At 43.8% G+C, this 130207-nt stretch overlaps 1 protein-coding gene and 1 long non-coding RNA gene across 2 annotated transcripts; one reads left to right on the top strand and one right to left on the bottom strand.

The window, feature by feature from the left end:
* Positions 1–22270: 22270 nt before the first annotated feature.
* On the bottom strand, positions 22271–122519 carry SLC2A13 (solute carrier family 2 member 13). Its single transcript, XM_034419076.2, has 10 exons — positions 121762–122519; positions 94435–94594; positions 93428–93636; positions 68292–68400; positions 57039–57202; positions 55879–55999; positions 46413–46538; positions 26208–26329; positions 24494–24646; positions 22271–22967 (listed from the first exon to the last, which is right to left on the bottom strand). The coding sequence occupies exons 1-10, from the start codon at positions 122351–122353 to the stop codon at positions 22741–22743; spliced, it is 1983 nt and encodes a 660-aa protein (XP_034274967.1). The 5' UTR covers positions 122354–122519; the 3' UTR covers positions 22271–22740.
* LOC148112957 (uncharacterized) lies at positions 96363–102481 on the top strand. The gene is made up of 3 exons (XR_015729020.1): positions 96363–96541; positions 100916–101296; positions 102336–102481. It is a non-coding gene; the product is annotated as an uncharacterized LOC148112957 (long non-coding RNA).
* Positions 122520–130207: the final 7688 nt, after the last annotated feature.

Raw genomic sequence — 130207 nt, 5'->3', positions numbered from 1 at the left:
CCACCAATAGCCTCCCACCAACCAGTACGCTCCCATAGAGAGGGGTTCCTCCAGGTGCCGTCGGCCAAACAATGTCGACTGGCGGCCCCCATGGGGAGAGCCTTCTCTGTGGGGGCACCTACTATCTGGAATGAGCTCCCCCCGGAGATACGGAGGATCCCGGATCTGCGCACCTTTTTTTGTTATCAAAAAAAAAAAAAAGGTGATACGGCACAAGAGAGGTTGTCATTGTTCCGTGATACGATTTGGGGAAGGAAAGTTGCTCGTATACAGAATCGTTCTCCAGCAGGAGGCCACCTAACTAAATAATCCTTTTTCTGAAATTCAATTTCCTTGCAAGATGATGACATTTGCAAGCACATTCACGCACGCTCTCGTCAGCTGTGCTGGCGATCTCGAAAAAGGACATTCGTGCTTTCTAAAATACAAGGGAAGACAATTGTGGGCCTTTCCTAATCACCCACCAAATGCCACCACAAGGGCGTTGAAGTAGCTGCCATCAGTGGGGGTGGGGGGGAGAGAAATAATTTGTGAAGTATTAGTATCTAATAGCGGGTTTTTTTCATTAACGTCTCTAGGACTATTTGAAATCACAGAACAGTGAGAAGTCTACCTGTAAACGTGGCAACAGGAAGTAAAATAGCAAAAGAAAGAAGAAAAATGTGAATAGGTTAGCAAAGGAGACACCAGCCCAGGCAGACAATAGACATAGAATAGAAATAGAAATAATAGAATAGAATAGAATAGAATAGAATAGAATAGAATAGAATAGAATAGAATAGAATAGAATAGAATAGAATAGAATAGAAAATAAAAGAGTGGAGTGGAGTGGAGTGGAGTGGAGTGGAGTGGAGTGGAGTGGAGTAGAGTAGAGTAGAGTAGAGTAGAGTAGAATAGAATAGAATAGAATAGAATAGAATAGAATAGAATAGAATAGAATTCTTTATTGGCCAAGTGTGATTGGACACACAAGGAATTTGTCTTTGGTGCATAGGCTCTCAGTGTACATAAAAGAAAAGATACATTTGTCAAGAATCATAAGGTACAACACTTAATGATAGTCATAGGGTACAAATAAGCAATCAGGAAACAATATCAATGTAAATCGTAAGGATACCAGCAACAAGGTTACAGTCATACAGTCCTAAGTGGGAGGAGATGGGTGATGGGAACAATGAGAAGATTAATAGTAGTGCAGACTTAGTGAATAGTTTGACAGTGTTGAGGGAATGATTTGTTTAGCAGAGTGATGGCATTCGGGAAAAAACTGTTCTTGTGTCTAGTTGTTCTGGTGTGCAGTGCCCTATAGCATCGTTTTGAGGGTAGGAGTTGAAACAGTTTATGTCCAGGATGCGAGGGGTCTGTAAATATTTTCACAGCCCCCTTTTTGACTCGTGCAGTATACAGGTCCTCAATGGAAGGCAGGTTCGTAGTAATCGTTTTTTTTCTGCAGTTCAAACCAGAGAAAAGTTTATTCACTAATGAAGGCAAATATATGTGTCCCAGGATAATGATGCGAGATTGAATTTAGGTCGGTCATCGGGACCAGAGATTTACTCTTCCGAGCTTTCAGACTGGTGCTGGAGCCCATCCTCAGGGAATTTCTCTTTACTGAAATACATGTTTTGGGCTGTTTTGTGAGTCGCGTTTATGTGGTGCCTTCCTATTGGCTGATTGGTGTGCTGATGGCTGGCGATTGGCTGACGCTTCCTTGTGCTGCCAAGCCCTCGGCTCCTAAGTATTTGATAGGCTGGTGGTAATTCAGCACTTCTGTTAATTGACAAGGGGCCAGTTTCCCAGGCTTCAATCATTTCCCTGGCTATTTTTGTACCTGCTCGTCCAACAATCTTAGTAGCTGCGAAATTGAATGCGTGAATGTCTTTTACTTACAGCTTAATTCACTGTTGAAAATTCTGCCAAAACTATTTGATCGACAATGGTCAACCAGATAGAAGAGAATATTAAGCCACCCAGAGTAGTAAGATGAGTGGTCAATAAATTCAATAATAAATCAATGAATAAATTTGTATCTCAGGGTTGAATTGTGGGGGTCCATGGTGATCTCTGGGAACTTGCTGATTTTCCTGCCAATGTTTCATTACCAAACTAGGTAACATCATCAGTGCTAGCAATGAAACGTCTGTCTGCAAGAAAACCAAGTTCAGAGAGTACCAAGGACCCCAAAATGCTTACCTGGGTGCATCCTTCTAATGAATGTTTCTGGAGTGTCCATCAAAGGGTGGAAATATAATGACAAGGCCTCTTCGTAATATGTCACTTGGCCCAGATACATTATTTGAACATCCAAGTTAGTTATGTGCTGCATTTCACACAGAGCTACTGTTCTAACCTAGGCTTCCTGAGATAGTAAAAAGCACACGATTAGTCCCAAAAAGCCTCTTTTTATTTCAACGGCTGTGAATTCTGTTCATTCATAGCCCGTAATGAGTCACAAATAGTTTGTGAAGAGTCCAACAGAAGTCTGCCACAATCCTTTGGGATAAGGCTAATAAGCACCCACCTTTATCTCCCTTGACACGCTGCCAAAGACCTAATTGGCAATTAGCTTTGCAAGGCCACACGGAGCACAGAGTCAAAACGGAGCTTCAGAATTTAAACCGACCAGAACGAACAAAGTTGCTTCCTGCAAAGGCTCATGTCCTTTTGCTCCACCTTTATGTCTTATGGGAGCGGCCAATCATCTCCAAGCCTTACTCCCGAGTCGCCCCTTTTGTCTTAACTGTTCTCGCCTTCTGGCAGCTCTGCGCATGCGTGCACTGGGAACAGGCTCCTCCTGTTCCTCCGCCTCGCTGATGTCAGACTCTGCAGGCTCCGGAGGCAGCACAAAACTCCCAGATGGCCCTTTCTTTGCCTCCGACGCAGAGCCCTTGTCCGAGCCTTCCCCAGACTCCAGGACTAGTCCATGTTCCTCCCCAACCTCCTCACTGTCCGACTCTGCTGCCAGCTCCTCAGGCTACCGGCGGACCACATCAGCTGCCTGCAAGTTGGTGTGTGGTAGCAGTGGCCGTGTCCCTATCTGTGGAGATGGCCCACGGGAACCTTATAGGCTTGCTCAGCAGTAGCTGTGCTGCCGATTGTTTCCTAAATATTTTACAATATTGGCAAACGTGACTATTCGTACGAATAGATATGCATCTTTCTATTGTATGTGTGATAACATTCAGTAATTGGGAGGGAAAGAAAATAAAGAGAAGAAACTATTTTTGTTCCGACGCTTTCCGATGGAAGATTTATCTTCATTATTTGATAATCCAACATTTGCAGCCACAGGCTTCTTCTATCTCCCATCAACCTCTCTCTCTCTTTATGCACCAGCAGGAGAGACCAATTTTACAAGCCTATTTGAAGATAACAGCAAATCCAGAGGTTGTTTCCTAGGAGACTTGGGCCTACTGGCTCTGCTTTCTTCATCCAGCTAGTTACTAAATTGGATTTTTTTTTTGTTTTGTTTTTGCAAATAACACCTTTCCTCGACGATACAGGGACTGGTTTGCCTTCATTAAAGATATGCAAATGACAGAATGAAAGAACAAACACATCGACTGCTTTTTGAGATGGATTCAGTCAAAAGGGGTTGCCAGAACTTACGGCGCAGAGACCAGGGGTGAAATGCTCCCAGTTTGGACCAGATCGCCCGACCAATGAAAAAATGCTTTTAAAAGTAAAAAAAAAAAAAGCCTCTGATGATCGTGCGGCTCAGCTGGGATCGTCAGAGGCTTTTCAAAGCATTTTTTTCTGCAACCTCTTGGCCGAAGAGGTGGTACAAAAAGTGCTTTGAAAAGTCTCTGACGATCCCAGTTGAGTTGCCTGATCGGCAGAGGCTTTTCAAGGCATTAGAAAAAAAGAGCCTTGGTAGTACAGTGGTCTAAGGCACCCTGTTATTAAGCTGGTTATTAACATCAGCTGCCTGAAATTACTGCAGGTTCGAATCTCGCCAAGGCTCAAGGTTGACTCAGCCTTCCATCCTTTCTAAGGTAGGTCAATTGAGGACCCAGTTTGTGAGGGCAATAAGCTGACTTTGTATAAATATACAAAAGGATGAAGGCTATTGCTTAGCGCATTGTAAGCCGCCCTGAGTCTCCGGAGAAGGGCAGCATATAAATCAAATTAAAAAAATAAAAATGCTTTGAAAAATTAAAAAAAAAAAAAGGCCACGCCCACCCAGTCACATTACCACCACCACCCCCGCTACCAAGCCACGCCCACAGAACCAGTAGTAACAAATTTTACATTTCACCCCTGGCAAAGACGATCTCATTTTGGAGTCCTTTGGGTTGCAAACTGCAGCTTTCCCCCCCTTTTTTTTGCAAGGACCTCAGCAGACAGTAACAATTTTTCACACAGAGACTCTTACCCAGGGAGATATTCGAAAACCAGCAGACTGGAGCATGTGAGGTTTCTGTGTCAGATTCCTAATAAAATTGCTTGCACTGCTGTGGTTATGTTTACATTACCTTTAATTATAAAATCTTTCCCGCTTGCACGCAAATCAGCGGGTCGCTCTCCGCTTCCAGCTTATTCTTGCCTGAAAAGTCATTAAGTGATGATGGCACGGTCCTACTGAGACGGACAACAGAATAATAATAATGAGAATTATCTTCCAGGCAGAAGGTTTAGCCATTTGTGTGCCCTCTGCAGTGGTGGGATACAGCCCGGTTCGGGCCGGTTCGGGCAAACCGGTAAATTGCTAGCTGGCCTATACCCTTCCAGCCTCTCCCAGGAGTCCCCACGGGCCCCATTTTGGCTCCCAGGTAAGTGCAGGGAGGCCTACACTGCCCAAAACATGGCGTGGGGGGGGGTGCGCCCCCCCCAGCGGCCCGTTTTTGCTCCCAGGAGGCTGAAGGGAGGCCTACTAGACCCCAAACCAGGGGTGAAATCTACTTACCTTCCTTACCGCTTTGGAAGGGCATGCGCCCCCTGCGTGTATCACAGGTGCGCACTGACCTTCTGCACATGCGCAAAACTTTATGCTCATGCGCAGAAGGTAAAAACCAGGAAGTAATGACACCCGGGCGGGTGGAGCTTTACTCCGCCATTGCTCCCGGATCGCCGAACCAACGGCCAAGATCGCTACCGGATCGGGTGATCCGGTCCGATCCGGGAGCATTTCACCCCTGCCCAAAACGGGACGCGGGGAGGCGGCGCATCCCCCCACGGCCTGTTTTTGTTCCCAGGGGGGTGCAGGAAGCCGAGGGCTGCCTGTCACACCCCCTGGCCACGCCCACCATGGCCACGCCCATCCAGTCCGTCATTAGGGCAGAGAACCGGTTGTTAAATTATTTCAATCCCACCACACGTTCAGGAAATAACGGAAATATCAAAATCTACGGCAGACGAGGAGGACGCAAGATAGGTGCTGTTTTAAAAAGAAAAAGAAATGAGATCAGATTTGGGATCAAACAATAACGCAGTTGGTCGTGCATTCCTTTGTGCATTTCAGTTCTTCCAATAGCACTTCTTTGTGACATACACACACAACGTTCGACTTAACAACGTTCAAAGTTACGCCGGCATTGGAAAAAAGTGACCGACGACCATTTTTCACACTTACGACCGTTGCAGCATCCCCACGGCGTGATCAAAATTCTGACGCTTGGCCACCGACTCAGAGTTATGACGATGGCAGTGTCCCGCGCGGGGGAGGGGGGGAAAGTCATGGGTTCCGCTTTTATGACCTTCTGACCAGCAAAGTCAATGGGGGAGCCCGATTCACTTAACAACCGGGTTACTAATTTAACAACTGCAGTGATTCACTTAACGACTGTGGCAAGAAAGGTGATAAAATGGGGCAAAACTCATTATTTAATAAGCGTCCCGCTTAGCAACATCAATTTTGAGCTCAATTCTGGTTGTAAGTTAAGGACTACCTACAGTCCTCGAGTTACGATCAATTGCTTAACAGCCCTAGGAAGTTATGGCGAACTCCCCCTCCCAAAAGATACTGGTGACCTGATCCCAAAGTCCCAATGCCCCTGCATTCATTACAATTTTTTTGTTCTTTTGCTATGGATTCAAAAAAATATCTATTGACTGTACCTTAGTCTTATCTCATTTTAAACCTGGAGGCTTTGACGTCAATAAAATTGGATGTAAGTGTAAGCTGTTTATACGGATTTGTTTTGGAGCACCACTAAAAAAGAAACTTTCCAGAAAAGACTGGCCTTCTATAATACCGTAGAACATTTCCTATTAGGGCTTGAGATTTATCTGTTTTGAAGGGTGCTTGGTGCTCTCTGAGCGTGGTTGTTTTCTTGCAGGTGTTTCATTACTCAAACTAGATAACATCATCATCGCTAACATTGATGATGTTACCTAGTATGGTAATGAAACGTCTGCAAGAAAACCAGCAAGCTCAGAGAGCACCAAGGACCTCTCATGTCAACTCTGAGCTACAAATATTCTCCTTTATTGCATCTATCTATCTATCTATCTATCTATCTATCTATCTATCTATCTATCTATCTACTATCTATCTATCCACCCATATCTATCATCTATCATCTATCTATCATCTATCTATCCACCCATGTATCTACCTACTTACCTATCTATCCACCCATATCTATCATCTATCATCTATCTATCCACTCATGTATCTACCTATCTACCTATCTATCCACCCATATCTATCTATCATCTATCTACCTACCTACCTATCCACCCATATCTATCATCTATCATCTATCCACTCATGTATCTACCTATCTATCCACCCATATCTATCATCTATCTATCCACCCATGTATCTACCTACTTACCTATCTATCCACCCATATCTATCATCTATCTCTCCCCTCATGTATCTACCTATCTATCCACCCATATCTATTTATCTATCATCTATCTATCCACTCATGTATCTACCTATCTACCTACCTATCCACCCATATCTATCATCTATCATCTATCTATCCACCCATGTATCTACCTACTTACCTACCTATCCACCCATATCTATCTATCAATCCACTCATGTATCTACCTATCTATCCACCCATATCATCTATCTATCTGTCTATCTATCTATCCATCCACCCATGTATCTACCTACCTACCTATCCACCCATATCTATCTATCTATCTATCTATCTATCTATCTATCTATCTATCTATCTATCTATCTATCCACCCATGTATCTGTATCTCTCTCTCTCTTTCTATATCCATCCACCCATGTATGATCTATCCATTACCTATCTATCTCTACTATCTACTACGATCTACTATCTACCACTGATGATGTTACCTAGTGTGGTAATGAAACATCTGCAAGAAAACAAGCAAGCTCAGAGCATACCAGGGATCCCTCATGTCAATCCTGAACTACAAATATTCTCCTTTATTATTACCTGTTTTGTTTGCTTAGTTTAAATATGTGTTTTTTTTCAAATGGGCTATTCCTGCCACATCATAAGCTTAACTTGGTTGTTTTTACATTTAAGTTTGAAGTAGAATCCATGAACATCAAATAATGAACATCATCTTTTTTTATTTTCTTTCCAAAAGCCACATGCCGTAATTTGGATCATTAATTTTAAACCTTTTTCTCTTGCTGGTTTCTTACTGCTAGAGGCTGTGGGAATCTAATGAGTTTATGAGTCTAATTAGCATTATTCTAGAACTGGGAAGTTTATTATTCAGTAATACTTCCAAGAGCTTCTCCTTTCTGCATTGTATTAATATAACAGTACAGGTAGTCCTCCACTTGCAACAGTTCATTTAGTGGCCATTGTTACTGGAAAAAGTGACTTATGACCATTTGTCACGCTTATATAGCTGTCGCAGCATTCCCGTCGTCACGTGATCAAACTTTAGATGCTTGGCAACTGGCATGTACTTATGACGGTTGCTGTGTCCCAAGATCACATGATCCCTTTTTGTGACCTTCTGTTGTGGTCCACCGGCAGCCTGCGGACCTGGCAGCGGAGTCAGACAGTGAGGAGGCTGAGGAAGAACATGGGCCAGTCCTGGAGGCTGGGGAAGGCCCGGATGAGGGCTCTGTGTCGGAGGCAGAGATGGGGCCAGGGTCCTCTGGGAGCGATGCACAGACTCAAGAGGCTGACAGCAGAGAGGAAGAGGAACAGGAGGAGCCTGTTCCTAGTGCACGCATGGGAAGAGCTGCCAGAAGGCAAGAGCAGCTAAAGCAAAAAGGACGACTCAGGAGTAAGGCCAAGAGATGATTGGCCCCTCCCATAAGGCTTAAAAGACCAGCAATGGCTCTTGGGCTCTTTGTCGGAAAACAACATTGATAGATTTGTTTCTTGTCTTGCTGCATTTCTTTCTTGTCGGCGTCTTCTGCTTCTGAACTTTTGCCAAAAGCCTTTGGCAGGTTGCCAAAGTAGACCAAGGTTGGTGATAAGGCTGAAGAATTGTGTTATGAAGAGTTTGTTTTGAATTAGTTTGGACTACGCTGAGAATGAGTTAATTCTCAGCTGTTCTAATAAAATATGCTTGTTTAGAACTGATTGCGTCTGATAATACCTACTTGGGCCTGGGTCACAACACCTTCTGACGAACAAAGTCGATGGGAAAGTGGCATCAGCTTAACAACCTTGTTACTGACTTAACAACTGTACTGATTCACTAAACAACCTTGGCAAGAAAGGTCATAAAAAGGGGGCAAAAATTCACTTCACAAATGTCTCATAGCAACAGAAATATTGGGCTCAATTGTGGTCATAAGTCAAGGACTACTTGTATTGAAATTTGTTAAGAGGTAGGTACCCTTTGCGTTTCACAGATAACACCTTGAACAAGCAGCTCCGAAATTAAACTTGCCCTGACGTGCAAACAAAACTCCACAAAAGATTCTGTAATCAATTTATCTTTTATTTTGTTCGTTTTACTATCGTCAGACCGTTTTGAAAAGATATTTAGCTTTACATACATACAGAGAGAGAGAGAGAGAGAGAGAGAAAGACCCAGTGGTCCGAAAAGCAGTTTGAACATAAAAACAGTCAACTTCAGATCACTACATTTTCCAAATAAAAATAAAATAAAATAAAATACACCACTTTTTTTTGTTTTTTTTTATACATTATAGGCTTGGTTGCTGGAAAAACAAAATGGCATGTGTTAAATGTCGAAAAAGGAAACCCATAGCAACGCGGAAATGTAAGGTCTTCCTAAAATGGCAAGTAAGACGTTACTTTGTACTTTTGCTATCTCCGTCTCATCGGTCAAGGTCTCTGTCTAAAATTACACCTATGTGGAAAACAGGACTTCATGACATGATAAAACAGCTTCTGGACACTAATTTCAGCTGATCGTCGGAAATACCGGTTCAGATGAACTGCTAGCTTTTTTTCCCCCTAATAGTAGCTTTTACTAGTAGTAGTACTAGTATTTTAATATTTTACTAGTATTTTACTATTTTACTAGTAGTAATACTATTAATACTAGTAATAGTAGTAGCTACTACTACTAGTAGTAGCTAGTAGTAGTAGTTTTTATTACTACCGGTTTGCCCAAACTGGTGCGAACCGGTAGCATTTCACCCCTGGTCCACGGACCCCAGTGGAGGGGCACGTTGTCGTCATTGAGGGGGGGGGGTTCGTGCAGACGTGAAGAAATGTTATGATTTAAATCTTGAGTTAAGTCTTGGGGGTCCGTGGCCATGTTCCTTGGCCACAAAAGTTATTTAAAAGGGGTCGTGGTGATGAAAAGTTGAGAATCGTTGCTTTAAGTGGTCCCCAGTGAGGGGGAAAAAAAACTCTCTGTAATGTCTTGGTATCTATTCTTCTACATAAAATGAATTTTTTTTAAAGCATTGTATTTAATCTTGAACAGTCTTATGCAGCCTTCTAATCTTCCCCTGGTACGTTACACGAAATTAAACCCCCCCAAAAAATGTCTATATACTCTTTTTTTTTTTTTTTTTTTTTTTGGAGGGAAGGAATCCAAAAAGAAAAATGTATGTTAAGCACACATGCCCAGTTCTTGATAATTAGATATTTAGCACATACCCACCCCCCAAAAAAGGTTTGATATAAACTAGTTTCTTACATCGATTTTTACCACCTTGATAGGAGTTAAGATTAGGAAATATATACTAACAAATCTGGTGGCTAAAATAAGTTTCATATACAGTACTTTTGAACAAATAGCACTTGGTTACAAAAACACCACGGTGAGGATTATTGGCACATTAAAAAGAAAAGAAAATCTTTTGTGGATGTGAAAATAACCAAAACAAAGAACTGCTGCCTAAGAGATCCCTATGTTAAATCTACGCCATTTTACAGAAACAAAACCATGTACAGTTTGTCCGTTTTCGACACTTGTTGCGATTCAAGCCATTCCCGTAGACCAAGCCGCACGAAAACTGTACACAAGGCGACGAAAAGTGTTAGGAAATCACATTTCCAAACGGCAAAATGTGACTTGTTTAAAGCCGAAGACCCTTCAGGATCTTCTTATAATCTGTAGCTACATTTAAGCTGTAAAGTTACCCGCAATATCACACTTAAAAAAAAAAACAAAAAAAACTCATAAAGCACATATTGTATGTCTATGGAGATTCTCAAATCATCCAGGTTATGGTTGTCCCAAAAATGCTTTTTCAAAAGGCAACTGGACTTTTGTTTTTTTTTCTCTTGAAGTCGTTTCGCTTCTCATCCGAGAAGCTTCCTCGGTTCTGATTGAAGTCAGAATCAGAAATAGTGAGTCAGAACTGAAGAAGCTTCTGTTGTGGTCTGCCAACAGCCTGCGGAGCTGGCAGCGGAGTTGGACAGTGAGGAGGCTGAGGAAGAACAGGGGCCAGTCCTGGAGTCTGGCGAAGGCCCAGATGAAGGCTCTGCATCGGAGGCAGAGATGGGGCCAGGGCCATCGGGGAATGATGCGCGGACTTCGGAGCCTCCAGAGGCTGACAGTAGAGAGGCAGAGGAACAGGAGGAGCCTGTTCCTAGTTGCACGCATGAGAGGAGCTGCCAGAAGGCGGAAGCAGCCAAAGCAGAGGACGACTCAGGAGTAAGGCCAAGAAATGATTGGCCCCTCCCATAAGGCTTAAGAAACGGCTCTTGGCCTCTTTGCCGGAAAACAACCGTTGAGAGATTTGCTTGGTGTTTGGATAGATTTCTTTCTTGTCAGCGTCTTCTGTTCCTGAACTGTTGCCAAGAAAAGCCTTTGGCAGTTTGCCTAATTATCCCAAGGTCAGAGATAAAGTGAAGAATGGTGTTTTGAGGACTTTGCTTTCATTTCATTTGGAATAAGCTGAGAATGAGTTAATTCTCAGCTGTTTTAATAAAATCTGTTGGTTTTTGGAACTGTTTAGCATTTAATATTAACTACGTGGGCCTGGTCACAACAGCTTCTTGGATGAGAAGTGAAACGTCTTCAAGGAAAAACGAAGTCCGGTTGCAGTTTGAAAAAAAACACATATTGAGGGGGAAAAAAAACAACAACTCCACAGATCAAAGGGATGATTAAAGTGCTTCTCAGGTCTGTAAATCTTCATATCAAAATAAAACTTTTAATACATTCTTTCCGACGTCTTAAAACACTGGTTTTGTTTTCTCTCTCGGCTTCCTGTACATAAGCTTGGGAGTCTTTTTCAGTTATAGGCAGAATTTGGGAATTAACACCACACTGGAAAAATAAACCTGCTTTAGATTTTCCAAACACTGGAATAAGGATGATCAGGGATAGGAGGAAATTGGCACGTTTAGCAGTCTCACTGAAAGTCACAGAAGCTGTAGGAAAAAAAAAAAATCTAATGGCATCTGCAAAAGTTCATTTACATCCAAAGGTGTTGGCGATCACCTTTAAAGCGCTCCATGGCTTAGGGCCAGGGTACTTACGGGATTGTCCTCCGCCACCAATTGCCTCCCACTGGCCAGTTCACTCCCACAGAGAGGGCCTCTTCAGGGTGCCGTCGGCCAGACAATGTCGGCTGGCGACTCCCAGGGGGAGAGCCTTCTCTGTGGTGGCACCTACCCTCTGGAACAATCTACCCCCAGAGATACGAGTGATCCCAGACCTCTGGACTTTTCGTCGGGTCCTTAAAACCTATTTCTTTCAATTAGCCGGGCTGTCCTGATTTTATGGTGGGTTTTTAAAATTTGAAATTGGTTTTAAATTGAATTGTTTTAAATTATGGGCCAAACTTATTTAATTATTTTAAATCTATTTTAACTTTTGTGTACAAATGTTTTGCTTTGGCTGTTCACCGCCCTGAGTCCGAAAGGAGAAGGGCGGTATAGAAATCTGAGAAAATAAAATATATAAATAAATAAATAAAGATCCGCTGGTTAGCATTGGATCTTTAACTCTCCGCTGGCCAGAATTAAGAACTGAATCCAGTCTATCAGCTCTTTCTTACTTCCTTTTGGAAGGAAAGAGTAGAATAGTTAGGGTTAGAACAGTGATGGCGAACCTTTTTAGCACCGAGTGCCCAAACCAGAACGCATGTGCATGCCCGCGTGCCACAGCACTGGAGATCCGAAGACCACTTGGTCTTCAGATTTCCAGCATGTGTATGTGCGCCGGCTAGCTGGTCTTCGTGTGCACCAGAAATCCAAACACCAGCTGGCCAACGCGGGCATGCTAGTTTTTTGGCTGTTTTCCAGCTGTATTTTGCCCTGCAACCCAACAACTGTAGAGTAACCTGGGATTTAAATCCTAGATGGTCTATGCCAGGGGTCTCCAACCTTGGCAACTTTAAGCCTGGAGGACTTCAACTCCCAGAATTCTAGGAGTTGAAATCCTTCCAGGCTTAAAGTTGTCAAGGTTGGAGACCCCTGTTCTATGCTATCTCAAATATGAACTGCTTGGACATCTTTGCTTTCTATGAAGTCAGTAAATATCTGGATTTAACATCTCAATTCTTTCTAGTCCAATGTCTGTTCTCTATATGGCAGAGATCCTCTCAGTCTCGTGTAGACCTGCTTCTAAAAAAAAAAAATTCTTACATTTCTCTGCTTAAGAAGATAGCTTCCATTTGACATGATTAGAAGTGGGTTTCACATTGTCACCACCGGTTCGTCCAGCACCAGAAATGTGCGGGCACACCGTCCATACATGCGTGCGACATCAAACATGGCAATTCACGCATGCGTGCGGTGTCGAACACTGGAATTCGCTCGTGCGCGCCATCCACACATGCGTGTGGTGTCAAAACCACAGCGATATAGGACGGGGATTGTGCCCAGGCGGGTGTGCGGGCCCACCCACAGGTCGCTACTACCGGTTTGCTTGAACCGATCCGAACCGGCTGAATCCCACCTCTGGACATGATTATTAAATATATCCAAAATAGCTTATTTCTCCGAGTTTACTGAATGGATTTCCAAATTTACTACTCTTCACTTTTAAAAAAGCTCAGAACATCTTCGCTATGACCATTGGATGGTGGGTATCAGTTATAAGCATTAACCCAACTGGTTTTAAGGATTTCCCTATATATATATATATATATATACACATATATATATATATATATATACACACACATATATATATGTGTGTTTTCTCAGGTTTTCGCGGGTGTTTGTGTGTAGGTCTTTGGTTATTCGGGTCTTCTCCCACGTAAAATTGGAAGTGTCTTGGCGACGTTTCGACAAAGTCTCATTCGTCATCTTCAGGCTGGTGTTCTCGGCTTTATTGCTCCTGGAAGCACGAAGCCGAGAACACCAGCCTAAAGATGACGAATGAGACTTCGTCAAAACGTCGCCAAGACACTTCCAATTTTACGTGGGAGAAGACACGAATAACCAAAGACCTATATATATATATATATATATATATATATATATATATATATATATATATATATATATATATATGGTAAATTTATTTTTAATCACATTTTACAGCCTGAGGAAAATACTCGAGAAAATAATAATGCACATGGACCACTCAAAAAGCTGCTGGAACGTTGAAACAAATAGGATTTTGATGAATTAAATGGAAGAGTAGAGTTCAACTACCTAAACTGGAGTCGGTTTAACTTCTGTTACGTTCTGGATATAACAATATTCGGTCCTGTATAGGTAATGGTAAAAACATGATGGCTGCAGGCAATTTAAGAATTTGATTCATCAAGCAGATCTTCCCATTAGTAGATTGTTTTTGACAGATCGAGACAACTGATAGAAGCAGCAGCAGAAATATTTAAATGTTCTCTACTAGCACATCACTTGAAGCTATCGTGTCTTTTAAAAACAGACTTCTAAATCCAACAGACATCTAAAAATAATTAAACATTGGAATGTGTTGTGCTTCAGCTTGTTGTTCGTAACATTATTAAAAATAGACATTTTCGGTCGACGGAATTAATTCAATATCCTCTAAGTCTACTCTATTTAGAATCTGAGATCTGTAACGTAGCTTTCTTGAACTTAAAAAATACCGCTTGCAAAATATAAAGAAAACCCTTGCTAAATATAAGTACTCCACCTTTACTCATTCGTGTATAAACATAGATTCCCAAAAATAAAACACCCAATTTGTAGAGGGCTTATTTCAAGTATTCATTTAATTCAGCAGTATTAGAAATAAACTCTTTGCCATGAAGGATAATTTCTTTGCGTAAATGACTAAGGCAGGGCTACACGATAAAGCGATATCCAAAGGAAGACATAAACCAGTAATCCTGGTTAGAATACAGGGGCAAGGAACCTTGTGCTCTTGTATATATATATATATATATATATATCAAGGATATATATATATATATATATCAGGGGTGAAATCCAGCAGGTTCTGACAGGTTCTGGAGAACCGGGAGCGGAAATTTTGAGCAGTTCAGAGAACTGGCAAATACCACCTCTGGCTGGCCCCAGAGTGGGGGTGGGAATGGAGATTTTGCAATATTCTTCCCCCAGGAGTGGGGTGGGAATGGAGATTTTGCAATATCCTTCCCCTAGGAGTGGGGTGGGAATGGAGATTTTGCAGTATCCTTCCCCTGCCACGCCCACCAAGCCACACCCACAGAACTGGTAGTAAAAAAGTTTGGATTTCACCACTGAGATATATATATATATATGTTTTTTTCTTTTATATATATATAAATTTATATAAATATATATAAAAATTTATAATATATATATATATAAATTTATATTTTGCTGATAAAGAAATATATATATATATATTTCATAAGGAGACAATAAGCTTCCAAAGGATGCATGACTTGAACGAAGGCCAGAAAAATTAAAACAATGATTAATACTTTTCGATGGACAGAAGTTTCAGCCGAGTCTGAATAATAAGAAGGTTAAATCTAAACGGGGAACGTAATTTGCAAAGCGCAGCATGCGGCTTTCTGACAATATTTAATCATTTTCAATAAATGAAGGAAGCCATGCACAACTCTTGATGCCCCAAAGTAAAATAAGTGAAGCGGAAGAGAACACTGAATTTATCCCATTTGGCTTTGCGCTCAAATTTTTCATAGCGGCCGATTTCCACGGATCTGTTTCCCATGTGCTGGATGTCCTATTCCCCCCCCACACACACCCAGTTTAAGGCTTTAGGCAGGGAAACCAGTAAAAGGCATATATATAAGGGCAGCATTTTGTAACGACTTCTTAAGTTAGTGGTAACCCCGGGCTTCCAAATTCCGTGTCGACGCCGCGAAAAGTCAGAACACGACCGGCACAAAGGCAGAAACCAGTTTCATCCTAAAAGCAAAACCTGGTGTCATTTTAGGTAGGAGGAAGGCGGATTGGCGAGTGGGATTAAGCGGCATCGGGATGCAAGCCCCGCCTCTTTTCTCCAGCCCAAAGGGGGCGGAGCTTGGGCTTTCGTCTTTTCCGTTCGTAGAAGCAGCCGATCTTTACAGAAGATGGAGAGGTTGGTTACTTTAAGGCAACACTTGTCTCTTTATTTATTGGAACTGGAACGGAAACGCTTTCTGAAATATCCAAGTTAGCTTTGACAAAAGGAGAACCGTGAATCGTAGGTCTGTGCCCCTTTCAATTTTCGTAGTTTTGCGTCCAGTAAAAGAAAATACGAAATAAAAAAAATAAGGTACAGCCAGAGCTTCCAGAAGGCTAAAAAAATATATAGTCCGGCTGTCGAAACAGAATAAGAGAGTTGAAAGGGACTTTGGAGGTCTTCTAGGTGCTCAAGGAGGAACCCCTATACCATTCCTGACAAACGGCTTTTCCAATCTCTTCTTGAAAACTCCCAGTGATGGAGCACCCACAATTTCTGAAGGCAAGCCAGATCCTATAGCACCGTGACGGCGAATCTATGGCGTGAGTGCGACAGGTGGCACATGGAACCATATCGGTGGACACGCGAGTGTTGCCGTACCTCAGCTCCAGCACACATGCATGTGCCGGCTAGCTGATTTTTGGGCCTTCCGGTTCCACCAGAAGTTGGGAAATGGGCTGTTTCCGGCCTCCAGAGGGCCTCTGGGGGCGGGGGGGAAGGCCGTTTTTGCCCTCCCCAGGCTCCTAGAAAGCCACTGGAGCCTGGGGAGGGTGAAAAATGGGCCTACTGGGCCCACCGGGCCATCACGTGCTAAAAGCAGGGGGGAGGGGCGTGAGCGGGGCGCATTGAATTATGGGTCATGCGGGTGACCTCGCGCTCTCCCAGCTTTTGGCACGCAACGGCAAAAAGGTTAGCGATCACTGTCCTATAGCATTTTAAAGAGGCAAATAGGAGAAATTAAAAGCAACTGTATACCTCCTTCTGGCAAAGAACTTTATTATTATAACAATTCCCTCATTTTATATTTCTCTCCTAGGCATATTTAACCCTACTCATTGTTCTCAGGCCTAGGAATATAATCTCATGTAAGAAGACAAAATAAATGACTTTATTCCACGTTAATCCCAGAGATTCCATTTAGCTAACTTATAGCTACTTACATACAGATCCACGTTTTCTCATACAGGTAGTCCTTGACTTACGACTACAATGGAGCCCAAAATGTATGTTGCTAAGCGAGAGATTTGTTCAGGGAGTTTTGCCCCGCTTTACGACTCTTCACGCCACAGTTGTTAAGTATATCGCTTCAATTGCCAAGTCAGGCATACAGTTGTTAAGTGAATCTGGCTTTCCCGTAGACTTGGGCTTGTCAGAAGGGCGCAAAAGGTGATCATGTGACCTTGGGATGCCGCAACTGTCATAAGTACATGCCAGTTGCCAAGCATCCATCTGAATGTAAATCACATAACCCTAGGGACGCTGCAACGGTCGTTAAGTGTGGGAAATGATCTTAGAGTCACTTTTTTCGGTGCCGTTGTAACTTTGAAAGGTCACTGAATGAATTGTTGTAAGTCAAGGACTACCTGTATCCTACAAGTTGAAGGCTCACCGAGGAGAGGTTTCTAAGATCAACATTGGAATATGGCAGCAGGACAGAACGAAGAGAATTCTAGTTTAATTCTCATGAGCAGGTGAACGGCTTGTGGGTCAGATGGTCCCAAACATCTTACTTGTAGGGGTATCTGAACTAGTAAGGATGCCCTCCTTCATATCCATGTCAAGATTGAATCGCTTCACTTTTTGTTGTGGCCCACCAGCGGCCTGCGCGGATTGTGGCTGATCCGACAACGAGGAGGCTGGTGTGGTGTCGCGCCAGCAGCCGGCGCAGCCGGCGCTCGCGTCGGACAGCGAGGAGGCTGAAGAGGATGTGGTGCCAGAGGCAGAGACTCAGCCAGGGCCTTCAGAACCTCCTTCAAGTGGAGAGAGCGAAATGGAGGAGACTCTTCTCAATGCTCGAGCACGCAGGGCTGCCAAAAGGCAGGAGTGGCTACTCAGGAGGAGGAGGTCTCCTCGAGAGTAAGGCTTGAGGATAATTGGCCACTCCCTTAGCCTATTTAAGTCACACGCCGTTAGTAAGTTTCTTGCTGGAAACAACTTGTTTCCAGCAAGCATTTTTGGAAAAGTCTTATCGTATTTTGTTTTCTGGGCTGGTTGCCAACTTTTGCCGGACTTTGGTTTATTCTTGCTACTTAATAAATTTGATAAGGACCGTTGGTGTGTGTCAATATCCTTGGGAATCCAGAGCTGGGGCAGAACACTTTTTCTGAGCTTCTATCGCTCCTCAACTTGCTAAATGGGAGGGAAGGAAATGGAATGCTAAGTTTTCATCTACGGGCCACGGGATCCTGAACCTCGCCAAGGTCACTGCTGCAAGTGTTAGGCGGCGACACGGACTGTTCCCATAACAAAAGGAAGCTTTATAATTGGACCATTTGTGCGGGGAAAATCAGAGCTGGTTTTGCTTCTGCAGTTCCGAGATGGTGTATCCAATAAAATTATATTTTGGGGAATTCAAAGATCCCGAAGAGTGTCTACTTCTTTTCGGTTCACTAGTTCACACTGTTGACAATCTGAACACAAACAGTTGGTTTTCTGCTCCACTGCTAAACCTCAGGCCCGGTTTAAATCTTGTTGCTTGTTTCAGAAGCCAGATTTAAAACTTTCCCAAGTAGCTTACTTCTAGCATGTGGAGGAACTGAGTTGTAGGATTGTAGTATCAACCGTTGAACCAAAATTGCGAATTACTAAAAAGAAAACAACCCTATTCCTACCTGCACTGAAAATTTTGATGTCCAAATGGCACATTTGCAGTTATTTTTAAACCTCATGTTATTGTTATGACTTATTTGATTAGCTATAATGAAGAACATCATTTAAGGAGTGCGTGATTATTATCAAATTCTCAATTATACGGTAGTGGCCAAAATTGTGGAAACCGTTCAAGAAAAGGGCATTTTTAACGTTTGATGGATAATAACACCACTTTTTTTGGGGGGGGGGGGTTTCAAGATAATCCTATTCCACTGCTGGAATGGCCTGGGAATAGCCCAGATCTTCACCCAATTGAAAATCTATGGAACCGACTAAAGAAACTTGTTAGTCAGAAGCGACCCAGCAATAAAACCCAGTTAATAGAAGCCATCATTCAATCTTGGTTTCACATTAGAACAGCTGCAGAACTAAAAGATCTGATTCACTCCATGGGAAGACGTTGTAAGGCCATAATTCATGCTAAAGGTTACCCAATGAAGTATTAACTGACATAGGGATCATTTTTGAACATATTGTTTTCTCTACGGTGATCATTTTTGTATATCTCGTTTTTTTCTACATGTTTCACTTTTCTTCTTTATACTGTAACTGCTATTCTAATAGCAAATCCTTCATGAAAGTTATTGCATGACATTCTTGATTCAATTGTCTTTCCATAGATATATAATTTTATGGTACTACTCCCCCCAAAAAAGTGGTGTTATTATCTAGTTTTAGAAAATACACTTTCCTCAAAAGGTTTTCACAATTTTGGCCACTACTGTACAATAGATGGGATCGGTGGGAAGCTTTACATCTTATATGAATACGATCTTTCATTAATCCTTGGATTTAATGGACTGAATTTTAATCCACGAAACGGATTAAAGGAAAAAAAAATAAGACGATATTTTAATCTTGAATTTGTCATCTACTAATTGACGTCCCCAAAATTACTTTTTAAAAATACTTTTAGTGAAGGAAGTTATAGGATTTCTTCCCCGTTTGGGAGGGTTTAAAATTGACTGTTATATATGATAGTTATAACCTTCTTTTTACTTTTCCTGTAATCCACAGGGGAACATTATTTTAAAAAAATAGCAAAATAATAATTATTTTTTTCGTTCGGTCTACGATGGATGGAAACACCTTCTCTTTGCTCCCTGCCACCTCTAAGGAAACACTGGCGTTGTTGTGAGAGACTCTCTCACAACAACGCCAGTGTGAGACTGTTCATCACAAATCCTGAAATGAAATCTTCACACTTAAGGACCCACAGGTATCCTTTAACCCACCTTATGCAGCTCCCCAAAACTTGAGAAATTTTGCTAACAAGAGTCAAATAACGTCCTGCCCAGAAGCAAAACTGAATTGCTTCTGATCTGTTTTGTTTTGTTTTTTTTTAAGCAGGAAGAATGGTGGTGAATTACTTTCGTTTGGAGAAGCTTCTTTCTAGGTTTGACATAAAACCATGATAAACCGGATCACTTCCCTGAAAATTAATTTCCTTCGTGCCCCGGGTTCCCTAAATACTGGAAGAATATCTGCCCTTAACTACAAGGCCTCAACAGGTTTACTTAATTCAATTAATCAGTGGGACAACTTGTCCCAAAGATGCTTTTTCAAGAGGCGACTGGTTTTTCCTTTGAAGACGTTTCGCTTCTCATCCAAGAAGCTTCTTCAGCTCTGACAGGATAGTGGGGAATGGAAGGGTTTATACTCCTTGCAGACCGCTGGTCATTTGCATTCTTTTTATAGAATCGTTGAGGCCACCTGGAGGTTAATCTAGAGCAGGGATGGCTAACCTTTTTGCCATCGCATGCCAAAAGCGTGGGGGAGTGTGGGGGGGTTGCGCGCATGTGTGCCCACACCCATAATTCAATGCCCCCTCTGTGCCCCGTCCCCTGCGCATGCATCCCCCCCGCGCTCCCTCGTGCATGCACGCACGACCCCCCCCCACATCCCGTTTTGGGCCTAGCAGGCCTCCCTGAAGCCTCCGGAGGCCAGAAACGGCCCGTTTCCAGACTTTCAGTAGGCCCGTTTTTCGCCCTTCCAAGGCTCCAGAGGCTTTCTTGGGGAGGGCGAAAACGGCTTCTCCAGCCCCCGTGGAGGCCCTCCAGCCCCTGTGGAAGTCAGTTTCCTGACTTCCGGTAGGCCTGGCAGGCCTGTTTTTCACCCTCCCCAGGCTCCAGAAGCTTTCCTGGAGCCTGGGGAGAGCAAAAACGGCCTCCCCCATGGCCCTATCCCCAGAAACGGCCCGTTTCCAGACTTTCAGTAGGCCCGTTTTTCGCCCTTCCAAGGCTCCAGAGGCTTTCTTGGGGAGGGCGAAAACGGCTTCTCCAGCCCCCGTGGAGGCTCTCCAGCCCCTGTGGAAGTCAGTTTCTTGACTTCCGGTAGGCCTGGCAGGCCTGTTTTTCGCCCTCCCCAGGCTCCAGAAGCTTTCCTAGAGCCTGGGGAGAGCAAAAACAGCCTCCCCCATGGCCCGAGGCCCTCCGGAGGCTGAAAACGCCCTCCCAGAGCCTCTGTGTGAGCCCTGTACTTACCTGGCATCCAAAACGGGCTGCGTGAAGACTCCTGGGAGGGGAGAGGCAGCTTGGGCGGCAGCACGCGCATGTGCACTGGAGCTGAGCTAGGGCGTGCCCGCAGATATGGCTCCGTGTGCCACCTGTGGCACGCGTGCCATGGGTTCGCCATCATGGATCTAGAGGTTTAGCACCACTCAGGTGACCCTAATGACACAGATAAACCTCCAGGTAGCCTCAACGACTCTCTAAAAGGATGCAAACGACCAGCTGTCTCCAAGGAATATAAATACTTCCATCCTCCACCGTCCAGTCAGAGCTGAAGAAGCTTCTTGGATGAGAAGCGAAATGTCTTCAAAGAAAAACCAGAAAGTCCAGTTGCCTCTTGGGACAACCATGACCTGGGTGACCGAGACAGAATCTCCACGGACAGTGGAACAAGTTGCCTCCAGAAGTTGGGAATGCTCCATCACTTGAGCTTTTCAAGAAGCGACTGGACAGCCATTTGTCAGGAATAGTGTAAGGTTTTCCTACCTGAGCAGGAGGTTGGACTAGAAGACCTCCAGGGTCCCTTACAACTCTGTTATTCTGTATTCTGCTTAACAAATGCCTTTCATTCTGCAAAAAAAAAAAAATTTAAAAAATCACCGCAAGTAAAATCTGAAAACTCAAGACGGACGACGAAGTTGAACTGCAAGAATCTGATAACAAAATTTATCTCCGCGGAAGGAGGCCAATCCCTTCCTTCTTAAGAAAAATGGAAGCCATCCCATTCCAGTTCATCCTTCAACCGTTCCCTCGCTTTGCTTCCACTCTAAACCGAATCGAATTCGGTTAATTCCAAGCCAAATTGTTTGCTTAGAAGTCATTCTGATGAGGTTCTCACATTGGTTTTTTGAGATTTGCAGGGTCAAAAAAAAAATAAAAAAAAAATATGAATTTCTGGCAACCTAGACCAGGAAGACACCCGCCCGCCCCCCCTCAAAATGAAGCAAAATCTTCTCCACAGGCCTGGTAGAACCCCAGAGCCCACAGGCCACAAATCATTTAAAATGTTGTAATTCTAAGATCTCAGCTTTCCTTGTGCAAAGGACCGTCGGTGGGAAAGAAAGATTTCTAAAGATAATCGCATCCACGGAAAGTAAGCACCAGAAGAAGCTGTTTTCTCTCATTGCACACAACATCAGTGGAGTATTAACGTTACAATCAGTTTACAATTCCCCCACCCCCAAATAGACATGATTCTTTCCTTCCTTCTGTTTTACTCCTAAGAGGCGGGGTTACGTTTGTTCCCAAGTCTCGGGGTTCCAGGTTAACTGCTTTTACGAATCGCCTGGTTTCTGACTTCGTTGTTCTTTTTTAAGCATTTTAATTTTTCGAGCCGGTCAACTAAGACGCCACCTCATCCCTCGACTCTCATTCTGAAGTTCAGCAAGCGTCCAGAATGGAACTCTTAAAGACCTCAAGAGAGTCACTTCCACTCTGCAAGCTCTTTCCTTCTTGCCAATTCTTCTCGGCGATCGCCTCTTGGTTAGCGGGTAAGAGGATGTGGGATTTTTATTTCTATTTCCCCCCCTCCCCCGAAGGGCATGGTTTAAAAATAGGGAACCGTTTCCACAGAGGCAGTAGGAAGCAGACCAGAAACAGGCCAGTGAGGTCATTCAGCGCAGCTCCTTCAGCATCCCTCAACCAAGGCTTTCGAAAGATCTAACCGATCGGCGGCTGAGATTTATTCCACGTCAGAGGCGTCGTTGTCGGAGAGATGGTAATTACTTCCCTTCACCCGGATGTACTCGATATACCTCCCGTCCTCCGATTCGGGAATGCCACATGTACATAGCGAAGTCTCAAACAAGCATTCAATTTCCTCCAGTTTTTTGCCTTTGGTCTCTGGAAGGCAGCCGTACAGAAAAAGGAGTCCCACGAACGCAAATCCGGCATAAAGGAAGAACGCTCCTGGAGTTTTAAAAAAACCAAAGAAACAAAGAAACACGTCACCCCATTTAGAGTTAATATATAGGTTGGGATTTTTTTTTTTTTTTTAAAGGAAGTTTCTAAGGCTGTGGGTCTCAATCTGTGGTCCGTGGATCCCTGGAAGTGGGGGGAGGGCACAGTGTCATCACAGGGAGTCCGTGAAGGTTTGGAAAAAGATGTTATGATTTAAATCTTGCGTTAAGTCTTGGGGGTCCATGGCCACAAAAGGTATTTAAAGGGAGTCCGTGGTGAAGAAAAGGTTGAGAAACACTGTTCTAAGACTTCTCTTAAGATCCATATTTCAAGAATATTACATAGGTGGTTTCGTTCAAAGCATTATATATAAAGTCAAGGACACCCCTACAAACCTAATATTCATTAATTCATTCAATTTCTACACTCACCCATCTCAGTCCTTCCTTCCTTCCTTCCTTCCTTCCTCCTCTCATCTCCTCTCCTTCCTTCCTTCCTTCCTTCTTCCCTCCCTCCCTCTCTCCCTCCCTCCCTCCCTCCCAGAATCATTGACTGGGTGTAGAAATTGAATGAATGAATGAATGAATGGTAAGGTAAAGGTAAAGGTAAAGGTTAAGGTTCCCCTACACATGCTTGCTAGTCGTTTCCGTCTCTAGGGGGCAGTGCTCATCTCCGTTTCTAAACCAAAGAGCCATGCTGTCCAAAGACGTCTCCGTGGTCATGTGGCCGGCATGACTAAACACCGAAGGCGCATGGAACACTGTTACCTTCCTACCAAAGGTGGTCCCTATTTTTCTACTTGCATTTTTCACGCGCTTTCGAACTGCTAGGTTGGCAGAAGCTGGGACAAGTAATGGGAGCTCACCCCGTTACGTGGCACTAGGGATTCGAACCGCTGAACTACTGATCTTCTGATTGACAAGCTCAGCATCTTAGCCACTGAGCCACCGCATTCCTATATATGTAGTCCTTGGCTTATGACCACACCTGAATGCAAAATTTCAGCTGCTACATGAGACAAACATTAAGTGGGTTTTGTCCCATTTTACGACCTTTCTTGCCACATTTGTTAAGTGAATCACTCCAGTTGTTAAGATAGTAACACCGTTCTTAAGTGAATCCAGCTTCCTCATTGACTTTGCTTGTCAGAAGGTCGCAAAAGGGGATCATGTCACCCTGGGACACTGCAAATCGTCATAAATGTGAAACAAGCATCTGAGTTTTGATCACGTGACCACAGGGATACTGCAACGGTCTTTAAGTGTGAAAAAAGGGTCATAAGTCACTCTTTTCACTGGCGTTGTCACGTCAAAGGGCCCTCAATGAACGACTGTAATTCGAGGAATACCGTATATGACAGTTAAAAAAATATTAAGAACGTTTTAAAACGTGTTAAAAACATTTCGAAACAATAAAGCAACTTAGGATGCCAAGGCAAATAATTGAAAATTGAAAAACGAAAACCCCAATGTATCCGAAATTAAATTGTTCTGGGTCTTGTTTTAAGAGGAAAAATAAAAAAAATAAATTCTTACCATAATAGGTCAGATATTCAGCTGTGTGCAGGAAAGTAAGTGATACCAGAACGTTGAAAATCCAATTGACGCCAGAGGAACACGCGTTTCCTGTACTTCTCGCCCAAAGGGGATAAATTTCGGAATTGATGGTCCACGGCATTGGCCCCATTCCTTTTGACAAGTAATTGAAAAATAACCGATTAAAGTTTTTAACTTCAGTATTCTTAAATGATCTACCAAGATGGAAAGTTAAGAAATGATTAACATGGGTGAACCAGGGACTTTGCGGTGTCCCTGGGATCGTCAGGATGTGCCCTCCACTATCACAGTCAAAACGAGACTGTGAGGTCCAAAAAGGACCATCCAGCGGTGGGGTTTTTGGCAGTAATCCTGGAGCCCAGGAATCCTCTGACCGTCCCGTCGCAACGTCAGCTCCTCCCCCTTAAGAAATGATTAACATGGGTGGAAGATGTCCTGAATAATATTTGCCTTTGATATAAATGCACGATGTGAAGAATATTCACCCTAATATCGCTTGTTCTCGACTTGCAATCGCAGTTGAACCCAAAATACAGTTGTTAAGCGAATCATGCGGTCGTTAAGTGAATCCAGTCCTCCCCCCCCATTGCCGTTATGTGTACTGTTCAGTTCAAAGTAAGATTCGCCGTCTAGAGGAAAGTGTACATGGTTTTTTTCTTCGTTCAATTCACTGGAATTGATTTTACCCAGGTGAAAGCAGAATCTGCTTCCCTACCCTATAAAATTACAAGGCTAGATGGTTCAAGGAGATATAGTAATAGAAAACATAGAATAACAGAGTTGGAAGGGACCTTGGAGGTCTTCTAGTCCAACCCCCTGCTTAGGCAGGAAACCCTACACCACTTCAGACAAATGGTTGTCCAACCTCTTCTTAAAAACTTCCAGTGTTGGAGCATTCACAACTTCTGGAGTCAGGTTGTTCCACTGATTAATTGTTCTAACTGTCAGGAAATTTCTCCTTATTCTAAGTTGCTTCTCTCCTTGATTAGTTTCCACCCGTTGCTTCTTGTCCTGCCTTCAGGTGCTTTGGAGAATAGCTTGACTCCCTCTTCTTTGGGGCAGCCCCTGAGATATTGGAAGACTGCTATCATGTCTCCCCTAGTCCTCCTTTTCATCAAACTAGACATACCCAGTTCCAGCAACAATTCTTCGTATGTTTTAGCCTCCAGTCCCCTAATCTTCTTTGTTGCTCTTCTCTGCACTCTTTCTAGAGTCTCCACATCATTTTTACATCGTGGGGACCAAAACTGGATGCAGTATTCCAAGTGTGGCCTTACCAAGGCATTGTAAAGCGGTATTAACACTTCACATGATCTTGATTCTATCCCTCTGTTGATGCAGCCTAGAATTGTGTTGGCTTTTTTGGCAGCTGCTGCACACGGCTGGCTCCTATTTAAGCGATTGTCCACTAGGACTCCAAGATCCCTCTCACAGTTACTACTATTGAGCAAGGTACCACATACACTGAACCTGTGCATTTGGTTTTCTTGCCTAAATGTAGAACCTTCCTTTTATGATAGGATATTTAGATGGGATATTCAAACAGGGCAACCAGTGCTTTCAATTTTATTTTACACAGAAAAATAAAAAATTCAGACATCTAAGATTTTTGACCAGGGTTACTGAGTTTTTCCAGCTGATAACAGCCAATTTCTTTTGGTCAAGGAAAGTTAAGTTCGTCACTTTGGCTTACCTGGTGCGAAGAAAACCAGGTACAATATGAGTCCCAGCAGTGCGGTCCATGAATAGGGTGTTGGACAGAAGTTATAAGCCCAAAAGAGATCTTCGGTTTTGAGTTTGGTTTCATTGGAGCATCTGGAAGGAAGGAAGGAAGGAAGGGGAAGAGAGAAAAGAAAAAGAGAGAGAGAGAGAGAGAGAGAGAGAAAGGGAGGGAGGAAGGAAGGAAAAAGAAAGAGGAAGGAAGGAAAAAGAAAGAGGAAGGAAGAAAGAAAAGAAAGAAAGAAAGAGAAAGAGAGAGAGAAAGGGAGGGAGGGAGGAAGGAAGGAAAAAGAAAGAGGAAGAACGAAAAGAAAAAGAAAGAGAGAGAGAAAGAAAGGGAGGGAGGGAGGAAGGAAGGAAAAAAAGAAGAAGGAAGAAAGAAAAGAGAAAGGAAAGGAAAGGAAGGAAGGGAGGAAAGGGGAGGAAGAGAGAAAAGAAAAAGAAAGGAAAAGAGAGAGAGAGAGAAAGGGAGGGAAGAAGGAAGGAAAAAGAAAGAGGAAGGAAGAAAGAAAAGAAAAAGAAAGAGAGAGAGAGAGAAAGGGAGGGAGGGAGGAAGGAAGGAAGGAAAAAGAAAGAGGAAGGAAGAACGAAAAGAAAAAGAAGGAGAGAGAGAGAAAGAAAGGGAGGGAGGCAGGAAGGAAGGAAGGAAAAAAGAAGAAGGAAGAAAGAAAAGAGAAAGGAAAGGAAGGAAGGAAGGAAGGAAGGAAGGAAGGGGGAGGAAGAGAGAAAAAAGAGAGAGAGAGAAAGGGAGGAAGGAAGGAAGGAAAAAGAAAGAGGAAGGAAGAAAGAAAAGAGAAAGGAAAGAAAGGAAGGAAGGGGGAGGGAGAGAGAAATGAAAAAGAAAGTGAGAGAGAGAAAGAAAGGGAGGGACGGTGGGAGGAAGGAAAGAAAGAAAAATAAATATTTGAAGATAAATGCAATGCTTATTTGCACCAACACAAAATTAGAACAGACGTAACTCATGATTATTAAGCCCCACTCTTGTCCTGAAATAAATTGAGTGGCTTCTGCTTAAAAGTAGATAATGGATCACTGGGCATGTTCAGTGTAAAATCTCTGGAACAATATCAGAAATATACTTTATTGTGAAATGACTCGGATGGTTAAAAATCATATTCCCACTACATAATTCCCAATGCAATTATGTTGTTTTTAAAATGATGCTTATTTCCTTTCTCAATCGATAGGGAGATATCACTGAATTCTGCAACCTATTTAAATTGAAGAACCTTAAGGCAAATGTCAGGGACGCGGTGGCTCAGGGGCTAAGACGCTGAGCTTGTGGATCGAAAGGTCGGCAGTTCAGCGGTTCGAATCCCTAGTGCCGCATAACGGGGTGAGCTCCCGTGACTTGTCCCAGCTTCTGCCAACCTAGCAGTTCGAAAGCACGTAAAAAATGCAAGTAGAAAAATAGGAACCACCTTTGGTGGGAAGGGAACAGCGTTCCGTGCGCCTTTGGCGTTGAGTCATGCCGGCTACATGACCACGGAGACGTCTTCGGACAGCGCTGGCTCTCTTCGGCTTTGAAACGGAGATGAGCACCGCCCCCTAGAGTCGGGAACAACTAGCACATATGTGCAAGGAGAACCTTTACCTTTACCTTTAAGGCACATGCAATTCTTTTGGGATCTACAATTTGGGATTGTAACTCTTCCAATATCTAAGGGGCTGCCACAGAATGGGAGGGGGTGTTCAACCTATTCTCCAAAGCCCCACAAGGCAGGTCAAAAACCATCGGATGGAAACTAATCAAGCAGAGAAGCAACCTAGAACTAAGGAGAAATTAATTCTTAATTAGAACAATTAATCAGCGAAACAATTTGCCTCCAGAAGTTGTGGCTGCTCCATCACTTGAGGTTTTTAAGAAGAGACTGGACAGCTGCTTATCTGAAATGGTATAGCGTAGTGATGGCGAACCTATGGCACACGGAGCTATATTGGTGGGCATGTGAGCATTGCCCTAGTTCAGTTCCAGTGCGTATGCGTGTGCTGGCCAGCTGATTTTCGGGCCTTCCGGGCCCACCGGAAGTTGGGAAACAGGCTGTTTCCGGCCTCCGGAGGGCCTCTGGAGAAGGTGGGAAAGGCCCGTTTTTCACTCTCCCCAGGCTCCAGAGCCTTTCTAGGTCCCACCGGAAGTTGGCAAACGGGCCATTCCTGGCCTCCAAGAGGGTGGGGAAGGCTGTTTTTGCCCTCCCCAGGCTCCTAGAAAGCATCTGGAGCCTGGGGACAGCGAAAAATGGGCCTACGGGGCCTGTTCTGTCCCCGTCTCACACACGCACACAAACAGATAGTCAGGGGTTAAATAAAACTGGCAGACAACAAATTCTTTCGATAAGAGGATTGGCAGCAACCCGGTAGCTGCTTGCCAAGAACTTTACTCATAGAGGGAGGGGTTGTTCCTCCGTCAGATAAACCCAAACAAGATACACACAGTTCAAGAATTGTCAAGTCCAGTCCGTATTAAATCCAAGACAGATAACGTTGTTTCAAAGATACAATGTGACTCGCTAGTAGTTAGTTTTGTCCGTCACAGAGTCTGAATGGCCACCTCACCCCCTTTTATCCCCTGTGGGGTGTGGTCCAGTGACTCAGCTTATTCTCTGGCACGCCTCCTTTTCTGCTGCGTGCGCTTGTCTCTCCGACGCTGGCGTGGATCCAGCCAAGACTTATCTCCGTCACTGTCCGACTGCGAGGAGATACCTGGCTCCTGGCCAATCTCTTCTCCTTCGGGAGACACCTGAGGCATTGCCAGAGAGGAGGGTCCTGGAGAGGGAGGCCTGGCCAACTCCTCTCCTTCATGTTCGGAGCCTTCTCCCTCTGATAAGTCAGCCTTGGGGGTCGGAGTCACAACAGGGCCCACCATACGATCGCATGCTAAAAACAGGGTTTGCGCAGGGGGGTGGGGTGCATCGAATTATGGGTGTGGGCACACAACCTCCCACGCTCCCCCAGCTTTTGGCACGCACTGGCAAAAAGGTTCGCCATCACTGGTATAGGGTCTCCTGCTTGAACAAGGGGTTGGACTAGAAGACCTCCAAGGTCCCTTCCAACTCTGTTATTCTATATTCTATACTTTATATGGAAAACCATGCAGGTTTAGGAGTTGGAAACTGAAGCTTTATCAAGTGATGTCTTTGATTGACTTGTGAATGCAGCAGGAATTATCAGAATCTGGTGGTATATTCAACTAGCTGATAACCCGGCGTTCCTGAAATTGCTCAAGGCGTTCCAGAGTTATGCTGGAACATATACACCCTATATCCTACAGCCATTGTTCTAAACTACCACAAATAATAGCACATTTAAAAAGGCCCCAATCATCACGGACAGCCAAATTTCCACCTTGACGTCAGTTTAAAGTATGGACAATAGGAAAGCAACTTCGCGGCACAGGAGTTAAATTCAGGATTGCTTCTTTAGAATTTTTTTTCCCCCTGCAGGTGTGCCGTGTTGAATGGAGGCTGATTATCCCCACTCAAGTGTCTTGAAGGCAGCAAAAAGGATACTATAATTGGCCTAGTACATTTTGGAAAGTGCCTTCAGCTGCCCACTCCATTTAATGTTTTCTTGGGAATTGCTCCTCGCTTGATCGTCTTGCAGTTCCCGTAGGGATCGAAGACAATCAGCTGACAATCTGGACTAAGCCAAACATCCCTCATTAAAACGGACACTGTGTGCAAAACGCAAAGCTCAAAAGTTGTGAAGATGCTGGGCTGCCACAGAGAAGAGAAGAGGTCAACTTACTCTCCAAAGCCCTTGAAGGCAGGAGAAGAAGCAACGGATGGAAATCAATCAAGGAGAGAAGCAACCTAGAACTAAGGAGAAATTTTCTGACAGTGAGGACAATTAACCAGTGGAACAACCTGACTCCAGAAGTTGTAAATGCTCCAACATTGGAAGTTTTTAAGAAGATGTTGGATAACCATTTGTCTGAAGTGGTGTAGGGTTTCCTGCCTAAGCAGGGGGTTGGACTAGAAGACCTCTAAGGTCCCTTCCAACTCCTATTCTATTCTATTCTATTCTATTCTATTCTATTCTATTCTATTCTATTCTATTCTATTCTATTCTATTCTATTCTATTCTATTGAAAAGAAGGACTAGGGGAGACATGATAGCAGTCTTCCAATATCTCAGGGGCTGCCACAAAGAAGAGGGAGTCCAGCTATTCTCCAAAGCACCTGAAGGCAGGACAAGAAGCGATGGGTGGAAACTAATCAAGGAGAGAAGCAACTTAGAACTAAGGAGAAATTTCCTGGCAGTTAGAACAATTAATCAGTGGAACAACCCGACTCCAGAAGTTGTGAATGCTCCAACACTGGAAATTTTTAGAAGAGATTGGATAGCCATTTGTCTGAAATGGTGTAGGGTTTCCTGCCGAAGCAGGGGGTTGGACTAGAAGACCTCCAAGGGCCCTTCCAAGCCTGTTATTCCGTTACTCTGCTTTTCTAAATGCTTTGCACTCACTGATATATATATATATATATTTACTCTGTTCTGTTTGGCCCTTGTAGAGTTAATATTCATGCTTGCATATAAAAATGATTCCCCCACTTAAGCTCTGAAAGAGGCAGCATCGTTTCATCCAATGTTGGTATAGTGTTGGCCGTTTGATGATGTCGAGGGATGCAACTTGCGTCCCAAGGCAATATATATATACACTAAACGGGTCGCAGTAGCACCAGGCAGCTGGGAAATAATTTAGACAGAAAATCGAACCTATACGACAGCGTTAAATATGGGTATGTGGAAAGCAGTGGGATGCGTGGCGACCAGCAAAATCCCTCTGCAGGAGCTGGGTCGGTACCTGAGAGAGCTCGGAGGTACTTGTGAACAGAAAGTGTTTGTAAAATCCCACATTGATATTCCTCTGAAGCTCAGATCTTGGTGTACCGAAGACTTTATGCAAATCGAAACTTCATTCAGGTCATTAATATAAATTGTGGATGAGAGCAGGTTAGAAGGAAACACAGCAATGCGTTTATTTCTATCACCGTTTCTAAGCTGTAGTTGTTCTAACCTAAAGGTAAAGGTTCCCCTTGCACATCTGTGCTAGTCGATCCTGACTCTAGGGGACGGTGCTCATCTCCGTTTCAAAGCCGAAGAGCGTTGAAGACGTCCGAAGACATCTCTGTGGTCCAAAGATGTCTCCGTGGTCATGTGGCCGGCATGACTCAACGCCAAAGGCGCACGGAACGATGTTCCCTTCCCACCAAAGGGGGTCCCTATTTTTCTACTTGCATTTTTTACGTGGTTTCAAACGGCTAGGTTGGCGGAAGCTGGGACAAGTAACAGGAGCTCACCTCCATTACGCGGCACTAGGGATTCGAACCGCTGAACTGCCAACCTTTCGATCGACAAGCTCAGCGTCTTAGCCCAAGCCACTGTGTTCTGATCTAGGCTCCCTTAAAAAGCAGGAAGCAGAGTCTTGGTCCCGGCAAAACCTCTTTTGTTTACAGGACTGTGAATTCCTTTCATTCGCAGTCAGCAAGGCCTGTATGAACAGTTTTTCAAAGGAATATTTATCAACACAGACCTTATCTCGCTTGGAAGGCTGCCAGGTAGCTAATTTCCAAGCACAGTACAAGGCAAAACTTGGCACAGAGTCTCTCAGAGTCAAGGAACGAACAAATTGTTTCCTGCAAAAGCCCACTCCCCGTTCGCTCCTCTTTTGTTTCCTATGGGAGGGGCCAATCACCTCCAAAGTGTGGCTTTACTCCCGAGTCGACCCTGCTTTCTTAGTTGTTCTTGTCTTCTGGCAGCTCTGCACATGCGCACACTGGGAACGGGCTCCAGCTGTTCCTCTGCCTCACTGCTGTCTAGCTCCCACTCTGCCTCCGACAAAGAGCCCTCGTCCGAGCTTTCCTCAGCCCCCAGGACTGGCCCAAGTTCCTCCCCAACCTCCTCACTGACTGACTCTGCAGCCAGCTCTGCTGGCCGCTGGCGGACCACAACAGTAGTCCTTGACTTACGAATGCAACTGAACCCAACTTTTCTGGTGTGGAGACATTTATTAATCGAGTTTTGTCCCATTTTGCGACCTTTCTTGCCTCCATTGTTAAGTGAATCACTGGAGTGGATAAGTTAGTAACCCAGTTGTTAAGTGAATCTGGTTTTGCTGCATTGACTTTGCGGGTCAGAAGGCCGCAAAAGGGGGATCGCGTGACCTTGGGATGCAACAAGCATCATAAATATGAGTTCATTGCTGACTTTTCTGAATTTTGATCCGACCCTGGAAATTCTGCCACGGTCGTTAAGTGTGAAAAAAGGACATAAGTACAGAAGGGGATCACAGGACCCCGGGACACTGCAATTGTCATAAATGTGAGTCAGTTGTCGAGTGCCTGAATTTTGATCACGGGTCCGCGGGGATGTTGCAATAGTAAAATGATCGTAAGTCCCTTTTTTCAGTGCCGTTGTAACTTTGGTCACTAAATGAACTGCTGTAAGTCGAGGACTATCTGTATATGCATCCAAGAAGTATAATCAAAATTGCCATCCCTCTTTATGAGGGTTAACTAATCAAGTTAACCCAAGAGCCATGGTGGTGCAGTGGTTAGAATGCGATATTGCAGGCTAATTCTGCCGACTGCCAGCAGTTCGATTCTCACTGGCTCAAGGTTGACTCAGCCTTCCGTCCTTCCGAGGTCGATAAAATGAGGACCCAGATTGTTGGGGGCAATAGGATGACTCTGTAAACCACTTAAAGAGGTCTTTAAAGCACTGTGAAGTGGGTATATAAGTCAAAGTGCTATTGCTGTCTCCGCCATGGTGGCACAGTGGTTAGAATTCAGTATTGCAGGCTAATTCTGTCGACTGCCAGCAGTTCGATCCTCACTGGCCCAAGGTTGACTCAGTCTTCCATCCTTCCAAATGAGGACCCAGATTGTTGGGGGCAAGATGCTGGCTCTGTAAACCGCTTAGGGAGGGCTGTAAAACACTGTGTAAGTCTAAGTGCTATTGCTATCGTCTCTTCTATTGAGTGACAAAATTGTGGCAAGAGTAGCAGACATTTTATGAAATATGGAGTCCTTTCTGCGCTTGGCTATTTGTTGGCAGACATTTTATTACACAAAAATAGGACGCATAAATACAAATATAGAGGGATGCGGTGGCTCAAGGGCTAAGACGCTGAGCTTGTCGATCGAAAGGTCGGCAGTTCAGCGGTTCGAATCCCTACTGCCACGTAACGGGGTGAGTTCCCGTTACTTGTCCCAGCTTCTGCCAATCTGGCAGTTCGAAAGCAGGTAAAAAATACAAGTAGAAAAACAGGAACCACCTTTGGTGGGAAGGGAACAGCGTTCCGTGCGCCTTTGACGTTGAGTCATGCCGGCCACATGACCACGGAGACGTCTTCGGACAGCGCTGGCTCTTCGGCTTTGAAACGGAGATGAGCACCGCCCCCTAGAGTCGGGAACGACTAGCACATACGTGCGAGGGGAACCTTTTCCTTTATATATACAAAATGCACTCCTGTCTCTTAATTCCTTGTCAAAAAAAAAACCCTGTGCAAGTGAATGAAAGTTATTTCTCCTAAGGAATTAACCCCCTTTCAATTGCCCTTAAAATAAGATGCTTTTAAAAGGGGGAAAAAAAATAAATAACCCATCGACAAATCTTCTCTGACTTTAAACTGGTGCCTCGATCCTTCTCGGCTTTTAATTGCTTTGCTGATCTTGTTTCCAAGATCAATTCCCAGCTTCCTGTCTCCCAGGATCGAAAAGTCAAAATAGCAGGCAGTTGTTTTCCAAACCTGTCACATTTAATTAGCTTCTCCCTCTAATGTAATTCCCAGAGCTGTTGCAATCCCTCCCAAAAGTTCACAGAGCTTCTGAGCATATTTGTTAGAGCTGACAGTAAATTGACAGGTCAGAATTTTTGCAATTTCCCTCCCAACCTATATTTAAAAAAACAAAAACAAAAACTCTGGAGATGTATCAATAAGATGATATTTTAGTTTTAAATCAGTGTAGTTGTTGCAAAAGCTGACCCAAATCTCTCTCTCTCTCTCTCTCTCTTTTGGAATAATTATTATTTTGGAATACTGAATTATCAATCTTTTGAAGGGAGCAGATATTAAAAGTCTTCTTTGCAGAAAAAAGGAATACATACACAGACAGACATATATATATATATATATATAAGACACTGGCCTGCCGCAGCCTCTTTGCCCGCGCGAGGTGCCCCCGCGCCCTGTTTTGGCTTCCAGCTTGGTGCAGGAGGCTTTCCAGGCCCAAAACGGGGCATCAGGCAATGGTGAAATCCAATTTTTTTTTTACTACCGGTTCTGTGGGCGGGGCGGGGCTTGGTGGGCGTGGCAGGGGAAGGATACTGCAAAATCTCCATTCCCACCCCACTCCGGGGGAAGGTTATTGCAAAATCTCCATTCCCACCTCACTCTGGGGCTAGCCAGACGTGGTATTTGCCAGTTCTCCGAACTACTCAAAATTTCCGCTACCGGTTCTCCGAACTGCTCAAAATTTCCGCTACCGGTTCTCCGAACTACTCAAAATTTCCGCTACCGGTTCTCCGAACTGCTCAAAATTTCCGCTACAGGTTGTCCGAACTATTCAAAATTTCCGCTACCGGTTCTTCAGAACCTGTCAGAACCTGCTGGATTTCACCCCTGGCACGAGGGCACCCTCGCGCCCCGTTTTGGGCCTGGAAAGCTCCCTGAACCAACCTGGAAGTCAAAATGGGGCGCGGGGCACGTGTGTGTAGGGAATGGGGCGGCACGCATGCGTGGGGATGCGCATGCACGTCGGCAGGGTGCATGCGCGGGGGCGCTCGCATTGCATTTTGGGGGTTCGGCCAAGCGCATGTGCATTTGCGTATGCTCTTTGGGCACTCCGCACCAAAAAGGATGTAGATGTAGAAGATACCAAGGCAAGTCATGGAAGCTAAACCTTGTCAAGCCACATCTGAAACCCAAAAGGCCTCAATTCCTCCCCAATTACAGCTAGTCCTCGACCTACGACGGCAGCTGAGCTATCTCTGTTGCTAAACGAGACAGTTAAGTGAGTTTGGCCCCATTTACCACCTTTCTTGCTAGAGTTCTTAAGTGAATCACTACCGTTATTAAGTGAGTCACACGGTTGTTAAGCGAATCTGGCATCCTCCATTGACTTTGCGTGTCAGAAGGTCACAAAAGGGGATCGCATGTCTTCCCCCACTCCCACCCCCCAGGGACACTGCAACCGTCATAAATATGAGTCAGTTGGCAAGCATTCGAATTTTGATCACGTGACCATGTGGATGCCACAATGGTGGCACGAAAAACGGTCCAAAGTCACTTTTTTTCCAGTGCTGTTGAATGGTCATTATACGGAACTGTTGTAAAGCGAGGACTAAGCTATATTTTTAAATAACAGCTGCTCCCACCCACGCATTACCCATGGATGAAAAAATCACGTAAAGCAAAGCAATATTTTGCCTGAGGCTGCGCAGACAGTCCTCGACTGAACGACCATAACTGAACCCAAAATTTATGTCGCTAAGCGAGACACTTCTAAAATGAATTTTGCCCCATTTTACGACTTTTCATGCCACAGTTGTTAAGTGAATCCCTGCGGGGATTAAGCTGGATGTTGCTTGTCAGCAGGCCGCAAAAGTGGACCGCAAGACTTGCAAATGTTGTAAATGCGAGGCGCCAAGCGTCTGAATGTTGGATCACGAGACAACGGGGGTGTGAAAAATGGCCATCTGTCACTTTTTCCACTGCCGTTCTAATTTTAAACGGTCACTAAGTGAGCGGTTGTAAGTTTGAGGATTACCTGTATGAGAGAGGAAGTCCCTTTTTTTTTGATGAATAAATATTTCTTATCCGATTGTGTAAGCTCTCCTCTGGCACGCAGCACGGATCATTTGTCCTTTAACAAGACGTGACACGTTCATTACACACACGCGGCAAACAGTTGCGGGTATTTTGTAGTGCCCTTCAAATTGTGTTGTGATGAATGCAGCTCAGTAGGCTGCCACCTGTTTATAAAGCTGCCAACTGAATAAGGAGTCTTTGATGTTTAATTTTATTCACGTTGCCCAGAAAGGATTCATTCTTGGATTTCATGGATAAAACAGGGTTATATTAGATTTTTCTCGGTGTGGTGCGGTGGCCTAGAGGTGGAGCTCTCGCCTCACGATCAGGAGGCTGGGAGTTCGATCCTAGGTAGAGGCAGGTATTTCTCTCTCTGGGCACAATATGAATATATCTGCTGAACAAAACTCCTCACTCGCAACAGGAAAGGCATCCGGCCAGTAAACACTCTGCTAGCTCCATTCAGTTGCCCAGACTCCACCCCACAAGGGATTACTGGGTCATTAAAAGACAAAAAAAAAAAAAATAGAGTTTTCTCTACTCAGCATACAAGTAGTCCTCAACTTACAACAGTTCACTTAGTGACTATTTGAAGTTAAAACGGTAGGGAAAGAAGTGACTTATGATCATTTTTCACACCTTTGACTGTTGCAGAGTCCACACAGTTACATAAAATTACAGTAAAATTCATATGCTTGGCAACAGGTTCATATTTATGACCAGCGTCCCAGAGGTCACACAATCCCCTTTTTTGACCTTCTGACCAACAACGGGTGAACCCAATTCACTTAACAACCAGGTTACTAATTCGAAAAAACTGCAGCGAACTGCTTAACAAATGTGGTGAGGAAAGCTGTAAAACGGCCCAAAATTCACTTGGCAAATTTCTTCATTTAGCAACGTAAACTCTGGGCTCAATTGCGGTTTTAAGATGAGGAGTACCTGTATTGACATGGCCCAGAGGACGGCATCGTCAAACGAACAGAAAGTCAGCAAGGAATAACATTCTCCAGTTTACATGCAATTTATCATGACAATTTAAAGAAACTTGCTAGGCAACTGAAGTGCGATTGTGGTCACAATGGTGTCATTTTCATTTGCTTTACTTTATCGATGTGATAAAACCCGATAAAGAGTCGGACTGTTTAGACTGTTCAGAACATTTATCTCAAATTGATCTGACAGCAGCGCGGAAAGTGTTGATAGACCCCCAAATAAAAATAGCATCCTAGATAACTGTTAAAAACTCTGGGAAAGAAACTATAAATCGACGATGGCAACCACTTATCAAGAAAACTTGTCTAAAGTGTTCTACAGACGGCACTTACCACCAGCAAGACATAGCAAAAACGTTTAAAAATATGTCCACCAAATGTAATCAGAAAACCAGGCACATACTATCACCTGTGGTGGACATGCCCAAAAGCAAAAAAAAAAAAGGGGCGAAAATGCACATGGGGTTAGAAAATAATGTTAAGGCGGCATATAGATTTTAAGCCAGAACTATTTCTGTTAGGCATAAATACCAGAAAAATATGATCAAGGGAATGTATATTTGATATTACATGTTTTAACAGCGGCGAGAATCATATTTGCACAACATTGGAAAAGCGAGGAAACACCTACAGAAGAAGACATAATTAAAAGAAATATTGGACTGTGCAGAAATGGACAGATTGACACGGAAGTTAAAAGAAAAAGAAGCCACAGAATATTTTCTAAATTGGGATTTGTTTTATCAATGGTTGGACCACAGGGGTAGAAATTAGGAGTTTAAGAATTATTACCATGTAAACGAATGGACTCAGATAGTACACTGTTCTCATTAAGCAAATATTGTATGTAAAGACAAAACATATATGTATGTATGTATGTATGTATGTATGTATGTATGTATGTATATGTATATATGTAGGTCTTTGGTTATTCGGGTTTTCTCCCGCGTAAAATTGGAGGTTTCTTGGCAACGTTTCGACGAAGTCTCATTCGTCATCTTCAGGCTGGTGTCTTCGGCTTCGTGCTTCTAGGAGCAATGTGTGTGATCACAGCTGTTTCTTCCTTTTAACTGCCAGTGGGGGTGTGAATTGATTGGGTGGGAGCTTGGCTGTGTTCTGATTGGGCGGAGGTGTGTTCTGAGCCAAACTCTGGCTCAGATACGTAGACGACACCTTCATAATCTGGCCACATGGGAAAGAAAAACTGGACAACTTCCTCACACACCTCAACAACCTACATCTACAAACACCCACGAAAACCTCAGAAAACACACACACACACACACACACACACACACACACACACACACACACACATATATTGATTTGGCCCACCGAATCTAGGAAGGTAATTTCGTGTAAGAAGAGAAAATAAATGACTTTATTCCATATGTTTGATTCCCCAGATTTCTATTTAACTAACTTATAGCTACTTAAATAGAGACACACTTACTCATATACAGGCAGTCCTCCGACTTACGACCACAATTGAACCCAAAATGTATGTTGCCAAGCGAGACATCTGTTCAGTCAACTTTTCCCCATTTTTACGACCTTTCTTGCCATGGTTGTTAAGTGAATCACAACAGTTGTTCAGTTAGTAACAGGGTTGTTAAGTGAATCTGGTTTCCCCGTTGACTTTGGCTTTGTTGGAAGGTCGCAAAGGGGGATCACGTGACCTCCGGGATACTGAAACCGTCATAAATACGAACCAGTTGCCAAGCATATGGATTTTGATCACGTGATCGTGGGGATTATGCAACGGTTGTAAATGTGAAAAACGGTCGTAAAAAGCTTTTTTCCCACTGCCGTTGTAACTTGGAACAGTCACTAAACAAACTGTTTTAAGTCATGGAACACCTGTAGTATACAGGTAATCTTTGACCTACAACAGTTTTAGTGACTATTCAAAGTTACAAAGGCACTGCAAAAAAGTCAGTTATGAACATTTTTCATACTTACGACCACTGTAAAATCCCTACAGTCACGCGGTGAAAATTTGGACTATGCTTTTTTGAATTTTTTAAAAAAGGCACGATTTATCTTTTATTCTCTTCATTCTTTTTATTTTATTATTTTAGTCTTTTATTCAATGGCCATCAGGGAAGGATCCCAACGGAAGGAAGTTTCACATATCCTTGTTTTAAACCTTCCATTGTTGTAAAAAGTTATTTCAGTCGTTAGCTGTCATTAAACACAATTATGGCAGCTGCAATCAACCGCTCCGAATATAGAAAAGAGATGTCTGTCAAAAGGACAATGATTTCATATTAATCACCCTTGATGGAGATAGTTCTTTCTTTCTTTCTTTCTTTCTTTCTTTCTTTCTTTCTTTCTTTCTTTCTTTCTTTCTTTTTCTTTCTTTCTTTTTTTCTTTCTTTCTTTCTTTCTCTCTTTCTTCTCCTCCTCCTCCTCTTCTTTCTTTCCTCCTCCTCCCCCTTTCTTTCTTCCTTCTTTCCTTCCTTCCTCCTCCTTCTCCTCCTTTTCTCTTTCTTTCTTTCTTTCTTTCTTTTTCTCTTTCTTCATCCTCCTCCTCCTTTCTTTCTTTCTTTTCTTTTTCTTTTCTTTCTTCCTCCTCTTCCTCCTTTTCTTTCTTTCCTTCCTTCCTTCCTTCCTTCCCTTCCTTCCTTCCTCTCTCTCTCTTTCTTTCTTTCCTTGAATTATTTCAACTCTTCGGAAGGTGATCCAAATTTGGCTGCTTGGCAACTGACTCGTATTTATGACGGTTGCAGTGTCTCTCGATGTTTGTGTGTGCGCTTTGAGACCTGACAAGCAAAGTCAACGGGGAAACCAGATTCACTTAATAACCGTGTTACAGACTTAACAATTTCATTGATTCCCTTAGCAACTGTGGCACACTTTGAACTTCCACTAAATCAGGGGTGTCAAACTCGATTTCCTTGAGGGCTGCAACAGGGCTGTGCTTCACCTTGGGGGGGCCAGGGGGGGCGTGGCCAGCTCAATGCCACTTGTGTCGGGGTGATGACCTGAGTGCTTTGCCAGTGAAAAGGGGCTCCTGAGCTCCTTGCGATCGTCTCCTGCAACCCTCTTCCAGCAAAAACGGAGCTCTGGAGGGCTCTGTTTTTGCTCGCAGAGGCACTGTGGACTAGTCCTTTGCTGTTTTCAGGTGTTCTGATAAAGGCTTCCCAAGTGCATGAAGCAAACTCTTTGTCCTGACAAAAACCCCTTTTTATTAATGTCTGTGAATTCCTCTCATTCACATCCAGTGAAGTCTTTCAAGGGAGAATTTATAGACACAGACCTTATCTGGCTTGGAGAGGTGCCAGGCCGATATCTTCAAAATTTGGCAAGGAGTCACGGAGAGTCAGAACCAATTAAGTGAATTAATTGTCTCCTGCAAACTCCACTCCCCTTTCGCTCCTCTTTTATTCCCTCTGGGAGGGGCCATACATCGTCCACCTGTGGCCTTACTCCCAAGTCGACCCTTGTTCTTTAGCTGTTCCCTTCGTTTGGCAACTCTGTGCATGCGCATACTGGGAACAGGCTCCAGCTGTTCTTCTGCCTCACTGATGTCCAACTCTGAAGGCAGCTGACAACTGTCAGACGGCCCTGGCCCCATCTCTGCCTCCGACGCAGAGCCCTCATCCGAGCCTTCCCCAGACTCCAGGACTGGCCCATGTTCCTCCCCAACCTCCTCACTGTCCGAATCTGCTGCCAGATCCACTGGTGGGCCGCAACACCAGGGCAGCCCTGAGGGCCAGATCTAAGCACCCCACAGGCCGGATGCGGTCCTCAGGCCTTGAGTTTGACACCCCTGTCAAACACCTCGTGTTTGTTTGGTTTTTTTGCTTTAATTTATATGCCGCCCTTCTCCGGAGACTCAGGGTGTTAAGCAATAGCCTTCATACTTTTGTATATTTTATACAAAGTCAGCTTATTGCCCCCACAATCTGGGTCCTCGTTTTACCTACCTTTGAAAGGATGGAAGGCTGAGTCAACCTTGAGCCTGGTGGGATTTGAACTTGCAGTAATTGCCAAGCAGCAGATGTTAATAACAGTGCGTTAGTCCACTGTGCTACCAAGGCTCCTTCCTGTTTGCCTTTATTCATTTGTGTGTGTGTGTTGCAACGAGCAGCTTTTTTTTTTATCCGCATAGCTCGTTGCTATATTAGCTTTTAAGGAAATGTCTCCTTGCTATAAAGAAAATTATAATGCAGCACAACGGTTTATTAAGGAAGGGAAAGGGGGAGGCGAGCCGGTGGAAAAATTGCCAAGGGTTTTAATGAAGCGGAGAGTAGCTTTTCACATTCACGGGCACAACAAGCGTTTGGAAAAGTTAATAATATATATATATATTTAAAGTTCATATTAGGCCAGTTGCTTGGATGTAGCCATGCAACGCTTTTCAGAATACTAATTGAGGCTTGGAGAACCATTTGATCGGTTATGCGAGTCAAGAGAGCAAATTTAATCTCAGGTCAATAACGCGGACCGCGGGTAGTTCTCGATTTACAAACATTGCTTTAGCGACTGTTCAAAAGGTACAACAGCCCTGGAAAAGGTGGCTTACGATCCTTCTTCGCACCTTCTGTTGCTCCCCTCTGGGAGGAGGTTTCGAAGGATCTATAGAAGAATTATTAGATTCTGGAACAGTTCTGTTCCTTATGACATCCGTCTTCTAAACTCACAGGATTCTTGGGGTTTTTTTTGGGCCACGTGTATGCGTACATTCGAACTAGGATTATCTTTTGAGAGCTGAATGCAATGAAATTTTATTTTAATGGATGCTGATTAGTATACATTTAAAGTGGCAATAAAGTTTTATTCTGTTTTACGTTCTATTCTATAGCCTAGTCTATTCTATTCAGCATTCTATGCTATTCTGCATTCTATTCTATAAAAGGTAAAGGTAAAGGTTCCCGTCGCAGATATGTGCTAGTCGTTCCTGACTCTAGGGGGCGGTGCTCATCTCCGTTTCAAAGCTGAAGAGCCAGCGCTGTCCGAAGACGTCTCCATGGTCATGTGGCCGGCATGTCTAAACGCCAAAGGCGCACGGAACGCTGTTACTTTCCCACTAAAGGGGGTCCCTATTTTGCTACTTGCATTTTTTACGTGCTTTCGAACTGCTAGGTTGGCAGAAGCTGGGACAAGTCACGGGAGCTCACCCCGTTACGCGGCACTAGGGATTCGAACCGCTGACCTGCCGACCTTTCGATCGACAAGCTCAGCATCTTAGCCACTGAGCCACCGCATCCCATATTCTATTCTATACATCTATTCTATTCTATTCTATTCTATTCTACCCAGCATTCTATTATATTCTGCAAGTATTTTCTATTCTATATGTCTTTTCTTCACGTCTTTTCTGTACTATACTTCTATTCTATACTATAATCTACTTCTATAATTATTTCTATTTCTATAATCTACTTCTATAATTATTTCTATTTCTATAATCTATTTCTATTTCTATTTCTATTTCTATTTCTATTTCTATTTCTATTTCTATTTCTATTTCTATTTCTATTTCTATTTCTATTTCTATTTCTATTTCTATTTCTATTTCTATTTCTATTTCTATTTCTATTTCTATTTCTATTTCTATTTCTATTCCTATTCTACTCTATTCAGAAGTTGTGGCTGCTCCATCACTGGAGACTTTCAAAGAGAGACTGGCTAATCGTTTGTCTGAAATGGTACAGGAATTCCCGCTTGAGCAGAGGGTTGGACTAGAAGACCTCTGAGACTTCTTCAAACTCTATTATTCTGTGTTTTAAGAAGCTTCTTTGGTTCTTGGTTGCGAAGCAAAACATTTTCAAAGAAAAAAACAAAGAAAGATGAGTTGCCTTGGGGGGAGGGGTACCTTTGGATCAACCATGCCCTGGATTATTAAGAATCTCCATAGATGTTTTCTCTGATTTTTTTTTATAAAAAATGTTAAATTGTATGCAGCTCAGAGAATGAAAATTAAATTGTATTCTATATCATTGTCGTTGTCTTCTATGCTTGAGCATTAGTTTCTTCCTTGGGTACAAAGAAGAATTCTTCCATTAGCCATTAGAGAATGAAATTTCTACCGGAACCCGATCTCCAGAATTTGAAAAATGCTATTAGATTCCAAAATCAATTATTCACCACCATCCAACACAACGTTAAAACTAAGATCTTTGTTGTCTTATGAAAAACATGAAATACTATCCTTAACCCATCCAAAATATCTTTTTGCGTGGTTGGACAGATGACAAGGTTTCCAGTGTGAATTCTGTTATACCCTCTTTTATTTAAAAAAATGAAGATTTTAATTGCTTACACTGTAGTTCCCTGACAGGGTGAAGGCCCTGTTTCTTCTTCGTGATCAGCTGAAAATACTATGTAAGTTTAATAGCACTATGTGTGTGGAGGGGGAAACAATCACAAATTGCAATGCTTTCTATATAATATACTAGCTGATAACCCGGCATTGCCCGGGTATTTCTTTATCCCAATCCTGAAATTGCTCGAGGAGTTCCAGAGTAATGCTGGAACACACACACACACACACACAGATCTCGGGGTGCTAAGGGTGTCTCACCCCCACGGTATTTGTTTCCAGAAAGTAAGTTATCTGTGCACCAAGTTTGGTTGAAATTGCTCGAGCTGTCCCAGAGTTATGCTTGAATATACATACATACATACATATACATACATACACACACACACACACACACACACACACACACACACCAGGGAGCCATTGAGAGGGGCCTTTCTTTCTCCTACTCCCATGCCCATCATCCCTGCCCTCTCCCTTCCCCCTCCCATGCACTCCTCTTTCCCACCCTGTTTATAAATCCTGGCATTTTGCCCCAAATCCACCAGGGGGCACCTTCTGCCAAGAGAAGGGAACATCAGGCGCTTTCCCATTGGTCCACTGGAGGTTGAGTGTTACAGCTGGCTTTCCAAGAGGAAGCTGCGAAGGAACGGACATCACAAACAATTGCCGCTCTAGGACGCTGCACTCGCTCTCCTTAACGACCCAGGCGTCCCAGAGTTATGCTGAAACACACACACACCCATCAGGGAGCCATTGAGAGGGGCCTTTCCTCCCTCTACTCCCAAGCCCATCATCCCTGCCTTCTCCCTTCCCCCTCCCATGCGCTCCTCTTTCCCGCCCTGTGCGAAAGCCCTTTCTCCTTCACAATCAGCTGAAAATGCTATGGAAGTTTAATAGCACTATGTGGAGGGGGGGGGGACGCCAATCACAAATTGCAATGCTTTCTATATAACATATAATCAAAATTATCCTGCATTCAGCAAACGTTTCCTGTGCCTCTAATTAAAACTTTTGCACTGCAACGTCAGAGGCTCTATTAATTCTTCTTCGGTGTGGCCCTAACGACGACTGACTGAGGAAAAATTCATCCCACCCAAAGGTTATTTAACAATTGAAACGAGAAATAGAAAAGCAACGATGAAAGCTTCCTGCCAATAGAAAGAGATACAGGTAGTCCTTGACTTACAACCTCAATTGAGTCCAAAATTTCTGTTGCTGACTGAGTTTTGCTCTGTTTTACGACCTTTCTTGCCACAGTTGTTGAGTGAGTCACTGCAGTTGTTAAATTAATAACACAGTTGTTAAGCGAATCTGGCTTCCCCATTGATTTTGCTTCTCAGAAGGTGGCAAAAAGGGGTCGATTGTATGATCCATTCCATTCCATTCCATTCCATGTTTTCTATTGTTCTGTTCTGTTCTATTCTATTCTACATTCTATTCTATTCTAGTCCGTTCCATTCCATATTTTCCATTCCGTTCCGTTCTGTTCCATTCCTGTTGTAGCCCACCAGCGGCCTGCGCGGATCATGGCTGATCCCGACGACGAGGAGGCTGGTGTGGGGTCGCGCCAGCAGCCTGCGCAGCCTGTGCTCGCGTCGGACAGCGAGGAGGCTGGAGAGGATGTGGTGCCAGAGGCAGAAACTCAGCCAGGGCCTACAGAACCTCCAGAGGCTCCTTCAAGTGGAGAGAGTGAAGTGGAGGAGCCTCTCCTCAATGCTCGAGCACGCAGGGCTGCCAAAAGGCAGGAGTGGCTACTCAGGAGGAGGAGGTCTCCTTGAGAGTAAGGTTTGAGGATAATTGGGCACTTCCTTACCCTATTTAAGTTGCACGCAGTTAGTAATTTCTTGCTGGAAACAACGTGTAATTATTACAGAACATTTTGGAGAGTGAGTGTCTTATTGTATCTTGTTTTCTGGGCTGGTTGCCAACCTTTGCCGGACTTTGTTTATTCTTGGTATGTTATAACTTTGATAAGGACCGTTGGTGTGTTTCACAATCCTTGGGAATCCGGATTTGGGGCAGAACAGTTCCGTTCCGTTCCGTTCCGTTCCGTTCCGTTCCGTTCCGTTCCGTTCCATTCCATTCCATTCCATTCCATTCCATTCCATTCCATTCCATTCCATTCCATTCCAATCCAATAAATTTAATAGATAAATAAATAAATACTGTGGAGACTTACTTCTGAATGTTATTGTCATGACTGGTATGAAAGAACCCTACTGAAAAAGTGGCAATGACGGATTTGTTTCAACAAGAGAGCTTGTGTGCATTGTATACATGTACTGCATAGCTAAATCAATGCATTTATTTCTCTATATCTGAGTAAAACCTGCCTTAAAATTTAATCTAAGAACACCATGGAGCACCTATCAAGCTGCAGTCTTATATATATATAAAAAAAGAATGTTAATGCGGGTTTTTTTCCCCCCCTCTACAGATGATACGGAATCACAGTCATCAGGAACAATAATTCAGTAATAAAATGAAAACAATCAATCGGCTTTTAATATAATGAAAATGCTTCTTGTACCTACAGCAAACAGAGGCGGTTTACAGAGTCAGCCTCTTGCCCCCAACAATCTGGGTCCTCATTTTACCAACCTCGGAAAGACGAAAGGCTGAGTCAATCTTGAGCCGGTCAGGATTGAACTGCTGGGAGCGGGCAGAGTCAGCCTGCAATACTGTAATCTAACTACTGCGCCACCATGGCAGAGACAGCAATAGCCCTTAGACTTATATACCGCTTCACAGTGCTTTACAGCCTTCTCTAAGTGGTTTACAGAGTCAGCACATTGCCCCAACAATCTGGGGCCTCATTTGACCGACCTCGGAAGGATGGAACGCCGAGTCAACCATGATCCAGTGAGAATCGAATTGCCGGCAGCCGGCAGAAGCAGCCTGCAGTACTGCATTCTAACCACCGCGTCAACACGGCTCTTGATTTTATCTTAAAGTGTTTTTCTGAGAATTCCTTTTCTCATAAAAACACTGTAAGAACCATCCTGAAAACTAATGAAAAAAACAGCAGCGTTTCTTTCTAAAGTACACCGAAAAGCATTTCTACAATTACAAAATTAAGCCGCACCAAAAATAACTTACCTGCCCCAAGCAGCTTCCATTGTCGATTTCTTGCTAACCGGAGCGCAAGACGATTCGATGACACTTGACTTGTTCAGTTTGTAGCAAAACCCACACATTGGATCCAGCATGCAGCCGTTACAATTGCTGAAACGAAGAACGAAAAGTCATCGGAATAAATAACGCCAGCCTTTTTTTAAACAGAAGCATTAATTAAAGGAGAGTGGGAGTTAGCTGGTTTCTCAAAACGACAAGCGAGAATCTTAAGGTGCTTTTTTTCAAGAGGCAACTAGACTTTCTGATTTTTCTTGGAAAACCATTAATTAATGAATGAAAATATAACGGCCTAGCTAAAGAGGAAGTCCTGAGGAATCATATCGCAAAACGGGAGTGGCAGAAGACGAGATCCTCTCCCTGAAAATCATGAACCTCTCCCTGATTAAATCATGAGCCTCGAGCCAAGCTTCAAAAGAAATCCAGTTGTTTATTAGGAGCTTCATGTCGGCAAGTTCCCAAGTGAAGCCAGCTCTGACCCTACGTAATTTACGCCCCAGTCATGACCCCGTTTCCCCCCTTCCTCCCCAAGGTGTGTCATCAATCACATTCTCCAACGGAGCAAATTCGCGGGTTGTAGAGACCACTCCCCTCCGGCCGCTGTGGGTAACCCCGGGATACAGCCTTGAGAGAGATAAGTCTGGAATGTGCATCTGTCTTTGGCTGCCGTGCCATTTTGTTGGTTTCCCATCCCCCCCTTGCTTATGGCAACTCGAGAGCAGGCAGGGGTGTCAAGCTCGATTTCATGGAGGGCCGCATCAGGGTTATGTTTGACCTGGGGGGACTGGGGTGGCCGTGGCGGGTGTGGCCAGTTCGACGTCACTTGTGTCGGCGACGTCTCTGGTGGCCCAAGCACTCTGCCAGTGAAAACGGGCTCCCGAGCTCCGTTTTCGGTCGCGACGGCCTCCTGCAACCCTCTGCCAGTGAAAATGGAGCTCGGGAGGGCCGCATGTGGCCCTCCCGAGCTCCGTTTTCACTGGCAGAGGCATCACTGGCTGGTCTTTTGCTGTTTCCAGGGTGGCCCTGCGGGCCAGATTTAAGCATCCCCCAGGCCAGGTCCGGCCCCCAGGCCTTGAGTTTGATACCCCTGGCATAGTGGTTAAGGCACTGGGCTACAATGCAAGAGACGTTGAGTTCTAGTCCCGCCTTAGCCTTCAAAGTCGGCTGGGTGACTTTGGGCTGGTCATTCTCTTTCTTCCCACCTCACAGGGTTGTTGTTATGGGGAAAAACAAAAGGAGGAAAGTGTGTTGGCTAAATTTATTGCCTTGAGTTATTTGTAAAAATAATGAAGAATGCAATATAAATAAATAAAATTAAGATGCTACTTGTATTCTTCCTAAAATCATACTACATTTAGATTTAAATGAATCTTTGATATTACATCAAAAGCGCTGAAATCAAAACAAAGAACAACTTTATTCTAATTAATATATTAAATAATGGATTTTTAGCTTAGTCCTTTTAGCTTATTTGATAAGCGGATAAAGATAATTGCCAGAGGGGAAAAAAAATCACATATAAAAGGCAGATCCAAATGTTACTTCCCATAAGTATAGAAAACAATTACAGAGAGAAATGCCTTCCACGACAGACAACAAGTTTTAAAGATTTTTCAGAAAGCACGCTGTGGAAAAGGGGAGAAAAATCCCAAGAAAAAATAAAATTCCAATTATGAAAATGACACTTGTACTAAAATAAACATTGATGAAAGAAGGAATTGGTAGAATGCAATTAAAATTAATTGAAGCAATGGTCCCTGAACAGGATTTACATCCAAATCTTTAACAAATATCGAAAAGCAGATGCCAAATAGTGGTTTCCCCCTGCTTGTAAAATAATATTTAGCATTTCAAGCATAAAGTGCACCAACTGAATCTTCCAAGCGATATCTCTCTATATATAATGAGGTATGGGAGTTCTGGATGGTAAAACCTGCTTGCTTTCATTAATAACAAATATTTTAGCAAATATTTCTGGCTATTGTCTCCGAGCAGACAGAAGCAGAGAAAACCAAGAAGGGAATAATATGGGAATGGGATGGGAAGTTACGGGAATACATCCAGTTTTTTTTAGAAAACACCTATTGCAATCCCAAAGATGCTTTTTTAGGACTTTCTTGTTTTTTTCTTTTGAAGACGTTTCGCTTCTCATCCAAGAAGCTTCTTCAGCTCTGACTGGATGGTGGAGAATGGAAGGATTGATATTCCTTGCGGACAGCTGGTCATTTGCATCTTTTTAGCGGGTCCTTGAGGCCACTTGAGGAGGTTTTTCTGTGTCCTCAGGGTCACCTGAGTGGTGCAAATGATTCCTGTAGTCTGCAATTTTTGCCTCTGGAAATCCGTTCCTACTCCCACACCGTTCAAAGGATCTTCATCCGAAATTGTATAGCTAAAAGTCTGGAAACCCTGAGGACCAGGGGTGGGTTCTAAATTTTTTTTTACTACCGGTTCTGTGGGCATGGCTTATTTTGTGGGTGTGGCTTGGAGGTCATGTGACTAGGTGGGCGTGGCTAGCTGGTCAGTCATTTCTGGGAGGTCCTCGCACTTACGACCAGTCCTCGCACTTACGACCCGACTCATTTGCTTTTAACACTGATCAGCTGTAGGGCGGCCCTTTGAAGCCCCGCGGCAAGAGTTTAAACAGTTTTTTTTCCCCTCTAGTCATCAGCTGGGACTCAGGAGGCAGCAATAGATTGGGGGTGGGACCAAATAAAAGGTAAGAATAACGTGGGGGGGGTGGGAGGGCGGGCGGGGGGGAGAACCGGTTCAGTGACGTCATATCGTCACCGCTACCGGCTCGGCTGAACCGGACCGAACCGGGAGGAATCCACCACTGCTGAGAACACAGATAAACCTCTAAGCGGCCTCAATGACCCGCTAAAAGGATGCAAATGACCAGCTGTCCGGAAAGGAATATCAATATTTATTTTTAAAATATCAGACGCGTAAACTCTCTTTTGAGTTGAGAAAACTGGCCTGCTACCCCTCTGGCGTTTTAAATTAAATTATGAGATTTAATAAAGAGAAATGTGCTAAAAGCTAAGTTAAGTGCAATAACCCCAAAATGGCTTTTACTGCTTAGCTAATTTCAGGATTTATTACCAAGCCATCCTTCAGCTCTACGGCATGAACTTCCCAATCAAATTTTAATTACATGTTGATTAGAGCAAGGGAAAATGGCTTGAGCAGGCATTTTAAAGTTTCTTCTGAACATCTCTGGATCAAATCCTTCGGGTTTTTTTAAACCATAATTTTTTCATTATAAAATATGTTTTTAGAACTCAGAATGACAGAATTCGAAGGGACCTTGGAGGTTCAAGCAGGAAATCCTATATTAATTTTGGTGGGCGTGGCAGGGGAAGGATACTGCAAAATCTCCATTCCCTCACCTCCTGGGGGAAGGATATTGCAAAATCTCCATTTCCACCCCATTCTGGGGTCAGCCAGAGGTGGTATTTGCCGGTTCTCCGAATTACTCAAAATTTCCGCTACAGGTTTTCCAGAACCTGTTAGAACCTGCTGGATTTCACCCCTGCTTCTCTCCTTGATTAGTTTCCATCCGTTGCTCCTTGTCGTGGACTGTTGCTATTATGTCACCCTTAGTCCTTTTCATCAAAGGCACCTCAGAGGTCTTCTAGTCCAACCTCCTATACAAACAGACCTATACCATTGATTGATTGATTGATTTGTTTGTTTGTTTGTTTGTCATATTTCTATGCCGCTCACTCTCCGAGGACTCTGGGCGGCTTACACCAAAGACAGTACACTAAATAGCATATTGCCCCCTAACAATCTGGGTCCTCATTTTACCCACCTCGGAAGGATAGAAGGCTGAGTCAACCTTGAGCCGGTGAGATTTGATCCGCTGATCTGCTGAACTAGCAGTCAGCTGAAGTAGCTGCAGTACTGCACTCTAACCACTGCGCCACCTCGGCTCATTGAGACAAATGGCTGTCCTGTCACTTTTTGAAAGCCTCCAGTGATGGAGCGTTTACAACTTCTGGAGGCAAGTCGTTCTTACTAATGAATTGCTTTCACCGTTAGGAAATTTCTCCTTAGTTCTAAGGTTGCTTCTCTCCTTGATTAGTTTCCATCCATTGTTTCTTGTCTTGCCTTTTGGAAAATAAGTTCACCTTCAATTCCTTGTGACAGCCCCTCAAATACTAAAATACTGCTAATGTCAGCGCTCCAAACTATGATTTCCCCAGCGCTAACATGAATGAGTGGGAAAAAAAAAATGAAAGAGGAAGAACCTGTTAGAAGTAGTAGCTTGGCTTTTCACCCAGTTCTTTTCCCCGGCAGATAACGTCACCTAGGTGATGGGGGGAGGGGGGAATTCCTGTGACTTGAAGTAGCTGAGATGAAAGATGGACTTGGAAGATGGCCAATGAGACACTGAGATTTGAGGAACGGAAAGGGAGGGGTTTGGGATCAGAGGATCAGTTTCGGCTGCAAATGAGTTCAGGACTAGATCATTATTCTTCAATAAATAAGAGATTTCATCAAAGACTTTGTGTTTGAAAATGAAATTTATTTGAGATAACATCGGAACTTGACAGCTAACATATCCCACCCCCGGTCCTTACTTTCTCTAATTTTTTTTCTGTGAAAAAAATGACTCAGGACCGTTTTCATACTCACAACCAATTCAAGCATCCCCATTGTTTGTGGAATCAAAATTGATTTGTACTCATGACGGTTGTAGTATCTCGGGGTTATACAAACCCCTTTTGAGACCTTCTGACAAGCAAAGTCAGTGGGGAAATCAGATTCATTTCACACGATCCGGTTACTAACTTAAACAACGGCAGTGATCCACTTAATAAGTATATCAAAAAAAAAAAAAAAAAAAGTCGTAAAATGGGGCAACGTTCACTTAACAATGGCCTTGCTTAACCACAGAAATGCTGGGCTCGCTTGTGGTCGTACGTTGACGACTACCTATATCAGGGATGTCAAACTCGATTTCATTGAGGGCCGCATCAGGGTTGTGTTTGACCTTGGGGAGGTGGGGTTGGGGAGTGGCCGGAGGGGGGGGCATCACCAGCTCGACGTCACTCGTGCCCGCAAAAATGGGCTCCCAAGTTCCGTTTTAGGCTGCGACAGCCTCCTGCAACCATCTGCGAGTGAAAACAGAATTGGGAGGGCTGTCCCCACAGCCACAGGTGGACAGTGACGAGGAAGATAAGTGCTGTCTGGACCCTCGGCAGAGGCGCAGGGAGAAGCGTGCACAGCAGAGGGGAAGGCGTGCCAGAGATTAGCTGAGTCACTGGACCACACCCCACAGGGTATAAATGTGGGTGTGGTGGCCGGTTCAGTTTGTGACGAGCAAAAACTGGAAATACTCCATGATCTCTGCGTTACTGGACTTTGCCTGCTTTATCGGACTGCATTTGGATTAATCCTTGTATTATTGACTCTGCCTGTTTTATTGGAATGCTTGCAGTCTAATCTTTGTTTTGTGTGAGTAAAGTCTGAATTGGCAGCTAGCCACTGGGTTGCTGCCAGCTTTATCTTCAAAGAGTTTTGTCGTGTGGCTTATAACTCCGGCCCATCTGTGGGGGTGCGTGTGGGGTATGGGGACAGAACACCAAGCTCCATTTTTACCGGCAGAGGCCTCACGGGCCAGTCCTTCACTGTTGGCAGGGCGGCCCCGTGGGCCAGATCTAAGCACCCCGCGAGCCAGATCTGGCCCCCCAGCCCTTGGGTTTGACACCCCAACCTATATTCTCTTCTATCAATTGGATGAATCTTATATAAAATTAAAAAAATAAAATAAAGTAAGGTACCCAGAAGCATCCCATGTTTCTCTCCTTCTGTGAGAAATTCCTTAGTAAGACCGCATTGATTCAACGACGACTCATTTATATCATGGAGATGCTATATCAAAATTATTATATCAAATTCAAGTGCGTCTCATAATGAAAGGGTCAAAAAGCAGCAGAAAAGCAACCCAACAAAAAAAAAAAAAAATGGACGATTAAAAAAATTTAGTTGGATAGCAATTCATAAGTCTTTACAGGCTTGTATTCATGCCAATCCAGAATGTTTATAAAACGGCATACAATTCAAGCTAATTTCAGCACATTTTAACAACTACCATCTACATATGGACCAGGGGTGAAATGCTACCGGTTCGCACCGGTTCAGGAGAACCGGTAGTAAAAAAAAATGCTACCAGTTTGTCTGAACTGGTATTTCCAACGATCAGCTGTGCTATTTCCTGCTAGAAAGCAGGAAATCCTGCTTTCTAGCTAATATAAATCGTGCGGCACAGCTGTTCCACCCCCCTCACTGTTCTACTTACCTTAAGCCTCCTTTTTCAATGCTGCACATGGGCGTGAAGCCTGTGTTTGGCAAGTACTGTGCATGCGCGCGCAGCGAACCGGTGTCACTTCTGAGGATTTCACCACTGGTATGTACCAATTTTTCCTATAATGTGTTACATTATCAATAAATTGTACAGCCCTATTAGTAATACCAAGGCTTAATTCCATCCGATGAAGAATAATGAGCCTAGCATAGTTGGGAATACAAGCATTATTTCTGTCCCTTTCAACTTCGTTAATGGATGGCAAACTAAAATCATATTTACGTTATGTTGCCAGATGATGTTATGGATGTAATTTTGAACAATTCTTGCTCACCCATTAAGTTTCCCAGGCTTAATTTCTGTGTTGATTTGCTCCATAATTGGAGTTAAAGCAACTTTTTAATCATCTGCAGATGATGTTTGTAATTAAAGAGTTCACATCTAAGAGATTCCTGCAATTTGCCCTTAAAACAGCCTACGTTGGAACAAAACGCAGGCATGAAATTGCTTTCCTAAATTGTGCGACCAACTTATCACCTGGTTGCTGATTCTGTTTTCGAGCTTAATTTAGTAATACTGGAGAGCAATCATGTACCGCCGGGACACAAGATGCACGACGTGAGAATCATATACTAAGCTTCCTTTAAAGAAATATCATGGAATTTTGTAGACTACATTCGTTTATCATCATCATCTTTTAATGACCCCATCAATGGTGGGATTCAGCCGGTTCGGAACAGTTCGGGAAAACCGGTGCACGATGATCAGCTGTCCTTCGCATGCACGGCAGGGACGAAAACCAGTCCGCGCATGCGCATTGTCTTTTGTCTTTGTCTTGTCTTTTATTAGATTTATATACCGCCCTACTCCCCAAGGACTCAGGGCGGTGAACAGGCACAAAATAAAATACATAAATACAAAAGTTAAAAGATATAATTAAAACCAGATTAAATAATTTAGCCCAAGACAATTGGCCAGCTGATTGTCGGGCGCGCATGTGTACCAGAACCCGGAAGTTAGTCTTTTCCGAAGAGCGATCCCTTCGCGCATGCAGCAGTGCCCAAAACCGGCCTGTGCATGTGTGCCAGCAGCTGATCATGGAGCATGCATGCACGCTGGTACCCGGAAGTTCGGTTTTTCCAGAGTGCGGCCCCGATGAGTGCACGCGTGTAACGTTTCCGTGTGACCTTTTCAGCACTCAGGGCCAAAAAGGTTCACCATCAGTGCCTTAGTCTTTCTTTTCTCTAGACTGGCCGTACCCAGTCTAGAGTCCATACCCTGCAAACCGTTCTTCGTATGTTTTTTGTCTCTGGGCCCATTATCATCTTGTTAAAAAGTCTCGTAATAGAAATCAGAAGCAACAAAAAATATTGCCTTTGGGGATGTTACAAACATTATCATAACACTTGGGAAAACAAAGCAGCTGCAACTTAATACCAACGTATACCAATGACTGCATCTCTAACGATCCATCTGTTAAATTACTGAAGTTCGCAGATGACACAACAGTGATCGGTCTCATTCGAGACAATGATGAATCCGCATACAGACGGGAGGTTGAACAACTAGCCTCGTGGTGCGACCGGAACAATCTGGAACTGAACACATTGAAAACCGTAGAAATGGTGGTGGACTTTAGGAGAAACTCTCCCATACTTCCACCTCTCACAATACTAGACAACCCAGTGTCAACAGTAGAGACCTTCAAATTTCTAGGTTCTACCATATCGCAAGATCTAAAATGGACACCTAACATCAAAAACGTCATCAAAAAAGCACAACAAAGAACGTTCTTTCTGCGCCAACTCAGGAAGCTCAAACTGCCCAAGGAGCTGCTGATCCAGTTCTACAGAGGAGTTATTGAGTCTGTCATCTGCACCTCCATAACTGTCTGGTTTGGCTCTGCAACCCAACAAGACAGACACAGACTTCAGAGGATAGTTAGAACTGCAGAAAAAACAATGGCTACCAACCTACCTTCCATTGGGGACCTGTATCCTGCACAAGTCAAAAAAAGGGGGCTGTGAAAATATTTACAGACCCCTCGCATCCTGGACACAAACTGTTTCAACTCCTACCCTCAAAACGACGCTATAGAGCACTGCACACCAGAACAACTAGACACCAGAACAATTTTTTCCCGAACGCCATCACTCTGCTAAACAAATAATTCCCTCAACACCGTCAAACTATTTACTAAGTCTGCACTACTACTAATCTTCTCATCGTTCCTATCACCCATCTCCTTCCATTTATGACTGTATGACTGTAATTTTGTTGCTTGTATCCTTACAATTTATATTGATATTATTTCCTGATTGCTTATTTGTACCCTATGACTATCATTAGGTGTTGTACCTTATGATTCTTGATGAACGTATCTTTTCTTTTATGTACACTGAGAGGATATGCACCAAGACAAATTCCTTGTGTCCAATCACACTTGGCCAATAAAGAATTCTATTCTATTGTATTCTATTGTATTCTATTGTACTGTATTGTACTCTATTCTATTCTATTCTATTCTATTCTATTCTATTCTATTCTATTCTATTCTGATAGTCAAGAAGGATCAAAGGTAATTTATCAGGGTCATAGCTGGACTGCATCCTAAAATACTGAAGGAACTAGCAGAGAGAATCACAGAATATTCTCCGTACGTTGGGAACAAAAAAACCCTTAATCAAACAGCAATAACATGAGAAGAGAAATTAAGTTAAGGCAAAAGATGTACATGGTTAAAGAATTGCTGTTATCTGGAACTATTTAGGACTCGTCTACAAAAAAAAAAGTTCTATTAAAACAACCTTGGAATGATTGAATCAAAAACTGCAGTTTCAAATATTAGGTTAAAAGAGGTCTTCGTTTTACATTCTTGTGTTGTTGTTACCCTTCACTGTGGGGAAAAATAATTAGGGAATGTTTTTCTTAATATTTGAATAGTGCCAATTAAAATATTCAAAGAGATATCAAGACCGCTCCTGGATTCGGGATTTTTGGGCCCAAAACACTTGACTAATTGTAAATTCTTAACTAATGCGAACGTTCGTTGTACCGTCTTTCGTCTTAGAACCACTGCAGAAGCTTCAAAGGTTTAATAAGCGAATCAAAATGACTTACCTGTATTTTGTGCAGGTGGAGTTTTGAGCCGACTGGCTTTCGGGGTTAAGAGTGACTTGTGGGGAAGCTTGAGCCGACAGCAAAAAACCCAAAGCTAAAACAACCAGGGCCACAGTAGTGCCTATTTAAAAAAAACACACACAAAAAAACCCAGCTTCATTTCAGGATACTGTACAAAATTCACGCATACACGTATGTAGGTAGTCCTTGATTTATGACCATAATTGAGCCCAACGCTTCCGTGGCGAAGGGAAACATGTGTAAAATGTGTAAAACATGTGTCAAAGGAGCTCTGGTGGCTCAGCAGACTAATTAACATCCACTTACATCCGCTGCTTGCAATTACTGCAAGTTTGAATCTCACCAGGCTCAAGGTTGACTCAGCCTTCCATCCTTTCTAAAGTAGGTAAAATGAGGACCCAGATTATGGGGGCAATAAGATGACTTTGTATAAATATACAAAAAGATGAAGGCTATTGCTTAACGCATTGTAAGCCACCCTGAGTCTCCGGAGAAGGGCGGCATATAAATCAAATTAAAAAAAAAAAAGAATTTGTCTGTCCCCCCCCCCCATTGTTAAGTGAATCACTTACTTCAGGGGTGTCAAACTCAATTTCATTGAGGGTCGCATCAGGTTTGTGTTTGACCTAGGGGCCGGGGGGGGGACGCGTGTGCCCAGCTCCATGTCACTTGTTGAGGCTGCGTTTTTGGCCGTGACGGCCTCTTCTCTACCAGCGAAAAGGGGGCCTGAGAGGGAACTGGCTTTCATGGCTAAAACGGGACTAGAACTCCCCATCTCCTGGTGATTGATCCAAGGATACCCAGCTGACTTTTGTGGCTAAGACAGGACTAGAACTCGTCGTCTCCTGGTGATTGGCCCAAGGTCACCCAGCCAACTTTCTTGGCTAAGGCGGGACTAGAACTCCCTGTCTTCTGGTGATTGGCCCAAGGTAACCCAGCTGACTTTCCTGCCTAAGGCGGGACTAGAACTCCCTGTCTTCTGGTGATTGGCCCAAGGTAACCCAGCTGACTTTCCTGCCTAAGGCGGGACTAGAACTCCCCATCTCCTAATTTCTAACCTGATGCGTTAACCCCGAGACCAAATCTCTACGGTCCGTTTTCAAATGTGCTTCCATTTGTTCCCGTCCATTCTTACATACCCGCTAAACTCCCCAGGGTAAGTTTGCGCCGGCCGACTTTTTCTACAAGCCAGACTCCCACAAGCGTGAAAATGAAATTAGTGAAGGCCGTCAGAGCGGCAAGCCAGATAGCCAGGCGGTCATCTCGGACACCCGACATCTGCATGATAGTTGCGCTGTAGTACCTGAAAGACAAATAACTTTATATGTGAAGTACATTCGACCGATTTGGACAACGGGCGAAGCGACAGATCGGTCTTGTCACGGATAGCGATAGACGAAACAGTTCTTTTCAAGTGACGCTAATATTACGCTCAATCCATCAAGACACAAGAAATTGGATCCTTGGAATTCTGGCACTCGAGCAAATCAATGTTTCTACCTCGGCATTCGTTCTACTGTTATTATTTCAAGCAATTAGTGAGCATAACACCGGAAATAGATCTTCAGGGAAGAGACATGAGGGGGGAAAAAAGGCATACTGTAGTTGTGCAAAATGTGATTTCTTGCCTTCCCCGGATTTGAAGGCATTTCTGAAACTGTATTCTGGTTATCTGTGGCAAATTCTTCACTGTGGCAAATCAAATTAACTGGTTTGAAATATTAAAGAGAGAAATGAAATGAGTTCTTATTTAGGTGGGAATAACCACTGAAGAAGGGGTTTTATTTGTTTGTTTCAAATTTATGGCTATCCATCGATCCATCTTTCTATCCTTCCATCCATCCATCCATCCATCCATCCATCCATCCATCCATCCATCCTATTATCTATCTATCTATCTATCTATCTATCTATCTATCTATCTATCTATCTTTCTATAACCCATCCATCTATTATCTCTCTATGTACATCAGTCCATCCATCTCTCCATCCATCATCTATCAGTCTATCTATCCATTCATCTTTCTATCTATCCATCCATCCATCTCTCTATCCATCCACCCACCCACCCATCTATCCATCCATCAATCTCTATCCATCTATCTATCTATCCATCCATCAATCCCTCTATCCATCCACCCACCCATCCATCCATCCATTATTTCTCTATCCATCCGTCCATCCATCCGTCCATCCATCAATCTCTCTATCCATCTATTATCTCTCTATCCATCCATCAATCCCTTTATCCACCCATCCTTCCATCCATCTACCCATCTATCCATCCATTATCTCCCTATCCATCCATCAATCCCTCTATCCATCCATCCATTCATCTATCCACCCACACACCTATCTCTCTATCCATCCATTATTTCTCTATCCATCCATCCATCCACCAATAATTCTCACTGTCTTACACCACCCATGAAAGTTCTCCTGAGCTCCTGAATATATACACCCATCTATTTTTTTAGTCCATTTGCTAAATGTCACAAGACTCCCTATGCTGGTTTAAGCCTACTGTAGTAGTTACACTGAGAAAACCAAAAAAATATTGTACTTGGGGGATTGTCATTCACAGATTTAGCATTTCTAGTTGATTTAAGATAGCTTGATGGTGGCTATCCAATTACTCAGCACAGTCCAAAATGCAACCAGGGGCATTTGCAAAATGTAAAAACACCAGTAAACGTTTCTATATATGGAAACAGAGTCACCTTTAATTGTCTCCAGTTCTGTCCAACCTAATAATATGTTTGGAGTTATTATTAGCCACTACCGGTCCCCGAAGAGTTAACATGTCTGCTAAAGATGTTTTCTCCTTTGAGATGGCAAGCTAAAAATAACAGGCATTACGAACCTATGATGATACTTCAAATGCTTTCCACTGTTTACATACGTTGATTGGATGGTATGTATTAATAATGGACTAAACTAAAGGAAGAGTTTAAAAATAGAGATTGAAAATGGGAAGAAGCATCCACCATGACAGCAACTAAGGGACCAAGACAATAGTGATGGCATTTAAGAAGTGATACAGTACGAAAAATACCTCCCCTCTTGCGTTTAGAAATATCTCAAGCCAGGAGGGGGGGCAACCTTTTTGATTTGTAGACTTCCAGAATTCCTCAGTCAGCAGGATAGCTAGATAAAGATGATAGGTAATATATGTAGATAAACAATAAATAATGGATGAGTGGATGGAGGACAGATAAATAGCATAGATGGATAGAATACAGATAAATAATAATGATAGATACATAAATAATAGATGGATGGTTGGACAGATAGATAACATTGATAGTAGAGATGACAGATAATATATATAAATAATATATATAATATATTATACCAAGATAATATATATACCAAGAGCCTTGGTAGTACAGTGGTTTAAGGCACCCTGTTATTAAGCTGGTTATTAAGACCAGCTGCCTGCAATTACTGCAGGGTTCGAATCTCGCCAAGGCTCAAGGTTGACTCAGCCTTCCATCCTTTCTAAGGTAGGTGAAATGAGGACCCAGTTTGTGGGGGCAATAAGCTGACTTGTATAAATATACAAAAGGATGAAGGCTATTGCTTAGCGCATTGTAAGCCGCCCTGAGTCTTCGGAGAAGGGCGGCATATAAATCAAATTTAAAAAAAAAAAGATAAATGATGGATGGATGGGTGACATATAGCATAGATAGATAGATAATACAGATAAATGATAGATAATTGATAGATACATAAATAATGGATGGATGGTTGGACAGACAGATAACATTGATAGAGATTATAGATAATAAATGTAAATGATAAATAATGGATGGATGGAGGACAGATAGCATAGATATGTAGAGAAGATAGATAATACAGATAAATGATACATAAATGATAAATAATGGATGGATGGTTGGACAGATAGATAACATTGATAATAGAGATGATAGATAATAAATATAGATGAATGTTAGATAATAAATGTTAAGAAATAAATGTTAGATAAAGGATGGATGGATGGAGGGACCGATGATAGATTTCAAAATGGGTATGAGAATTGCAAAATCCCATTCCCTCCCCACTCCTGGGGGAAGGATATTGCAAAATCCCCATTCCCTCCCCACTCCTGGGAGAAGGATATTGCAAAATCCCCATTCCCTCCCCACTCCTGGGGGAAGGATATTGCAAAATCCCCATTCCCTCCCCACTCTTGGGGGAAGGATATTGCAAAATCCCCATTCCCTCCCCACTCCTGGGAGAAGGATACTGCAAAATCCCCATTCCCTCCCCACTCCTGGGGGAAGGATATTGCAAAATCTCCATTCCCTCCCCACTCCTGGGGGAAGGATACTGCAAAATCTCCATTCCCTCCCTACTCCAGGGGAAGGATACTGCAAAATCCCCATTCCCTCCCCACTCCTGAGGGAAGGATATTGCAAAATCTCCCTTCCCACCCCATTCTGGGGCCAGCCAGAGGTGGTATTTGCCGGTTCTCCAAACTAATCAAAATTTCCGCTGCCGGTTCACCAGAACCTGTCAGAACCTGCTGGATTTCACCCCTGATCTCGTCTGCAGACTCATAAGACTAAGACATGGAAGAAGAAAAAAAAAAACCAACAGATTTCAGGCGTATATTCCAAAACATTTTCCCAACAACCAGATGACACAGCAGCAGCTATGCAAATCTCCCACTGCTTTCAGGAAAAGAGGACAACGGCAATAAATTAAAAAAAAAAAATACCAAAAATTCATGATTCTGAACAATTTATCATTATGATATATACCCCTCAATACTAGGCTCTATACTGGAAAGTACAACCTCTTAACACCTAGTGTAATTTTTCTTGTTTTATAGATGGAAGATTACATGCATAGAGATTCGCTGAGCTATTCCCCTTTGGGATAAGCAACATTATGAGAAACGCAGAAAAAGAATGAGAAGTACGGAAGCAAAAGAAATTGAACACAGGAGATAAGAGAGGAGGAGAGGAAACTTAAATCTGGTTTAGTAACGCAACTCATTATATGTCTCCATGTCTTTCTGCCCTGTGGGGCATCAACAGTGGGTGGCGGCAGCCAAAAAAGCCAACTCAGTCCTAAGCTGAATTAACAGAGTTAATCAAGAATGAATCAAGATCAAGCGAGGTACTAATAAAAGGTAAAGGTTCCCCTCGCGCATATGTGCTAGTCATTCCCGACTCTAGGGGGCGCTGCTCATCTCCATTTGAAAGCCGAAGAGCCAGCGCTGTCCTAAGACGTCTCCGTGGTCATGTGGCCGGCATGACTCAATGCCAAAGGCGCACGGAACGCTGTTATCTTCCCACCAAAGGTGGTCCCTATTTTTCTACTTGCATTTTTTACCTGCTTTCGAACTGCTAGGTTGGCAGAAGCTGGGACAAGTCACGGGAGCTCACCCCATTACACGGCACTCGGGATTCGAACCGCTGAACTGCCGACCTTTCGATCGACAAGCTCAGTGTCTTAGTCACTCAGCCACTGCGTCCCTATAGTGACACGATCAGGCAACTCAGCTGGGATCGTCAGAGGCTTTTAAAGGCATTTTTTTTTTCTACAACCTCTTCGGCCGAAGAGGTTGTAGAAAAAATGCTTTTAAAAGTTAAAAAAAACAGCCTCTGATGATCGCGCGGCTCAGCTGGGTATGTGGGGTGGGTGGGTGCAGGGATTATTGTAACCAGTTCTCTGAACCACCCGCCATTGCTACCGGATCGGGGGATCCGGTCCGAACCAGGAGCATTTCACCCCTGATATAAACCAAAGTTTCAATCTTTCGCTTAACATAAATGTAAAGAATTATCTCTGCAAGCTAGGAACGCTAATACGGACATGACTTTGCAAGCCAATATTCCGTGGAATTCCATCAAACTGGAAGTACCTGCCTTGTGCAAACATACCCACGGCCCTAGAATGAAAGGATTCAAGAATAAATGCAGAATTTAGAATGTATATATAAGTGATCTGCTGTCCCCATCTTAATAAAACCACTTCTCCCATTATACTGTATACACGTTTCATTGCCAATCTATATATATGTTTGCTAAACCACACTGTGGTTTGGTTCTGGTTTATAAAACCTTACAAATCATTGTGGTTTATGAATCCTGGTTTACGAGTTGGCATTAATAGATCAAACTGCTGTGGTTTTGTTGTGACCTGTCGGCTTCCAGCCCCTCCAACAGCCGAATCAGAGGAGGTGTGAGAGTCGGGGTCAGCATCAAGGCAACCTGAGAGCTCCGAGGGGGAGGAGGGAATGGAGGTGGCAGAGAGAGAGACAGAGGCGGAGCCTGGGCCGTCCGTCAACCCTCAGATGGAAACAGCTCCAGGGCCTGGAGGTAACTGATGAGGAAGAGGAGGAACAGCTGGGTCTAGTGCCTCACGCGCAGATGCACAGAAGGCAGAGGAGAGGAGAGCAGTGGAAATCTATGGGCCGGTCCTTGGGACGGAAGAGCCACCGCTACTAGCGAAGTCCCACCCTAGCTCTGGGGATAAAAGGCAGGGGGCGGAGATGAATAGATGTGGCAGACAACTATTTATCTCCCGGGCGGACGGACTTGTTAGCCTGCAGTGAGAGAGACATTTTGCCAGGGCTGCTGGCGCTCCAAATAAATTGTTGTGTACCTCTTGAAGTTATTTTATACACGACACATATGGCTAAGAACCTACATTGCAGCTTAGAATCGAAGAACAGATGACTGATCTCCTCTATAAAGCCGTCATTTCAGTAATTCCAAGGTGATTTACATTTACAATTTTGCATGATTTTCCTCTACCGCAATATCCGGAGTTAAAAAAAAATCACGGAACGTTTAAACTGACAGTCGCGATAAGACGCCTCCTGGCCAATCAGATATCTCGTGCGGCTTTTCTCCTTCAACAATTTCATTTCCCGGAAAGAAATAACTGGAAGCAACAACTGGAAAAAAACTGTTTTCCACCTTCATCAAACCCAGTGAACCTAGGATTTATTGGGCTTGTATAATATATATTTAATAATTAAACGGTCCTTAGCCGAAACCGGAGAACATTCTGGAAGCTTCGTTCTGTCTTGTTTGAGATGGTAAAGAGTATTTTTTTCAAAGCTTCTGTCCCAAGCTTTTCATCTCAAAGATCACGTTATTTACTGTGATCTCCATCCTCTCTCACAAGCATTCCTCCTTTAGCTCTAATTTCCAGTAATTTTAGGCTGGTTTTTCAGAGAAAGAACTGCATTCAATCCATCCATCCACTCACCCATCCATCTTTATTCAGTCTTAGGGCAGTAGATAACCCCCCCCCAAAAAAATTACAATGAAGTAACAGAAGAACAAAGTTGGAACTTGGAGGTCTTCTAGTCTAGAGGTCACCAACCTTTCGGACCTCACGGACCACTAAATCCATAATTTTAAATCCTGCGGACCACTAATATGATCTGCCTAATGACTGGCTGGGTGGGCGTGGCTAGGTGGTCATGTGACTGGATGGGCGTGGCCAAGTCAATGTCACTCACGTGGAGGGGCGCCACGCCGGCCTCTACCCACTCCTCCCCTCCCAGCCACTCCTCGCCTCCCCGCCCGGGCTCCTTAGGGCCCCAACAGAAAGAAGTTGTTGGAGCTAAGCAGCCGCCATGAGAAAGAGTTGCCAAAGCAAAGTTACTGGACTTCTGCCTGCCTTGTCGGACTGCATTTGGACTAATCCTTGTATTCCGGAAACTTTGCCTGCTTTATTGGAATGCTTGCAGTCTAATCTTTGTTTTGTGTGAGTAAAGTCTGAATTGGCAGCTAGCCACTGGGTTGCTGCCAGCTTTATCTTCAAAGATTTTGTTGTGTGGCTTATTAACTCCGGGCCGTCCGTGGGGGTGCGTGTGTGGGACGGGGACAGAACAGTATCCAGCCCAGGAACCGTAGTTTGAGGACCCCTGATTTAGTGCAATATAAAAAAACGCCAATAATTTTTCTGCGGACCACCCAAATTTTCTCACGGACCACAAGTGATCCACGGACCACCAATTGGTGCCCATTGTTCTAGTCCAACCCTCTGCTCAAACAAGAGACCCTATACCAGTGATGGCTAACCTTTTTGACATCGCGTGCCAAAAGCGGGTGGAGCGCAGCGAGGTCGCCCACATGTGTGCCCACACCCATAATTCAATGCACCCCATCCCTGCGCATGCGCCCCCCCCCACTTTTAGCACATGATGGCACAGTGGGCCCGGTAGGCCCGTTTTTCACTCTCCCCAGGCTCCAGAGGCTTTCTAGGAGCCTGGGGAAGGCAAAAACAGCCTTCCCCACTTCCCCAGAGGCCAGAAATAGCCCATTTCTCAACTTCTGGTAGGACTGAAAGGTCCAAAAATCAGATGGCCGGTGCACACATGCGCGCTGGGGCTGAGCTACGGCAACGCTCGCGTGCCCAATGATATGGCTCCGTGTGCCACCTGTGGCACCCATGCCATAGCTTCGCCATCACGGCCCTATACCTGTTGTGGCTCCATTACCTGAGCCTGTGTCATCGGCAGGAGAGGACTCCAAGAGTGAAGGAGAGAAGTTGGCAAGGCCTCCCTCTCCAGGACCCTCCTCTCTGGCAATGCCTTCGGTGTCCGCCAAAGGGCAAGAGATAGGGCCGGGGCCAAGCACGTCCACGTAGCCACAGGTGGACAGTGATGAGGGTAATGAGTCTTGGCTGGATCCTCGGCAGCGTTGCAGAGATAAGCGCGTGCAACAGAAGAAAAGGCGTGCCAGAGATTAGGCTGAGTCACTGGACCACACCCCACAGGGTATAAAAGGGGGTGAGGTGGCCATTCAGACTCTGTGACGGACAAAACTAACTACTATCGAGTCACATTACATCTTTGGAAACAACATTATCGGCCTTGGATTTATTTTATGAACTGGACAATTCTTGACTGTGAGTATTTTGTTTATTGAGTAAAAGTTCTTGGCAAGCAGCTACTGGGTTGCTGCCAAGCGTCTTATCGGAAGAATTGGTTGTCTGCCAGTTTATTTAACCCCCGGCTGTCTGTTTGTGTGTGTGTGTGAGACGGGGACAGAACATCACCATTAGAGACAAATGGCTGTCCAATCGCTTCATGAAAACCTCTAATTATGAAGCACCCACAACTTTTGGAGGCAAGTCGTTCCACTAATTAATAGTTCTCATAGTCAGGACATTTCTTAGTTCTAGGTTGCTTCTCTCCTTGGTTGGTTTCCATCCACTGCATCTTATCTTGTCTGGTGCTTTGGAGAATAGGTTGACTCCCCTCTTCTTTGTGGCCACCCCTTAGATCAGGGGTGTCAAACTCTATTTCATGGAGGGCTGCATCAGGGTTGTGTTTGACCTTGGGGGGGCTGGGATAGGCATGGCCAGGGTAGGTATGGCCAACTCGATGTCACATGGGTCGGGGGCGCCTGTGGTGGCCTGAGCACTCTGCCAGCGAAAACGGGCTCCCGAGCTCCGTTTCGGCTACGACAGCCTCCTGCAACCCTCTGCCAGCGAAAATGGAGCTCGAGAGGGCAGCACGCAGCCTTCCCGAGTTCCTTTTTTGCCTGCAGAGGCACTGTGTGCCAGTCCTTGGCTGTTTCCAGGGTGGCCCCGTGGGCTAGATCTAAGCACCCCATGGGACGGATCCGGCCCCTGGGCCTTGAGTTTGACACCCCTGCCTTAGATATTGGAACACTGCTATCATGTCACTATAGGGACGCAGTAGCTCAGTGGCTAAGACGCTGAGCTTGTCGATCGAAAGGTCGGCAGTTCAGCGGTTCGAATCCCTAGTGCCGCGTAATGGGGTGAGCTCCCGTGACTTGTCCCAGCTTCTGCCAACCTAGCCGTTCGAAAGCACATCAAAAAGGCAAGTAGAAAAATAGGGACCACCTTTGGTGGTAAGGTAACAGCATTCCATGCGCCTTTGGCGTTGAGTCATGCCGGTCACATGACCACGGAGACGTCTTCAGACAATGCTGGCTCTTCGGCTTTGAAACAGAGATGAGCAGCGCCCCCTAGAGTCGGGAACGACTAGCACGTATATGCGAGGGGAACCTTTACCTTTATCATTTCACTCCTGGTCCTTCTGTTCATTAAACTAGACGTTATCTACTTCCTACAATAATTCTTTATATGTTTTAATTTAAATTAATTTAATGGCTCTAAAAGATCTAAAAATGAGAGGAAATATTACGGCATATTATACAATAACTGATAACTGATAATTTAATAATGGAACTGACTTCACTGAAGATATACTGATATAAAATGTTGTTGCGTAAATACTAGAAAATTCAGTTTTACGACCTTGCTTGCCATTGTTAAGCGAATCACCGTAGATGTTAAGTTAGTAACAGTGAATCCGGCTTCCCCATGCGTCAGAAGATCGCAAAACGGGATCCCGTGACCCCTGCGGACACTACAACCGTCATAAATACATGCCAGTTGCCAAGCCTTCTGAATTTTGATGACATGACCATGGAGATGCCTTATATCAGTGAAAGCCTGGGCTGGGATTGATAGCCATTTATATTTTAAAGCTCTTTCATAATTAAAGCTTCTTCTCCTTAGCCGACTGTCAGGAAATCATGGTCCCATTTGATTTCACGCGGTTGCCTTGGTAATAACTAATGCTATCAAATCCAATTTGAAATCTATTAATAGGGAAACAAAAATGACGTGGGGGAGAGAAACCACTTTGTTGTCGTACACGGCTTTGGGAACGATCGAATGGGATAAGACTGTTGTGGCCTGCCAGCAGCAGAGTCGGACAGTGAGGAGGTTGGGGAGGAACTTGGGCCAGTCCTGGGGGCTGGGGAAAGCTCGGACGAGAGCTCTGCATCGGAGGCAGAGAGGGAGCTAGACAGCAGCAAGGCAGAGGAACAGCTGGAGCCCGTTCCCGTGTGCGCATGAGCAGAGCTGCTAGAAGACAAGAACAACTAAGAAAGCAGGGTCGACTCAGGAGTAAAGCCACACCTTGGAGGTGATTGGCTCCTCCCATAGGAAACAAAAGAGGAGCAAACAGGGAGTGGGCTTTTGCAGGAAACAATTCATTTGTTCCGTGACTCCGAGAGACTCTGTGCCATGTTTTGCCTTGTACTGCGGTTGGAAACAAGTTACGTGGCAGCTTGCCAAGCAAGATAAGGTCTGTGTTGATAAGTATTCCTTTGAAAAACTGTTTGGACAAATCTTGCTGACTGTGAATGAATGTAATTCACAGTCATGTCAATAAGGACCAATTCCTGCCTCCTGCTTGTTAAGGGAGCCTAGGTCCGAACAAAGACAGGGAGCATAGTTCAGTTGAAATCTTGTCAGAGCGATTAAAAAAAAAAAAGAATTTGTCTGGCAGAATCGAATACAAGCTGTTTGATTCCGTGAGATTTTTTCCCAAGGATAAAGTCTGTTTTATCTGCAGCCTGTCCAAGGGAAGCTGTTTTTCTTTTAGAAGGCCAAATTCCTTCCTTCCTTCCTTCCTTCCTTCCTTCCTTCCTTCCTTCCTCTGTCATTCCTATTTCCTTCCTTCCTTCCTGTCATTCCTATTTCCTTCCTTCCTTCTTCTCAAACATTTCTCAATTTCCTTTCTTCCTCTGTCATTCCTATTTCATTCCTTCCTTCCTTTTCCTTCCTTCCTTCCTTCTGGAAAATGTCTGTGCATCTTATAGACCAAATATTGCCACCCACCCGTCATTTTTTGGCCTCTGCACACCCCGTTTTTGGACCTTTTTTCGGCCTTTTTCCAGCCCATTTTTGGAGCTTATTTCAGCCTGTTTTTGAGGCTTTTTCTGGCCCATTTTTGAAGCTTTTTCTGGCCCATTTTTTAGGCTTTTCTCGGCCCATTTTTGAGGCTTTTTGTTCGGCCCATTTTCGAGGCTTTTTGTTCGGTCCATTTTTGAGGCTTTTTTGGGCCGTTTTTTCAGGAAAAACAGGCTGAAAAAAGCCTCGAAAACGGGCCAAAAAAAGGCCCGAAAAAAAAAAGAGGCTAAAAACTTTTGTTGTTGTTTTCTCTCTTCTAAATTTAGGTGCATCTTATAGTCAGGTGCGACTTATAGTCCGAAAAATACAGTAAATCAAATCTACTCTGCTGCAAAGAGCTGGAAAAAACATTTTTGTTAAGGTAAAAGCCACACTTGGCCTTGGGCTTTACATTATATGTTGCTTTTATTTAGAAACATTAGTGCTCATTCACGTTCAGACAGTTTTCCTTCCCAGCTGACTATAAAGTCCTTCAACCGATTTGGAACAAATCATTGAAAAGGTTGAAGCCAAAATGTTCCCAGAGCAAAGCCAAAAATGAAAGTAAATAGTCATATATAGGCATTATATCGAAAGGTGGCTTTAGTACTTTAGCATTGTTAAAACCATTTTAATGATGTTTTCCGTCTCTTAAGCTGAAAATAAAGGGCGGAATTCTCTTTAAAAAGTTGAATGATACATACATGACTGTGTTAATACCTGCCAGCTGTTGGAACATCTGTAAACTGCAGCCCACAATCAGCTGCCTTCGAGTCGGAGGATAGGTCAGCATTCGGTAGATCACCGGTCCAGCTTCAAAAGAAACAAGGGAAAAAGGTTTTAATTCCTTTACCGTTTCAACCTATCGCTTTTCAAATCTTCTTGACATGCAGCTAGTCCTCATTTATAAAAATTAAAATCGCAAGCGCGTAAAATCACTTAACACCTTGGCATTATCACAGGAAGTTGAGAAGGCATGTTGAAATGATAATACAGATAGTCCTTGACTTATAGTAGTTCACAATGACCGTTAGAAGTCACACTAGCACCTTTTTTCACAGTTAAGGACATTTGCAGCCTCCCCATGATCATGTGATCAAAATTCAGACGCTTGGCGACTGGTTCTTATTTATGACCGTTGCTCCGTCCCAGGACTTTTGCGACCTTCCTGGCCACAGTTGTTAAGTGAATCACTGCAGTTGTTCAGTTAGTAACTCGGTTGTTAAGTGAATCTGACTTCCCCGTGGACTTTGCTCGTCAGAAGGTCGCCAAAGGGGGAAAGTCGTCTCTGTTACAGTGCTGTTGTAACTTGTCACTGAATGGTCACTAAATGAACTGTTGTAAGTGGAGGACTACCTATATATCCGTATATCTAGATGTAGCTATATTTTATATAGATACAAATAAAATGGAGTGAAGTAAGAAGATAAGAAAATGAAATAACAAAATAAAAAATAAAATATGAAAACAAAACAAAATTAAAAAATAGAATATAAAATATGAAAGTAAAGTAAAATAAAATGAAATAGAATAAAAAAAATAAAAAATAAAATAAAACAAAGTAAAACAGAAAATAAAATAAAAAATAGAAAATAAAAATATAATATAATAAAAAATAAAATAAAAAAATATAAAAAGTATAATATACCGTATTTTTCAGAATATAAGACGCACCTTTTTTCCCCCTAAAAGAGGGTGAAAATTTAGGTGCGTCTTATAGACCAAATATGGGCGTTTTTGGCCTTCCGAACCTTCCGTGTGTCGCTTTTGCCCTTGCCGGCCCACAGAAGCACTCTGCAGATCAAAACCAGGCCCGTTTTTGGCAAAAACGGCCCGTTTTCGGCAAAAACGGGCGTTGCGGAGCACTGCAGAGTGCTTCTGGGGGCCTGGGAGGGCAAAAATGTGATGCATGGAGGGTTGGGAGCCCAAAAACAGGCCCAGTACTGCAGAGTGCTTCTCGGGGCCTGGAAGGGCGAAAATCTGACGGGAGGAAACCAAAAGCTATTTTTTTCTTGTTTTCCTCCTGTAAATTTAGGTGCGTCTTATAGTCCGAAAAATACGGTAATATAAATATATTAATATAACATAATATAATGAATAAAAAAGAAAATAAAATAAAAATAAAAAGGGGGGGGACCCTAAAGTCACACTACGAAGCTTTTTTTGAGGAAAAGGGGTATTTTAATGTTTTCCTCACATCAATGTACTTTGTTGGCAAAGGACTATTAATACTTCGGAAGTTTGGAATTAACTTTGTGTATTATATCCTAAAGAAACTAGGTGGCACTCTCTTATTAAATTAAAAGGACAGCATCTTGTGTTCCTGAAATGTTTATACTGTTAAAACCTGTGTTGTTTTGAAACACAACACCTCCAATATTGACTTCAGAATGGAAAGTATTCCAAAGAGGACAACAAAACCTTTGATGTTATTACTCAGTGGCCGGAGAGCCTTTGTAACATCTAACCTCGCTGGTTCTTCTGGTTACACAAGAAAACCTCAAGATATTTTGCTCCAAGTGAAGCTTAAATCACAACTCTTGGTTCCGTTGCAATGAAAAAAATGCATTATTTTTTATACTTTCCAGGGTGAAATTCCAGGAAATCTTCCATTTACCTACTACAGGTAGTCCTCGCCTTAAAGGTAAAGGTTCCCCCCCGCACCTATGTGCTAGTCGTTCCCGACTCTAGGGGGCGATGCTCATCTCCGTTTCAAAGCCGAAGAGCCAGCGCTGTCCGAAGACGTCTCCGTGGTCATGTGGCCGGCATGACTCAACGCCAAAGGCGCACGGAACGCTGTTCCCTTCCCACCAAAGGTGGTCCTTATTTTTCTACTTGCATTTTTTACGTGCTTTCGAACTGCTAGGTTGGCAGAAGCTGGGACAAGTAACGGGAACTCACCCTGTTACGCAGCACTAGGGATTTGAACCGCTGAACTGTCGACCTTTCGATCGACAAGCTCAGCATCTTAGCCAACAGGGAACTCACCCTGTTACGCGGCACTAGGGATTCAAACCGCTGAACTGCCGACCTTTCGATCGACAAGCTCAACATCTTAGTCACTGAGCCACTGCATCCTCGCCTTACAACAGTTCACTTAGTGGCGGAAATTACAACAGCACTGAGAAAAGTGACTTATAATGGTTTTTCACGATTTGCAGCCTCCCTATTATTCATGTGATCCAAATTCAGGTGCTTGGCAACTGACTCGTACTTATGACGGTTGTAGCGTCCAGGGGGGGTCATGTGATCCCCTTTTGCGCCCTTCAGACAAGCCAAGTCAATGGGGAAGCCTGCCTGATTCATGCAACAACCGGATTACTAATCTAACAACTGCACTTAATTGTCACCTAACAACTGTGACAATAAAGGTTGTAGGTTTGATGCATAATTTCTTTCTGATTTTTCAAAACAAATAAAAAATACAGTAGTGGCCAAAATTGTGGAAACCTTTTGGGAAAAGTGTATTTTCTAAAACTAGCTAATAACACCACTTTTTATTTATTTTATTTATTTATTATTTCTATTTCTATACCGCCCTTCTCCCGAAGGACTCAGGGCGGTGTACAGCCTATTTAAAAACACAGAAACAAAACAACAATTAAAATTTAAAATCATTAAATAATTAGGCTCCAATTAAAATCCCAGAAATTTAAAATACCCCAATTTAAAACGTTATGTTAATAGCCCGGCCTGGCGGAACAACAGGGTCTTCAGAGCGCAGCGAAACACCCGGAGGTCGGAGATCTTACGTATTTCCGGGGGCAGTTCATTCCACAGGGCTGGGGCTCCCACAGAGAAGGCCCTCCCCCTGGGTGTCGCCAGCCGACATAACTTGGCCGATGGCACCCTGAGGAGACCCTCTCTGTGGGAGCGGACTGGTCGGTGGGAGGCTATTGGTGGCAGAAGTCGGTCTCGAAGGTACCCGGGTCCTATGCCATGGAGCGCTTTAAAGGTGGTAACCAACACCTTGAATCGCACCCGGAAGGCCACTGGGAGCCAGTGCAGCTCGCGCAGGAGAGGTGTCACGTGGGCGCAACGAGTTGCACCCATAACCACCCGCGCGGCGGCATTCTGGACCAGTTGGAGCCTCCAAATGCTCTTCAAGGGGAGCCCCATGTAGAGAGCATTACAATAGTCCAACCGGGAGGTGACAAGGGCATGAGTGACCGTGCGCAAGGCGTCCCGATCCAGAAAGGGCTGCAACTGGCGAATCAGGCGAACCTGATAAAAGGCCCCCCTGGCCACGGCCGTCATGTGCTCTTCTAAAGACAGCCGTGCATCCAGGAGGACACCCAGATTGCGAGCCCTCTCTGTGGGGGGCAAAGATTCACCCCCAATAGTCAGCGATGGCACCTGCTGACTATATCGGGGCGCCGGAAGCCACAGCCACTCGGTCTTGGAGGGGTTGAGTCTGAGCCTGTTCCTCCCCATCCAGGCCCGCACGGCCTCCAGGCAGCGGGACATCACATCAAGGGCATCGTTGGGGTGGTCTGGAGTGGAGATGTACAGCTGCGTATCGTCAGCGTACAGATGACACTTCACCCCAAAACCACGGATGATCTCACCCAGCGGCTTCACATAAATGTTGAACAGGAGAGGCGAGAGGACCGACCCTTGCGGCACTCCCCATGCGAGATGCCTCGAGGTCGACCTCTGTCCTCCTGCCAACACAAACTGCGAGCGGTCGGAGAGGAAGGAGGAGAACCACCGCAAAACGGTGCCCCCTATTCCTAACCCCCTCAACCGCTGCAGCATGATACCATGGTCGATGGTATCAAAAGCCGCTGAGAGGTCTAATAGGACTAGGACAGAGGAGCAACCCCTGTCCCGAGCCCTCCAGAGATCATCCACCAACGCGACCAATGCCGTTTCTGTGCTGTACCCCTGCCCGACTGGTACGGGTCCAGATAGATAGCTTCATCCAGGTGCCGGGAAAGTTGTCGTGCCACCACGCTCTCAACAACCTTCGCCACAAAACGAAGGTTGGAGACTGGACGATAGTTGGCTAATTCAGCCGGGTCCAGGGAAGGCTTCTTGAGGAGGGGCCTCACTACCGCCTCTTTCAAGGCGGCAGGAAAGGCACCCTCACTCAAAGAAGCACTTATAATCCCCTGGAGCCAGCCTCGTATAACCTCCCGGGAGGCCAGCACCAACCAGGAGGGACACGGGTCCAATAAACACGTGGCGGCACTAGTCTTACCCAGGACCCTGTCCACATCCTCGGGAGCCACAGGATCAAACTCTTCCCAGATAACATTCTCAAGACCTGCCCCGGTCTCCTCCCGTGGACTCATCCAGTCGGAGTCCAAGCCATCCCGAATCCGAGCGACTTTATCATGCAGGAATTGCACAAAATCCTCAGCACGACCCTGCAAGGGATCTTCCCGCACTCCCCCCCGAAGAAGGGAGTGGGTCACCCTAAACAAGGTGGCTGGGCGGTTCTCTGCAGATGCGATAAGAGCGGAAAAGTGGTTAGACTTTGCCGCTTTTATCGCCACTAGGTAGGTCTTGATATAAGACCTCACCTGTGTCCGGTCGGAATCGGATTGACTAGTCCTCCAAATGCTCTCTAGGCGTCTTTTCTGACGCTTCATCTCTCTCAGCTCCTCAGAGAACCAAGGAGCTAATTGAGATTGGCATCGGGTCAGAGGCCGCAAAGGCACGACACGGTCCAAAGCTCCGGTGGCCGCCCTTTCCCAGGCGGCCACCAGCTCTTCAGTCGAGTCGTGTGTCAGGGTCTCAGGGAACGGCCCAAGCTCCGTCAGGAACCTTTCGGGATCCATCAGGCGCCTGGGACGGAACCATCTAGTTGGCTCCGTCTCCCTGCGGCGGGGGAAGGCGGTAGGAAAGTCTAGTTGGAGGAGCGAATGATCTGTCCATGACAAGGGTTTAATATCTAGGTCCCCTATACCAAGATCATTGAACCACTGACCAGAGACAAAAATCAGGTCCAGAGTGTGTCCCCCTATGTGAGTTGGGCCTTGAACTAACTGGGTCAGGTCCATGGCCGTCATGGAAGCCATGAACTCCCGAACCGCCTCTGACGCCTCACCCACGGATGGAAGGTTGAAATCCCCCATGACAATAAGTCTGGGGGTATCAACCGCCACCCCGGCAATGACGTCGAGTAGCTCGGGCAGGGTCGCTGCCACGTGGCAGGGAGCCAGGTACGTAGTCAGCAAACCCATCTGCACCCCACGGCCCCACTTCACACAAAGGGACTCACATCCGGCTATCTGAGGAACAGTGGTCTCCCTCGGACAAAGACTTTCCCTAATAATCACCGCCACTCCCCCACCCCTCCCCTGGGCCCTTGGCTGATGAAATGCACGGAAACCTGGCGGGCACATCTCAACGAGGGGGACCCCCCCTCCTGGCCCAACCAGGTCTCGGTAATGCCTGCCAGGTCTGCACCCCCCCTCCTTTTGGGGGGAGTAGTACCATAAAACGATATATCAATGGAAAGACTGATGGCTTTCCATTGGCTTAGGACCTGGTTATCTACAGGACCGCCTACTACCACCAATAGCCTCCCACCGGCCGGTACGCTCTCATAGAGAGGGGCTCCTCCGGGTGCCGTCGGCCAAACAATGTCGACTGGCGGCCCCTAGGGGGAGAGTCTTCTCTGTGGGGGCACCTACTATCTGGAACGAGCTCCCCCCGGAGATACGGAGGATCCCGGATCTGCGCACCTTCCGCACCTCTTAAAACCTTTTTATTCCACCAGGCCTAATCCTTTCCCTCTTTTTAATTATGCAAATTTTAATCAGTTTTTAAATGATTGGGGTGTTTTAATCTGTCTGGGCCAAATTGTTTAATTTGATTTTACTTTGTTTTTAAATTTTGTATCTATGTATTTTTACTGTTTGGCTGTTCACCGCCCTGAGTCCTTCGGGAGTAGGGCGGTATATAAATCAAATAAAGTAAGTAAGTAAAGTAAGATAATTTAATGAAGAATGTAATGCAATAACTTTTAGAAACAATTTGCTATTAGAAGAGCAGGTACAGTGTAAAGAAGAAAAGTGAAACACGTAGAAAAAACGAGATATACAAAAATGATCCCCATGTCAGTTAATACTTCGTTGGGTAACCTTTAGCATGAATTGCAGCCTTACAACGTCTTCCCATGGAGTGAACCAAGTATTTTAGTTCTGCAGCTGTTCTCATGTGAAACCAAGATTGAATGATGGCTTCTATTAACTGGGTTTTATTGCTGGGTCGCTTCTGACTAACAGGTTTCTTTAATCAGCTCCATAGATTTTCAATTGGGTGAAGGTCTGGGCTATTCCCAGGCCATTCCAGCAGCGGAATAGGATTATCTTGAAACTCTCCCCCAAAAGTGGTGTTATTAGCCAACAAACCTCAAAAATACACTTTTCCCAAAAGGTGTCCACAATTTTGGCCACTACTGTAGGTAATACTAAACCATTTATTGAAGTTAAAAGAATCAAAAGCAAAAAAACGAAAGCAGTCTCCGGTGCATTACAATGGCTCTTAAGTCATACACGAGTAAGATACGTCGAGTTGGCTGATTCACAACTGAAAAGACAAACATGAACTGTGAAAAAGGTATTAGAAGAGGAGCTGACCACTAATAAAAATGAAATTATATTGTTTTTTTACAGCACTCTAATACAGAACGTTCAACGGATGCAGCCTCTCATTTTACTGTAATGAAAATAAGCATTATTGCCACTTTAAAAATAGTAAGACTATTAACTCAGACCGTTAAAAAAGCTGATGGTGCAAATTACAAGTGTTTATTGCTGCTCTATGTTCAGCACGGCAAGGCAGGGGAACTGAATTCTTCTATAAATGCTTCCCTTGTGCTCAGCAACTCTTAAGTCTGGACATACTAGATAGCAAGCATATCTCCGCTTACACAGTTCTCTGCCTTCCAGCTATTGCATTACAAATATATTAAAGTATTTCTAACGGTGTTTGGTAGGCCAACTTTCAAAGCGAAGTACAAGACATTTCGCAAGTATTCGCAGGAAAAGGGATGGCAGAACCTAGGGACGGAGTTAAGAGAGGGATTAGCCTAGAATCTCTATGTGGTCACAAGCTGAATTACCGTATTTTTCAGAATATAAGACGCACCTTTTTCCCCCCTAAAAGGGGGTGAAAATTTAGGTGGGTCTTATACAACGAATGTAGCCCCGCCCGCCCACAGGCCCCCAACCTTTGGCCTCTGCCTCCCAACAGTTTACCTCCTTGTGGCAAGCAGCAAGAAGAAACAGGCCATTTCAGCTTCAGCACAGCCTAATTAGCACAAGTTGATCGTCTGTTGGATCGGCCTTCTGACTCTCAGCTGTTTTGCATGGGCCTCTGCTGCTTGCTGCAAGGAGGTAAATTGCTGGGAGCAGATTTTTTTTTTCCCTTGTGCTAATCAAGCTATGCTGAAAATGAAAATGAAAGTAAAGCAGGCTATTTGCTGTTTGCTGCAACGAGGCAAAATTGCTGGGAGGCAGAGGCAGATTTCTTTTTCTTGTTTTTATACCAAAAAAGGGAGGTGCGTCTTATAGTCTGGTGAGTCTTATACTCCGAAAAATATGGTAAGTCCAACCTCCCTTGAATTCCATTGACCCTTGTCTAATTCTAAGCAGGTGCTGCATTGTTATTTTAGAAGATTCCTGTGCGTAGGCTTTTAGCAATGAAGTTGTTTAATTGGAACTTCACAGGGGGATCTGGCCTTTTGCGCCTAACATATTTCAAACCACAATCTCAAGAAACAGAAAACTGAAAATAGAGCCATCTATCCATCTCTTGCTAACCAATATACTCTGAAATACTTCCTGCTTAAGTACCACCACTTCTGACAATTAAGGGCTCGGAAGAGAACATGGGCGAATTCTTTTGTATCTGGATCTTTACTATACAAAATACTATATATTACATTCTACTAAGTCACCTGTATTTATGGGTGCCCCTGTACAGGAGAAAAAAGGACTGCAGATTTCATTGTTCTAAAAGTATTATCATGTATCGTCTGGACTACTGAAACGCTCTCTACATGGGGCTCCCCTTGAGGTGCACTCGGAGGCTCCAACTGGCGCAGAGTGCGGCCGCGCAGGAGGTTATGGGAGCGACATGGAGTTCCCATGTAACACCTCTCCTGCGCGAGCTGCACTGGCTCCCGGTGGTCTTCTGAGTGCGCTTCAAGGTTCTGGTTATCACCTTTAAAGCGCTCCATGGCTTAGGACCTGGTTATCTATGGGACCGCCTGCTACCACCAATAGCCTCCCACCGGCCAGTACGCTCCCATAGAGAGGGGCTCCTCCGGGTGCCGTCGGCCAAACAATGTTGACTGGCGGCCCCTAGGGGGAGAGCCTTCTCTGTGGGGGCACCTACGATCTGGAACGAGCTCCCCCCGGAGATACAGAGGATCCCGGATCTGCACACCTTCCGTCGCGCGCTTAAGACTTTTTTATTTCATCAAGCTGGCATGGCCTAAATCTTTTGTAAATTTTAATTTGTTTTTAAATTATGGGGTATTTTAAATTCAGCCAAATTATTTAATTCATTTTTATTCTATTTTAAATTTTTGTATTTATGTGTTTTATCTTGTGGCTGTTCACCACCCTGAGTCCTTCGGGAGAAGGACGGTATAGAAATTTAATAAAATAAATAAATAAATAAATAAATGTATATACGCATATATTTAAAAATCTAGAGAGGGTACATAGCAAAGAATGTTCTTCCTATATGCTCAAAGTCCACGCCACTATCTGAAGGCAAGCCGTCCCACTCATTAATTGTTCTCACTATCAAGACATTTCTCTATATCTTAGATGAGTTCTCCCCTTGATTAGTTTCCATCCGTTGCTTCTTGTCCTGTCTTCAGGTGCTTTGGGCAATAGGTTGACCCCCTCTTCTTTATGGCAGCCCCTCAGATATTGGAACATTGCTATTATGTCACCCCAGTCCAGTGGTGGGATGCTGCCAGTTTAACAACTGGTTTGATGAGCGCGCGTTTTGCGTGCACGCGCGCCTAGGGTGCTTCTGCATAGCGCTGAAAATGGAACATTTAGAAGCTCAGCTGCTTACCTTCCAAGTCAGCAACGGTAAGTAGAACAATGAGGTGGAGGGGAATCAGCTGTGCTGCGTGATTGAGATGAGCTACAAAGCAGGAAATAAAGGACAGGAGAGAGCGGGGGCGGGGCCAACTGATTGTCGGAGCTACCGGTTCACCCGAACCGGTCTGAACTGGTCCAAACAGGCTGAATACCACCTCTGCCCCAGTCCTCTGAAACCATTCTTTGTATGTTTTGGCCTCTGGTTCCCTAAGAAAAATATCATTTTTTCCTACACATTTAATGGTTCATACTATTTGCCGTTTTCTTCTCTGTTTCATTAAAATATAGAGAGTTTCATTTCCACGATTGGCTGTGCTGACATTCTAATGCACTGTAATTCTGTCAAGTACCGTCAAGTGTGGGATTAAATTTTGTAAATATAATAACTAAATTATTCCACAGTGGTTCTGTAGTGCTTCTGGTAACGGTGAGATTGCTGCAAACAAGAGCTTGAACATCGGTTTGGTGGGGGGAACAGCTATGGGATAAGAGTATCATGCTTATCTCCTTGTTTCTTTGCAATTATTTAATTACAAAAATAATTACCAAAGCTCATTACAGAGAGAGGTCCAACCTAGAAGCGAGGAGAAATTTTCTTGACAGTGAGAACAATTAATCAATGGAATAAACTTGCCTCCTGAGATTGTGGGTGCTCCATCACTGGAGGTTTTCAAAAATAGATTGGACAACCATTTGACCCGGATGGTTTAAGGTTGCTTGCCTTGTCAGTGTATAAGAGTTCATGAATTCGAATAGACATGGCAACAAGTCAACCAATGGGGACTGTTTGGTGACTCAGATAGTTTGTAGCCTGGGCGTGGTTTAGCATAACTGTTCTGTATGTAAGACCTTGAGTGCACTGGCACTATCTTGTTTCTGTGATTATATTGATTCTGTATTTCTGGATTCTGAGTTCTGGTTCTGGCTTCTGCTGCATGGGTATTGTATACATGCATCATGCTTTACATTTACTGTATATAAAGAAGTTTCTTTTATACATGAATCCTGCTGAATGTGTGCTGGTTGGATTGCTGCAAACTCTAACATACCCTGACCAGGGGGTTGGATTAGAAGACCTCCGTGGTCCCATCCAGTTCTATCATTCTAATGCATTCCATTACATAAATAATAGCCTGCTTAGTCACTCGGGGAAGAGAATGGTAAAGGAGGGGTTCCCATATTTTTGTACTGTCCCCCTTCTCCATGATTCAGAAATATCTAGCTGAAGAAAGTGAAGCACTAATCTTTAGGGGGCCAGAGCAGGGGTGTCAAAAACTCAAGGCCCAGGGGTCACATCCAGCCGACACGGCCGTCCTGGAAACAGTGAAGGACCAACCTGCGGTGCCTCCGCCAGCAAAAATAGAGCGCACGGCCCTCCCGAGCTCTGTTTTCACTGGCAGAAGGTTGCAGGAGGCTGTCGCAGCTGAAAACAAAGCTTGGCAAAGCACTCGGGCCCCCAACAGCGCCCCCAACATGAGTGACATTGAGCTGGCCACACCCACCTTGGCCACACCCATGTCACCCCCCCCCCGAGGTCAAACACAACCCTGATGCAGCCCTCCATGAAATTGAGTTTGACACCCCTGGGCTAGAGGCTAAAACATATGAAGAATGGTGGTAGGAATTGGGTATGTCTAGTTCTGGTGAAACGAAGGACTGGGGTGACATGATAGCAATGTTCCAATATTTGAGGAGCTGTCACAAAAAAAAGGGGGGGTCGATCTATTGTCCAAAAGCACTAGAAGGCAAGACAAGAAGCAATGGATGGAAACTTATCAAGGAGAGATCCAACCTAGAAATTAGGACAACTTTCCTGAAAGTGGGAACAATTAACCAATGGAACGACTTCGTCTTCAGAACTTGTGGATGCTCCAACACTGGAAAAAAGTGTTTTTTAATCAGGGCAACCTGGTCTACCCAAATATGGGACGGAGCATACTGCTTCCGCTTTTGCCTTTCATCGCCAATCCAGGGGCCTTCGCAGACAAGTCGCTTTCGCGACAAATTACTGTGTTTCCCTGAAAATAAGACCCTGTCTTATATTTTTTTGAACCCCGAAATAAGAGCTTGGCCCTATTTTTGGGGAGGTCTTATTATTTTGGGGCACGTGGAGGAAACCAGAGGAAATGGTGGGGACCGGCTGCACATGTGTTTAAATATTTTCAGGGAGGACTTATTTTCAGGGGGGGCTTATTTTAGCGCATACACTCAAAAGCCTAATTGGGCTTATTATCAGGGGATGTCTTATTTTCGGGGAAACAGGGTAGTTTTGTGTTAAATTTATATTTTACCACCAAAGAAATAAAGGGAGACTAGTATAGATCTATTTCAAGCTATTTAGCTCTCGTCAAGCTAGCCATACGCTTTCTGGGATTCAAACTCGAGCTACTTACATATTAGGTAAATGTATTTACCTCTAAGCTACGGGCTCTCCTCCCTTTGTCGGCTCTACCAGGGGACAGATTAAGTGTTTTTGTTTTTTTTTATCAGGGCAACCTGGTCTATCCAAATATGCGACGGAACATACTGCTTCCACTTTCGCCTTTCAGGCCCAATCCAGGAGTTTTCGCAGGCCATTGCTTTTGCGACAAACTAGCTTTGTGTTAAATTTATATCGACAAAAGAAATAAAGGGATACTATTTACCGACAACACTGGACATTTTAAAGAAGAGACTGGACAAGCACTGGTCTGAAATGGTATAGGGCCGTGATGGCTTGGTGGGCGTGGTGTAGCTTGGTGGGCGTGGCAGGGGAAGGATACTGCAAAATCTCCATTCCCTCCCCACTCTTGGAGGAAGGATATTGCAAAATCTCCATTCCCACCCCACTCTGGGGCCAGCCAGAGGTGGTATTTGCCGGTTCTCCGAACTACTCAAAATTTCCACTACCGGTTCTCCAGAACCTGTCTGAACCTGCTAGATTTCACCCCTGGCGCATGCCCACTGGCTAGCTGGTCTTCGGGTTTCTGGTGCTCCGGCGCATATGTGCATTCCAGTTTGGGCACTCGGTGCTGAAAAGGTTCCTCATCACTGGTATAGGGTGTACTGCTTGAGCATGGGGTTGGACTAGAAGACCTCCGAGGTCCCTTCCAAGTTCATTAGTCTGTTACTTTCCCAGTGCTGTTTTATTTCAAGTGATGAGCAGAAGAGACATAATCATTAACTAACGAGGACGGGGGGGCGGAAATCTTGATGCCTCATCAGCGGAGCAAATATTGCGGTTTTCAGAGTTGATTAATTCATTAGAGGACTCAAGCCCGACCCATTTACCAGATGTTATTGTAAAGACGGTATCTTTCCCATTTTTTTTTTTTTAAAAAACCCAGCCTATTAAAGCACGCAGTTGGTTACCTCGGGTTTTTTTTATGTTTGTTTGTTTGTTCTTCACAGCTTAGAACGCGGCTGCGTTTTTAGGAGGCATAAAACTGGAAACGTTTGAAGTCCTTAAACAACCTCGCTTTTTTAACTTTTCAATTATCGTGAACTGCGTGATTTTAAGTTCATCGCTTTCTTTAAAAAAATAATAATTTTTTTTTAAAAAAGAAAAAAAGAACAAACTAACTCCCCGATGCCCTGGTGCGCAGATTGCTGTTCTTGTTGCTAAGATACGTTGGAAAGGGATTTTGTGAAAAAGTGTGGACCGTGATGAGCTCGGGAGCAAATTTTTCTGCTGCTCCACAATAGCTAGCCTCCACTTTCCTCACAGCTAAAAGCAAACCCTGTCAAAAAAAAAAAAAAATCCAAAAACATGTTTCGGAGAATTATTAAATTGGTTTATTCATATACGTCCGGCCATATTCTTTTTTTTTTTTATTGAAAAGTTTTACAAAGAAAAATCCCCCCTGTTCCCTCCCCACCACCCCCACACCCCTTCCCCCCCTCCCCTCCCCCACAGACTTCCCAGAGCAAAATACAGGGTATTTCTGTTTAACAATCATATGCTAAATTAACCTAACTATTCTTAAACTGCCAAATCCCCCCCGAAACCTTAACTCCACTATTGATAATACTTCTGAAGTTTAACATTCATTCATAAACTATTTGATATTTTCTTGTCTGATACTTATTTTGAATATAATCAATCCATCTTCTCCATTCCAATATGTATCTATGGACACTGAAAGTAGCGAATTTAGCGGAAATGGCGAAAATTTCAGCATATTTGAAGGATATGCTGAAATTTTCACAATTTCCGCTAAATTCACTACTTTCAGTGTCCATTCTTCAATAGTAGGCAAAGAATCCTTCTTCCAATATTGCGCTACCAACAGCCTAGCTGCTGATATTAAGTTCAAAATCAGTTTGAACTCTTAATACTGTACAATCCGTCATTATACCCAGTAAAAACAATTGAGGAGTAAATTTCAATCTTTTTTTCAGAATGTTCTGCATCACCCACCAAATTTTTATCCAAAATGCCTTGATTTTCTTACAAGTCCACCATATATGGTAATAAGTTGCATCATCAGATTCACATCTCCAACATTTAGCTTGTAAGTTTGGATATATACATTATAATTTTTTAGAATCTAAGTGCCATCTATAAAACATTTTGTAAAAATACGTCCGGCTATATTCTTATCGCTGTTAAATGTATACCTGAAAAAACAAAAAACTCTTGGCCATAGCTACAAATCAGATTAACAGAGTTAGAAGGGACTCTGGAGGTCTTCTAGTCCAACCCCGCTGGCTCAAGCAGGAAACCCTGTAACATTTCAGACAAATGATTGTCCAATATCCCCTTCAAAACTTCCAGTGTTGGAACATTCCCACCTTCTACTAGCTAAAACATTTTCAAATCTATTTCAGGTAATCCTTGACTTACAACAGTTCACTGAGTGACAAAAGTTCCAACAGCATTGAAAAAGGTAACTTATTACCATTTCTTCACCTCTTAATACTATCGTATTTCCCCGAAAATAAGACCCTGTCTTATATTTTTTTTTGAACCCTGAAATAAGCGCTTGGCCTTATTGCCATGCGCTCAAAAGCCCGATTGGGTTTATTATCAGGGAATGTCTTATTGGGGGGGGGGAACGGGACAGGGTATTGCCGCTAGAGATAAAATTGAAATGTAAAAAAGTGCGATGGGGTTTTTGAAATAATATGTTGTAAATGATGAAATAAATAAATTAATTGATGTTATAATAAGAAATCAGGAATTAAGGGTGGAAAGTGATATTGCTTATTTAGAAGAGATTAAGATAAGATCAGTGGTGGGTTCCTCCTGGTTCGGCGCAGTTCGGCCGAGCCGGTAGCGGTGACGATATGACATCACCGAACCGGTTCTCTTTGTTCGGGAGCTGGGCCCTCCTGCCCACCCCCACATTATTCTTACCTTTTATTTGGCCCTGCCCCCAATCTATTCGCTGCCTCCCAAATCCCAACTGATTGGCTAGAAGGAAAAAAACTGTTTAAACTCTTGCCGCAGGGTTTCAAAGGGCCGCCCTACAGCTGATCAGTGTTAAAAGGTAATGTGGTGGTAGACCAGGGCGCTCGAAAAACAAATGGATAGACCGGTGCCACCAAAAACAAATGGGTAGACCAGAACGCTCCAAGAACAAATGGGTAGACCAGTACAGCTCTGCAAGCAGTTAAAAGCCTGGTAGACCAGTACCTCTGCTAAATCCTAAAAAATTGTCACATGACCATCAAACTATGCCCACAAAGTAAGCCACACCCACAGAACCAGTAGTAAAAAAATTTAGAACCTCCCCCTCTCCCCGGATAAGATGTCGAAGTTCAATTAAGTTAAAGGGTTTCAGTGTAAAAATTGAATAAGATGAAGTACATTGTTTATAGCCAAAAAATGTGATGGGGGTTTGGAGAAATATATTTTATAAATGGAGAAATAAGATAATTAATTTAAGTAATGCTAAGAAATTAGAATTTGAAGGGCGGATGGTGATATTGTTGATATATTATGTATTAAGAAGAGATCAGATAAAAAAGTAGGGAAAAAGAACATCATGGCAGAAATATGAAATATGTAAATTGCATTTGGAAAAAACAAAAAAGATTGGAATAGATTATAAAAATCAATATATAACTATGTTATTAGTAGTATAAAATGTGACCCAGTCTGTTCATAAAATATGTATGTAAAAGAAAAATTTAATAAAACTTGCTCAAAAAAAAATACCATTGCCCCATCTTTCTGGCCATGTGATCAAAATTTAGATGCTTGGCAACTGACTCATATTTATGACGGGTGCAGTGTCCCGGGGGCATGTGATCCTCTTTTGCAACCTGGGGAACCCAGATTCACTTAACAACCTTGTTACTAATTTAGCACCTGCACTTAACAACTGTGGTGAGAAAGGTTGTAAAATTGGACAAAACTCGCTTCACAAATGTCTCATTTAGGTTTTGGGCTCAATTGCGGTCGTAAGTTGAAGACTACCTGTATTAAATAAAAGAATTACCGTTAATGTTCACCTGTACTTAGGTAGTGAGTGTTCAACTTATTTCACCCAGATACTCCATCTAAACCTTGATTTTAAACTAATTACAGGAAAAGTAACAGGTCCACTAACATCACTTTCTAAATTAAATTAAGTGGCTTAATCTACCTTTAAAATCGTTGCCTTAACTATTATCAATCTGGCTACAAAGTTCAAAGAAGTTTCAAAACTCATCTGACAATGTTCGATTTTATATCTTCTGTTGACTCAATGAACCTCTAGATCTAAAAACTTTAAAAATGTCATCATTTTCGGAAAAAACAGGCTGAAAAATATCCTCGAAAACAGGTCGAAAAATCCTCGAAAATGGGCTGATTTTTTTTTCGAAAAGAGGCCGAAAAAAGCCTTGCAAGTGAGCCAAAAAAAAGCCTCGAAAATGGGCTGAATTTTTTTTCGAAGAGGCCGAAAAAAGCTTCAAAATTGAGCCAAAAAAAAGCCTCAAAAACGGGCCAAAAAAACCTAAAAAATGGGCCCAAGAAAGCCCCCAAAACAGGCCAAAAAAGGTCTTGAAAACGGGCCAAAAAAAGCCTAAAAAATGGGCCCAAGAAAGCCCCCAAAACAGGCCGAAAAAAGCCCCCAAAATGGGCCAAAAAAAGCCTTGAAAATGGACAGAAAAAAGCCCCGAAAAAAGGGAGGCCAAAAACTTTTATTGTTTTCCTCTTCTAAAATTTAGGTGTGTCTTACAGTCCGAAAAATACGGTATATATTCAAGGTATGCTGAAAAGATCACATTTGCATTTTGCCCATAAACTGAAAAACTGTATTTTTATTTTTAAAAAGTCCAAATCAATAATGTACTTTAAAAAAATAAACTAACTGCAAATAGATGGATCATTATTAAAGTCATATAATCGCTGCTTAATATAGGGAAAGGTACCAAACAGAGTGTATTTGTTTTAAAGATATATATATATATATTAAAAAAAAAGAATATAAATTTTTGAGTTTAATGCCAAAGTGATTCAAGTTTCCTCAGCTAAGATCTGAGCCCAAGTCTTCTCTGGAGCTCAGGTGGGCCTCCGAAAAGTCATTTTTTTCTCCTGAAAGAGTTCAATCCATCTATTTATATCTATTTACGATATAAGTAGTCCTTGGTTAATGACGGTAAAGGCAGGAATTCTGTTGCTAAGGGACATGTTCCTAAAGCTTAACGTCATGCTAACACTGTCAGACTCCCAGAATTACTTCTTTTTATTAACAGATTTGCAATCTTAGCCTGTCCTTCCCATCAGGACAGGTTGAACCTCTTCAGAAAAAATCATCACAGGAACTCTATAACTTAACAACCAAGGACCCTTTGCATATCCAACATCCTTAGATGCTGGAATTACTTAATCATCATCTATTTACTCCAACTGAGATATCCGAGCCATAGTTCAGCGTACAGGTAGTTCTCAACTTATAAACCATTCGCTTAGTGACCCAAAGTTACAATGGCACAGAAAAATAAGTGTGTTCTGACCCAACACGACAAACCCTCAGTATTTAAATCAATGATTCCTTTATTAGGAGCGCCAGCAGCCCCGGCAAAAAAAAAAATTCTCTCTCAACACAGGCTAACAAGGCCGTCCGGCAGGGAGATGAATAGTTGTCTGCCACATCTACTCATCTCTGCCCCCTGCCTTTTATCCTCAAATCTAGGGTGGGGCTTCGCTAGCAGCAGTAGCTCTTCTGTCCCGAGGACCAGCCCATAGATTTCCACTGCTCTCCTCTCCTCTGCCTTCTGTGCATCAGCGCGTCAGGCACTGGACCCAGCTGTTCCTCCTCTTCCTCATCAGCCACCTCCAGACCTGGGGGCTGTTGACTCTCCATCTGAGGGGTGACAGACGGCCCAGGCTCTGACTCTGTCTCTCTCTCTGCCAGCTCCATTCCTTCTTCCGCCTCAGAGCTCTCAAGTTGCCTTGATGCTGACCCCAACTACCACACCTCCTCCTCATCTGATTTGGCCGCTTGAAGGACCGGTGGCCGACAGGCCATAACAAAGTGACTTATGACCATTTTTCACATCTTATGACCATTATAGCATCCTCGTGCTCATGGGATCAAAATTTGGATGATTGGCCAACTGCCTCGTATTTATGACTTGTAATTCAGCAGCCTACATAGTCTATGCTTTCTCCTGGAATAAATATTTTTTTTTAAAAAAAAATCTCATTTTAAAATCTAGATCCAAGTTCTAAATTTTCATGAGAAAACTGCCCAAAATTTCTCCTGATAAGCAGGCTAGTTGTTAAGTGAGCTCTGCCCAGTGGTGGGTTTTGACCGGTGTTACCACCGGTTCGCTTCATGCAAACCATGCTGTTGTGGCCCGTCAGCGGCCTGTGCAGATTGTAGCTGATTCCGACAACGAGGAGGCTGGTGTGGTGCTGTGCCAGCAGCCTATGCAGCTGACACTCGAGTCGGACAGTGAGGAGGCTGGAGAAGATGTGGTGCCGGAGGAAGGGATTCAGCCAGGGCCTTCAGAACCTCCAGAAGCTCCCTTAAGTGAAGAGGACGAAGAGGAGGAGCCTCTTCTCAATGCACGAGCGCGCAGAGCTGCCAAAAGGCAGGAGTGGCTCCTCAGGAGGAGGTCCCCTCGAGAGTAAGGCTTGGGGCTAATTGGCCACTCCCTTAGCCTATTTAAGAAGGAACGCCACTTTCAGCAAGCTGTAGGGAACAACTTTAGTTCACTCTCCTTCATGTCTGGATTCTCTGCAAAATTGTTTCTGGGCTTTCTGCCAACTCTAGTAAGATTGTGATTACCTTATCTTAGAATTCTGGTAGGCTGTTAAAACAGTTTATTAACAGCCTTTGGTTGATAAAGACTAAGTTAGTTGAGTAAAATAAGCTTTGTATAGAGTTTGTGTGTGCTGCGTTCTTTGAGGTCCGTAGCTGAGGCAGAACACGTGCGCTTTCCACGCATTTCTGCTGCCGTGCCTTTCAGCTGGGCTAAAAATGACTGATTATAAGGTATGTATAACGCAGGGGCAGGCGGGAGGGCCAAGCTAACCGTCAGAGAGAACCGGTTCGCTCTCACCTCACCATCTCCGCTACCGGCTCACCCCCGAACTGGGGAGAACCAGTAGCAACCCACCACTGGCTTTGCCCCATTTTACAACCTTTCTTGCCATCTCTGTTAAATGAATCACTGCAGTTGTTCAGTTAGTTACAGGGGCGGGCAAATGTGGCCCTTTTACAACCTGTGGACTTCAACTCCCAGAATTCCTGAGACAGCTTGTTAGTAACACGGTTGTGAAGTGAATCCAGCTTCCCCCATGAACTTTGCTCCTCAGAAGGTCTCAAAAGGGGATTGCGTGACCTCGGGATCCCGTAACCGTCCTGAGTCGCTTGCCAAGTGTCTGAATTTTGATCGCGTGACCATGGGGATGCTGCAATGGTCGTTAAATGTGAAAAAATGGTCGCAAGTGCTTTTTTTTTTTTTTAGTACCGTTGTAACTTCGAACGGCCGCTAAACAAACTGTTGTAAGTCAAGGACCAACTGTATTAGATCAGGGTGGACAGCCTGCTGCTTTCAAAACTTAGGTTTTAAAAAGCTTTCTGCAAGCAATTCAGAAATATGAAAGGCACCTTCCTTCCTTCAGCCGATAGTCAGGAAAGAGGGAAGGCAGGAGAGGGAGGGAGGGAGGGAGGGAGGGAAGGAAAGGAGGAGAAGACAGGACAAAGGGACTGTCAAAGGAAACAAATCTATTTTTGAGCTGTGCAAATTGCTCCAATCTCAAGAAAGGACTTGAAACAAAACGCACTGGCTTTGTTCCAAGTTTCACACAGAACGCAGGGACACACTCTTAAAGCAGCCATTGTTCCAAACGCTCCGTACGTCTTAAGCCCTATGTTGCCTCATTATTTTATACATCTTGGTTGGAGTGGTTTTAAAAGAATGTATTTTCCAGAAGAACTAGTAAATTAGCAAGAGTCAGGGAGCAGCAGAATAACAGGATTGGGAGGGACCTTGGAGGTCTTCTAGTCCAACCCCTGCTTAGGCAGGAGACCGTATACCAGTGATGGCTAACCTCTTTTTTTCTTGGGTGCCAAAAGTGTGTGTGCGCACTATTGCGTATGCTATTGCGAGCACATGCATGCCCACACCCATAATGCAATGCCCCTCCTGCATGCCATGCCCCTGCACATGTGTGCGTGACCCCCGCACATGCGCACGCGACCCCCCGCTCCCCTTCCCCCTATGCATGCACATGCAACCCACCCTTTTGGCCTCACATCCCAAAAGAGCATGGGGGGGGGAAGCCTCGCCTCCCAAAATGGCTGGGAGTGGGAAAAAGCCTCGCCTCCCAAAACAGCGCTGGGAGGGGAATCTCCGGAGATCTGGGAAGGCATGGGAAACAGAAAGTGAAGAGAAAGGTAGGACCCCCCCCCTCCCGCTTGCAGGGCAGAGACCTGAAAATCAGCTGGCCGGAGGGAAGCGCGCACACATGCGCAGTGGAGCTGAGCTGGGCAACGGCTCGCGTGCCCGCAGAGAGGGCTCCGTATGCCACCTGTGGCACATATGCCATAGGTTTGCCATCACAGCCCTATACCATTTCAGGTAAATGGTTGTCCGGCCTCTTCTTAAAAACCTCCAGTGTTGGAGAACCCAAAAATATCTGGAGGAAAGTCATTCCACTGATAAATTGTTCTCACTGTCAGGAAATTTCTCCATAGTTCCTTAGTCACAAATGCCACATTTGATGACTTGATCTCTGAAGTTGTTATGTTAACTGTAGTTTTCTCTCTCTCTCTCTCTCTCTCTCTCCCTCCCTCCCTCCCTCTCTCTCTCTGCTGTATGTATGTATGTTCCAGCATAACTCTGGAATGCCTCAAGCAATTTCAACCAAACTTGGTACACAGATGACTTACCCTCTGGAAACAAATACCCGGGGGGGGGGGGGTGAGGAGAGGGAACACCTCTAGGGGTGTGTGTATGTATGTTCCAGCATAACTCTGGGACGCCTTGAGCAATTTCAGGAATGCCAGGTTATCAGCTAGTTGCATATAAAAACCAGCAGATTCTGATAATTCCTGCTGCATTCACGTCAATCATAGATATCACTTGATAAAGCTTCAGTTTCCAACTCCTAAACCTGCATGGTTTTACATATAAAGTATAGAATATAGAATAACAGAGTTGGAAGGGACCTTGGAGGTCTTCTAGTCCAACCCCCTGCTCGAGCAGGAAACCCTACGCCATTTCAGACAAGTGGATGTCCAGTCTCTTCAAAACCTCCAGTGATACATCCACAACTTTTGAAGGAGAGTTGATTAATTGCTCTCCCTGTCAGGAAATTTATCCGGAACATAATTATGTGTGTTAAAATTTGCCAGCATTATATTGCCATATTTTAGCTCATTACCGAATCTCTTTTTCTAATGAAAGTTCAAAATGTCTGCTTATGGTACATTACAAATTAGGGGCTTTTTTTTTTAACCTTTAAAGCAGATACATGCCGTGGGGGGGGGGGGGATGGTCATTTTTACTATTTTAATTAGCTGTCCTCTTTCTAAGACTGTACGTGGATATCAATATTTTCTTACTTCTTTTCCTTTTGCAAATGTTACAAATGTTAAGGCCAGTAGGGAAAACAGAATCCTGTTGTCATAGCAACGGAAGATAAATACGAGGAAGCCATAGCACCTTTGAAGCAAAATGTGAAGAAAACTATTTTACCCAGGAATCTGTAAAATCATGTATTATTACTGCCGACTGAATTTGTTTTGCTAGCACATCAAAGTCCTTTTATAGCAATTATTTGCTCTTGTAAAAAAAAAAAAGGCGAATATATAAACCTCAAGATTGCTTTTTTTCAAAAGGCAACTGGCTTTTTTCTTGTGTTTTTCCTTGAAGACGTTTCACTTCTCATCCAAGAAGCTTCTTCAGTTCTGATTTCTGACAGAACCTCTGATAGAACTGAAGAAGCTTCTTGGGTGAGAAGCGAAATGTCTTCAAGGAAAAACAAAGGAAGTCCAGCTGCCGTTTGAAAAAAAAAACAATTTTGGGACAACCATGACCTGGAAGATTGAGCATCTCCGTAGACATATCTATCAGGTTTGCCTGAGTCGCCAGTTGCAGCCCTTTCTGGATCGCAACGCCTTGCGCACGGTCACTCACGCCCTTGTCACCTCCCGACTGGACTACTGTAATGTTTTCTACATGGGACTCCCCTTGAAAAGAACCCGGAGGCTCCAACTGGTCCAGAATGCGGCCGCACAGGTGGTTATGGGCGCAACTCGTTGTGCCCACGTGACACCCCTCCTGCGCGAGCTGCACTGGCTCCCAGTGGTCTTCCGGGTGCGATTCAAGGTGTTAGTTACAAACCTTTAAAGCGCTCCATGGTATTGGACCTGGGTACCTTCGAGACCGTCTTCTGCCACCAGTAGCCTCCCACCAGCCAGTCAGCTCCCACAGAGAGGGTCTCCTCAGGGTACCATCGGCCAAATTATGTCAGCTGGCGACACCCAGGGGGAGGGCCTTCTCTGTGGGAGCCCCTGCCCTTTGGAATGAACTGCCCCCAGAAATGCGTAAGATCTCCGACCTCCATGTATTTCGCTGTGCCCTCAAAACCTTATTGTTCCGCCAGGCCGGGCTATCAATGTAAAGATTTTAATTGGTTTTAAATGTGGGATTTTAAATTTGGGGGTTTTATAATTGAGCCAATTATTTAATAATTTTAATAATTTTTAAATTTTGTTTGTCTTTGTGCTTTGAATCAGGCTGTATACCGCCCTGAGTCCTTCGGGAGAAGGGCCGTATAGAAATAAAACAACAACAACAACTATTATTATTATTATTATTATTATTATTATTATTATTATTATTATTATTATTATTATTATGTGCTTTATGAGTTGTTGTTTTTTTAAAGTGTGGTATTGCGGGTAACTGTATAGTTTAGACATAGCTACAGATTATAAAAAGATTCTGAACAGTCTTCAGATTTAAATAATCCAGTTGGACTTTTGACAAAAAACACCTTTGGGACAACCCAATGACCTGGATAACTGAGACTCTCCACAAATATTTGAATATATGACAAGATCCAAAAGAGAATGGAACCACACCAGTGGTGGGCTCCTCCGGGTTTGGCCCGGTTCGGCCGAGCCGGTAGCGGTGACGATATGATGTCACCGAACCGGTTCTGCCCCCCACCCCACCCCACCAGTACCTCTGCTAAATCCTAAACAATTGTCACATGATCAAGCTACGCCCACAAAATAAGCCACGCCCACAGAACCAGTAGTAAAAAAAATTAGAACCCACCCCTGAACCACACCGCAACAATGACAAGTCGACAACGACAGGCACATGCCGAAAGAAATAAAAACCACCATCGAAACACAATTGAGAGACATCGATTGAGCAGGGGAGGTTGGACTAGTCCCTTCCAATTCTGCCCTTCTATGATTCTATATGAACATTATCTAATTATTCACTAATACCCGATCTCCAAATACAGCCTCTAATTTTAAAAGCTACATCTTGATGGCAGAAGTTTTTCCAAGGTGAATTGCAAAGTGGCAAATGCTACCACACAGATTTATGTCGCCGGTAATTTAATGTTCACCGGTAGACATAAATTGCAAGCAAAAAAGTACACAGAGCTTTGAGAATTTTGAATTCCTAAAGAATGCTCTGTTGCTACTCAGGCGTTATTCCTCATCTGGGTACTGTCAACTCTGCAGCTGTTCTAAGATTTATGCACTTGAGCTGTTTTACATACCTAGAGTAACAGAAGAACTCTGCAAGCAAGAACAATGATTTGATTACTGAGAAAAAGGTGAGCACGGATGCTAAAAACTGATATATAATTTGCATGAATATGGACATGCAGTGAATCCTAATTTTAAATAAACGACATGGCTGCCTGGCTGGCTGAATTTTGGCCTTAAATGTAATACTTTTAAGAATTTTTTAAATTTAAATTGTGATATTTGTGTTATGTTTTACCTGGCTGTACACCGCCCCGAGTCCCTCGGGAGAGGGGCGGTATAGAAATAAAATTATCCTTATCCTCATCCTTGGTCATTTGCATTCTTTTGGTTTGAAAGAAGGGTCCAAGAGGCCATCTGTGTCCAAATTGAACAGCCCACTCTCAACAGAAGGGGAAGGATACGACATCGCCTATCTCCAATCTACAACACAATCCTTTCAGCAGTTCCAAAAAGGCTCCACACTCCACTACTCAGGTGAACCTGAGGACACAGACAAACCTCCAAGTGGCCTCAATGACTCTCTAAAAGGACGCAAATGACCAGCTGTCTGCAAGGAACACAAATCCTTCCGTTCATTTCATTTCATTTCATTTATTAAATTTATTTAATAAATTTAATAAAGTTCCCCACCATCCAGTCAGAGCTGAAGAAGCTTCTTGGATGAGAAGCGAAACGTCTTCAAAGAAAAACCAGAAAGTCCAGTAGCCACTTGAAAAAGCACCTTTGGGACAACTGTGATCTGGATAATTGAGAATCCCCACAGACTTTAAGGTATGCACTTTGAGGTGAAATGCTCCCGGTTCGGACCGGATCGCCCGATCCGGTAGCAATGGAGGCGGGTGGTTCGGAAAACCGGTAGCAAAAATCCCTCCCCACCCCCATGCCCAGCTGAGCCGTGCGATCATCAGAGGCTTTTTATTTTATTTTTAAAAGCATTTTTTCTACAACCCCTTCGGCCAAAAAAATGCTTTTAAAAGTAAAAAAAGAAAAGCCTCTGCCGATCAGGCAAGTCAGCTGGGATCGTCAGAGGCTTTAAAGAAAAAGAAAAGCCTCTGCCAATCAGGCAAGTCAGCTAGGATCGTCAGAGGCTTTTAAAAGCCATGTTAGGAGCCTTTGATGGGGGAACCGGACTTCCGGTCGGCTCCAGAATTGAACAGGGGCTTCTAATTAGGACCTTTGTGGCTCTTTGAGTGTTTAAGGTTGCCGATCCCTGGTCTGGGTGGACCTCAAGGACTCTCTAAAAAGATGCAAATGACCAGCTGTCCACAAGGAGTATAAATCCTTCCGTTCCCCATCCTCCAGTCAGTGGCAGGCGTGAAGATCCAATGCAAAAGATGGCTTCCAGATAGAGCTAAAGAAGCTTCTTGGATGAGAAGCGAAACGTCTTTAAAGAAAAATCAGAAAATCCAGTTGCTTCTTGGGAAAAAAAAGCACCTCCACAGACATTTAAGAAAAAAAATCATTTTTTAAGGCAAATTAAGCCGGCGCAATTCCACTTAAAATTTTGTGCCAAAGCAAGTTATTAAAATTCTCGTGTCGTAAGTCACGGCCTGTGGCTAACGAATATGCAAAAAGGACGATAAAAATTCAGCCTACCTGACCCAACTTCCTTTTCTTCCTCGTCAATGTTATTCTTGATGCTGTCGTATTCGTCGTCTATCGTTTGATTGCCCCGCATCCGTGAGAGGATTCGCCGTGCTTTTTGAGTCTGTCCTTTCTGAATAAGCCAGCGGGGGCTTTCGGGAAGAAAAAGGAAACCGACGAATTGTATGACAGCTGGAATTGCTGAGAGACCCAGCATATACCTGCAGGGAGAGACATAAAATTACAGATGTTTTTAAATAGGGGCTTATTAACGTTCTCTTCCTAGAATAGCGGTGTCAAACTCAAGGCCCGTGGGCCGAATTTGGCCCACGATATGGTCAAATCCAGCCCGTAGGGCCATCCGGGTCTACCCAATGCGAAGATGAAACGTGTCAGCAGTTTGGGGAGTGGCGTCAAGCTGGCCACGCCCACCCAGTCGGCCACGCCCGCCCAGTCAGTCACGCATACACCCCCCCAAAATCAACCACAGCCCTGATGCGGCCCTCAATGAAATTGAGTTTAATACCCCTATCCTAGAAGAACAGCAAGAGTTTAGTTTTGGATATTTTTTCAAGGGAGTCCCTATGGGTACTGTTTCCCCGAAAATAGGACCCAACCGGAAAATAAGTCCTAGCATGATTTTTCAAGATGCTCGTAATATAAGTCCTATCCCCAAAATAAGCTCCAGTTAAGATTGTCAGCCAGATGTGTGCATTTAGTACCGTATTTTCCCAAAAAAATAAGGTCTAACCAGAAAATAAGCCCTAATGTGTCTTTTGGAGCAAAAATTAATATAAGAACCGGTCTTATTTTCGGGAAAACACAGTAGATCTCGACTTACGACCACAACCGAACCCAAAACTTCTGTGGTTAAGCGAGACGGTTGTTAAAGTGAATTTTGCCCCATTTTACGACATACAGGTGCTGTAAACAAAACTCATTTCGGGAGTGTGACTTGGCTCTATCTACAATGAAAAGGAGGGTTGTGATTTCATTTTAAAATTAATATATATACCAACCTCCATCCGCCCTTGGGAAGATAGCTGAAGGCGCCATCTATAACACTGGCAAAGAACTGCCCACCTGTGATGAAAAGTGTATTTATAGTCACTAAACGGCCTCTCAGGTGAGGTGGGGCCACTTCTGCTATGTAGACAGGGACCGTCATCGAAGCAATGCCTGCAAGAGATAAACCATAATAATTAAAATTATTATCAACTATTTAATTTGTAAAAATTAAAATGAAATTTACCATATTTTTCAGAGTATAAGACGTTCCAGAGTATAAGACGCACATTAGGTTTTGGGGAGAAAAACAAGAAAAAAAAATCCGCCTCTGCCTCCCAGCATCCATCAGTATTCATCTGGCCAGCATCCTTGCGGCTAACAGCCTGGTCAGCTTCAGCACGTTATCACAGCCTGATTCAGCATGAAGAGCTGATTGGCGATTGGATCGGCCTCTCGGAATACCGTCAACAGCTGTTCCAGGCTCCGAGGATCACCATAGCCCATTGCCACCTCCACGCATCGCATTTTTGGCCTCTGCGTGTCGCGTTTTTGGCCTCCGCGTGTCACATTTTCGGCCTCCACACGCTCCATTTTAGACCCATTCCAGGCTGTCAGGATTGCCACAGCAAATCGCCGCTGATCACTGCCTCCGCGCATCGCGTTTTTGGCCTCTGCGCGTCATGTTTTTGGCCCGTTCCATGTGGCGGGGGGGGATCACCTCCAATCCCCGCTGCCTGGAACCGGCCGAAAACGTGACACGTGGAGGTGGTGATGTGCTGTGGTGATCCCCGCAGCCTGGAGCGGGTCTAAAACAGGATGTGCGGAGGCCGAAAACACGATGCGCGGAGGCCAAAAATGGCTGAATGGTGGCGGCCGGTGGGTGGGCGGGGCTTCAGCAACATTCTCTGTATAAGACGCACAGACATTTCCACCCACTTTTTTTGGGTGGGGGGAGTGCATCTTATACTCTGAAAAATACGATAAATTCAAAATCTAAAATCACAGACACAGAACCTTGGCATGATCGCAGGAAGTTGGGGAGGCATGTTGAAACGGTAATACAGGTAGTCCTCGACTTACAACAGTTCATTTAGTGACCGTTCAAAGTTGCAACGGCACTGGAAAATGTGACTTATGACTGTTTTTCACAGTTACAACCTTTGCAACATCCCCAGGATCATGGGATCAGAATTCAGACGCTTGGCAACTGGTTCATATTTATGACCATTGCTGTGTCCCAAGATCATGTTATCCCCTTTTGCGACCTTCTGACAAGCAAAGTGAATGGGGAAGCCAGATTCACTTAACAACCAGGTTACTCACTTATCAGCTGCAGTAATTCACTTAACAACGGTGGCAAGAAAAGCCGTCAAATGGGACAAAACCCACTTAACAGACACCTTGCTTCACAACAGAAATGTTGGGCTCAATTGAGGTCGTAAGTCGAGGACGTACTTTAGAAAAGCATTAAAATTCTATGCCTGTTAATTTCAACCTGGTGCGTACAGTTCTAAATATTCATTTCTGCCTGGGAAGGTAAACATTTCATGTTTTGAATCATATACAATTTTAATCATCTTTTGATGATGAAAAACCAATTTTGAGTATGCTAAGCTGCTGGAGAAGAAAGAAGAAGAGGAAGAAGAAGAGGAAGAGGAGGAAGAGGAAAAACCAAGATCTTTTAGTTCCTCACTGCCAACTCTGAATTAAATGGACAAAATTAAAAATGTGTGTGACTGACACCTGTCCAAGCATCATCAATTAGATAGTTAAACTACGTTAAGTACACAGGATGCATCTATCACCAGAATATGTAATTAATCTTAAGTATTATAATATTTACAACAGAACCAGTTTGGTCTAGCGGTTAAGGCACCAGGCTAGAAAGCAGGAGAGTTCAAGTCCTGCCCCTTAGCCATCAAAGCCAGCTGAGCCTGTTAGAAACTGGATCTAGCCCAATAACTCAAAGACATAGCCCAATTCTTTTCAGTAGTTTTATTGTTGATCAGTTGGTACTGGAGGTCACTGACCTTGTACCTTTCTCTTTCAGGTATACATCTGGAATGAGCTGTGGACCATGCGGTTGGACCTTTTGTACCCAGGAGGAGGGGTCAAGAGGTAAGGAGTGGTTATAAGGATTATGGGATATGTGGTTAGTTAACCCTTGAGGGTCCGGGGGATCAGGGAGACATGGCAGTTAGGCATTTTATCATGACAAAACCCCCTCTAAATGCCTAACTGGGTACCTGAGGCGGTGTTAGCATACATACAGAGAATACACTGGTACAGACATGAATTATAAGCAAACACGCATTTTTGACATGAGGTAAGCATGTTGTTTATGTGGTAGGGGTTTAGTGAGAATATCTGCTGTTTGCTCCTCTGTGTCACAGTGCACTGCCCTAATGAAGCCTATCTCTGAAAACTGCCTGACGTGTTTGTATTTAATGTCAATGTGCCTAGAACGCTGACCTATGGCATCGGCCCTAGAGATTTCTATCGCTGCCTTGTTGTCTTCGTGGATAACTATTGGATATGAGGGTTCAGCCCAGATGTCGCAGAGCAGGTCATCGAACCATACTAAATTGTTTGCGGCCTTTGATAGGCAAACAAATTCTGCTTCCGTGGTTGATGTGGCCACCAGTTTTTGCTTTCCAGTGTACCAGTGGATGGGGCAATTGTTGAGTAGTAGCACGTAGCCTGAGGTGCTTTTTCTGCACTCTATGTCCCCAGCCCAGTCGGCGTCAGCGTAGCAGGTCAGCTTTGGTTCCTTGGATGTTTCTGGTTCTAGGCAGAGTAGGGCATCTGCACTAAATTTTAAGTATCTAAGTAGTCTTTTGATGGCGTTCCAGTGTGTTACCGTAGGTTTGCTTACATGTCTGGACAGCAGGTTGACGGCCAAGGCGATGTCGGGCCTGGTCCAGTTGGATATGTACAGCAGTGACCCTATCGTTGATCTATATAGTTTGTTGTCTGTGAAGGGTTCAGATTCCTCATACATGGTTTTCAGGAACTCGGGTTGCATGGGGGTCTCGCTGGGTTTTGCTTCGGACATGTTGCATTTGGACAGCAGCTCGATGATCTTTTCTCTCTGGGAGAGTCGGAAGCCCTTGTTGGTTTTTATCACTTGGACCCCTAGGTATCTGTCAATCTTTCCAAGTGACTTTAAGGAGAAGTGGCTACCTAGGTCGGTGGCGAACTTGTCACACCTGTCCTTGTGCTTGCTGATGTACAAGATGTCGTCCACGTAAACGAGCACACCTTCGAATGAGTCGTTTTCTCTCCTCGTAAAGAAGCATTTGTCAGCTGAGGTGGCCTCGAAGCCCATGGATCTGAGGGCCTTGGCCAAGCAGTCGTACCACCTCTTGCCCGACTGCTTGAGCCCGTACAGGCTTTTGTTCAGCAGCCAGGTTTGGTTCTTGTCTTTGTTGTACCCAGGCGGGGCTTTGACGTATATTTCCTTATCCAGCTCGGCGTGCAAGTATGCTGTTTGTACGTCGAATTGGAAGACCTCCAAGCCCAGGATGGTGGCCACCACCAGGGCGCTCTTGACGCTCTCTGCCCTGACGGTTGGCGAGTAGGTGTCCGTATAGTCTTCGGGGTATCTTTGGGCGAAACCCTGCGCGACTAGTCTTGCCTTGTATAGGACCTTGTTGTCCTCTAATGTTTTAACCCTGAACACCCATTTGGTTCCTATTGGTTTTTTGTCCTCTGGAACTTGGGCAGGTGAGTATACCTGAAGGTCCTTTAGGCTTTCCATCTCCTTCTCCATGGCAAGCATCCATTTTTCTTTCTCCTCCCGGGGGAGCTCGAGGATGTCTTCGTATGAGCTGGGCGTGAAATGGGTGTTGTGGATGGTCATAACGTAGTCCTCTAGCTTCTTTGGTAGCTTGTTTCTGGTTTCTCTGATTGGCCTACTGGGGGTTGGCTCGGTCTCCTGCATGATGTCTGCCTCTTTGTCCGTCAGGTCATCTATCTTCAGTGAAGGGTGCCCTTCTTTCCAACCTTTGACGCTTGTCTTGCGATGGTTGGCCTTGTGCCCTGTGACCTCTCTGACCTCCCTTTCCTCTTGGCCATGCTCGAACGTGACTCTATTGGCTGGGATGTCGTTGGAGTGTACCCTCGACCAGTTTGCGTTTTCGTGGAAACTGGCTGATCTGGAAACCACAAAACGGTTATTGTTGTCGACAAATCTGTAGCCCTTTGTGCCCGGTTCGTAACCCACGAACCTTAACCTTTTTGATAATTTTTCCCCTTTTCTTCTTAGCTGTCTGGGAATGTGGACATCAGCTGGGGCGCCGAATATGTGTAAATGTGCGATGTTGGGCTTTCTGTTGTATAGCATCTCGTATGGTGTCTTATTGATAGAGCTTGACCACAGTCTATTCAGGGTGTAATTAGCGTAGTGTATTGCCTCTGACCAGAAATGCTGCCCCATCCCAGCATCCTCCAGGGCGCATCTCATCATGGTTTGCAACACTCCGTTCTTTCTCTCTGAGACTCCATTTTGAAAGGGAGAGAAAGGTGAAGAGGTGTAATGCGTTATGCCCTGCTCCCTCAGCCACCTTGTGAATTCTTTGGCCATGAATTCTGACCCCCTATCAGTCATTATTTGCCTTATTTTCATGTTATGTTGCATATCTACTCTTCTGTGGAATTCCTTAAACCTTTGGAACACTTCGTTTTTGTGTCTGAGGGAGTAGACATACCCGTATCTGGTGTAGTCATCTACAATCGTGAGGAAGAATCGCTTCCTATGTCCTACAGAGGGTTTCATTGGCCCTACCAAGTCCATATGCACCAATTGGAAGGGGTATTCCGTGGTTCGTTTGGATCCCCTGGGGATGGCCTTAACCTTGATCTTGGAACGCTTACAAACTGAACACTCTAAGTAGTTTTCGCAGTTCTTTACTTTGAGACCTTCGGTACATTCCGTCATTTTCTTTACAATGGGGAAGCTTATGTGTCCCAGTCTCCTGTGTAGGAGGTGGGCGCAGTTATCATGTAATGGTTTGCCGATAGATACAGACTTGTTTGTCTTCTCATGGCTACACCCTGCCTCCTGCTGCACCCCCTCTGTTTCTGGATACTTATCTACCTCGTGGTTTGTGCTGGCATCAATGCCTTCTTCCTCCCTTGCGTTGGGTGTGAAGTAGGGAAGCCCCTCGTGTATGGTTACCTTTCCTATCTCTTTCCCTTGCTTGATCAAGTGTGCCTTTCCATCTTTAAATTTTATTTCTATATTTGTGTCTCGTGTCAGCTTTGTGATGGCTAGCACGTTGTGGGGGATTTCTGGTACGTACAGTACTCCTTTTAGGTCCCCTACCTGTGTGATGTGTACGTTTCCCTTTCCCACTACTTTGACCTTGCTTTGGTTTGCTACCTTTACTTCTGAGTCTATTTCTGTGAGTGAATCTAGCAGCTCTGGGTTACAAGTAGTGTGACTTGTGGCCCCTGAATCCAGGAGCCATGTGTTTCTCTCTGCCTTATGTTTGTCATTTGGGTCATCGTGCCTGATCCCATACATGGAGCCAGAGTTACTGTCCCTGGAGTGGTCTCTGCGCTCATGGTGTTTCCTGGGGTTGGGTGACCACCCTCGCCCTCTTTCCTTTGGGTGCCTGCGTTCGGGTGACCTTCCCCCTCTACTGTCGTGCTGTCCCCTATCCCTATGGTTCCTGGGGCAATCCTTCTTTAAGTGGTTCCTTGATCCACAAGAATAACATTCTGAGGTATCCCTGGCCCTATCCTGGAAATCCACCCTTTTTGTGGGTCTAGGGTCCCCTTTGGCTAGTTGGCGTTCCCTCCTCAGAGTGTCCTCTGCAACGAGCTGACTGGTCAGTGCGCTTAGTGTGAGGTATTGCAAGTTGAGGCTATTTAGTTGGGTCATGAAGATGTCCCAGCTGCTATCAAGAGAGTTTATGATTATGCTTATCATGCTCTCTTCAGTGATGATTTCCCCCCTCTGCATGAGTTCTGCCCTTGCAGCATTCATCTTTAAGATGTGCTCACTCATGGGGACCCCTGCCTTATGCTTGGTAGAATGGAACTCCCTAGATAGTCTAGTGGTGGTGGCTCTGCTTTGGCTATAAAACAGGTTACATAGTTTTTGCATAATATCATAAACAGTTAGATTGTCCTCAATAGATGGATACATAGCAGATGGAATGGAGGTTAACATGATACAAAATGCCCTGTGATGAATGCAGTCAATTTCCAATGACCAGGGCTTTTGGGGAGGTTTGTTAGCTAGGAACAGTGCATTCTCTCTCATGAGAGCAACCCTTAATTGTTGGCTCCATTCTATAATATTACCCCCATCTAACTGCAGTTTTGGCAAATTGGCATAATTTGCCCCAGAAATGTTAGTTAGGTTACTTACTGGGGGGAGCTGTCCATGGTCCAAGTTGTGATTAAACTCACAATAAGGCTTTGGGATGTCTGTGGCCATTCTGTACTTGCTTGGATCTATGCAATTTGCTTCTCTTATTACAGGCAGGTACTGGGCATGCGCGAAGCTCATTCCGCGCTGGAGTCCATCGGGTGAGGTTCCTGTTGCTGGAGCTCCCAGGCCTAGGCCTAGGCCTGTCGGTGGGAGGCTGGACCCGCCCCCGGTGGGTCCGAAGATCCCCCCTGAGGCTGGACACCACTGCTGGACGGCCGGATCCCCGGCGAAGAAGGGGAGAAGGTGAGGGGGCGACGCGGTCGTAAGTCGAGGACTTTCGCGGGTCGGCGGCGCGGCAGCAGCGGAGGTCGTAGGTCGAGGATTCCCTGCACCCAGCGGCTCGGCGGCGATGGCGGCGACGGCGGCTGATCCTCCCTCGTGGTCACTGGTCCCTGGTCGTGTGGACTGGCCTGATGGGTGTCGTGGCGTTGGTGAGTAGCCGGTTCTTCTTCTCTGCCTCGGGCCTCGCGTTGCCGGTGTAGCGGGTGGTGAGTTCGAATCCTGCGGTTGATTTTTCCTGCAGGTGGGCGGTCTTTTGTGCCGGTTGTTGGTGTGCGCGGTGTTTTTAGTTGGCTGTGACTCGATTGCCCGGTCTTTGTTGGTTGTCCTGGCCTTCTTGTGCCCTCCAGGATTTCTCTTTGATTTTTTGAGTGCCGCAGGGGGCTCGAAAGCGGAGCCTAGGGCAGCGGTGATGGTCTCGATTGCCTTTTGCAATTCGAGATCGGTAGGCGTTTTTCTTTTTGTTATTGCGATCTCTTCGCGGTCGCTCTCAGAGCTGGGTTCTTCGTAGTCGCTTTCTGAGCTCCCCTCGTCTGTTTCGGGGTTCGGGCATTTTCGCGCCAAGGGATTCAAATCCTGGCTTCCCATTGGCTGGTGCTCGTCCCAAGATGGCCGCCGGGAAGTGGGCACGGAAATGGGTTCTGCCGGCTCAGGATCATCGGGTTGGGGTGGCTTACCCTTTTTTGCTGGCTTTTCCTTCTCGGTTGTTTTTGGGGCCTCGATCGCTGCTTCTTGTTGTTCGAAGAGGCTTTGAAGGTCCGCGATGAGGTTTTCTTTGTCGCTGTTTCCCTCCATCAGTTTCAGGATGGAGAGTTTGAATTTTTTCATTTTTTGTGTTGTTTCTTCTTCCGGGGCGGTGATCTCCTTGGATGGCCCCTCTTCATCTGATTGTGAGTCCAGGCTGGAGTCCTGCTCGCTTCCAGCTTCTGTCTCCTCCATGGCTGTGGCTTTGGTGGGAAGCTTCTCAGCCATCTTCTTGGTAAGAGCTCTGGTCTGTGCTCTGTTTGCTTCTTCTGGGTAGGTGTTGGGTTCAGTCATTGTCTGGAGTTATGGGCAACCATCCTCTGCTACCAATTTGTTAGAAACTGGATCTAGCCCAATAACTCAAAGACATAGCCCAATTCTTTTCAGTAGTTTTATTGTTGATCAGTTGGTACTGGAGGTCACTGACCTTGTACCTTTCTCTTTCAGGTATACATCTGGAATGAGCTGTGGACCATGCGGTTGGACCTTTTGTACCCAGGAGGAGGGGTCAAGAGGTAAGGAGTGGTTATAAGGATTATGGGATATGTGGTTAGTTAACCCTTGAGGGTCCGGGGGATCAGGGAGACATGGCAGTTAGGCATTTTATCATGACAGAGCCAATCAACTGGAGAAGGAGAGTTCTAATCCCGCCTTAGGCATGAAAGCCAGTTGGATGACTCTGAGCCAATCATCAGGAAACGGAGAGTTCTAATCCCGCCGTAGGCATGAAAACCAGTTGGATGACTCTAAGCCAATCACAGAGAATTCTAATCTCGCCATAGGCATGAAAGCCAGTTGGATGACTGTGAGCCAATCACCAGGAGATGGAGAGTTCTACTCCCGCTTTAGCCATTAAAGATAGATGGGTGACTCTGGACCAGTCCTTCTCCCTCAAAACAACCCACCTCACAGGGTTGTTGTAGGAAAATCAGGAGACGGAAGGAGCATTTAGTATGTTAGCCCCCTTAACAATAAAGGCAGGATATTATGCCCAGTTGCTCTGTGATTTTATTTTTGTTTTGCTTTCTACATTTTCATTTGTTTTATTGTATGCTAGAGACGCCTGAAAGAAGGGCAGCTAACTAAATAATTAAACTTGAATTAGAACAAGCGTAGTGATATTTTCATGAGACTTTTAACCCTTCAGCCCTTTCAAAACTGTCAGGTTTAATGCTATTAAAATCAAATTTTACCTTAGCTAAGATGTCCATAAAATGAAAACAAACACTAGTCATTAAGGAGCTTAGAGCCCTTATTTTAAGAGTCCCCAAATCTCAAGATATAAATAAGCAGTTTCAGGTTAAACCGAAACTAACATTTAAGACTTGTGTTTTAAAAGTAGATTTCCCTGTCTGTTTCCCTGTTCATTATTTTTACCGCTACGCTGCCAACAATCAAATATTTTATTGGTATAAATCTGCATATATAGTTTATTGTACCCAGTAAGTCATATATGTGAAAATAAACTTTAACCCTTAGAAAATCAGTGCTTGTTCCTATCATTGGAGAAGATGTAAGAACTAGCAATCAAAACAACAGCGCTTATAGTTTATTTGCAATTTTAATGATTATGGTGGGGGGAAAAAAAACAGCTGTATTATCTGCCCTAACAGCCAACCTTTGGACAAACACACACACACCCACAATGTACACACATATAAACATAACTGAGTCCAGGACAGTAGACATACCATTCATTGCCATGGTAACCAATCCTTTCCAAGACCGGTAATGCAACTTTACAATTTAGCCCGTCAATGACACATGTCACTTTATAACTCGGCTGCCGAGAGGATTTGCTTTGACAGAATATATTTATATTCCACCACATCATGAAGCAGAGAGATCGGAAAACCACAAATAAGCATGTCTTGTGATAGAACGACCTTCTTCTTTAAAAAAAAATAAAAAATAGTATATAAAGATAGAAAACTATCTTTCTCCTGCTCTCTGAAATCTTTGCACTTAAAATGCATTTTTTGGGGGGAGATTTAGTAGGCTGAGAAGAATCTGTATCTGAAAAGGAATGAATCGTAACAGACAAGCTGTTTTTCAAGAAGAGAATATGATGGCCGTGGCCAGGGGGGCTTTTTATCAGGTCTGCCTGATTCGCCAGTTGCGTCCCTTTCTGGATCGGGACTCCTTACACACAGTCACTCAGGCACTCGTCACTTCCTGCCTGGACTACTGCAATGCTCTCTACATGGGGCTCCCCTTGAGGTGCACCCGGAGGCTCCAGCTGGTGAAGAATGCGGCTGCGCGGGGGATTATGGGAGCGAGAGGGCGCTCCCATGTGACACCTCTCCTGCGTGAGCTGCATTGGCTCCCGGTGGACTTCCGGGTGCGCTTCAAGGTATTGGTTACCACCTTTAAAGCGCTCCATGGCATCGGACCTGGGTATTTGCGGGACCGCCTTCTGCCACCAATAGCCTCCCACTGGCCAGTACGCTCCCACAGAGAGGGACTCCTCAGGGTGTCATCAGCTAGGCAGTGTCGGCTGGCGACCCCAGGGGGAGGGCCTTCTCTGTGGCAGCACCTGCCCTCTGGAACGATTTGCCCCCGGAGATACGGAGGATATCAGATCTCCGGGCTTTTCGCCGCACCCTAAAATCTTTTCTCTTCCATCAGGCAGGGCTGGCGTGAAACACACACACACACACACACACCGTTTTTGAGATATTAGATTTTTAATTGTTTAATGGGTTTTAGTCGTAAGGTTCTTAATTTTTCGGCCAAAGGATATAATTCTTTTAAATTTTTAACTTTTGTATTGGATGTTTTTTACTTGGCTGTGCACCGCCCTGAGTCCACCAGGAGAAGGGTGGTATACAAATTTAAATAAATAAATAAATAAAGTAAAAAACAACACAAAAACTATAGTTAAAATTATTTTCATCTATAACTAATTGCATTTTCAAACGTGGTTTGACCTAAAATGACCAGCTAAAATGACCAGTCATTAAGATTCTGTATTCCAGCATTGAAATTTGTATAATTCTGTTCAAGCTCTAAAACAGGGGTCTCGAACTCAAGACCCACGGGCTGGATCCGGTGCTTAAATCTGGCCCGCGGGACTGGCCTGGAAATATTAAAGGACCAGCCCATGGTGCCTCTGCCAGCTAAAACAGGCCTCACGGGGCCTCCACGTCGTCCGTTTTCAGCCGGGAGAGTGCTGCAGGAGGCTGAAAATGTGACGTGGGGGGCGCACACGCCCCCCCGTGCCCCGTTTTGGCCGGCAGGGTGCTACAAGAGATGTAACCCTAACCCCGTGATGGCGAACTTATGGTAGCACACACGGATTTGCCTGTTTGTCTTCCGGGTTTCTGGTGTGCATGCAACCATCAGCTGTCCTTCGCACACGCAGCAGTGTCGAAAACCAGCTGATTGTCGGGTGTGCATGCGCGCCAGAACCAGGAAGTTTGGCTTTTCTGGAGTGCGATTCCTTCGCGCGCACAGCAGTGCTGAAAACCGGCCTGCAGATGCACGCTAGCCAGCTGATTGTTGGTTACGCATGCGCGCTAGAACGCAGAAGTTTGGCTTTTCCAGAGCGCAGTCCCAACAAGCACACATATACATGCGTGACATTTCCGTGCGATCTTTTCTGCACTTGGTGCCGAAAACATTCGCCATCATTGTCCTAACCCACCTCCCACCCCCACCCCCAGAGGAGAACTACAATGCTGATCTGGCCCGCGAAGAAATCCAGTTTGACACCCCTGCTCTAAAATATTGAATTTCTGTGAATATATTCAACAAAGAAATAAGATGAATGTATATAATGTCTTGAAGCGAACGTATTAATAAGTGGATTATAATCACTTGATTTTATAAACATTGTTCTCAAATTATATCTCTCCATTCAACCTATACTTTTTTAAAAAAAAGTAAAGCAAAAATGTGACTTATCGATTTATCTGCCTAAATTATAGGGTGATAGCAATCTTTGATGAGTTACAAAAATTATAATTTTTTTGAGAATGGGTGTCTAACCCCAGCTTGGCTGGCTGGGGAATTCTGAGGGTTGAAGTCCACAGATCTTAAAGTTGCCAAGGTTGGGCACTCTTGCTTTTGAGTAAATATTTGTGTTATGACTCTAAATATATACTCAATGAAACAAGTTGTGGACACCTACCATATGTATTGATATAATACAGAAGGAAAAGACATAGGGACATGACCCCTCCCCCCCCGGGGTGAAATTCAGCCGGTTCTATCCAGTTCGGACTAATAGGTAGTGGCGGCTGCGGGAGGACGTCATGACGTCGCTTTTTTGCGACGATTTTAAGCCTCTGCGCATCCGGAGTGCGCACATTTGCAAACTGGTAGGGAAAGTAAGTGAATTCACTCTTGCCCCCACTGATGAAAATAAATTCTCTTTTCTTCAGACTTTTCCATTTAAAAAAAAAGCTTTTTTTTCTTAACGTGTGCTACTTTATAAGGAATCACCATCTACACATCTCATTCCAACTGTTAATCGCAGAAAAGTTTGCAACTTTCCTGGTTTTCTCCACATTGATCCTTTGATTAAAAAAAAAAAAGTGTATTTTCTGAATGAAGTCAGACCTATCATCCATTAGTAAGGAGGAAAATTAGCTCTCCAGGCCCATATCTACTGTAAGGTATGAAGGGCAACTCGGAACATGCATACAGGTGGTCCTCGATTTATGACCACAATGGAGCCCAACATTTCTGTTATTAAGTGAGACATTTATTAAATGAGTTTGGTCCCATTTTACGACCTTCCTTGCCACAGTTGATAAGTTAGTAACCCAGTCATTAAGTGAGTCTGGTTTCCCCTTTGATTTTGCTTGTCAGTGTTGTGACCCAGGCCCAAGTAGGTATTATCAGACGCAAACAGTTTGAAACAAACAGGCTTTATTAGAACAGCTGAGAATTAACTCATTCTCAGCGTAGTCCAAACGAATTCAAAACAAATTCTTCGTAACACAATTCTTCAGCCTTATCACCAACCTTGGTCTAATTAGGCAACCTACCAAAGGCTTCTTGGCAAAAGTTCAGGAGCAGAAGACGCCGACAAGAAATAAACGCAGCAAGACAAGAAACAAATCTATCAACGTTGTTTTCCGACAAAGAGCCCAAGAGCCGTTGCTGGTCTTTTAAGCCTTATGGGAGGGGCCAATCATCTCTTAGCCTTACTCCTGAGTCGTCCTTTTTGCTTTAGCTGCTCTTGCCTTCTGGCAGCTCTTCCCATGCGTACACTAGCAACAGGCTCCTCCTGTTCCTCTGCCTCTCTGCTGTCAACCTCTGGAGGCTCCGGAGTCCGCACATCACTCCCAGATGGCCCTGGCCCCATCTCTGCCTCCGACGCAGAGCCCTCATCCGGGCCTTCCCCAGCCTCCAGGACTGGCCCCTGTTCTTCCTCAGCCTCCTCACTGTCCAACTCCGCTGCCAGGTCCGCAGGCTGCTGGCGGACCACAACAGTCAGGAGGTTGCAAAAGCGGATCACGTGACCTTGGGACACAGCAACGGTCATAAGTTTGAGTCCATTGCCAAGTGTGTGAATTTTGATCACGTGATCATGAGGATCCTACAAAGGTCGTAAGTGTGAAAAACGGTCTAAGTCACTTTTTTCAGTGTGTTTTAGACTTACTTTATTGCTACCTTGAATGTCCACGAATCGGCATACATTAAAATGAAATTTCATTGCATACAGTTCTCAAAGGGTCTCCACCTCCAAGATACACCACATAAACATTACAAAATAAATACAAAATTATGCACATAACCCCCCCCATATATTATGAAGTTTGTAACTTGGAAACAGTCACTAAATGAACTGTTGTTAAGTCGAGGACTACCTGTCATTGTCTCAACTCAATGGCGGTCACTGGTGTTTCTGTTCTGACCCAATTCCCCAAACACGACAAACCCTCTGAAGTTAATTCAAAGATTCCTTTATTAGGAGTGCCAGCAGCCCCAGCAAAATGTTTCTCTCTCAACGCAGGCCAGCAAGTCTGTCCGACAGGGAGATGAATAGTTGTCTGCCACATCTATTCATCTCCGGCCCCTGCCTTTTATCCCCGGAGCTAGAGTGGGGATTCGCTAGCAACAGTGGCTCTTAGGTCCCAAGAACCAGCCCATAGATTTCCACTGCTCTCCTCTCCTTTCTGCGCATCCATGCGTCAGGCACTGGGCCCAGCTGTTCCTCCTCTTCCTCATCAGCCACCTCCAGCCCTGGGGGCTGTTGACTCTCCACCTGAGGGCTGACAGACGGCCCAGGCTCTGCCTCTGTCTCTCTCTCTCTCTCTCTTTCTCTCTCTCTCTCTCTGCCAGCTCCATTCCCTCTTCCCCTCGGAGCTTCCAGGTTGCCTTCCCCTCGGAGCTTCCAGGTTGCCTTCTCCTCAGAGCTTCCAGGTTGCCTTGATGCTGACCCTGATTCCCAGGCCTCCTCCTCCTCCGATTCGGTTGCTGGAGGGGCCGGCAGCCGGCAGGCCACAACAATACCCAGCAACCACAGATTGGTGCTGCCAGAATGCATTTCTTACCAAAGGAGGTTTTAAGAGGCAAAGGCAAGGTTAAAACTTTAATCATTCCTGCAGAGAGCTCGTAATTTTGTGGGAAGGTAATTAAGCCAAACCAGACATCTTTTCCGTCACTTACAGATTGAGTTGCAATGTATGTGTATTCAGCAAGGGACTATATAAAAATGTACTCGAAAATTCGTTAAGGCTACCTGGGGTGAGAGCAATTCATTTGTGCAGGAGCTAAAATTTATTTCTGGATCTGGCGGCAGAAACCAGGATTATAAACTAAAATCCGGTGGCAGGAGGTTACTTTAAAGTCCCTACAATAGATAGGTAGATTATGGACTATTTGCACATAACCAACCTTGCTTGCTCCAATCTATCCATCTATCTCTATCTATCTATCACCAGATGTTGGTCCATTCAGAATCTGGGAGGGTAAAATTGACATTAATTTATGCATACCTTCCATCCAAAATGGTTGTCTTTGGCCTGGCAAGGCCTGATAACGTTTTATTTGCGAATGAAATATTCCTTTCTTTCTTTCTGCCTTTTTATTTTTTTAATCCACTGTATAGACGAGTAAGCTTAATGAATTTAATTGGAGGGCTATTCTGCTCGACAATTATGCAGTATATTAATCTCCCTTTGGGGAGAAAAAAGGCTACCGATAAATACAATTAAGTATCATTATTACAGAAGAAATAAATTCAGCATTACCGACCATCTCTATCCATATTGATTACGGCAGTTTCAAAAATCTGTCTATATGGCAGTCTTAATTTTTTTTTCTAGAACATTTAAGTCTCTGTTAATAAAGCAAAATTCAAACTAAATCTTAACCAGAACATTAGGAAGAAAAACAAAGAACTATTAGTTTACTAATCTGCCATCTCTCACACACAGACACAAACGTGTAATTTTTCTTCTTACTGCTTTTTAGTGTTATTTTAATTTGAACTTAAAACAGTACAGTTGATCAACAATACAGTTGATCTACAGTTGATCTGTATATTTATTTATGATGCATTAGCTAAGCTCCTTAGCGCCCTCTGATGGATGACAATAAATATGACTGTATACTGAATTTTTAAAAAGATTAATTAGTGTGGTTTTTTTTCTATTGGCAAAAAAATATATATATATTCCATAAGGAAATACCAGTGTTTTTGAATCACAAAAGACAAAAAAAAAAATTGATGTTTTATATTATTTCTGTACTAATATTCCGAGTTGCTGAATGACAACATTAATTACCTTTGGGTACCGGGGACCTAGGCAATTCCCACTTCCTATTAATACAGTTAGTCCTCAATTTACGATGGCAAATTGAGCCCAAAATTGATGTTGTTAAGTGAGAAATTTGAGTTTTGCCCCATTTTACTTTTCTCGCCACATTTGTTAAGTCAATCACTACAGTTCTCAAATTAGTAACACGGTCGTTAAATGAATCAATGGCCTTCCCCATTGATTTTGCTTGTCGGGAGGTCGCAAAAGGGGTATCGCATGACCCCGGGACGCTACAACCGTCATAAATGTGAATCAGTTGACAAGCATCCGAATGTAAATCACATAACCACGGGGGATCTTGCCATGGTCGTTAAGTGTGAAAAAAAAGAGGTTCCAAGTCACTTTATTTTAGAGCGCGGTGGTAACTTCAAACGGTCACTAAATGAACCGCCGTAACTCGAGGACTACCTGTAATTGCAATCTAGTTAACCCAGCTGTCTTCAGCTTCTAGATTGTTACATAAACAAGGTGAAATCAAATTGTAATCCGTGAAAGAAACAATTAAAAAGACCTGGCTTTTGATTGGCAGTTTATGTGTGATTAACTTTTGATGGGTGATGAAAGGTATTTTAATCAGGGTTGGTCCATCAAACGCAGCAAGGCTTAGCATGATGTTTTGAGAATCAGAATTCTGCAACTTGAAGCCAACTTTGGCTGACTGAGAGGGGGAAAAGGGTAACTAAGGTAATAGCTGGTTAATATTTGACTGGGCAAACACTATGAAATCCCAGAGCTATAAACCAGATTTGGAGATTTAAAACGGTGAAAGGGGCAGTGAAAAGATAACGGTCATCCCCAGGTATTTCCAGAGGCGCAAAGCTCAAAATTTTTATCCATTTCCTCGTGGTTTAAAGTTGTTCATATAAAATAGAATTCTTTACTGGCCAAGTGTGATTGGACACACGAGGAATTTGTCTTTGGTGCATATGCTCTCAGTGTACATAAAAGAAAACAAGATATATGTATGTATGGAGAGAGAGAGAGAGAGGAGAAGTGAGAGAAGAGGGAGGAGAGAGACAGAGAGAGAGAAGAGAGAGAGGAAAGAAAGAGAGAGAGGAAAGACAGAGAAGAGAGAGAGAGAAAGGAGAGAGAGAAGAGGGAGGAGACAGAAGAGAGAGAAAAGAGAAAGCAGAGACATAGAGAAGAGAAAGAGGAGAGAGAGAAGAGAGAAAAGAAAGGGAGGAGAGAAAGACAGAGAAGAGAGAGAGAGAAAGGAGAGAGAGAAGAGGGAGGAGAGAGATAGAGAGAGAGAGAGAGGAGGGAGGAGACAGAAGAGAGAGAAGAGAGATATGAGAGAAAGAAGAGACATAGAGAGAAGAGAAAGAGGAGAGAAGAGAAGAGAAAGAAGAGAGAGAGGAGAGAAAGAGAAGAGAGAGAGAGGAGAGAGAAAGAGAAGAGATGAGAGAAAGAAGAGACATAGAGAGAAAAGAGGAGAGATGAGAGAAAGAAGAGATATAGAGAGAAGAGAAAGAGGAGAGAGAGAGGAGAGAGAGAGAAAGGAGAGAGAGAAGCGGGAGGAGAGAGAGGAGAGAGATATAGACAGATGCAGTGGCCTGTAGGTGGAGCTCTCGCCTCACAATCAGGAGGCTGTGAGTTCAATCCTAGGTAGAGGCAGATATTTCTCTGGGCACAATGAGAATATATCTACTGAACGAAGCTCCGCATTGGTGACAGGAAGGGCATCCGGCCATTGAACACTCTGCTAGCTCCATTCAGTTGCCAGACTCCAGACTCCACCTCACAAGGGATTATATATGAAATGATGTATGTGTGTGTGTGTGTGTGTGTGTGTGTGTGTGTGTGTGTGTATATATATATATATATATATATATATATATTTATTGTGGAGTATGAGAGAGAGAGATGGCTGTACAAATGCCAACTCAGTACCACGTAACCATGCTTGCCAGCTGTTAACCTGGAACCGCACAGCTTTAGCAAACCGTGAGCCGATACCAAAATGTTTCTTATTTCATAGTAGACAATAAAGTACCCTTGTAGAGACTTTTCTGCAAGGAAAACCAGCAAACTGCTTGGTTCTGTCCCCATCCTAAAAAATAGTTGAAGAGCCATTATATTTTTCCTTCTGCATAACTATAGTTGACACTAGTTTGATGTTTTTTTTATGGCTCTTAGCTCTACCCAAAGATTTTATTTATTTATTTATTTATTTATTTATTATTTCAATTTGTATATCGCCCTACTCCCGAAGGACTCAGGGCGGTGAACAGCCATGGAATAAAACATATGAATACAAAATTTAAAATAAAGTAAAACGAATTAAATAATTTGGCTGAAAATTTAAAACCCCAATAATTTAAGACCAAATTTAAAATTTCCATTTAAAAAGGGGGAAAACTTAGGTCAGGCCAGCTTGATGAAATAAGAACGTTTTGAGCGCATGACGGAAGGTACGCAGATCCGGGATCCTCCGTATCTCCGGGGGGAGCTCGTTCCAGACAGTAGGTGCCCCCACAGAGAAGGCTCTCCCCCTGGAGGCCGCCAGTCGACATTGTTGGTTTAACAATTTACCAAAAACAAGATTTAACGTGAGATGCCTTCCAAATTCATTTCTTGCTACCTGGCTTAATAATCCTAGTGCAAAGCTTTGGTTTCCAAAATCAGAATTGTATGTATGTATGTATGTATGTATGTATGTATGTATGTATGTATTTATTTATTTATTTTGCTGTAAGGTTCCTGTGACTCATTTGTACAAAGATGTAAATTGTCTTCTACCACGTCAAGAAAGGTGAAAAAAAGAAAACTTGCCAAAATACAGCTGAATCCAAATCCTTGTTTCTCATCTTAACATAACTAACGTTACTCGCCTTTCCAATTTCGGTAGCTGGTAGGAAACCGGGTAATTTGCAAGACAGCCGTGTCATTTTAATTCAGCATTATATATTGATTTTTTTTAAAAAAACCTATTTGCTTCCCTCTTGGTTTCTTGCTTTGGATATCATCCGCTTTCCTCGGCATTGGCTGTCCGCCACACGTCAGATTCTCAACTTTATAAAGTATTTTGACATTGCAATTAACAACTAGATGAGTAATGTCGGATTGGTGACTATGTTGTTTTCCCCCAAGGATCAATAACCAACCAAAATATGAGGTTCTCATTTTTTTCCCCTCTCTCTAAAAACAAAGTCATTATGAAGACTTCTTTCCTCCTTCTGTTCATTCTGTCTCTCTAATCCGTTTTTATCCGCATTTGAATTTCTCAGAATTTGGCGTGCCAACCCCCATTATCTTGTCACGTCCGTGTTAAACCCTTATTTAATAAATGTTATTTTCTCCATTTCCATCTCATTTCCTTTAGGACTGTTAGAAACAGCTTACCGATGGACAACGGTGCGCAGAATTTTGAATTTTTACCACAGGTAGGCCTCAAATGACATTGATTCGTTTAATGACCGTTCGAGGACAGAAAGGCACTGAAAAAAACTGACCTATGACCTTCCGACAAGCAAACTCAGTGAGGAAGCCAGATTCACTTAACAACCATGTTACTAATTTAACAACCCCAGTGACTCACTTAGCAAATGTGGCAAGAATATTGGGGGAAGGCCCACTTAACAAATTTCTCACTTAACAACATAAACTTTGGGCCCAAATGTGGTTGTAAATCGAGGACTACCTGTACTGTAAATGTAGATTAAGCTTGTTAATTGCTGAGCCACTTCACTAAAATTAAATTGATGGTGCTTCATTTCCACCATGACTAATTTATCCCACGGATTTCAGGTACTCGTAAGCGTAGATTGATCGTTCTTGACAAGTAATAAATATGGAGAGGATAAAAAAATTAATCCTTTATCCCTCCATCTCCAAATTCAGTCATCATCATCTTCTTTTAACGACCCCATAATCCCTTGCAGGGTGGAGTCGGGGCAACTGAATGGAGCTGAGTGTTTACTGGCCAGATGCCTTTCCTGTCGCCAGTACGGAGTTTTGTTCAGTAGATATATTCTCATTGTGCCGAGAGAGAAATATCTGCCTTTACCTAGGATCGAACTCACAGCCTCCTGATTGTGAGGCGAGAGCTCCGCCTCTAGGCCACTGCACCACTCTCCATCTCCAAATTCAGCGAGCTGCTAATATTCACATGTATTTACCTGAAAGTATGTTACTTCTGATAAAACAGCCACCTACATTAGAGTTGTACTACAGATAGTCCTCGACTTACAACCTTTTGTTTAGTGACCGTTAGAAGTTACCATGACACTGCAATAGTGACCTATGACCGATTTTCACACTTACGACCGTTGCAGCATCCCCCTGGTCACATGATCAAAATTCAGATGCTTGTAAACTGGCATGTACTTATGACGGTTGCAGTGTCCCAGCGGCTGCACAGGCCGCTGACGGGCCACAACACAGGGTCACATGATCCCCTTTTGCGACCATCTGACCAGCAAACTCAATGGGGAAGCCAGATTCACTTAACAACCTTATTACTAGCTTAACAACTGCAGGGATTCACTTAACAACTGTGGGAAGAATGGTCGTAAAACGAGGCAAAACTCACTTCACTGTCTTGCTTAGCAATTGGGATCAATTGGGGCCATAAGTTGAGGACTACCTGTATAGAATAACAACAAATGAGTATATGTGAGGTTTCTGCTATACAGTGTATTCCTATCAACTCAAGTTTCAATTTATTGTAGACAGATGCTACAATCCCAGTTTTGACAGATCAAATCTAACTAATTCTTAGAGCAGGAGTCAGCAACCTTAAACACTCAGAGCCACAAAGGTCCCCCGTTCAATTCTGGAGCTGACCGGAAGTCCAGTTCCCCCACCATAGAGTCTCCTCCTAGCGCGGCGTCCTTTTTCCTCTACCTGTCCTAACCGAAAGCCCTATCAATTGTGGAGCCGATCAGCGACAGGGAGCCGCAGCAGAGGGATGAAAGAGCCACATGCGGCTCCAGAGCCACGGGTTGCCGACACCTGTCTTAGAGCAAACAAATTGTGATATTTTTTTTTTAAATTAATTAAGCTGCCCATGATGCACTAAGTTAGAGTTTGCCAATTTTTCTTGGCTTGTCCATGATTCATTCCAGCCCTATTCCAACTTAATGATCGTTTCTCAGAAATAAATATTCAGAGAGAATATTCACTGTGCTGAAAAGTCCTGAAATTGTTTAATAAAGATGTATCTTCTGCCTTCGTGGGCAATTTGATATTAACTTAGCATCTTGTTATTTAACATAGTCCTTAACATTAATATGGTTATGAGACAATAGAGACCTCGATTTACGAGGTCTAAGCCCAGAATTTCCATCGCTAAACAAGACAGTTGTTAAGCGAGTTTTGTCCCTTTCTACAGCCTTTCTTGCTACTAGAGTTGTTAAGTGAATCTCCTCACTTCTTAAATTAGGAACATGGTTGTTAAGCGAATTCAGTTTTCTCCGTGATTTTGCTAGTCAGAGGGTCGCAAAACGGGACCACTAACCCCGGGATAACGCAACCGTAATAAGTACATGCCAGTTGCCACGCCTCTTAATTTGTTTGTTTTTTAAAAGTTTTTTATTAAATATACAATTAAAAACACTGGACATGGTGCCACTTTTCTGGTTTACACATTTCCATCAAGTTTTACCTTACAACAAATACAATTCATCTTCAATATATAAGTATGTACAGTCGATCACAATTCAAACACATAAATTCATCTGTGAAGATTACTTCAATACCAATATCATTCCTACCTATCATAGAATACTAGCATAAAAATGTTCAAACTCTCAACTTATCATTATTCTTTTGTCCCAACATTTCTCCTCCTCTCCAACCATTGATACATTTTATTCCAGATTTCATAATATTCCGTATCACCCTTGTCTTTGAGTTCTAAAGTCAGCCTGTCCATTTCAGCACAAGTCAGTATCTTATTATCTCTTCTTTTCCAATTTTGCATGAAGACCAAACTAGCTGCCGTTAGTATATGCAACATTAAATATATTGTTCCTTTATTATATTTGTCCTTTGTAATACCCAATAGAAAAAGTTCTGGTGTTGAGTCTTATGTTTTGATTTAACATCTCTTCCAGCCATCGTTTTATCTGGTGCCAAAAATCTCTTGCTTTTGGGCATTCCCACCACATATGATAAAAAGTTCCTAGCGTTGCCTTACATTTTCAACACATTGGTGAGAGGTTTTTGTTCATTTTAGCTAATCTTGTGGGTGGGAGGTGCCACCTATAGAACATCTTGTATAAGTTTTCTTTATACGTGGTGGCTAAAGTTAGTTCTCTATTTCTCTCCCATAATTCCTGCCAATTATCTAAATCGATACTGTAACCAAAGTTTTACTCCAAGTTAACATGGTTTCTTTCACCTGTTCTTCCACCATGGCATGTTCCAGTAGGTATTGGTATATTTTTCTTATTACTTTCTCATCTGTTCCTAGTAAAATTTTTGGTTCTGTGGATCCTGTCTTTATGCCCCATTCTTTTTTATCTTTATCGGTCATAACTCGCTTTTTTCAGTGCTGTTCTAACTTCGGTCACTAAGCGAAGGCTTGCAAGTCGAGAACCACCTGTACCGATTCCTTCAGTTTCCAAAAGATTTTGAGCAAAGCTGGCCAGAGTACATATTATAGAAGCAAAAAATTGTTCAAACGCTTTTTAAACATTTAAATTTCTAATTGACGGGTTGTTCTGAGCAGAACAAATGGAAGCCTTCATTAATAATGGATTGTCACTCAAAATGAAAATGTCACACGCAAAATGGCAGTTAAAAAGTTCCCTCAAAGTTTTGTTCCACCCCAGCTTCCTGTTCTAATAGAAATGAATGGACTGATGGCGATAAATCAAATCTGAAATCAAATCAGTACGATTGGAAAGATGGGTCTAGTGTCCTGTGCAGTCAATAGAGGAGCCAACTGAATTACTAATGAAATTCTCTCTTGTAGGAAGCAGCCGAAAGGAATATATTAAAAAGAGAGAGAGAAAAGATGACAACACAACAGAAACACATAGACAAGAAGCATTCGTAAGAGAGGAACCAAGAGAAGGAATTATGAATTATCAAGTTGGAAACTGTTTAAAGCAGGTGTGTCAAACTCGATTTCATTGAGGGCTGCATCAGGTTTGTGTTTGACCGAGGGGGGGTCATGGGGGGAATGACCAGGGTGGGCGTGGCCAGCTTGGCGTCACTCGTGTTGGGGGTGCCTGTGATGGCCCGAGCGCTCTGCCAGCCAACATGGAATTCCCGAGCTCCGTTTTCGCCTGGGACGGCCTCCTGCAACCCTCTGCAGGAGTTCGGGAGGGGCGCATGCGGCTCTCCCGAACTCCGTTTTCACTGGCAGAGGCACTGCGGGCCGTTCCTTCGCTGTTTCCAGGGCAGCCTTGCGGGCCAGATCTAAGCACCCTGTGGGCCACATCTGGGCCCAGGCCTTTATCAGAGTTTGCAGTAGAAATCAAATCCAGAAAAGCACACACAGATAACTGATGCAGCAGGATTCATTAACTTCTTCATATACATATAATACATGAAGATAAATGTACAATCCCAATATAGATTCTTCTTCAACATAGTAGCAGTTACAAGCAAAACACAAGGCAGGAGAGAACAGTTAGTTTCATTTCAGCAGAGCAGACTAGTTTCAGTTTCTCTGCACAGACTCAGAAGCTGCAGGGCTAAGCCACGCCCAGACTTCTTAAGTTTCTGTTTCCAAAACAGCCCTCATTGGCTGTTGCTATGCCATTCATTGGCTAACCTATTCCAGTCTATGAATATTCATATACTCTGACAGCTTTGAGTTAAAGCAAAGGGCCAGCCTTATTAAAACGAATTTCCAAAAGATTTCAAAGAAGCTGAAAAATCATACAGATAGTCCTCGACTTACAACAGTTCATTTAGTGACTGAAAGGCAAGGAAGGTCATAAAATGGGACAAAATTCACTTAACAAATCATCTCACTTAACAACATACATTTTGGGCTCGACGGTGGTCGTAAATCGAGGACTACCTGGATAGGCTCTGCAGCAGACAATTCTCCTCTACGTACGTATTTGGCTACCATTTATCAGCAGATAAATGTTATTCCAATATTTTTCTTTAAAAAAATAATAAATTATAGATTCATCCAGTCACTATTTTTTTTTCAGTCCAATCTATTTTTCTGAATTGTTATTAGGATAGAAGAGAGGGGGAAAAAAAAATATAAGCTTCTTTAAATTACTTGAAAAGCGTAACAGTTACAGCCTCTAATAGCATAATGTAGTTCTCGCTGAATATAATGGTGCTTATTACCATCTTAGTATATATACAGTATAAAGCAAAATTGTAAAACTTAGATATAACAACTATGTGCAGTTTTCAAAACCTTAGGTTAAACTTCCAGAATTTGTGTCACTTTTAAAATATAATGTAGATGCATGTAAGACAGTAATCACATCGACCAGATTGAATTAAATTAGAATCACAGAATTAAGCAAAATTTAAATATTCTCCTGAACTTGTGCATTTTTGTTTTGACTGCTTGAAATGTGCCATGTGATAAAAACACCCAAAGATTAAATAAAAGTCCCCCAAAAAAAAACCCAAACCCCAGCATATAACTCTACCCTATTGATAAATTAACCTTATGAGGCCAACTTCTTAAAAGGTATTTTGGGAATAAATATTAACTGAACAGAAAGAGCATTTAAGGAATATTTTATATAAGAAATGGAAGATCCATTTTCGGATATCATTTAAAATTCTGACTTGGTATGAGATCACAATGCTCGGGCAGGACTTATTGCTGGATATGCTGTGACATACTGTAATAAATGGAAAGGATGTTTATTTACGGTTATTTAAGTTTAAATAAATGATAAAGCATCTTCTGTACCTACAACACTGATTGTGAAGGTCATCATATCACAAGTTAACCGATTGCTTAGATGAGGTTAAAATTTTTCCCCGAGGTATCAAATGAAGCATCTGGATTTTAAGTGGTGATCTGCGTTAGTTCATGAGAAATTCAAAGAACTACAGCAGATTATTCAAAGCACTATATATGTTACACAGAGCACAGGCGGTTTAAATTCTAAATAAAACACCGTGGATAACCAACACGAGGAAGACAATCTTCCAAATGAATTGAAAACGAGGGTATCAAGATCAAATCCGAGTGATTTATTCCACATTATATTTCCGTTCCTTAAAATGAGCCCTCGTGGCGGATGAAAAATCGGAGAGACAGCCAAAAAGAAAAAACCAGGCACGTTTTAGAAGAACGGGAAATTTAAAAAGGACGGGAAATCCGAACGGTTCTTTAGAAAACAACACCGAACTCCCGTTTTAATTCTACACATTCACACAAGCGATGGGGGAGTCGGCTGTCTCTCCTTTCCACCCGTCACCAATCTCAAGAAAAGTTTATTCGGGTTTCCATAGCCACAAAAACTGCAAGTACGTTAAGACGCATCAGCGGCAAACCTGCATCGCTGGAGGTCTTCAAGAAAAGATTAGAAAAGCTCTTTGTCCGGGAAGCAATAAAATCTCCTGCCTCGGGACAGGGAGGGGCTGGACTAGATGACCTCCAAGGCCCCTTCCAGCCCTAGGAGTCTACGTCTCCAAGGGGCTAGAAAGTAGACCGCAATTTTGTGGGTGTGTAAAGCTGAAAAAGGCCCACCACTGCACACGGAGGGGTGGGGGAAGACTTAAAACAGCCGCCCCCCCCCCAAATCGACGGGGGGTCTATCCCGTAAGTCAAAGGAGCCTTGATAGCACAGTGGTCTAGAGCACCTTGTCATTAACACAGCTGCCTGCAATTTACTGCTGGTTCGAATCTCACCAGGCTCAAGGTCGACTCAGCCTTCCATCCTTTCTAAGGTAGGTAAATTGAGGACCCAGTTTGTGGGGGCAATAAGCTGACTTTGTATAAAATATACAAAAGTATGAAGGCTATTGCTTAACGCATTGTAAGCCGCCCTGAGTCTCCGGAGAAGGGCGGCATATAAATCAAATTAAAAAAAAATAAATCAATGTTTGGGGCTAAAAGGAGGTTTAAAAAATGTTTGGGGCTCAGCAGGTGGCGGATGGAAAGCCGATTCATGTCTGGGGGTCTTTGAGGTTTATGGTACCCCAAATTCCTGAAGGGGAGCTAATCAGCAGCCAAGTATGGCTCCAACTGTCAAAATTAATCTCAAATTAATATCCGTAATGTTAGGAGTTTAAAGTGGTGCTTATTATTTGTTTTCAAATTATTTATTTATTTATTTATTTATTTAGTTAGTTAGTTAGTTAGTTAGTTAGTTAGTATACCGCCCTTCTCCAACAGGACTCAGGGCAGTGAACAGCCATAGTAAAACACAACATATAAAATTTAAAAACAGTATATATATATATACCATGTGTATTTATATACCATATAACTCCACTCCCTTCAAGCACTGATGATGTTACCCTGTTTGGTAATGAAACGTCTCCAAGAAAACAAGCAAGCTCAGAGAGCACCAAGTCGTCGTCCTCCTCCTCTCCTTCTCTTCTACTACACAAACCACTCAGCCTCCTAACACTGATGATGTTCCCTAGTTGGACCATGAAACGCCTGCAGGAAAATTTGCAAGTTCAGAGAGCACAAAGGACCCCCCCAATCTTCCTCCTTCACTCCCTTCTAGCATTGATGATGTTACCTAGCTGGGTAATAAAACGTCTGAAAAAAAAAGCAAGCAAGCTCAGACCGAACCAAAGATTGCTTGGTCCTCCTCCTGCTCCTCCCTACAAACCACACTCCCTCCTAGCACTGATGACGTTTCCTAGCCGGGCAATGCAATGTCTGCAAGAGAACCACCGAAAAGCACCAAGCACCCCTCAGTTCAGCACTGCAGCTGCCATGGGGAGGATCAGAATCGAGCTGAAAGGGACCTTTGGAGATCGTCTAGCCCAACCCCTTGCACAAGCACCCTACACCATTCCAGACAAGTGGCTGCCCAGTCCCTTATTCAACCCCCCCCCCCCCGGAATGGAGCACCCACAACTTCTGGAGGCAAGCAGTTCCACTGGTTAACTGTTAAGAATTGCTAATTGTTTCATTGTTAAGAATTGCTAATTGCTTTCAATTAATTGGTTTGTTAGCAATTGGTTCATTAACAATTATTAACTGGTTGTTAACCATTAACTGATTAACTGTTAACCATTATTAACCAGTTCATTATTTACCATTAATTGGTTAATTGTTAAGCATTATTAATCGGTTCATATCCGTTCATTGTTATCCATTATTAACTGGTTAATTATTTGCTATTAACCACCGGTTCATTGTTCACCATCATTAACTGGTTGCTATCCATTATTTACTGGCTAATTATTTACTATTATTAACTGGTTCATTGTTCACTATTAATTGGTTCATTGTTCACCATCATTAACTGGTTATCCGTTATTAACTGGTTAATTATTTACTATTATTAACCGGTTCATTGTTCACCATTAACTGGTTCACTGTTCACCATTTAACTGGTTCATTGCTCACCATTATTAACTGGTTCATTGTTCACCATTATTAACCGGTTAGTTATTTACTATTATTAACCGGTTCCTTGTTCACCATCATTAACTGGTTGTTATCAGTTATTAACTGATTAATTATTTACTATTATTAACCGGTTCATTGTTCACTATTAACTGGTTCATTTTTCACCATTTAACTGGTTCATTGCTCACCGTTATTAACTGGTTCATTGTTCACCATTATTAACCGGTTCGTTATTTACTATTATTAACCAGTTCCTTGTTAACCATCATTAACTGGTTGTTATCCGTTATTAACTAGTTAATTATTTACTATTATTAACTGGTTCATTGTTCACCATTAACTGGTTCACTGTTCACCATCTGACTGGTTCATTACTCACCATTATTAACCGGTTAGTTATTTACTATTATTAACCGGTTCATTTTTCACCATTTGACTGGTTCATTGCTCACCATTATTAAGTGATTCATTGTTCACCATTATTAACCGGTTCGTTATTTACTATTATTAACCGGTTCCTCGTTCACCATCATTAACCGGTTCATCCCCACCCCCCAAAAAACCGGGGGCTCCTCCTCGTGCTCCCCATCCACCCCACCCCACCACCCCCCCATGACCTTACCTATGCCCAGCCCGACCACCAAGCGGCCCCCGAGCAGCGTCTCCTTATCGGGGGCGGCGGCCAGCAGGACGGCTCCGGCGGTGAAGACCAGGCTGGCCAGGAGGATGCAGGCGCGGCGGCCCCACCAGCCGTTCAGGACGCCGCCCAGGAGAGCGGCCAAGGCGGCGGCGCCCACCGTGCCGGAGACCAGCAGCTCCTGCCAGGCGGCGTCCAAGCGCAGCTCCTTCTTCAGCAGCAACAGAGCCCCGGACACCACGCCGGTGTCGTAGCCGAAGAGGAAGCCGCCCAGAGCCGAGAAAGCCGCCACCACGTAGACGAAAGTCACCGGCTCGTCTTGCTGGAACTGCCGGCGGGCCGCCCGCTCCAGATCCGAGCAGCCTCCGCCGCCTCCCGAAGAAGAAGCCTGGCTGTTCAGGCTGGAGCAAGACTCGGCGGCCGCGATCAAGCTCCGTTCGCCCAAACCGGCCGAGCCCTCCCGCCTGCAAGGCGGCGGAGGAGCAGCAGCAGGCGGAGGCTGCCCCCGGCGCCGCTTCTCCCCCATCAGGTTGCTCAAGCTCCGCAGCGTGTATTCCACGTTGGCCTTGCGGGACATCGGGCCGTCGCTGCCCACCGGCCGGGCTGGTTTTTCCCCTCGCTTGTTTGCAAGGCTCCGGAGCTCCCTCTCATGCTCCGGCTCCACGCTCGGGATTGGAGAGGCGCGGAACAAGAGCAAACCCCCCCCGTCCGCTCACCTCCGAGGGCGCCGCCCTCTCACGCCCGGCGGGGTGGAGCAGGAGGTAGAAAAAGAAGAGGCGGCGCGGGAGGTGATTGGTCGGGCTCGCCGAGGGGCGTGGTTGAAGGAGGAGCCAAGAGGGCGGGGCTTTTTGGTCTCCTCCTCGTCGTCCTCCTCCTTTTTTGGTCCTGCGAGTTTATTTTATTTATTCTATTTATTTTATTTATTTATTATTTTATCTACTATATTTATTTTATTTATTACTTTATTTTTTATTTATTTTATTTATTTATTTTATTTATTTTATTATTATTTTATCTATTTTATTTATTTTATTTATTATTTTATTTTATTTATTTTATTTATTATTTTATCTATTCTATTTATTCTATTTATTCTATTTACTTATTTTATTTTTATTTTATTTATTTTATATTGGATTTCTATACCGCCCTTCTCCCTAAGGACTCAGGGCGGTGTACAGCCAGATTAAAAAACATGCAGAACAAATATTAAAAACAATTAAAAGATATATAAATTTGGCCCAATTAAAACTCATTTACCAATTAAAAACGTTTAAAACATTTAAAAAACAGTTAAAAATTTCATCTTAAGCCAGCCCGGCTTGTTTAAATAAATGGGTTTTAAGGGCGCGACGGAAGGCACTGAGGTCTTGGATTCTCCTTATCTCTGGGGGGAGCTGATTCCAGAGGGTAGGTGCCCCCACAGAGAAGGCTCTCCCCCTGGGGGTCACCAGCCTACATTGTCTGGCTGATGGCACCCCGAGGAGGCCCTCTCTGTGGGAGCGCACGGGCCGATGGGAGGTCGTTGGTAGCAGCAGGCGGTCTCGAAGATAGCTAGGCCCTATGCCATGGAGCGCTTTAAAGGTGATAACCAACACCATGAAGCGCACCCAGAAGACAACTGGGAGCCAGTGCAGCTCGCGCAGGAGCGGTGTTACATGGGAGCGCCATGCTGCTCCCGTCACTACCCGCGCTGCTGCGTTCTGGACCAGCTGGAGCCTCCGGGTGCTCCTCAAGGGGAGCCCCATGTTGAGAGCGTTGCAATAGTCAAGGCGAGAGGTGACAAGGGCGTGAGTGACTGTGCACAGGGAATCCCGATCAAGAAAGGGCCGCAACTGGCGAATCAGGCGAACCTGACAAAAGGTCCCCCTGGTTACAGCCGTCAGATGTTCCTCCAAGGACAGCTGCATATCCAGGAGGACTCCCAGATTGCGAGCCCTCTCTGTGGGGGCCAATGACTCGCCCCCAATAGTCAGTGATGGAGTCAACTGACTATATCGGGATGCCGGGAGCCACAGCCACTCAGTCTTGGAAGGGTTGAGCTTGAGCCTGTTCCTCCCCATCCAATAATCCATTATTATTTTATCTATTCTATTTATTCTATTTATTCTATTTATTTATTACTTTATTATTTATTTATTTTATTTATTTTATTATTTTATCTATTCTATTTATTTTATTTATTTATTATTTTATTTTATTTATTGAAATTCGACATTGTTAAATTTTAATGTCATATACCATATATTTTTAGACTGTTATTTCTGTAACTGTTTTTTCTTTTTCTTTTTCTTTTTTTTAAAAGGCCTTCCGGCTATTCAATAAAAGAATCCTCTACTTTATTTTATTTATTTCTTTTTATTTTATTTTATTATTATTTTATTTAAATTAAATTAAAGCAAAATTTATTTTATTTATTTTATTTATTACTTTATTTATTATTTTATTTATTTTATTTATTACTTTATTTATTATTTTATTTATTTTATTTATTATTTTATTTATTTTATTTATTTTATTTATTACTTTATTTCATTTATTATTTTATTCTATTTATTTTATTTATTTTATTTTTTATTTTTTTAATTTCCTCAAGCATGTATTTGATAACAGATACAAGTGTAAACGTAATTTTGAATACATGAAATGGATACAAATAAAAGGAAACATTAGGACAGGGAAAAAGCTTGAAAATATATACATATATAAAATCATAGAATCATAGAAGGGCAGAGATGGAAGGGACCTCGGAGGTCATCTAGTCCAGCCCCCTGCTCAATCGATGTCTCTAAATTGTGTTTCAATAGTGGTTTTTATTTCTTTGGGCATGTGCCTGTTGTTGTCGACTTGTCGTTGTTGTGGTGGTTCTATTCTTTTGGATCTTGTCAGAGAGATTCAATTCAATTCCAACCTTTATTGTCAATGCACAACATGTGTACAGTGAGATTGGATGGGCTTCCCTTAATGCAGCCCTCCCCAAAACACAAAATACATCTCAATAACTCATAAAAGAAAGAATAACTCATGTATAAAAGAAAAAAAAAAACCAACCCAATAGATCATACTAACACACACACACAATCCTATATACATATATATGCATAACATGAGGTAAAGGTAAAGGTTCCCCTCACACATATGTGCTAGTCGTTCCTGCCTCTAGGTGGCAGTGCTCATCTCTGTTTCTAAGCCGAAGAGCCAGCGCTGTCCGAAGACGTCTTCATGGTCATGTGGCCGGCATGACTCAATGCCAAAGGCACACGGAACGCTGTTACCTTCCCACCAAAAGTGATCCCTATTATTCTACTTGCATTTGTTACGTGCTTTCGAACGGCTAGGTTGGCAGAAGCTGGGACAAGTAACGGGAACTCACCCCGTTACGCGGCACTAGGGATTCGAACCGCTGAACTGCCGACCTTTCGATCGACAAGCCCAGCGTCTCAGCCACTAGCCACCTTTCTTAATATTTTTTTATATATTATATTACACCAGGGTGGACACATTGCATTAAATTCCTTTTAATTAATAAAATGACAGTCCGGTGACATCTGAACATTCTGATTTGGAAATCTGAATTTATTATTATTATTTTTTAATTAACACCTCAGACATTTTCAGATGTTCCGAAGTGGCAGTTGGATATTCCGTATACCATATACTTGGTACGCCCAACAATAACATTTCTGTGTTTGTAAACTTTATTTTGAGACAATGGTACTGGTAGATACTTGTTGCTCCAACTAGTATACAGAACTTTCCCTCCATCTAACTTTGAAAATAACAATCAACTTTACAATGCCTTGGTAAGGCCACACTTGGAATCCTGCATTCAGTTTTGGTCGCCACGGTGTAAAAAAGATGTAGAGACTCTAGAAAGAGTGCAGAGAAGAGCAACCAAGATGATTAGGGGACTGGAGGCTAAAACATATGAAGAACAGTTGCAGGAACTGGGTATGTCTAGTTTAATGAGAAGAAGGACTAGGGGAGACATGATACCAGTCTTCCAATATCTCAGGGGCTGCCACAAAGAGGAGGGAGTCAAGCTATTCTCCAAAGCACCTGAAGGCAGGACAAGAAGCAATGGATGGAAACTAATCAAGGAGAGAAGCAACTTAGAACTAAGGAGAAATTGCCTGACAGATAGAACAATTAATCAGTGGAACAACCTGACTCCAGAGGTTGTGAATGCTCCAACACTGGAAGTTTTTAAGAAGATGTTGGACAACCATTTGTCTGAAGTGGTGTAGGGTTTCCTGCCTAAGCAGGGGGTTGGACTAGAAGACCTCCAAGGTCCCTTCCAACTCTGTTATTCTATTCTAATTACTCTTTGTGTGTGTACAGGCGTAACATACGTGCATACACACATCTATTAAGTGTTACCAAATATTATCTTAAATGGTCAGGAGAAGAAAGGTTTCTTTTTAAAACGCGAGAACAAGCTTTGAAATGTCATCTGATACGGAACCTCTTATGTTTTACTCAATCTACAGTATGAAATCTTTTTATTTCTTCTTACTTTACTATCATATTAACTGATATTTGAACAGTAAAATCCGGGTCTTATCTGTTCCAGTAGTAAGCAGAGGGTGTCAGCACAAAAAAAACACTCCTTATTGAAATGACTAGTGTTGTGATCACACCTCATAGGAGGTCAAAGTTTCAGGGGTGGGCTTCAAAAATTTTAGCAAGAGGTTCTCTGCCCGGTTGCTGGGTGGGCGTGGCTGTGGTGGGTGTGGCCTAGTCAGCCTCCTGCACCACAGCGGAGGGGGGTGGCATTTTTGCCCTCCCTGGACTCCAGAGGTTTTCCTCGAGCGTCCAGGAGGGCAAAAACAGCCTCCCCAGACTCCAGAGGCCCTCTGGAGGCCGGAAACGGGCCCGTTTCTGGCCTTCCTGAACTTCCGGTAGGCCCATTTTTTCCCCTCGCTGAGCCTCCACGCACAGCCTGCACTTACCTCCATCCAAAATGGGGCGTGTGGGGCAGGGGGGGTTCTACTTACCTTTACTACCAGTTCGCAATGGGATTGCTTGCACGCGTATGCAAAGTTCGCACGTGTGCCTTGCTTCTGCGCATGCGCAGATCACCGATGACATCCGGGGCGGTGGGCGGGGCCTCCCACCGGTTTTACTAACGGTTCTTGCGAACCGGTCCGAACCGGGGGCAACCCACCACTGGTGTGGGGACTCTCGGGAGGGGAGGGGCGGGGTGAGCGGGGCCATCCAGGAATGGGATTTGGGGGTTCTCTGAACTGCACAGTATCTTAGCTATAGGTTCTCCCGAACCCTTGCGAACCCCCAGCAGCCCACTCCTGCCAAGGTTGTTAAACGCAGTTTAAGAAAGATAAGGTTGGAGGTTTGCCTAGCATACTAAGTTACCTTTTGGTCTAACTGGGTTACCTAGAATGAATCACTAGTAATGAGGTTGCATAATATGCTAAGTCATAAAACATAGTTATTAAATCACTTTGACATGATTCATAGAGTCTCCAAACCAAAAACAAGTATTTAATCTTAATGCAACCTTCAAACCTAACCAGTAAGTCTATTTTGAATTATATAGGAATTATAACTGCCCGACTTACGGCAGTTCATTTAGTGACCACTCGAAGTAACAATGGCACTGAAAAAAGTGACTTATGACCATGTTTCACACGTACGACCATTGGTCATACATCCCCATGGTCATGTGTTTTATATGTGGATGCTTGATAATTGGTTCATATTAAGGACAGTTGCAGTGTCCCGAGGTCCTCCTGACAAGCAGAAGCCAGATTCACTTAACCACTGGGGCGAGAAAAGTCGTAAAATGGGGCAAAACTCACTTGACAAACTTCTCACTTAGGCAACAGAAACTCTGGGCTCAATTGTGGTCATAAGTCAAGGACTATCTGAATCGCTAGCAAAACAGATTGGTCATTTCCTGGCATTTTAATTGATGCTTTCTATGCCCCTAAATTGGATCTGAAAGGATCATTTTGATCGGCAGGGGAGTCGTACAGGTAGTCCTCGAGTTATGACCACAATTAAGCCCAAAATGTATGTTGCTAAGTGAAACATTTGAGTTTGCCCCATTTTACGACTTTTCTTGCCTCGGTTGTTAAGTGAATCACTGCAGTTGATAAGTTACTAACCCGGCTGTTAAGTGAATCTGGCTTCCCCGCTAACGTTACTTGTCAGAAGGGGATCACACGACCCTGGGACACTGCAACGGCGAAGACCAATTATTTTATAAGGTTCATTAGATTAGATTGCAGGGGGAGTGGTGCGGTGGCCTAGAGGTGGAGCGCTCACCTCACAATCCGGAGGCTGTGAGTTCGATCCTAGGCGGAGGCAGATATTTCTCTCTCACACACTGAGAATATATCTTCTGAACAAAACTCCGCATCGGCGACAGGAAAGGCATCTGGCCATTCCAACACTCTGTTAGCTCCATTCAGTTGTCCAGACTCTACCCTGCAAGGGATTATGGGATCATTAAATGAAAATGATGATCAGATTAGATTGCATCCCCCCCAGGGGTGAAATCCAGCAGATTCTGACAGGGTAGCGGAAATTTTGAGCAGTTTGGAGAACCGGTAAATACCACCTCTGGCTAGCCCCAGAGTGGGGTGGGAATGGAGATTTTGCAGTATCCTTCCCCTGCCACGCCCACCAAGCCACATCACACCCACCAAGCCACACCCACAGAACGGGTGGTAAAAAAATTGGATTTCACTACTGATCCCTCACCCCAAGAAGTGACTTGTGGCAGACTCAATAAAACAATTGAGCATCTCGTTCTTTCCGTAAATCCATTAATCTTTTCCTTATGAGTAGGCATTACGAAGGATTACACAGCATATCATTCCTCCTTTCTAATTCCCTAGTATTATTTGATTAATTGGTGGGTAACAGATCATCGTGTTAAATGTCCGATAGCCTCTCTTGTTTCCGTTCCGACATTTTCCGTGCCTTTTCCTAAAAGCACAGTCATTCAGCGGGATTTAAAACATGCAAATCCTATGAAGATAATGCTGGTAATATTTGTTCTGAACAGCAAGGCCTCCGAAGATTAACAATTGTTATTGCAGTTATAGGTATTATGCTTGCAACTGTAAAATTATAATGTAGAAAAAACGGGGGGGAGGATTTTTTTTGGGTGCTGAGCCCAAAGCTTTCCTGCAAAAAGAAAGTGGGGTGCATTTCAGAGACCGGCGTTGTTGTAATATAATACAAGAAAGATCAAATACATCTGCATAATAACGGGACGCTTGGTATTGGCTTTGAAAAAGAAAGCTTCAGCACAAATTTTTTCCGACCAGAAGGTTCCAGAAGGAACTTTCTTTTACTTTTTCTACCATTATAAAAAAACTAACAGTGCTTGTGTTTGGAAGAATTGTTCTGTTCCTGCAGGGGGAAAATCAAATATCAATATAAGGATCCCATAGCCAGAGTTATGAAAGTACTAATGTAGTCATGACACGGAATTATTAGTGGCCTCCTCTTGTGAGTTTTAATAAAAAGGGGGAAAAAAATCCATTAAAAGCTACCAAGCTGGGACATTCTCTTGTAGAAGCCCCTGCGATCGTTTTGTAAGGTCCCAAAATGTACTTGAGTCACCAGAAAGCCGAAGAGAGAGACTCAAGAAGAGGGTTGGAAAAATATCGGCTTTAATTTGTACAAAGAAAGGGAGGGCGAAAAACGGGCCTATCGGGCCCACCAATAACCTTTTTGTCAAAAGCGGGGGAAGTGCGGGGGGGGGGGACCACGTGGATGCAAAGGTGGGTCGAGAGCGGGGGGGCATTGAATTATGGGTGTGGGCACGTGCGCGCGCCCCTCCCACTCCCCCCAGTTTTGGCATGCAACGGCAAAAAGGTTAGCTCTCACTGCTCTAAACGAAAGGTTGCTAATTGAGGCTGTAAATTGTATATCAGCAAGAACCTAGAGTTATATACTGGATTGTAACCAGTATATATTCTGGAATAAAAATGAGCTGTATCCCTCATTTTTATTCCTGAAAGGCTGGATTATCTTCTGTTCCACTTCTAATAAACTTTTTTGGAGTTGTCGCTAAAATTATTTGCGCGACACAGCATTCCCTCTCCCCCCGCGTGTGACATCTTAGTGCAAAAGTACGCCGAAGGCATTGTGTGCAAGATGAGAGTTAGCACGCTCTGAGGCTCTTATAGAATAGAATTCTTTATTGGCCAAGTGTGACTGGACACACACACAAGAAATTGGTCTCCTTTATCCTCATTTGTGTTCGCTTCAGAGATCTCCACAAGAGGCTCACTGAATCACTCTTTGATCAAGAGATCGATCTTTTTCGAAAAGAAAGACGGAACCTGGAAATCTCGCACAGGGAACTTCCCATTTGGCTTTTTAATTTTTGCAAGCGCCGTAGGGCTATGTACAAACCAGGAATATCACGTGAAGTTGTCGACGTACGACCACG

Source organism: Pantherophis guttatus, chromosome 7 (assembly GCF_059756535.1).
Source record: "Pantherophis guttatus breed Tessera chromosome 7, ASM5975653v1, whole genome shotgun sequence".
Lineage (NCBI taxonomy): Eukaryota > Metazoa > Chordata > Lepidosauria > Squamata > Colubridae > Pantherophis > Pantherophis guttatus.
This window is presented reverse-complemented; position numbering and strand designations above follow the sequence as displayed.

Bases quoted from the DNA above. Each gene is read 5' to 3' on its own strand.
- SLC2A13 (XM_034419076.2), bottom strand. From the start codon at position 122,353: ATGTCCCGCAAGGCCAACGTGGAATACACGCTGCGGAGCTTGAGCAAC. The intron at 56,000-57,038 runs GTATGTAAGAAT...TTTTTTAAATAG, and splicing joins TACCCTGGGGAGTTTAGCGG to GCACTACTGTGGCCCTGGTT. The intron at 46,539-55,878 runs GTAAGTCATTTT...TCTTCGTTTCAG, and splicing joins TCCACCTGCACAAAATACAG to CAATTGTAACGGCTGCATGC.